General features: G+C 43.7%; 1 protein-coding gene and 1 long non-coding RNA gene across 4 annotated transcripts; both read right to left on the bottom strand.

The window, feature by feature from the left end:
- Nucleotides 1–30,642: 30,642 nt before the first annotated feature.
- LOC122549898 (uncharacterized) lies at nucleotides 30,643–47,847 on the bottom strand. Its single transcript, XR_015757197.1, has 4 exons — nucleotides 47,696–47,847; nucleotides 47,247–47,370; nucleotides 38,667–38,838; nucleotides 30,643–32,270 (listed from the first exon to the last, which is right to left on the bottom strand). It is a non-coding gene; the product is annotated as an uncharacterized LOC122549898 (long non-coding RNA).
- Nucleotides 47,848–66,991: 19,144 nt separating this feature from the next.
- Nucleotides 66,992–138,580, bottom strand: spmip7 (sperm microtubule inner protein 7). 3 transcript variants are annotated; one of them, XM_043690098.2, is made up of 9 exons: nucleotides 138,043–138,580; nucleotides 128,505–128,602; nucleotides 128,308–128,384; nucleotides 118,674–118,812; nucleotides 74,659–74,732; nucleotides 74,088–74,129; nucleotides 73,893–74,000; nucleotides 72,498–72,605; nucleotides 66,992–68,452 (listed from the first exon to the last, which is right to left on the bottom strand). In XM_043690098.2, exons 1-9 carry the CDS (start codon nucleotides 138,452–138,454, stop codon nucleotides 68,329–68,331), a joined length of 1,182 nt encoding a protein of 393 aa, XP_043546033.1. In that variant the 5' UTR covers nucleotides 138,455–138,580; the 3' UTR covers nucleotides 66,992–68,328. The 3 variants fall into 3 exon arrangements, with proteins under 3 accessions (XP_043546033.1, XP_087843319.1, XP_087843318.1); XM_087987192.1 differs by lacking the exon at nucleotides 66,992–68,452 and adding an exon at nucleotides 72,063–72,162; XM_087987193.1 differs by lacking the exons at nucleotides 118,674–118,812; nucleotides 128,308–128,384 and having other exon boundaries at nucleotides 66,995–68,452.
- Nucleotides 138,581–144,179: the final 5,599 nt, after the last annotated feature.

Raw genomic sequence — 144,179 nt, 5'->3', positions numbered from 1 at the left:
AATTTGGGGAGCTAGATAGGAAATTAGCAAAGAGGACCTCAAAATGTAGTAATCTTCAGATTAGTCTCTGTTCCAAATACAAATGAGTAAAGGAACAGCAGGATAAAGTAGATGAATAGGTGCTGGACGTATGGCACAGGGACAGAGAGTTTTGGATTTGTGGGACATTGGTCCTGGTGCTGGGGGAGATGGGATGTAGAAAGGCCTGATCGGTTGCCTCTGAAAAAGAATGAGACTGAGTTTCTTTCCGTGAGTTTTAGTCGGGCCATTGGGGAGGTTTTAAACTAAATCAAAGGAGGAGTGGAAACTAGGAGCTAATATCAGAGAGGAATACCATTGTATACACAATTCTAAGAGAGATGGATAGCACTGGAAAAAAGGAATACTAACTTGTAGGATTAGCATTATGGGGAAAATAATTAAGTCTAAATCAGTGTCACTGCGTCTTTACACAGTGCAAGTATATGGAAGTATGTGGAAGTATACTATTGCTGCTATAACAGGGACCTGGCTCAAATATCGACAGTATTTCTCAATGGCATGGTGGCTCAGTGATTACAACTGCTGTCTCACAGCTCTAAGGACTCAGGTTCGATTCCAGCCTCGGGCAACTGTCTGTACGAAGTTTGCACATTCTCCCCATGTCTGTGTGGGTTTCCTCCAGGTGCTCTAGTTTCCTCCCATAGTTCAAAGATGTGCAGATTGGGTGAATTGGCCATGCTAAATTGCCCATAGTGTTCGGGGATGTGTAGGTTAGGTGGATTAGTCAGGGGTAAATGTAGGGTAATAGGGCAGGAGAATGGGTCTGGGAGGTTTACTCTTTGGAGGGTTGGTGTGGACCTGTTGGGCCAAATGGCCTGTTTCCACACTGTAGGAATTCTATGATGATTCTATAAGGTGTGACAAAACATAGGAAAGGATGAAAAGAGGGAGGGATGATATTGTTAATTAAGAAGAATGCTGCAATGCAAGGGAAAGAGCTTGTCCCAGAGGGATCAATGGCAGAGTTGACTTGGTTAGCATTAATGAACACAAAAGGTATAGTTACTTTGGTTGGTGTTTTCTGTGGACCACAAACTAGTGTGAATGATATCGAAGTCTAAATCAGGAAAATGACAGTGGGCATTGGGAGACAGCGATGAAGTAATAATGTCACAGAATGCCGCAAAAATGCTCTAAGGTCATGAGTTTGAGTCTCAGCATTGCATATGGTGAAATTGAATGCTTAAAAATAAAACTCATCAACACGTAGGATTAAATAAAAAGTGTGTTCTATTGTTGACTGTGTAACTATTGCTGACTGCTTTAAAGAAGACTTCTGGTTCACTAATATTCACTAGTTGGGGAAAGACACCTTCAATGGGGTAACAACAGATTTGGATGCAACAAATTGGAGTCAAGGTTCCCAGAGCTAGAGTTGGTTGAATAGCAGGCTCCCTTCAAAGGTGAGGGATTTCTTGCACACTCAAGATTTATTGTCTCAGAAAGGAAATGTAGACAAAACCAAAATAACAGGCTTGGCAGAGCAGGTAAAATTAACATAAACATGAAAAAGCTGCTTATGACAGATGCTAGGCAGAAAATTCAATTGAGAACCAGAATGAATATAGAAGGTTCAGAGGAAGGTGGAAAAGCAATTCACTAAAGGAAAGAGGGAAGTTGAAAAGAGACTTTTATCTGCCCTTAGAGGAAATCCTATACCTTCTATAGGTATATGAATATGAAAAGAGTTGTGAAAAAAAGGATTAGTGACTATAAAGAAGGTTTATGCATGGAGGCAGGAGTTGTACCTGAAGTATTCAATGAACATGTCATCTGTCTTTATCAAGGAAGAAGATACTATTCAGACTATGGAGAAAGGGAAGATAATACAGACAGTAGACCGGTTTGCAATACATCAGTACGAGGTATTCGATGTACTCTTAGGTCTGTGTCTAGGAATAAATATCACGAATAATTTATCCTGGTGCATCCAGATAGATCCATCTGCATGCTTCACAGTTTGGTACGGCAATTGTTGTATCCAAGACCGCAAGAAATTATGGAGAATTATGAATGCAGCTGAGTCCATCACACAAACCAGCCTTCCTTTCACTGACTCCATCTATATTTCCTGCTGTCTCAGGAAATCAGCCAACATAATCAGCCACCCCGGTTATATTCTCTTCCACCCTCTTCCGTCAGGCAGAAAGGTTTGAAAATACAAGGCAACAAATTTGAGAACAGTTTCTTCCTGCTGTTATCAAACTTATGAACGGACCTCTCACCTACCAGAGTTGATCTTTCTCTGCACTTTCATTAGCTGTAGTACTACATTCTGCACTGTGTTTATTACCCTGATGAATTTATGAAAGGCATGATTTGTCTGGTTAGCATGCAAAACAATACTTTTCACTGTATCTCGGTACAGTGACAATAATAAATAAATCAAATCAAAGTTGGCAAGGCAGTGGGGTGCATCCTTGAATATGAAGGACAATGAGAGTGGATAATGCCTTGGAACGCGCCATAATTTTTCCATCTTCTTCAGACTCAGGTGGGGCCAGAGGACTGGAGAATTGTAAACAATTACACACTTATTCACAACAGGATATAAATATCAGCTGAACAGTTACACGCCAGTCAGCTTAACATTCCTAACATGGAAACTTCTTGAAATAGTAATTCCACACGAAGTTAATTAGCACATGGATTAATTGAAGAAAGCTAACATTAACATGGTTAAAAATCACACAACACCAGGTTATAGTCCAACAGGTTTAATTGGAAGTACTTGCTTTCAGAGAGCTGCTCCTTCATCAGGTGGTTGTCAGAAGGAGCAGCACTCCGAAAGCTTGTGCTTCCAATCAAACCTGTTGGACTATAATCTGGTGTTGTCTGATTTTTAACTTTGTACACAGCAGTCCAACACCGGCATCTCCAAATCATAGCGTTAACATGGATTTCTTCAAAACATAATTTTGTTTTGGTAGACGTTAGCGACCGAAGCCTTGGAATTTAAACCACAATTCTAAATTTTGCAAATGACTTGAAATTTTGAAGTATTGTGAACTGTGAGAGGATAGTGTAGAACCTCAAAAGGACATAGACACATTAATGGAATTACCAGACAGGTGGCAGATGAAGTTCAATACAGAGATATTTGATAAAAAGGTTTGTTTTGATAGGAAGAACATGGAGTAATAATAATATAAATAGCAAGGCTCTAAATGGGGTGCAGAAGCAAAAGGCCCAATATGTGCATAATTCGTGAAGGTTACAGAACTGATCAAGAGAACAGTAAATACAGCATGTCGTTTCCCAGGTTTAACTAATGCGGGCATAAACTACAAGATCAAGGAGGTGATGTTGAACTCATATGAAATACTGATTCAACATCAGCTGGATTACTCTGTCCTGTTCTGGACTCCATGGCAGAATGTAAGGGCATTGGACAAAATATTCATAAGAATGGTTCCAAGAATAAGGAAATTTAGTTTTGGAGACAGATTGTGAAGTTACGGCAGGTTTCCTTGGGGAACAGATACCTGAGATGAGATTTGATTGAAATTTTCAAGATTGTGTGTGGTCTGACAGAGTAGATAGGGAGAAACTCTGTGTTGACTCAAAGCGATTGAGAATGAGATGAAATAGATTCAAATGCATTGGTAAAACAAGTAAAATAACCTGAGAATATACTTTTTCATCACCAAGTGGTTAGGGTCTGGAATGCACTGCCTGAGACTGTGTTGGAGTTAGGTTCAAACAAAATTAAAAAGACACTTAAACTGTTCTTTCAAAATGAATCACGTATGGAGTTATAATGTAAAAGTGGGAGGATAATACTAAGTAAATTGTGCATTCTAAGGGTTGATGCAGTCATGATAAACCAGAGGGCTTCCGTCTGTGTTATAACAATCCCACAGTTCTGTGAATTCAAAGGATTACACTTTCCACAGTAATTAGGAAATAGGAGCTTGATTGACCCACATGACTGGCGACCTAAAATGTTGTTTGCAGTCTCTAAACATCACTTAAAGTAACAAGAATTGTTATACTGAATTGTTCACTATTCAGGGCGATTGTTCATTGCAAAGAAATAAGAAGCTTGTGCTGTATGAGATTTGTTACAACTAAAGGGAAAACATAATTGTTTTGTATCAAGTTGAGGTTAATTAATAAAACGTAATGGAAATTGAAAATTGAATTACTGGGACTGGACATAAGTACATAAGAACTAGGAGCAGGAGTGGGACATCTTTGAGCCTGTCCCACCATTCAATAAGATCATGGCTGACCTTTTTGTGGCCTCACCTCCACTTACCCACCCTCTCACTACAACCCTTAATTCCTTCATTGTTCAAAAAATGATCTATCTTAACTTTAAAAACATTCACTGGGCAAGGTATTGCACAGATTCACAACCCTTTGGGTGAAGAGGTTCCTTCTCAACTCAGTCCTAAATCTGCTCCCCTTAACTTTGAGGATATGCCGCCTTATCCTTATTTCACCCTGCAGTGGAAACATCTTCTCTACTTCTATCTTATTTATTCCCTTCATAATTTTATATGTTTCTGTAAGATCCCCCCTCATTCTTCTGAATTCCAATGAATGTAATCCCAGTCAACTGAGTCTCTCCTCATAAGTCAACTCCTTCGACTCCAAAATCAACCTAGTGAACCTTCTCTGCACCCCCTCCAGTGCCAGTAGATCCTTTCTCAAGTAAGGAGACCAAAACTCCATGCAGTACTCCAGGTGTTGCCTCACTAGCACCCTATACAGCTGCAACATAACCTCTCTGCTTTTAAACTCAGTCTCTTTAGCAATGAAGGACAAAATTCCATTTACCTTCTTAAGAACCCGTTGTATCTGCAGACTAACCTTCTGTGATTCATGCACAAGGACACCCAGGTCCCTTTGCACAGCAGCATGCTACAATTTCTTACTATTCAAGTAATAATCCTTTTTACTGTTATTCCTACCAAAATGGATGACTTCACATTTATTAATATTGTACTCCATCTGCCAGATATTTGCCCACTCACTTAAAATATCTATGTCCCTTTTCAAAGCTTCACAGTCCTATACACACATTGCTGCTCCATTCATCTTATTGACATCTGCAAACTTTGACACACTACATGTGGTCCCCAATTTCAAATCATTTATGTAAATTGTATACAATTGTGGTCCCAACACTGATCCCTGAGGCACACCACTAGTCACTGATTGCTAACCTGAATAGCACTCATTTATTCCCACTCTTTTCTTCCTATTGGTTAGCCAATCCTCTATCCATGCTAAGACATTGCCCGTAATATCTTGCATCTTTATCTTATACAGCAGCCTTTTGTGTTGCATCTTGTCGAATGCCTTTTGGAAATCTAGATACACCACGTTTACTGGGTCCCTGTTGTCCACCGTGTTCATAACATCTTCATAGAATTCCAAAGGTTAGTTAAGCATAACCAGCCCTTCATAAACCCATGCTGCATCTGCTCAGTGGGACAATTTCTATGTAGATGCCTTGCTGTTTCTTTCTTGATATAGATTCAAGCATTTTCCCCACTACAGAAGTTAAGCTAACTGATCTATAACTCCCCAACTTTTGTCTACCTCCTTTTTTTAAACTTTGTTAGCTTGCTCAACACTGTCTCTTTCATGATAATTTCCAGGTCCTCACCTACCTTCACCTCTTTGTCAATTATTGGTATGCTATTCGTGTCTTCCACTGGAAAGACCAACACAAAATACCTTATCAATGCCTTGGCCATTTCGTCATATCCCATTACTAAAACCCACTTCTCATCTTCTAAAGAACCAATGTTTACTTTAGCCACTTTTTTGTTTTATATATTTAGAGAAACTTTTGCTATCTGTTTTTAAATTCTGAACTCTTTTTTTCTTTTAATCTATCTTACTTTTCTTTATAGCTGTTGTTGTGGCTTTCTGTTGATCTTTAAAGCTTTCCCAATCTTCTAGTTTCCTGTCAATCTTGGTCACTTTGTATGTCTTCTCTTTTAATTTGTTAGCCTCCCTTATTTCCTTCGACATCCATGGCAGATTAGACTTTTTCTTACAGTCCTTCCTTTTCACTGGTATATATTTTTGAAACTTGCTTTGAAAGTCCTCCACTGTTTGTCAACTGTCCCACCATAAAGTCTTTGCTTCTGGTCTACTTTAGTCAACTCCTCCCTCATCCTATTGTAGTCTCCCTTGTTTAAGCACAGGACTCTGGTATTGGATTTTATCTTCACACTATCCAGCCGTATTTTAAATTCAACCATACTGTGATTGCTCCTTCCAAGAGAATCCCTGACTATGAGGTCATTAATTATTCCTGTCTCATTACATAGGAACAGATCTAGGATAGCTTGCTCCCTTCTCAGTTCCATTACATACTGTTCAAGAAAACTATTGCAGATACATTCAATGAACTCCTCCTGAAGGCTACCCTGACCGACCTGGTTCAACCAATCGACATGTAGATTAAAATCCCCCCTGATAATTGTCATACCATTTTTACAGGCATTAGTTATTTCTTTGTTTATTGCCTGCCCCAATGTGATAATATTATTTGATGGCCTACAGACTATACCTATCAGTGACCTTTTCTTCTTAGAATTTCTGACTTCCACCCAAATGGATTCAACCTTATTTTCCATTGAACCTATATCATCTCTCACCACTGCTCTGATATCATCCTTGAATATCAGAGCTACACCACCTCTCTTACCTCCTTGTCTTCCTTCCAAATAGTCTGATACCCCTGGATATTTAACTCCCAGTCGTGATCATCCTGCAAACACATCTCCACAATGGCTACTAAATCATATTCATTTGTGATGATTTATGCCGTTAACTCATCTACCTTGTTACGAATGCTACAAGCATCCAGGTAAAGCATCCTTATGCTAGTTTTTGTACCTTCTCTATGAATTCCAACATCTTCAATAATCATCTGTTCTGAGTTACCCACATTTAACCCATCAAATGAATATGATTTAGTAGCCATTGTGGAGATGTGTTTGTAGGATGGTCACGACTGGGAGTTAAATATCCAGGAGTATCAGACTATTTTAAAGGAGTTACCCATCTTTTTTACTTCTTTCATATTCTGCCATGTAGTTAAACCCTCTTGCACAGAAGCTAACCTGCTGCTTTCCTTATTTTTTACCATCATACTTCCTGTGTTTTCCCATTCTTTTCCCCCTGACTCACTCGTTTAAAATCCTAGTGACCACCCTATTAATCCTTTTTGCTGGAACTCTGGTTCCAAATCAGTTCAGGTAGAGGCTGTCCCATCATTACAGATCCTTCCTTCTCCAAAACTCGTGCCAATGCCCCATAAAATGGAATCCCTCTTTCCCACACCTCTCTCTTAGCACATGTTTACTTCCCTAATTTTCTTATCCGTCAGACAATTTTCATTTGGCCTGGGTAGCAATCCAGAGATTATAACCCTTAAGGACCTGTTACTTAATTTCGTTATGGGCTTTAACCATAATTGGCATCAAAAAGTTAATATCATGCTGGAATAAATTGTATCTGTTGCTACCAAGAACGTTGCAGATTGCAGAAATAATTATCTTGGAGAAAGATATTTCGTTAGCAGGGCTGAAAATATTTTAGGAGTCAGAAAGGAAGCAGTTGTATTTTTTAAAGAAGTTGGAGTGTTAATTGTAAAGAAAACTTTTTGATCTTCCCTGTTCTTTCATGAAAACAATGACAAATAGACAAATTAAAGATGGCAATAATTACTGGAGCTTTCAACTATGTGACCTTTCTCTCATAATAAGAACTAAAATTAAAAACAAATGACCAGTTTTGTATTAAAACTACTTGAGAAAAATAAATTTTCAAGGCTGTGGGAATAAAGCAGGAAATGGAACTGACTGGGTTATTTGCAGAGCACTGACAAGGACTCAGTCAGTAAATCGACCTCCTCCTGTGTCATTATCCCTTGATATTTTACGATGTGAGAAAATCATGGTAGCACTATATACTTGCATGGTAATTGCTAGATAAATATTTAAATTAAGTTTGATTTTAATACATTGCCAAAGGCCAGTCCTACTGGAACTGCTGGACCTTAAGATTGTTCAGATTTCCAACTGGCCAGTAATTCACGGGACTGGGATCTCACCTCTCAAAACGTGCAGTTCGGTTTCTGGTAAATAGTAATGTTTAGAATGTTCATGGTGGACTATTCAAAGTTATTAATGCCACTGAATGTTGAGGAGAGACATTTAAATAATTTTGTTAAATATGGTTATGGCCTGGCACTCGGGTGACATGCATGTCACTTGCCATTTATCAGCCGAAGCTTGACTTTGTTGAGGATTTTCTGTGTGTGGACATTAGATTAGATTAGATTACTTTACAGTGTGGAAACAGGCCCTTCGGCCCAACAAGTCCACACCGATCCGCCGAAGCGCAAACCACCCATACCCCTACATTTACCCCTTACCTAACATGATGGACAATTTAGCATGGCCAATTTACCTGACCTGCACATCTTTGGACTGTGGGAGGAAACCGGAGCACCCGGAGGAAACCCACGCAGACACGGGGAGAACGTGCAAACTCCACACAGTCAGTCGCCTGAGGCGGGAATTGAACCCGGGTCTCCGGCACTGTGAGGCAGCAGTGCTAACCACTGTGCCACCGTGCCGCCCACATGAGCTGCTTCAATGTTGGAGAAGTTGCAAATCTTCCACCAATGCCCACACTTCTGAGCTCATGATTTCGAGAAGATCACTGATGAAGCTGCTGACAATGGTTGGGCTCAGGGCATAATCTAAAGGTACTGCTACCTTGATGTTTGGTGTTGGATGATTGGCTTCCAAAAAACAATTATCTTCTTTTGTATGAGACGTGACTCCAAATAGTGGAGTGATTTCCCTTGATTCCCATTGACTTCAGTTTTGCTGGGACTAACTGGTACTTCTAAACTTGATGAAATGCTGCCTTAATGTCAAGGATGTGAGGTAAACCTCAATGGCTTATTAAGTCCATTATGAAGAACAGCTTAGAGTCAATTTCTTTGTTATAGGTCTGGACACACATGCAGCTCAGACCAAGTAAAAATGGTTGATTTTCTTCCCTGTGTGACATCAATGACCTAAATGGTATTTTAAATTTTAAAGATGTATCATTTTATTTTTCTGTATTTTTGATTGTGGACTGAAATAGAATAAAATAACTATTTGAAAAAGCAAGGTTTGTGGATGAGATTGCTGCATTTAAAAAACAATTTACAGAGGAACCTCGATTATCCGAATACCAATTATCCGAAAATCAGATTATCCGAAGGAGATCTCGAGGTCCCGATAGAAACATTACATCAATGACGTGTTTCCAACAGTGAACGCGTCTTTTGTTTCCAGTGATTAAACAGGCACTGTCTCCAAATGACTGACTTCCTGCACTCTCTCCCCACACTTACCCAGGAGTTCTACACCCCTTAACCGCTCCTTTCCCACATAATCTCTCCAACATTGTCCTGTACAGGGCAAAGGTGAAACCTGTCAGAACGTTGCAGTAAAATGTTGTGTATGTGGCTGTGACTGTGTGTGTGTGTATGTGTGCGCTATTTTGGAAACTTACCCCACAAAGGAAGCAGCAGCAGTGTTGTTGTTGGTGTCCAGTCCAGCTGCCCCAGAAAGGGGGTGGGTGTGTACAGGGTTGGGGAGGCGGGTGGAGGCGCGGGTGGGTGGCGGTGCTGGACAGGGTTGGGGGGTCGGTGTTGGATGGGGTTGGGGGCGGAGGGTTGTTGGGGGCAGTGTTGAATGGGGTCGGGGGTCGGTGTTGGACAGGGTTGAGGGCGGGGGGTTTGCTGGGGATGGTGTTGAATGGGATTGGGGGTGGTGTTGGATGGGGTTGGAGGCAGGGGGTTGTGGGGGGCAGTGTTGGGAGTGGGGGCGGTGTTGGATGGGGTTGGCGGTGGGGGGTTGTTGGGGGCAGTGTTGGGGGTGGGGGGTGGTGTTGGACGGTCTTGGGGGGGTGGTGTTGGACAGTGATGGGGGCAGGGGATGTTGGGGGCAGTGTTGGGGGCGGGCATGTGTTGGGGCAAGGGCGGTGTTGGATGGGCTTGGGGTGAGGGGGGTGTTGCACGGGGGTGGGGGCAGTGTTGCACGGGGGTGGGGGCAGTGTTGAACGGGGTTGGGGCAGGGGGTTGTTGGGGGTGGTGTTGGACAGTTTTGGGAGTGGGAGTCGGAGGGCAGGGAGGTGGAGTTGGGACCGGGCCTCGCGTGCTGTGTGCTTCTGCAGTCTCCTGAATGAGGAGCAGACTTTAAAAACATGGAGCCCTAGTGGACAGACATTTAATCGATTAACCGAATAATCGATTATCTGAACGAAATAGTGCCCGCCCATCACGTTTGAATAATCAAGGTTCCCCAGTACTTAGACTCATTCTTCGTGTGCTTAAGTTGTTCTTTTGTCAAACAGTGGAGGAGAGTTACTGCAGACGTGCAGGTACCAGGAGGTGTGCAATAAAGTGAGTTTGGCGCTGGTAACAAGTAACTGCTTGGTCTGTGGAGCAGTGATTAGTTGTCAAGGACAAATTCCTTCTGTTACCAACAACTATATCATTGACACCTTGATAACTGAACAGCTTGTGTGTGTGAACAATTTGGTCCAGAAGCGTTCAGAGCTCCATGAGGGGAGATTTGTCTTTTTATTTTCTCTCTCTCTACAGTGAAAGATACCTAAAGCCTGAAGGAAGCCAATTCGTTTTCCCTCACCAGATTTTGCAAGCTGTTGCTGTTAACCAAATAATTTAGAGACTTTATAGTTTGTAAAACAGATGCTGTCTCCCTCTTGGAAGGAACAAAAAGCCCCAGAAGAAGAGAGATTGAAGATCAACAAGTCCTGACAACTAAAAATGATCATTTCAGCAAACCTGTAAATGGGGGCCATTGAATTGTCTTCTCAGCTTTTCCTTCAACCCATGATAACTCTTCTGTTTTTTCCATCTGTGCTGTCTGTATGTATGTTTAGGGTGAGTTTCTTTGAGGGTTTTTGAGTTTTAACTAGTAGAGTTGACAGTTCATTGTTGTTTACTTATCATAGAGTCATAGAGATGCAATGTTGTCATTTATCTCAAGAGGGTTGGAATATAAAAGCACCGTTGTGCTATTGAGACTTTATAAAGCTCTGGTTAAGCCCCATTTGGAGTACTGTGTCCAGTTTTGGTCCCCACACCTCAGGAAGGACATACTGGCACTGGACCGTGTCCAGCGGAGATTCACACGGATGATCCCTGGAATGGTAGGTCTAACATAGGAGGAATGGCTGAGAATCCTGGGATTGTATTCATTGGAGTTTAGAAGATTAACGGGAGATCTAATAGAAACTTACAAGATAATACATGGCTTGGAAAGGATGGACGCTAGGAAATTGTTTCCATTAGGCGAGGAGATTAGGACCCGTGGACACAGCCTTAGAATTAGAGGGGGTAAATTCAGAACAGAAATGCGGAGACATTTCTTCAGCCAGAGAGTGGTGGACCTGTGGAATTCATTGCCGCAGAGTGTAGTGGAGGCCGGGACGCTAAATGTCTTCAAGGCAGAGATTGATGTCACAAGGAATTAAGGGCTACGGGGAGAATGCGGGTAAGTGGAGTTGAAATGTCCATCAGCCATGATTGAATGGCGGAGTGGACTCGATTTGCCAAATGGCCTTACTTCCACTCCTATGTCTTATGGTCTTACAGCATGGAAACAGACCCTTTTTGGTCCAACCCATCCATGCCGACCAGATACCCCAACCCAATCTAGTCCCACCTGGCCCATATCCCTCCAAACCCTTCCTATTCATATACCCATCCAAATGCCTCTTAAATGTTGCAATTGTACCAGCCTCCACCACATCCTCTGGCGATCATTCCATACACGTACCACCCTCTGCGTGAAATAGTTGCCCCTTAGGTCTCTTTTACATGATTAGATTAGATTAGATTAGATTACTTACAGTGTGGAAACAGGCCCTTCGGCCCAACAAGTCCACACCGACCCGCCGAAGCGTAACCCACCCATACCCCTACATTTACCCCTTTACCTAACACTACGGACAATTTAGTATGGCCAATTCACCTGACTTGCACATCTTTGGAGTGTGGGAGGAAACCAGAGCACCCGGAGGAAACCCACGCAGACACGGGGAGAATGTGCAAACTCCACACAGTCAGTCGCCTGAGGCGGGAATTGAACCCGGGTCTCTGGCGCTGCGAGGCAGCAGTGCTAACCACTGTGCCACCGTGCCGCCATCTTTCTCCTCTCAGCCTAAACCTATGGCCTCTAGTTCTGGACTCCCCAACCCCAGGGAAAAGACTTTGTCTATTTATTCTATCCATGCCCCTCATAATTTTGTAAACCTCTATAAGGTCACCCCTCAGCCTCTGACGCTCCATGGAAAACAGCCCCAGTCTGTTCAGCCTCTCCCTGTAGCTCAGATCCTCCAACTCTGGCAACATCCTTGTAAATCTTTTCTGAACCTTTTCAAGTTTCACAACATCTTTCCGATAGGAAGGAGACCAGAATTGCACGCAATATTCCAACAGTAGCCTAACTAATGTCCTGTACAGCCACAACATGACCTCTCAACCCCTGTACTCAATACTCTGATCAGTAAAGAAAGCATACTAAACGCTTTCTTCACTATCCTATCTACCTGCGACTCCACTTTCAAGAAGCTATGAACCTGCACTCCAAGGTCTCTTTGTTCAGCAACACTCCCTAGGACCTTACCGTTACGTGTATAAGTCCTGCTAAGATTTGCTTTCCCAAAATGCAGCACCCCGCATTTATCTGAATTAAACTCCATCTGCCACTTCTCAGCCCATTGGCCCATCTGGTCCAGATCCTGTTGTAATCTGAGGTAACCCTCTTTGCTGTCCACTACACCTCCAATTTTGGTGTGATCTTCAAACTTACTAACTGTACCTCTTATGCTCACATCCAAATCATTTATGTAAATGACAAAAAGTAGAGGACCCAGCACCGATCCTTGTGGCATTCCACTGGTCACAGGCCTCCAGTCTGAAAAACAACCCTCCACCACCACCCTCTGTCTTCTACCTTTGAGCCAGTTCTGTATCCAAATTGCTAGTTCTCCCTGTATTATCATTAGAATCTATTTGTTTACAACAAATACCAATTCTTGTTTAGTACAGAATTCTATTCCATGCTTTCTGTTAACCTGCATCTAAACGAAAGGTGAATTGAGCAAATCTTGTGTCTTTCATTAAAATCTTTTGTGACAATTCTGGGATAATAATTCTGACACTACCAGTGAGGCATGACAAAATTAATGATGACTGGTACTAAGACTAGCTTTTTTATGTTTATTTTATTTTTTATTTACTCATGGCATGCAGACATCACTGGCTGGCCAGCATTTATTGCTGATCCCAGTTGCCCTTTGAGAAGGTGATGGTGTGCTGCCTCTTGAACTTCCTCATGCTGTAGGTTGACCCATAATGCCATTAGGGAGGGAATTCCAGGATTTTGACTCAGCAACAGTGAAGGAACAGTGATATGTTTCCAAGTCAGGATGGTGAGTGGCTTGGAGGGAACTTTCAGGTGGTAGTGGTCCCATGTGTCTGCTGTCCTTGTCCTTCTAGATGGCAGTGATAGTGGGTTTAGAAAGTGCTGTCCAAGGGTCTTTTGATGAATTTTACAGTGCATCTTGTAGATAGTACTGAGCATTGGTGGTAGAGGAAGTGAATGCTTGTGGATATGATGCCAATCAAGTGGGCTACCTTCTCCTGGATGGTTTCAAACTTCTTGAGTGTTACTGGCACTACACACATACAGGCATGAGGGGAGTATGTGTCCTTGTAGATGATGGTCAGGCTTAGGAAGTCAGGAGGTGAGTTAGTTGCTGCAGGATTTCTTGCCTCCATCCTGATCCTGTAAACTATAATATTTATAAATCTATTCCATTTGAGTTTCTGATTAATGGTAGCCCCTAGGATATTACCATTTGATACATAAATGATTAGATTCTCCCTTGTAGGAAATGGCCATTGCAGGCGCACATGAATAATCTGTGTGTTAGATTTACTTTTAATTGAATTGACATTTCACTAGCTGCTATGGTGGGAATTGAACTCATCTCACTGAAACATTAGTCCAGGCCTCAAAATTCCTAATCCATTATAATTCCATTCAAAACTCTTCTCTTGATTTTTCCCTGACTCCTTGCTTTCAGCTCAGCATTCAAATTTTGGCATATTTATCCTCCATTTTCTATTTTAATGGTGAAAGTATTTCAAAAGTACTAAATTTATTGTAATCAGTTTGAAATGTTTGTGATCATGAAAAGTGCCATTAAAAACATATTTTTTCTTTTTTTTATAACCAAGATTATACCAGTTCATGATTTGTCTCTCACCTTCCGCATTCTCCATCTGACAGGGAGTCAAATCTGTCAACAAGCTGGCTCTTAATAAGACCATAAAACCATACATCATGGCAGCAGACGTAGGCTATTCAGCCCATCAAGTCTGTTCCATCTTTTAATGAGATGAATGTTGATCAGAAAATCCTCAACTCCATTTTCCTACCTTTTCCTCATAACCCTGATTCCCTTACAGATTAACAACCTGGGTGTCTCAGCCTTGAATATACTTGACCCTGTCTCTATGATAGCTCTGTAATAAAACATTCCACAGATTCATTATCCTCGAAGAGAAGATATTTCTCATCATCTCTATCATAAGTGTGCAAGTCTAGATTCTCCCACAAGAGAAACATCTTTTCCACATCTACCCTGACAAGCCTCCTAAGAATACTATAAATTTCAGTAAAGTTACCTCTTATTCTTCCAAGCTTCCATGAATACAGGCCCAACCTACTCAACATTTCCTCATAAGATAGTCGCTCCATAGCTAGCATCAGTCCAGTGAATCTTCTCTGGACAGCCTCCAATTCCAGTACATATTTTCATAGAAAGGTGGCCCAAAGCTATTCACAGTATTCCAGCTGTGCCTGTATAGTTTCAGCAAAACTGTCATACTTTTATACTCAATTCCCACTGAAATAAAGGTTAAAATCCCATTGCCTTCACTATTACCTGTTGAGCTTGTATGCTAGGACTCCGAAATCCCTCTGTGCTGTAGCTTCTTTTACTCTTTGGGCCTGAGTGAGGGTAGCAGGACAGTGTTAATAATAAAATTGGTCTTCACAGTATTTCAATAAGCCCAGACTTTCCAGTTCAGAACCTGCTTCAAAATCCCACAACTTGGAAATCCCACACCAGCGCTTACCAAGGACCTTTTAAAAATTCAAATACATAGACTCAAAGCTTGAGTTGCAATTTCTGTTCCACAGAATTATTTAGCCAGATAGGTATTCATAACTGGAGCTGGGTATCTCATAACATGGGAGGTGAAAATCAGCTCAGATATCTGCTTGTGATCCGGTGATAGTTCATTGATGGAAAGTGCACTCTTATGGAGGTTGGATGAGGTTAGGACTCAGTCTTCCATTGAGGCCCTCTTTCACTCTCTGCTGTTGGAATCCTAATACTCCATCTGCACTCACAACCATAGCCTGGCAATCAAGTTGCTGCTTTCAAGACAGGAAGCGAAAAGGTGGAGGAAATGTACAGAAAATGAAATAAGACTTTTTTACATAACATGAGTTTTGGTGAACTCACCATTCCAAGTATTTGCCCAAAGCCAAATTTTGACTGAAGTATTTCAACACCTAAAAGGGAACTTGGTGTTATTCTGGTGAAGGTGATAGACTTGTCTGCATGTGTGGTAATTGGAACTAGGTTGACCTCTTTGACTATGGAGGTCATTGATTGGAGTTCTTAGCCTGGGCCAATCAGGAAAACCATTGCTGACTAACATAATCAGGAGATGAGAATCTCCTCAGTTCCGTTGACTGACTCTGTGTCTACTGGGTCACAGTCAGTGTGTTACTCCTGCTGTTGGTTTCTGCTTTGTTTTTTAGATTAAATTACTTACAGTGTGGAAACAGGCCCTTCAGCCCAACAAGTCCACACCCCTACCCCTAACACTATGGGCAATTTAACAGGGCCAATTCACCTAACCTGCACATTTTTGGACTGTGGGAGGAAACCAGAGCACACCCACGCAGACACAGGGAGAATGTGCAAACTCCACACAGCCAGTCGCCTGAGTTGAGAATTTAAACCTGGGTCTCTGGCACTGTGAGGCAGCAGTGCTAACCACTGTGCCACTGTGCCGTTTTGTTTTTTGGGGAGAGCTCTGTTTTTAGTAATTGACTCTGCAATTTGGAGTGGATTCTATTTCTGATAATGCACTTTGTATACTGGAGTGGACACTATTCCTGGGAATGGACTCGACAATTTGAAGAAAACTGTTGACCATAATAAACTCTGTACTAGAAGGGGCTCTGTTTGTTGATAATTTACTTTGTCTTGTTGCTTGCTAGGTTTATCACCTGCACTGTCTTGGGTGTCCCTGGGTCTAGCAGGCCTTAGCGTGAGCCAGAAGGCTCATAGATCATCCCGAAAGCTGTCACCCCAAGAGCCGGAGGGTGGTGAGGCCATTCTGAGCACTGTCTTCCTGGGAAGGGGTAATCGGGAGAGGCTGTCCTAGAGGCAGCTGGATGGTGTGTCAGAGTTGCCGAGAGCCGGAAGGTGCGTAGCGACGGGCTGAGATCTTGAAGGCTTGTGAGCTGCCCTGCACAATGTCATCCCAGAGAAGGGGCAGGCTGTCCTAGAGGTGGCAGGAAGTGTCAGGGCAGTCTGCAGGCCGGATGGTGCATTGGGGTGGGCAAGAGCCAGATGCTACGTAGGGGCAGACCGAGAGCTGGAAGGCGGGTAGGCCGTCCTCAGCGCTGTCACCCCGGGCGGGTACCAGAGCGGGCTGTCCAAGATGTGGCCAGAAAGTATGAAGGGCGGTTACGGAAGATGGACGATGGATGGCTGTCCTGATCGCTGTCATCCTGCGGGGGTGGGGGGGTGTGAGCATTGGTGAATCAGGATGGGCTGTCCTAGAGGTGACCAGAAGGTGTGTCAGTGTGGACCGAGAGTCAGAAGGGGCATTGGGCCGGCAGGTGGGAGGGTCGGGTGGGTTGGTGGGGGTCTGTATGCTAAGCACTTCATGTAATTGGACTGTCTTTTATGTACTTGTCATTGTTACTTGTGATTGAAACTGAGATTTGTGGTTTGTCCTCATTTCCCTGTAGCTGAAAATGTGTTGCTGGAAAAGCGCAACAGGTCAGGCAGCATCCAGGGAACAGGAGAATCGACGTTTTGGGCATAAGCCCTTCTTCAGGCTTATGCCCGAAACGTCAATTCTCCTGTTCCCCGATGCTACCTGACCTGCTGCGCTTTTCCAGCAACACATTTTCAGCTCTGATCTCCAGCATCTGCAGACCTCACTTTCTCCTCAGTTCCCTGTAACCTGGTTGGACAGTAGGGCTTGGGGCCTGGCTTTGCTGCTCCTCTCCCTTTTAAAATTGCTGTTCTTTGTATACGGCTATTAATGTTAACTATTTTGTAAATTGTTACATAAAATATGATCAGATGAGGATCTCCTCAGTTCAGTTGATTGACTCTGCGCTGGCCAGGCCACAGTCAGTGTTATTATGGGGAAAAGTCCACTTGATCTGAGACATTGCCTGCCTTCCTTTCCTTCTTTGTTTTTGTTCTGTTTCTTTGGGCTATGCTTAGCTGTAAACAAAAACAGTTGATTAGAATCTCCTCAGTTGAGAACTGACTCCAAGCTGGCTGGTCAGAGCCCATGTACTGTGCACAAGTGAATAAAGGGGGACTTACCATTTTGTTTACCAAGGTGATGAAAGATTATTGGAGATATGTAGGAACATAGAGTTGTGATTCAAATCAAATCAGCCAAGATCACATTGAATGGTGAACCAGGCTAGAAGGGCAGAGTGGTCTACTCTTGTTCCTTGTTCAGATGTTCACAAGTTGGCTGATGGGGAATGAGAGGTTGTTTACTTTGATGGGAAAGCTTAGGACTGAGGGTCAATGTCTCAAGATAAGTGGTTGGCCTTTTAGGATTGAAGATGAGAAATTCCTTCACTCAGAAGTTTGTGAACGCCACTCCAGAAGGCTGTGGATAATCAGTCATTGAATAGATTCAAGAAGAAAGGTGATAACGTTTTGATGTGATAGTAAGTGGGATAGACTGAGAAAGTGGGATTGATGGAGAAAATGAGCCACAATATTGTTGAATGAATGGTACAGCAGGGCCAAAGAAAATCAGATGAGAACCTCCTCAGTTTAGGGGATTGATTCAGAGCTGGTTCTGTACACAAATAAATAAAGGGTGACCTAGTTATGGGAAACTGGCTTCGATGCAGTCTTCAGTATGGTATTTGTGAGAACAATGATGGGCAATATTGCCAGCAAAGATAGTTCATTACTCCACTCTTCCATAAGTGGTGAATAGATTAACTGTAATTTCGGTCATGAGGGTGGTGCCAAGTTGGAAGGTTGGAACTGGGCAAAAGTGGGGGGAGGGAAAATGAGGAAACTTGAAGTCCACATTGATGTTGTATGGTTGGAGGGTCCCAAGGCAGAAGATGGGGTGTTCTTCCTCATGGCATCGGGTGGTTAGTGTGTGGGGATGGAGGAGGCCCAGGACCTGCATGTCCTTGGTGGAATGGGAGGGGGGGGGAGGTTTGAAGTGTTTGGCTGGGGGAAGTGGGGTTGGTTGGTGCAGAGGTACCGGAGATGTGCTCTGAGGCGCTTTGCAAGTAGGGGTCCTGTCTCCCCAATGGAGGGGAGACTACATCGGGAGCAATGGATACAGTAAAGGACATGTGTGGAAGTGCAGGTAAAACTCTGACAGATGTAGAAGGCTCCTTTGGGGCCTTGGACGGAGGTGAGGAGGAAGTGTGGTGCACAGGTTTTGCAATTCCTGCACTGGCAGGGGAAGGTGCCAGGCGTTGGGTTGTTGGGGGGCACAGACCTGATAAGAGTTGCAGGGAGAATTGCCTTTATGGAGAGGGGATGGGGTGGGGGAGGCAAATAGATCTCTGATGGAGTCTGTTTGTAGGTGGCAGAAATGATGGAGGATGATACAATCTATATAGAGGTCAGTGGAGTGGAAGGTGAGGACCAAAAGTAGTTGGAGGGGTGAGGTTTGTGGGTGGAGGTGTGGGAAGTGGATGCAATGCTCTGGAGGGCATCATTGACCACGTCGGAGAGGAAATTGCAGTCTTTGAAGAAGGAGGCCATCTGGTCTGTTCTGTGGTGGAAATGGTCCTTGTGGGAGCTGATGCGGTGGAGGATGAGGAATTGGGAATAAGGGATAGTGTTTTTATAGGAAGCTGGATGTAAGGAGGTGTAGTCCAGGAGGTGTTGATGGAGATGGAGAGGTCCAGGAAGGGGAAGGAGGTGTCTGAGATGGTTCAGGTCAACTTAAGGTCAGGGTGGAATGTGTTAATGAAGTTGATGAATCATCACATCATCCTCCACCATTTCTGCCACCTATAAATTGACCCCACTCACCTCCCCATCTGCTTTCCATAAAGACCCTTCCCTCCGCCACTCTTGTCAGATCTGCGACCCTCACCAACCCACCCTCTCCTCTCAGCACCTTCCCCTGCCACTTCAGGAATTGCAAAGCCTGTGCACACACCTCTACTCCCTCCACCCCTGTCCAAGGCCCCAAAGGAGCCTTCCGCCTCTGTGTTTTACCTGCACTTCCACACATGTCATTTACTGAATCTGTTGCTCCTGATGTGGTCTCCTCTATTTTGGGGAGACAGGATGCCTACTTCAGAGAACATCTCCGGGACACCCGCACCAACCAATCCCACCGCCCCGGGGCCGAACAGTTCAACTCCCTCTCCCTCTCCACCAAGGGCATGCAGGCCCTGGGCCTCCTCTGTCACCACATCCTAACCACCTGATGCCTGAAGGAAGAACACCTCATCGTCCGTCTTGGGACTCTCCAACCAAATGACATCAATGTGGACTTCATCAGTTTCCTCATTTCCCCTCCCCTCCGCCTCACCTTCTCCCAGTTCCAACATTCCAACTCAGCACCACCCTCATGACCTGTCCTACCTGTCCATCTTCCTTCCCAACTATCCGCTCCACCCTCCTCTCCAACCTATCACCATTACCCCCATCTCCATCTACCTATCGCAATCTCAGCTACCTCCTACCCCAGCCCATGCCCCTCCCATTTATCTCTCCACCCCCATCGGCTCACAAGCCTCATTCCTCCTGAAGGGCTCGTGCCTGAACCATTGATTCTCCTGCTCCTTGGATGCTGCTTGACCAGCTGTGCTTTTCCAGCACCATGTTTTTCTCTGAGCTCCAGCATCTGCACTCCACACTTTCTCCTAACTGTAGTATACATGGCTAGAATGAACAAATTAGCTCTGTAAAAGTATGGCCACATTATAGCTTGTGTTTGCCATTATTTTCCACATTTAACTGCCAATCCTCTACATACTAGTTTGCGTTATACACTTGCTAGTTCATTCTTGGATATCACCATGACATATTGAAATAAATTTAATAAATTCATCAGCCACTGACAGCAGCTAATTCCTAATCAGTTTGAAAAGTATTTGTTTACATAAAATACATCTTAAATAGAAAAACCGGAGGTATATTTTCACTTTCAGTGTGGGCGATAAAATGTAGGGTAATAGATTGGCTGGTTGTGAAAAATTCTGCCAAGCAGAGGTAAATAAGGTGGAGTAAAATGGCTGATTGGACCTCCCTATTTTATAACTGCTTGGATTGAGATGGAGATTAAAGTAATAATTTTGCAATCCCACTCTCAGCAAGGAGTCTTGCCTTATGAGAATGTGTATCATAAGCACTGGATGTGATCTTCTGACTATTTAATGATCAGAAAATTGCATAACAGGTGCCAAAATTTTCAAGATGTGCTTTTAGTGAGATTTCCTGCAGAGAGCACAGAATAGCCCACTACATAACTTTACATATCTCATCTGGTTCCAACTCAGAACAATACATGCAAAATAGGTTTTCTAAATCTTGATGTTATTTCTATCACACAAAAATGTGCAACCAATTCCCATTATTGAAAAATTTCCATCCTCCGAACAGCTCATCACACTTTTCAGAAATGAAAACGTTCTGCATGAATTTAATTACTTATGAGTACAGTGTCTATTATCATATAAGAAAATACAGCAGCCACCTTACTTAAGATCTGAGAATAGGAACAAGGACGTCCTTCTGCAATTTTACATGGCATTGGTGAGGGCACACCTGGAACATTGTGTGCAGTTTTAGTCTCTATCTGTGTAAGGGTGTTCTTTGTTTAGAGGGAGTGTAATAAAGATTTACCAAATTGATTTTTGGGGTGTCAGGATTGATATGAGTAGAGATTGAGTTGCTTAGCATTGTATTTACTGGTGTTTGGAAGAATGAGGGAGGGATCTCAGAAACCTATCAAATTCTACCAGGACCAGATGGCATCAATGAAGGAAGGAATTTGTCAATGATGGGGATGTCCAGAACTAGGGCTCCCTACGTTTGTAATAAATACCTGTGATAATAAATTGATTTAGATAGTTTAAAGACAAGGGGTAAACATTTTAGGACTGAAATGGGGAGCAAGTTTCCTCATCCAGAGAGGGGTGAGCCTCTGAAATTCATTACCACTGACCAGTAAGTGGCTGAGGCCAAAGCATTATGTATTTTCAAGAAGGGGACAGACACAGTTCTTAGGGCTAAAGGAATCAAAATGTATTGGAAAAAAATGAGAAAAGGATACTGAGTTGGATGATCAAACATGATTATATTGAATGGTGGAACAGGCATGAAGGGTCAAATAGCTATATCCTGCTCTGACTTTCTATGTTCCTACGTTTCTTTGACAATCCAGTAATAGCAATGAGATAAAAATATTTTTTGGTTGCACTGGTTGGTAAAAAATGTTTGCCATATTAGTAGGAGGGCTCCCGAGCATCAAATAAGTCTCTATTTGGCAGAGAAGGCCTCTGTTTAATATTTCCTCTGACAATGAAGCACCTTCTCAGTACTGCACTGAAGTGTCAGCCTGGATTAAGTGATCAAATCTTGCATTTTAGCAAGTAAGCTTCCGAACCAAAGTCAAGAGATCTATGAATTGAAATAATCAGACATCAGTACTGAATGTACATAACAACAGGGGCCAGGGCATCAGTGGTTAGTGTTGCTGCCTCACAGCGCCAGGGACCCAGGTTCGATTACACCCTCGGGTGACTGTCTGTGCTGAATTTGCATGTTCTCCCTGTATCTGCATAGGTTTCTGCTGGGTGCTCTGATTTCCTCCCACAGTCCAAACATGAGCAGGTTAGGTAGATTTGCCATGCTACATTGTCCCATAGTGTTCAGGGATATGCAGGTTAGGCAGATTATCAATCGATTTTAGGAATAAGGTATGGGAGATCAGTCAGGGTGAACTCAATGGGCCAAATGGCCTGCTTCCTCACTGGAGGTATTCTAATTTTGTAATCCAATGCGGTTATTGTGAAGGTGTTTCATTTTAATGTGTACCTGGTGTAATTGAATATTTAATTAAATAAACTGCTTATCTTTTAATCATTTTTTTCTGTGAAATATGCAACACTGACAATATGCTTCCAGAATATCACTTTGGAGATCTTTCTGTATGAAATGTTACAAAAAAGGATTTTCCTTCCTGGAACTGATGAGAATCTCTCTCTGAAATGTAGCAGGAAAAGTGAATTTTCATGGTGGCAGATTGTGGGAATATTTGAAGAAGACATTTGCAGTTCTGAGAAAGATTGTCAAGGTAAATGTGCTTATGCTTAACTTCATTTTACAATGCTGCCTCAGTTATCTTTTCAACATTTCTCTGTTAGTTTGGTGAAGCATCAAGAAGCAAAATGCTGAGCAATCTGGATACTGTCATGTCAACACTCAGCTATATTGCTGCCATCCCACTGTGTTGTTTCCCCAATTGTTCTATATCATTGTTCCATTACAGAAGGAGGTTGTGTGAGATGTAACACATTGTAATGATTTTAAATGCCTCGCCTCCTTTGAATCTGGTCCTTTGTCCTCTACAACAAGAAAATAGAGTGAGGTGACCACCACCAAACTCAGATACCTTACTTATGTAGTATTCAGTTAGAATTATTTTGGCTACAATGAAAGTCATTTGGTGAAATGCATTATTTACTAATAGAGAAATCCAAAAAAAAATCAAAATGTAAACAATATGTACCAGATCTGAAATTATTTTTAATAACTTTTGTATGATATACGAAGAGCAATCTTGACCTTGGATAGCAATGCGTGAGCTTAATTTATTGCTTTCAGGACCGTATGATTTCTTCACTACTTTGAGATAGGAATGGACAGTAAAAGGAGTGTGTTTAGGTGCAGACCTTCCTGCCCATACCCCTTGAGGCAGAGGTAAGCAGCACAAATTTGATGCTGCCCTCTGATTTAATTGATCTAAGTGGGTGCCAAGTTACTGGTTGTCCAAGTGTTCAGCAGAAGGATGTACACGATTTGCTAACTATATACAATATTCTGACCCTCTTAAAGGGAAACTGCCTGAATGAAAGAGACTGCTTCTGCATCTTATTGTTGCTATTCCAAAAAAGACAAATGGAATACCAGGATGGAGAATGAGAGATCTAAGGTCATGGATACAGGGTTGCTTTAGTCTTATGAGGAGACAGGAGGAGAGATGCCTCATTGCTTGTGGGATTGGGGGAAGTCAGGGAAGCACCCAGAAGACCTTCGAGCTCAGAAAAGAAAGGAAGCATATAACCAAGGAGCTGTATCTCAGCCACCTGACCCTGAGATCTGTCAGCAGTGCCACAAGAAGTCTCATAACCTCATGCTCGTGGTCGAAGTCAGTGAATGCATCTTCCAACGATATCTCCACATACACCACACTGCCAACCCCTCACTCTGCACTCCCATGCTATTCAGCTATGGCAGGCAAACCAATTAAACCCATGCTACATGATCATTGATATATTCTGTCTGTAATACCCATGCCGCCAATAAGAGAAGAAAGCAATACAGAATTGTTAAAGATCAGGTTGCCTGTATCTTTTGAGGCTTATGGAGCTTTGACTCTTGGCATTAAAGATTGATTTGTGATACCACGCATGGCACAGCTGACAGAACTGAGGATGGCAGTATGCCCCTCCGACATGTTCCTTCTCAATTCCTGCACATCTGTATTCCTCGATCTGCCATAGTAAGCAATTCAACCTTGTTCTGAGTTTCTGTTTCTAAACACACAGTACCTGCTGCTTACCCAACACAGTGGTCCATTGAGAAAGTGACAGAACAACAGCAGCTTATGGATGTAGAGACTCTGTCACTTGATTTAACATGAGATCAGACAGTGGCACTACGTGTTTCCGAGAGGCTACTTCAGAGTTGATTCTGCATGTGTTGAGTCATTGACAATGAGTGGGCTGCAGCCACAACTGGAAAAAAAGATGGTTCACATGCTAGTTCACCAGAAGGCAATGTTGTGAATCAGTTTGGTTACTGAGAGCTCAGATTTGTACCTTTTGTAAGACAGTACACAGAGAAATGCTGATGACACTGTCCACCCAAATGCTGGTTGCATTAGTCCATCCACCAGATAGCTTCCTGTCAGTGTCAAGAAGTGCACAGAATACTGACTCCAATTTGACAGAAGCCATGATACACAATTTCAGCTGTGTACAGCCTCAGCTCCATCTCCCTGTCATGTTGCAGACTCAGAGTCACTTGGACTACTGCATCACAGCTCGTCCCCCTATCCCAGCTCACCTCAGCCCCAGTCCCTAGATGCCTACTGCAAACACTGTGGTGATGTTTGCTCTCCCTCTGAGGATGGAGTCACGCTCCCTGCCAGATTCAGGGAATCACAGATTCACATCCAAAATCACTGCAAAGTACATTAATACACTTTGCACAATCAGAAGTTGTACTCAATGACGTATTTTGTAAATTGGGTGCCTGATCTTTTCAGCAACATTAGTGCTGGACCCTCCTTCAATGAATGCTTGAATTTGAATGAATGGCAAGTAATTGCATACATGGGACCTGCACAATACAAATTTGAAAGTTAAGTGTCATATTGATACACCTGAACAATGTAATGGAAACACCAGTCCAGACAGGTTTGGTGGGAACAAGGGATACCTGTGTGATGTTCTCAATAGGCGGCACAATGAACTGAAACAGCTGTAAGGTGCAGCACAGCCCACTAGGAGAATGTTCAGCTTCTATATTTCCCTTTCCAGCCGCACTATGGATCTGAATTTCAACCACAAAATTCATAATTACCCAATGCTCACTATCACAGACTGCACTGGGGAAGAACAGCATCAAAATCAGCTATGTATTTCTAACCAATCAAATGCTGTTTGATAATTAAGGAGTTAAATCCATCTGTTCATTAAGTTTACCATCTAATTGCAGTGAACATTAACATCTTGCACTTTTAGAAGCAAATTGAAAGTTCTACAACCCCAGGCATAGGGATGGAAGTACACTGCAGATGAATGAATTCTCTGCTGAAAGTCAGTATCTCAGGGTTGGCACAACAGAAATTATGTCATTGACATTTGTCCTTTGCTAGGACAAGAATTGCATTCACCATCCAGCATCTAGTCACAATGTCATATAGTCACAAACTATCAGTCATAACAAACATCACCACAGGACTTAACTTCCATACCACTGGGTGCTTTAAGCCATCTTTGTGAGTCATTTGTGCTATTAAATTATTTGCTCCGAACCATCACATAAACTAGGGAGAAAAGGCTTATTTCAACCAGAAAGTAGCTGCATAGACTTTTTCTCAGTTGCATTTTTTCTTTGTAATTATAACTTTGTTAGAATACACAGCATAAATAATTGTATGCATTTAGCCATTAATGTATTGGTGTATAATTCCATGTTCTACATTGACAGGAAGACATTATTCTAAAAGCATGCAAATGGAATGCAACCGTTGCATAAAAACCATTATGCAAATGCATGGTTTACAAGCAAGATTCATGACTCAAAATATATAAGTGATTATGTGTGCCCTAAATCTTTGAAAGGAAATAATCTTGACTTCTGGAGACAATGACTGTCAGTTGTCAACCTAGAATAACCTTCTCCAGTACCCTAATTTCCAATGTGCCAAGCACATCACAAATCATTCACATTTAAACTTGCACTGCCAGTATTAACCCAGACACTAAACACGACAAAGGCACACAACGCTGCAAAGTCCTGTTCACTAACGTCAGGGGATTTGTGCCAAAACTAGGAAATCTGTCCCATTGACTCTTCTAAATACAGTTTGACATTATCATGTCAGCATCATTTTACTCCATACAGCCAATTTCCGAGATATTGTCCTAGGCTTCCTCTACCTTCAAATCTGGTTATGCCCTGTCCCATTGACAGAGCTATGAGGGGTGGTGACACAGGAGTATACAGTGGTCCTGGAAGTTCTCAACATTGACCTCAAATTCCATGAGATCTCATAACATTAGTGCAAAAAATGACAAAGAAATCTCCAGCTGATTACCACATATGGTTATCCTTTAGGTAATAAATTAGGATTCTTCTCAATTGAAAGTCACTTGGAAGAAAAACTGAGGGAGGTGGCAACAAAGATAATACTTTGAAAAGGGTAGTGGAAGGGGTCATTAATGATTAGCACCAAGAGTGGTTTGATAGCATCACCACTGACTGAGCTAGCCAAGTACTGAAGACCGTACCTGTCTGACTTGGTCTGTGACAAGTGGTGAGAGAACAGCATGAGGGAAAACCAATAAGACCACATTCTTTCCAATCCAGGGGCCTCTATCTGTGACAATATTGGTAGGAATGACTACTGGACAGTCCTTGTGGAACTGCCTGAAGTTCTGCCTTCAGACCAAGGATAGTGTGACCATATCACTATGATAACGGGCATAGATTTAGAGCAGACTCCAGACAGAGTAAATAGAGGGAAAATCTTCCCATTGGTTAGAATCCCTACAGTGAGGAAACAGGTCATTTGGCCCAACAAGTCCACACCTGCCCTCAAAGAGTAACCCACCTAGACCCATTCCCCTAACCTACATTTACCCTTGACTAATGTACCTAACACTAAGGGTGATTTAGACAAATCAGGCTAATTCATCTGATTTGCACATCTTTGGACTGTGGCAGGAAACCAGACCACCCAGAGGAAACCCATATAGACATGGGGAGAATGTGCAAGCTCCACACAGACACTCACCCAAGCCTGGAATTGAACCCAGGTTCCTGGTTCTGTGAGGCAGCTGTGCTAACCACTGAGCCACCATGTCGCCCTACTGGAAGTGTCAAGAACCAAAGGTCACTGGCAAAAGGTAAATGGTAAAAGGACTAACAATAACATGAAGAAAAAAATTTTCTGCAGCAAGTGCTTGGAATCAGGAATGTGTTCTTCCATTCCATGTAATTGGCAGATTCAATTGTGGCTTTTAAAAGGGTATTGGATCAGTACTTGAGGAGCAAAAGAAAATGCAGGGGAATGGGGAAAGAAAGCAGGAGAGGGATGAACAGAGCTTCTTGTGCAGAGAGCCAGCATTCCATGATTCTAAATGAGGAATATACAAAAAATAGCAAAAGATAACAGATTGTAAAAGCAACAAAAGCTGAATAAGAAAAGAAATGTGTAAGGAATATCCTAATCAATGTTTATTCTTATTTTAATATTAAGAAAAGGAATGTGGTCAGAAACAATATGTAAGTCTTGAAAACTTCAGCCTCTCACTCACCTTTCGCCACCCAGGCCTGCAGATTCTTCCCGTCTCCCTCCATGTCACCTGCATATAGACAATAGGTGCAGGAGTAGGCCATTCAGCCCTTCGAGCCTGCACCGCCCATTCAACATGATCATGGCTGATCATTCCTAATCAGTATCCTGTTCCTGCTTTATCTCCATAACCCTTGATTCCACTATCTTTGAGAGCTCTATCCAACTCTTTCTTAAATGAATCCAGAGACTGGGCCTCCACTGCCCTCTGGGGCAGAGCATTCCACACAGCCACCACTCTCTGGGTGAAGACGTTTCTCCTGAGCTCTGTCCTAAATGGTCTACCCCGTATTTTTAAGCTGTGTCCTCTGGTTCGGCACTCACCCATCAGCAGAAACATGTTTCCTGCTGCCAAAGTGTCCAATCCTTTCATAATCTTATACGGCTCAATCAGATCCCCTCTCAGTCTTCTAAACTCAAGGGTATACAAGCCCAGTCGCTTCAGTCTTTCAGTGTAAGGTAATCCCGCCATTCCAGGAATTGACTTAGTGAACCTACACTGCACTCCCTCAATAGCCAGAATGTCTTTCCTCAGATTTGGAGACCAGAACTGCACATAGTACTACAGGTGTGGTCTCACCAGGGCCCTGTACAGCTGCAGAAGCACCTCTTTGCTTCTATACTCAATTCCTCTTGTTATGAAGGCCAGCATGCTATTAGCCTTCTTCACTACCTGCTGTACCTGCATGCTTGCCTTCATTGACTGGTGTACAAGAACACCCAGATCTCTCTGTACTGCCCATTTACCTAACTTGATTCCATCTGCCTTCCTGTTCTTGCCACCAAAGTGGATAACCATACATTTATCCACATTAAACTGCATCTGCCATGCATCTGCCCACTCACCTAACTTGTTCAGGTCACCCTGTAATCTCCTAACATCCTCATCACATTTCACCCTGCCACCCAGCTTTGTATCATCAGCAAATTTGCTAATATTATTGCTGATACCATCTTCTATATCATGAACATATATTGTAAAAAGCTGCGGTCCCAGCACGGATCCCTGCGGTATCCCACTTGTCACTGCCTGTCATTCCGAAATGGAGCCGTTTATCACTATCCTTTGTTTCCTATCAGCCAACCAATTTTCAATCCAATCTAGTACTTTGCCCCCAATACCATGCGCCCTAATTTTACTCACTAACCTCCTGTGTGGGACTTTATCAAAAGCTTTCTGAAGGTCCAGGTACACTACATCCACTGGATCTCCCTCGTCCACCTTCAGAGTTACATCCTCAAAAAATTCAAGAAGATTAGTCAAGCATGATTTCCCCTTCATAAATCCATGCTGACTCTGTCCTATCCTGTTACTACTATCCAGATGTGCCGTAATTTCATCCTTTATAATAGACTCCAGCATCTTTCCCACCACTGAGGTCAGACTAACTGGTCTATAATTTCCTGCTTTCTCTCTCCCACCTTTCTTAAAAAGTGGTATAACATTAGCCACCCTCCAATCCTCAGGAACCGACCCCGAATCTATCGAACTCTGGAAAATAATCACCAACGCATCCACAATTTCCCGAGCCACCTCCTTCAGTACCCTGGGATGCAGACCATCAGGCCCCGGAGACTTATCAACCTTCAGACCTAACAGTCTCTCCAACACCAAATCCTGGCAAATATAAATTCCCTTAAGTTCAGGTCCTTCAGCCACTGTTACCTCAGGGAGATTGCTTGTGTCTTTCCCAGTGACCACAGATCTGAAGTACTCATTTAATTCCTCTGCCATTTCTTTGTTCCCCGTAATATATTCCCCTGTTTCTGTCTTCAAGGGCCCAATTTTAGTCCTAACCATTTTTTTGCCTTGCACATACCTAAAAAACCTTTTACTATCCTCCTTTATATTATTGGCCAATTTACCTTTGTATCTCATTTTTCCTCTGCGTATTTCCTTCTTAGTAATCCTCTGGATGACTCCCAAGAGGGTCTTTTTACCCTTAGTATTTAGCAGCTCTATCCACATTGATTCTACATCCCCTGACTGTAGGTCCCCCCACGCAAGGGACTGAATATCCTCCCTTACCAACAAGGCCACCCCACCCTCTCTGCCCGTCAGTCTGTCCTTACAATCGCACGTGTAGCCTTGAAAATTCATTTCCCAGGCCATGTCCACTTGAAGCCACGTCTCTGTATATCTACTTATACAGTACCTAATATGTATGATCCTCTGGAGCCATGCAATGGCAATGAGAATTATCTTAAATTCAGTTGTAAAAAAGATAAGTGACATTGTAATAAAACTCATTCAAAGGTCTGTCATTGACAGTGTAAAAACCTGCTTTGAAAAGAATGTTAATGCTGTAAGTGACCATCAAATTGTATAAGCATATAATTTGAAACCACTCAAAGGTTGCATTGATTCAGAATATTTTGGAACACTGAATAATGCTACATTACACACATAATCTGGATTGTTTCATCTCTGCATATATTTAAGCAGAATAATGAGCACTCCATGAGCTTTTGGAACTCAGCCAAACATTCATTATAACCACAGTTATCAATCCACCTGGAAGAACATAAAATTAAAAGAACAAGTGTCCTCTGTATGTAAAAATGATATTTTCTGTCAATAATTGGAGGGGAACAGGCATTCAGAATTTTTTTTTTCAAAAACGTTTTTGTTTCAAAGTCAAAGCAATCTATATATTTAAATGTCAATTCCAAACATGACAAAGTGAATGTACCAATACATTTATCCAGATCTTTAAGTGCACTCAAGCACTTTCTACAATGGGAAAATATCCTTTAATGTGTTTCAGGATTTAGTGTTCGCCAATGTAACGGTTAACTTACCTTGGAAGGCAGAGCCTTACAACAAATCAATAGTCATGAACTCTCCAACAAGTTTTTTTTTATTAAAACTTGTTAAAATTCCTACTCGTGCATCAAAATACAGCAAATAACGGTGACCCCAATGCCCAGAGGTTGTCTTACACCATTTTCATGTGACCTCTTTATGTGTTAAGTTCAGCAAGACAGAAGAAAATTGTTTTCTCAGGAGTGTTTGCAATCCATTTGCAGCTTAACCAGCCCAGGGTGGCTGAACACCATGAAAATTTACAACCGATCAGAATAGCCACTGTGGATTTGTAACAAGTCAGTCATACCTGCCAAATCTGATTGAATGTTTCCAAGAGTGACGAAAGTAGTAGATGGGTAAATTTCTGGATGATATTTCTCAGGACTTGCAGTATTCAACAGCTGGCTAGATATAGTACTTGGGGTGAATGAGATCAAAGGTTATGGGGAGAAAGCAGGATGAAGCTATTGAGTTAGATGATCAGCCATGATCATGAGGAATGGCAGAGCAGGCTCAAAGTAATAGATTGGTGGAAACAGTGCCAATCAAGCGGATTGCTTTGTCCTGAACAGTATCAAGTTTCTTGTGTGTTTTTGGAGGTGAATTCATCCAGGGAAGTGTGGAGTATTCCATTATAATCCTGACAAATGCTTTGCCAATATTAAATAGGGAGGCAGAAGATGAGTTACTCACTGCAGGATTCTTAGTTATTGGCCTGTGCTTCTAGCTGCAGTATGAATATGCTTGTCCAGTTCAATATCTGGGCAATGGTAATCCCTGGATGCTGATAGTGGGAGATACAATGATAGCAATGCCATTGAATGCTAAGAGGTGATATTTAGATGATCTATTTTTGGATATGTTTATTGTTGGCATTTGTGTGGCATAAATGTTACTTGACACCTATCAGCTCAAACCTGGATGTTGCCTTGATCTAGCTGCATTTGAACATGTATTGTATCACATCTTATGAGTCACAAATATTAAACATTGTGCAATCAACATCCTCTCTTCTGACCTTCTGAAGGAGAAAAGGTCATTGATGAAGCTGTTAAAGATGGTTGGGCCTGAGGAATGCCAGTGGAGGTGTCCCGGAACGCTGTATATTTGAAGCAAAACTTCCTTACATTCTCCTTGAATCCTCCATTCTCCTTGAAATAAAGATCAATTAACCAAATTTTTCCTAATTTCTTGTTAGCCTTCTGGGCTCTCTGTATAAATAATGCTCACTGGATTGAGTGTGAGAGAAATTTTCATGAGAAATGGATAAAAAGTAATTTAATGTAAATATTGAAAATAGTTTCAAAAACAATTGTTAGTTGAAACTTAACTGCTTTATATGGAAAACAGTCAATTGTGTGGAAACTGATACTTGCAAAGTTTAACAGGAACCCTTTTGACACAAATTCAGCCATTTTGGAGAAAACACATTGAAAGCTCCTGTGGGCAACTCAGAATAGAAATGGGAATTTTAAAACAATAGTTCTTCAATAGAGTTGCTGAATTATTGAACAGGTTTTATTTATGGAAAATTGCAGGTAAGCATGCCCGCAAACAGCTGGAGAAATGCACACTCTGTGTATGGTGTTCAAACATAATCTTAAAGTACATTCCACTTTAGCTTGTGGTGGTAGCACGGAAGGAATTAACCACCATACTGCAAACAATCTTCCCATCCCAAAAATGAACGAACATAGCAAATGCATCCTGTGTATAAATAAATCAACAGAATTATTGTTCAGCCATTCAACTAAAAATTGATTTAAGACCAGGTGAATTGAACAAGATGTTGTGAAATCTGCAAAACAGCACTAGATTTTGAAATCTGATAGTCAGCTATTTTTAAGCAGTGATGTAGCTGACTCAATGGAAAGAATAAAATGCTTGGAAACTGAAACAAATAATATTTTTGATTAGTTTATGCTGTAAATTTATACCATGAAGCAGTTTTTATGTGTGAGTGTGTGAAATTATCTTGCTTTAATCATTCATTGTTTGCTAAAATGTGCAAGTTTCCTGCCAAACTTACAAGGAAGCAGGCTGGCTTCTGTCAAAAAGGAAAGAATCACTCAGGCCTCACTTTTATTCCACTTGACTGAGACAGTCTTCATTTCCAGACGTGCTCCACATGAACAATTTTTGGAATATTATGAGTAAGATTAAAAATTCACAGGGCCACTTAGGTCTTCATGTTTTTATCATGCTTATTTCCCTGAAATGATTGTGATCTGCAGGTTTTTTTTCTCTCTCTGACAGGAACTTCTGATGTTCATTTTCAGCCAGGAGAATTACACAAACCTGTATAAAACCGCAACAGCAGTGACTGTCAGGGAAGTGGTTTTAACTTGTCAGTGTACAAAAGTGCAACGGCGAGTCAATCAGACAAAAGTGAGGCCAGACTCTCACAGGCAGTAAGACTGTCCGGAACATAAATGTAGAAATGTTTATAATATTGGTTTTTCATTTATTTATTACTGTCAAATTGTATATGTGACCTATCTAAAATTAAAAGCAGTATAATAGTATGATAAAGGCTAGTTTTAGCAACTGTGAGTTATAACATGAGAGTTAATATAATGGATTCAAGTTAAAGAGCAGTGCAGATTGTGAACAATCCATAAAGGCCACAAGGATCTTTCCTATAATCCAGTTAGAGTAGTTCATACTGTCTGTGTGTAGGGGGGTAAGGAGGTGGTGGGGTGGGGAGCACAATTGTAAATTAATCTTGAGCTTTGATTTACAAGGGTTGCTGGAGCGATAACTTTGAAAACATACTGGTATCTAATACAGCAAATTTATTAACTTGAATATTTCCTTGGAACAGGCCACAAGTGTTCTTTTTATATTAACTGCCCTTTCTCGTAAAGAGCTTTTTAACAAGCATTTTGGAAACCTACATTTTAATGTTTAGATGGAAGAGAACAATACACAATTAAAATAAAGAAACACCACTCTGTGACAAGTCAGATATAGGTTGTAAATAATATTGCTGTACTGTACGAGAAAGATTAAGAAGTGGTAAGGATAACTTTCAGGCTTTACCTGTGAGAGACATTATATAAAATCAAATAGATTATACAGTATGGTAACAAGCCATTCAGCCCAACCAGTTCATTCCAGTGTTTACTTTACACTCAAGCCTCTTTCCAAATTGTATTATTGAACTCTATAAGCATAACTCTTCAGCCTTCCTCCTCAGATGATTAGATAATTTCCTGTGGAATGCATTTAGAGTATTTGAAACAACCATCCCTGTACTAGCAAGTTGTACCTTTTTGCTGATCACTCATAAGGAAGTTTGTCTTCAATTCCCCTTTTTGATTTCTTAGAGACATTTTAAATTGATGATCTCCTGTTTATTCTTCCTCACAACTGGCAAGACAGAAGTACTGTGACCCTGGCAACTCTGGCTGTGGGTCTGGGGGCAAGACAAGGCAAGGCACAGAGACTGTCAGCAATCAGGTAAACTCATGGTGGGCTGTGCTGTCCATTCAAAAGCGTAACTTTAAAGTGCTGAAGGTATCAAACAGTCCTGAGAGAATTGAGAGTGTGGTGCTGAAAAACACAGCAGGTCAGGCAGCATCAGAGGAGCAGAAAAGTCGACATTTTGGGCAAAAGCCCTTCATCAGGATTTTTTACTGCTCCTTGGATGCTGCCTGACCTGCTGTGTTTTTCCAGCACCACACTCTCGCCTTTAATCTCCAGCATCTGCAGTCCTCACTTCTGCCCGGTCCTAAGAGGATGTCAGACATCAGTATCTAAAGATGGGTAGGGATGGGGTGAATGCAACTCATGCCCTAGTGCCCTTGCTCAGATGTTGTTGCCATATCCCCAAGATGCTACTCTGGAGGAACAAGCAGTGAGCAGAAGTTGCCAAGTCCCCACATGTCAAGAATTCTTGGCATCTATTTTCCTCATGGTGGATGATAGGATAAAGAGTTGTATATTAATGACACAAGATATGCAGTTAATTAGCAGACTGATAACAAGCAATAATCCCATTAATAGGACTTTCGCTGCTGCCTAGTGAGAATCTCATCTCCACGTCCGGAACTTAATTGGAAAATGCAGCTAGTTGAGACATTGACATTGGCATTGAGAAAAGCCATGTGATTCTCCCAGATTTCTCAGCACAGCCTACATTGTTCAGGACCTTTTAAGATTCTGCCCAAAGTCCTGAAAGCAACCAGTAGCATAGAGTCCTCCAAAAACTTTTCCAAAGCCAGGTTTTCTTGCAATTATGGGCCAGAAGTTCAATTTCTTACCACCCAAAAAGATTTGACTTTATCGCCAAAGTCATTTGACTTTGTGTAAATAGCTGTTGATCTAATTTTCCAAGTAACTACAAAGTAAAATTCTGTGTCAATCCAGGAAGTACCCAAACAGTTCAATATCTTCCAGTTTTTCACATAGTCTGTGAAGTTGTTATGTATTCCCAACACCCCAGATATCTTAATGACAGTAGTGAGTGCAGGCCTTGAGCCTGATGTATACACAATAAAAGAAATTGCTGAGACACCAAGATATTAGTGATAAAGCATATTCCTGGAAGGTTTGGAATTTATGTTTAAAGGCAAAATTGCAAGATGGTTGGAGAAAGTCCAGGTTGGTAGGTATATTCTTTATATTGTAGATTGAAACTGTACTAGTATTCCAAGTGCTTTAACTAAGGCTGTATACAAATTTTGTTTAATCTCACTACTTTTCAATTCTATCATTCTAGAAATAAACTGAGTGATTAGTTGGTTTCTTTTAAGGTCTCATTAACGTGTGTATTTGTACTTCCAGTTCCCTGTTACTTTTCCACACCACTGAGATTATTATTTACAAACTAATTTGTGATTTAATACCTCATTCTTATCTCCATGGGGGTCAGTTGCCTGGACAGCTGGTTTGCAGAGTAATGCCAACTGTATGGGTTCAGTTCCCACACCAGCTCAGGATACCATGATGGACTTCCATTCTCTGTCTCTCCCTTGATCTGAAGCATGGTGACCATCAGATTAAATCACCATCAGTTGTGTCTTTCTTACATAAGAACTGCTCTTTCTTACCTTTGCTTGGCTATTTAGAATTTAAGGGCTAATTCTGCAAGTCTATTAAAATCTCCTTGTTCTTTGTTGTAGCCTTCTTCAGTGTTAATTATTCTCCACCAAATACTTGCTATCTGCAAATTTCAAAATTCCATGCTTTTCCTCCTTGTTCTGAATCATTGATATGAATTGTGGCCAATAGTGGCCACACACTCACCTCAATACAACCCCAAGTTTCATTCTACAAGAATGAGAGATGACCTTATTGGAAGGCAAAAAATCCTAAAGCGACTTGATAGGGTGGGTACTGGTCAGATGATTCTCTGCTGGGGAGACCAGATCTCGCTGACACAGTTTCAGAATAAGAGTTCTCCCATTCAAGATGGAAATGAGGAGTTTCTTTTCTCTCAGAGGGTTGTTAATCTGTGGAATTCTCTCCCCAAGAAAACCATGAAGCCTGGGTCATTGAAATTATTCAAGGCTGACTTATATTGTTTTCTAATAGATGGTCAATAAATAGATAGTTTACTGAAAATGTTATTAAGAAAAGGTGCAGCACAGCATCAAGCAGGAGTTTCAAAATGAAGTCTGAGCTATGAAAAAGCATAAAGAATTTGCTGATCAAAACAAACTGTTCATGCAATGAACCAATAAGTTTTAAAAATTGAGTGAATAGTAGGATTAAACAAAGAACTGCGAAAATCTGCAACAAAAACAGAAATTGCTTAAAAGGGTCACTGGACTCAAAACATTAACTCTCTTCCTTTCCATGGATGCTGTCAGATCTGCTGAGTTTCTAGAGAAATTCTGTATTTATGTGAGTAATTATTATGGATGGCCATTAGAAAGTCCTAAATAACAATACTAACTGATACTTATTTTCCCTTTCTGGTTAAAAACCAGTGTTAAAGAGCAAAAGATATAGACTAGCCCCAAGGCCCGATAACCAAGAAAGGGAGAGGAAACGAGGTTGAGCTAAGGTGTAGGATTGAATGAACCCCTACCTTGTATTTACTTCTGCTGGTGCAAAGGAGCATGTTGCTGCACAAGCCACAAAGGAAAAGAGGATTAAAACAGTTGGGTAATCGTTTTGACCAGGACAGATTCAATGGACTGAAGGGCTTTTTCTCTGTGCTGTGACCTTTATGACTCTGAAAGAGCTCCCGAGAATATGAACCCCACCTGGCCAGTTTTTTTAAGGGAGTGCAAAGAGAGATAGCAGAGGCAGCATGGAAAATTAAACACAGTCCACTACAGTCAGCGAGACCCCAGCAGCATGATAAGGAGAAGGGGAGAATGAATATTCCTGGGAGAATATGTCAGAGGCATAGCTAGAATTCAACTTCCTTGATGATACAGACTAGCAAGACAAATTTTAGAGTGCACAGATTAAAGCAGGGAAACTAGTTTTAAACTGGATTCCACAGTAAATGCATCTTTTTTTTGTGTGGGGGCTATGGAAATACTAGAATCAGAGAAAGTGTTATGTGTTACACTTTGTTACCATGGCAAAAGAGGTTGCATAATTGCTAGCCATTATGATTCTTTATTAAGCGGAGATCCTGTAGAGCTTTAGACATCCTTTGGTCAGCAAACATTGAAGATACTTCATCAAAAGTATTGCAAGAGAATGGGGCAGACCCTTCACTTCTCTTGAAATGGAAACTCATAAAGATGGGTGAAGGAATCCCAAAATAAAATGCTGGCCAGCCACCATATGGCATTCCAGACAGTTGTTTTCTCTTTCAGAATGTAGTCCCAGAGACTGAAGCCAGCTCACGGCTCATTCATTTACTTGAATCTGACATTTCAGATATTCCTGTACTGCTGGATTCATGAGATAATAAGGAAGTAAAGTTGTCTACTTATTACAAGGAATCTGTCCAGGAAATGCAGCAACTGTGTAGCCTGCAGATGAAGATGTTCCTTCCTGAATAAAAATCCCAGACCTCTGCTGGGAAAATTATCTTGGGATTCAAAAATTTTTTACAGCCAGTAAAATGGCTGTAAAATCTGAGAATATCAAGAATTATGGAGTTAGAAACTGATCTTGAATCATACAAAGAAGGGGTCTCAAAGCTTCAAAATGAATTCAGGACCATTGAAACTTCAGATAGTGTAAATGGTGTCCCACTTCCAGAAGTCAATTTAGGACACAAATCTTTGAGATCATGCACAAAGAGTATCAATATGAGCTTATCACGTTCAGAAAAAAAAGCCTCCAATCCACTGCAAAGTCCCACTAAGAGGAAATAAAGCAACTTTAAGTAGGTAATAAGCAATCATCTTGTGCTAACATTCTGCGTACTGGTATTGTTCATTTGTACACATGGCAGCCGGAGGCTGTGACAGAATCAGCACACATTGGAAGCATTTGACATTGATCTCAAAGACTACAAGACAAGATTATCACACGCATACAGAATGTCTTTGCAAAGTTTAAAGTTAAACATGGGAATGAACTTGAACAACTCAGAACTCAATGAGATTTGGCACAATCTAATTATGTGAGTAAACCTATTGAACTAAAAGTCCACCTCGTAGCAGTCAAACAACATGATCAAACCTTGCAGGCTGAACAAGAGAAGCCTACAGAAGATGTACAAAACTCTTGCTCTTGGAAAACCTCTCACCCAAGTGACATAATAGAGTTACTTTGATGGAGAAAACAGCTTCTTATTTCCAGAAACATCCAGAACTCCAAAAGTACAGTAAACACTGAGCTGAAACAAACTCTCTGCTACAGTTAGTGAGCAATGTTCTATTTTCTCAAAGAGAGAAAGAAAATAAGGATCTTAAATCCTTTCTTAATAATGGAAATTGGCTTTAGAAGTAAATTGTCCTTTCACGTAACTATGCAAATCTCAGTACCACACAAATGTTTTCGACTGATCGTGCTTTGAAATTTATTGTGTTGTCCATAATGATATGGACCTACTTTCTAATGGGGTTCCTGAAATGTCCTTACCAGCACCCTAGCAGCCTTACATCACAACAAGAATTGGAGTGATACCAATATCTACAGAAAGAGAAATTCCTAGAAAGAGAAGAGATGTCTTCACTTCCTCACCTCCAACATAATGCTCAGAATGTCTTTTTTTCATCTTGTCTTTTACATTCATCCCTCGCTCAGAGAACAAAGTAGATATAAAGGAGAGGGAGAATATCACTGCCTTGTTTTCCTTTCCAAGTGATAATTTGAGTTCTGGAATCTTCTTTGGTGAATCAACATGTGGGTCGCACTGAAAAGAACACACATTGTTAGTAGTTGTCATTCCACTGCACCAAAGTGTTAACCCTTGAAGGAAAGGACAAGACAGCATAAACACCATACACATTTCTTAATTCAACTGAAAATACTGTTGAAGATTAGTTCCTCAAGCACACAAGATCTGTATAGGTTGACAGGGCAGGGAGTAGATTAAAAGTGCTACATGATGGTAAAAAGAGGAATACTGTAAAAGAACTTTAAGAGAGGAGGCAGAAGTGAAGGAAAGGGAATTATCCTTCACTTCAGTTTAGCTATTGGTCATGTGCAATGGGAGCTGTGTGAAGTGATGATACATCACTTGGAAGCGGATTTGGGTTTGCAAGGCTCCAGGACTTATCCTCCTATGTATACAGGATGTCCTCGGTTTACAAATGTCTAACAAATACTCGTACTTATGAATGTGATCTCATACTGGGTGTAATCTTAAAGATGTATCATGTGAACATTTCTCATACTTATAGACAGCTCCTTTATATTGTGTTTCAACTGTCATTCAAATGAACCTAAGAATGGACTCCAGAACAAAATCTGTTTACGACTCAGGGATTGCTATGTTCAATAAAGCCTAATGATGTTCACTCACAAAATCTTACACTAGTACAATAATATTTTGGAAAAAAATCAGAAGGGTGGCTATCTGCTACCTGCAGATACTTAGAATAAAAATACATTTCACCTTATATAATATAGATATAAATAATTTAAAGTGATTAAAAGATGCTCCATTTAAATTAATGAATTAGCTCTTAGTGTATTTGCAAAGTTGTAATTTAAATATTAAGAAGTTGATAAATGGATTTTTATATTTTGTCATAGTAATTTGACAAAACTTCACTGAATAATTACATTGCTAACCATACAATTAAATCTTTGTGCTTTGGGAGGATCAGAAGAATGTAACTTCTATGTTTGGTATTTGCTATCAATTCAATAGCTTGAAGAAAAAGTACCTGGAACAAATTGGGACCATTTATTGTTGAGAGCTTCAGCCCATTAAGAATTTTGTATGTTGACGCTCATGTCTTTTAAATCCTTGCTTGAAATAAAATTGTCTACGGTCCACAGTGCTAACTGAAATGTCAATCATAATCATAAAGATCAAAGCAGCTAATTGTGGCCTTCGTCCTTCCAGAAAAATCTTCAACATGTTCCTTGTTGCTAGACTAATCCAGGAAAATTACCAAAAGCAACAACAGGAAATCTTCATTATATTCATTGACTTGTTCAAAGGATTTGACTCAGTAATTCATGAGGCTCCATGGACTGTGCTCCAAAGATTCAAATATCCTGCAAACTTCACCACAATCCTGTAATTGCTTTACAACGGTTTAACTGCAACTTGCTTGAGTGGATGATCTGAAACAGAAATCTAAACCAGGCAAGGCTGTCTGAATGCTCCTGCAACATTTATAATTTGTCAGACACTTGCTATTCATCTCAACAAAGATTAACTGCCCTCTGGTGTCATTATTAAATAATGTCTCGATGGAATATTATTTCATTCCAGTCACCTCTATGCCAAAACTAAACTGACCACCATAGATATCAGTAGTATTCAGATAGCTGTAGGGTCATTATATACTCTGCATCAGATTTGCAAGTCTCTCTTGATCCTTCAATTCTTCATACAAACATCTCAATTTGACCCTGAATGTTGCCAAATCAAAATTCGTAGATCAATCCACACCCAATCAGTCAGGTATTCCAACTCCACCTTGTTCAGCAATGAGTGATTGACCACAAAGACAAGCTAACAGAAATCCTAGTGTGCAGTGCAGTTGTTGTTACTGAATTCTTGTACTGCAGTGAGATCTTGATATATTAACAACACAGAAGAACTAGATAAATGCTTGGTCAATCAAGCCACATTACACGTTGAGTCACATCACGTTAATATGGAAGTAGAGTTGCGGCAGAAAAGGAAAGAAATTAAATCCTGCACTCCTTGTGGGACAACCTGCTCCACAAACTCAAAGGTATGTTGGTTGGGAATCGGACTCTTCAGTTACATAAGAATCTTCAGTAGAAACCCTTGATTCTGAGTAGCTGTCATTTGTGAATCTAGGGACTGTGCTGATAATGGTGTCAGAGCCTGTAATAACCAAATTGGATTGGGGGATTGTTAAAAACTAAAATTCAGGGAAAACATTCAACCCATTGGGTACACACTGCTGTCATTTTTAAAGGCAGGCTGTGAGATATGCATGTATGCTGCCTTGGATATTTCATTATCATGTTTAAATCTCACTCACATTGTGCAATTCAGAGCCTAAACTAAAATTAAGTAACAACTGGATTTTCTAGTATTTACGAAACTTGGCAATGGAATGATGCCTCCAGCACCCTAGTGCTTCACACTACATTCTCTATGGAGAACAAGAGCTGATGTCCTTACCTCAGCCATTGAGGACCTGTACTGCTATTGGTGGCTAGCTTTGCTGCTGCATTTGCCCCTCCCCTCACCTCAATCCCATGCCCAAGTCCCAATTATCAGTATCCATCCTCAATTGTACCTGCTATGGGTTTTCCTGACACTCAGTTGATCTGCCAGCTGAGAACTGGAAGAAGAAAATGCTATTGTGGTGCTGCCTTTGCAATTGGCAGGATCTTGGTGAAAGGAAATTTTCTGAGTTGGTGAGCCAACTGTGGCTGATGTACCAAGTTAATGACTTATTACAATAAAGGAGGAAACTTTTAAAGTTGCCAAAAAAAGTAAGGCTGAGGACTGGGAGCATTGTAGAATTGAGCAAAGGAGGACCAAGGGCTAAAATTTACATTCTTTTAGCTAGGCTGTGTCAAGGATTTTGCTGTTAGGCTGGTGGCATTTCTTACTATATCTTAACAAACAACAAATATTCCCTGAAAGCTACATACCTCTTTTGCCTGTGACCTCTTTGAAAGGCCACTGAGTGCCTGAATAAGCATTGGCAATCTGGCAATGCCCTTCACCAACAATGCCATGGCAAAGCAGCTTTGAAACTTTAAAGCCCGCATCAGAGAGCTGACATTCCTTTTCACATACAACCCTATTCTCTCACCTTAGTCACAGTTTAACCAGCACTCCACACATCCAAACTGTCCGCAGCTACATCACATTTGAAACCCCTCTCTATGTCAGTGTTGTCATCATCCAGGTTCAGTATGTCTCACTGTCTGGAAGAGTATACTCAGTCCTTATTTACAGGGTACACCACGGATTGCTGTTCATAGATCTCAGAATCTTGTTCATTCCTTCTGTTCTCATGTTAAATCTTTCTGTCTGCAGAACTTATCACCAGGAAGGTATATGTAAGATTCATCCCTTGGTTTTCCTTGGAGCAATTCTACAATGCTCCTAGTCCTCAGCCTGACTACTTTTATGGCATCTTTAAAAACTTTCTCCTTTAATGTAATAAATCATTAACTTATTTTGTCAGCCACAGTCGGCTCACCAACTTTGAAAGTTTGTTGTCATAAGTTCAAGCTTGCTGTAGACCTGCAGCTTGTCATTGCACAATAGGGGAACACCACAATCTGCAGAAACATAAATTTCTTTTTATTATGAGGAAAAGACAGGAAAGTAGAGTTGAGGATTATCATATCAGTCACAATTTCTTTGAATGGTAGAACAAACTTGATGGGCAGAATAGCTGATTTCTACTCTTTTGTCTTATTGTCTATGAAGAGCAAAAGTGAAAAATAAAGAGCAGAGCCTGAGATTTACCCCAACAATGCAAACTAGATTTTGGCTTCATGATCATGATGGTCTGCTGCACCCAAACTCTGATCTGTTGAAACGGGTGTCATTGAGGTCCTGTCTGGGTTTTCATGTCTGACATGGACTAGGACAGCTTCCTGCTGTACAATATCCTTGTTCTCCTCCCACCTAGAAGACCCCAGATTCCTTATCTCATTGCCTCACTGCCTGCACCAATTGTGCAGAGCACAGCAAGGCAAGTTGATGCAGTATGCCCTGTCCAGACTATCCCAGACAACACTCTTCCCTTGACTGTCCAAGCAGTGGAATCACATGTTTAGCAGCCCCATTGTCTGCTCCAACATGGCTCCTGGTCAAAGCACAAGTGACGTTAAACCTGTACTCCACATTAATCAGGCAGTTGGACAAAGGTGTCACCAGCCATGGTCACAGTGGGTAGCTCTTGTCCCCCAGTAACCTGCCATCTCGGGCATCTGGACCTTCAAAAACACAAGATTCCTGTAGTTTTTCAAGGATGTAGACTCATGGCAACTGCCTGTGTAGAGGGCACTGACCTCCAGGAAATAATAATTGTGGTCACAGGTGAGTTGAGCATTAATTGACTGTAACACCTTCCTGTTCATAAGTTCTGCAGGTGGAATGATTTAACATGGAAACAGAAGGAATGACCAAGTTTCTGAGATCTCTGAACAGCCATCAGTGGTGTACCCTATAGATGAGGACTGAGCAAAGTCCCCCATACTTAACCTGGATAATGACAGACACGTCTCCATCATCCACCACCACATTCAGCTGCAGGAAGTGCAGTAAACTGGTGAAGGGATCTGCGAGTGCTCCAACATCATCAGACCCACATCAAATGCTCAACTTCTCACTGCATTCAGTGTGGACCATCATTACACTGATATGAGGAGTAGATGGTGGTGTAATGGTAATGTTGTCAGATGGTGATCCAAAGACACAGGTTGACTTTCTAAGGTGGAGATAGACAGACTTTTAATTAGTAATGGGCTGAAGGGTGAAGGAGAGTTGGCAGAAAAGTGGAGTTGAGGCGGTAATGAAATCTGCCATGATCATATCAAATGGCGAAACAGTCTCGAGGAGCTGAATTGCCTACTCCATCTCTTCATTCTTATGTTCTTATGACAGGTGTTGAAGTGACAGTATGTGGCTCACATAGGAACCTTGGAAGTTGGACAAATAAATGGTTCCTCTTCAGCCAGCAATGACCTTATGTAACTTAATTGCTGCTAACTTTAACATTATACCAACGGCATATTGTAAATTGTTTTTGACCAGTTTCCGACCCCAAACCATTTCATTCTGCATGCATAGCAACTGAGTGATGAAATGATTGCAGGTTAACTGTGGCTGGTCTTTGCAAATGGCTGCTTCATGGACTTGTTGCTGTAAAGTCCTATCATCCAACAAATATGGATCCTGTGCTTTTGCCCATTAACCATTGATTCTACGCTCCCAGGCAGTGCCCCAGCCATTTTCTAGTGGTACTTTGCTGATAGAGAACAAAAAAGTGCGGCAGAGAATGCAGCTTATGGTAGACACCAAGCACTGGGCCCCACCTGGTAACCAGTTACTCCTGTCCAATTCTACAAAGTAGCCTATCTTTTCTTTACTACTCTGACAGCCCATTTCCACATATTTCCCCCTCCCATGCAGATATGAAACTTCACCTACAATCACCCTTCCTGCCCATGAGCCCTGATATTACGTCCTGCTCCTTTATGCTCTGCCTGTGGACTTTTTTGACTGCTACTACTAACATCCTCTCCAGTAAACTTTCATACTCTTTATGCTGTTTGACCGACAGCCCCACATTTGCAAATTGTCCCGAGGAATGCAAATTGAAAACTTTGACAAAATGTATCTTCTTTTCAGTAATATCCAAGTTCCACATTATGAAATGACTAAAGACAGTCCTGTTAGACAGGTCCATCTATTAATTAGGAAATGTTATGGACACCAGAGAGAGATGGCAGCACAATCCCTCATTTTTTCACCTCTTATCTAACTGCAACAAAATGCATTTGACAGAATTGTTTTAACCTCTTGAGTGTTGTGACTGTCAAATAAAGACTCAAGACAGTTCTGTTTTTCTGGAGATAGAAGATACAAATAATTAAGGCTTGATGATTTCTTCTTGATCACGGAAGAAGATGAATGTTGGAGGCTTTTGACAATTCATTAATAGTGGCTTATTCCTTGCACCAACTGATTTCAGGCTTTGTTGTATTTGAGATGAAGTTCAGTCTGATATGTTCCTGTAAATCATGAGGGAAAAGGACAGCCTTGCTTCTCTGCTTGTTGGTAGGATTCTGGGCATGGGATCACCTTTTCCCTTAGTGATCTCTTTTACTCTCAGACCAACTGACTTCTGGGTACCCTCAAGATGTGTGTCAACAAAGTATTTCTTATCATAAACTGGTCCTGTCGGCTGACCGTAGAACTGATGTTTCATTGTCTACACAGATGATCTCTGGTAACATTAGCATTGACTCACAATAGGCTTGAATCAATAGGGCATCTCTTTAATCTCCATCTCATTTTCAGAAATTACTGTTTTTTTATGAATTTAATGTAATATAATCATTTATAATATGGGCATAACCTTGCAGCATGATAGAACATGGGTTTTTATTGCAAGGGGATGGAAAATAAAAGCAATGAGGTTTTACCACAATGTTACTAAGGATTAGTGAGACCATAGCTAAGGCAATATGGATAGTTTCTGGCCTTGTCCATAAGATCATAAGACTATAAGACATAGGAGCAGAAATTCAGCCCATTGAGTATGCTCTGCCATTCAATCATGGCTTAGAAGTTTCTCAACCCCATTCTCCTGCTTTCTCCCCATAACCCTTGATACTCAAGAACCTATCTATCTCAGTCTTAAACGTGCTCAATGACCTGGCCTCCACAGCCTTCTTTGGCAACGAATTCCACAGATTCACCACTCTCTGGCTGAACAAAGTTTCTCCTTATCTCCATTCTAAAAGATCTTCCCTTTACTTTAAGGCTGTGCACTTGGGTCCCAGTCTCTCCTATCAATGGAAACATCTTCCCAACATCCACTTTGTCCAGGCCATTCAGTATTCTGTATGTTCCAATTAAATCCCCCCTCATCCTTCTAAACTCTATCAGTATAAACCCATAGTCCTCAAACCCATACGTTAAGCTTTTCATTACTGGGACCATTCTCATGAACCTCCTCTGAACATGCTCCAGAGATATGGGGCCAAAGTACTCCAAATGTGGTCTGACCACATGATCTGTCAATCGTATCTGTCTCAGCTATCTTTATGTCGGTTGGGATGGCCTTTAGTGCCATCCCTGTGTCACTACATGCTATCCTGGAAGTGGCTGAGGTTGGGGGGGTGGGTGGGGGTTGAGCCTGTCACACATCTCCTATTGGGGAAAATACCTTTGCAAAGGAAGTTTGGAGAAAGATGCATAGTTTTTGTCCAGGTTTGTCCTGAACAGCTCTATGATTCAGGAGTCTGTGCTCTTTGGTCTGTTTCCCAGGACGCAAATAGAGACAAACATTGACTGCACCTGGAGGACCATTAATTTGGTGAAAGACACTCTTTTGGTCTGCCTGAAACTTGTTGGTTTTCCAGAAGAAAAAAATTGACCTTGACAGAGTGTTGCAGACTGGCACATCCCAAGGTCCAGCACTGTGTGCTGAGGGATCCACTAAAGCTTGGGGAAGCTACTGCCAAGGCACAGTGGAGTAAGACCACTATCTAAGGTCTTTCTGCTGAAGTTAATTCAGTTATTGAGCCCTCCACGTGCCTCAATGAAAGTAAATTAATCTCATAGGTGTAAGAGATGCCTTTGGTTTGTTGGGAATGAGTCAAATATGCTACTGTACAGAACTGAAAGTAAATATACATATAAAAGATATGTATATTTTTTAAAAATAACAAAAGGTTGCCATTCCTACGGAAAAGACCTACCCTTCTGTCTTGAACAGCTTCAGGGAACCATCTGAGGAGTCATCACTGAAGTGGGGTGCTGCATTTTTTGAATCAGAGAATAGAATCATAGAATCCCTACAGTATGGGAGCAGGCCATTTGGCCCATCGAGTCCACACTGACCCTCTGAAGAGCATCTCACCCAGACCCACCCTTATCCCTAAAACCCAACATTTCCCTAGCCTCCACATTCCCTGGTCATTATGGACAATTAGCATGGCCAATCCACCTAATCTGCACATCTTTGGACTGTGGGAGAAAACCCCCGCAGTGCAAATTCCATGCGTACAGTCACTCAAGGGTGGAATTGAACTTGGATCCCTGGTGCTGTAAGGCAGCAGTGCTAGCCACTGAGCCATCATGCTGTCCCTTTGTGGGTGGGGGTGGTGTGGAGGTTGGTTGTTGATCATGAGCAGAGGCTAAAATGGTGCTCCTGGGTAGCAGAGAATGAAACGATATTTGAGCACCTCTTCAATATAGTGCCCTGATGTTAGGACCCTGAAGGACCTGGCAATTTTTATAAGTTCCTGCCCCAAAAAAGTGACATTTTATCCATGCATACTTGAGTAAGAATCCAAGAAGGGTATAATCACACAAGAAAAGCCTGCAGAAAGTCTTCAAATTTTTATGCCCACCTCCATTCTTAGTCTCAAAAAGATAATTCCAACTCAAATCTCTGATGGACTTACCCAGCAACATGTGCATCTCGAGTGGCTTCTCACCTTCGTCTGCTGCTTCTCTTCCACCGGCTGATATGTTCAGTTTACTGCAACAAAATCCATCCACTCCCATTCCCAAATGAAGGTTGCAAGCCTATACTGAGTAATGTAATATATTATATCTCCAAGCCACGATGGTATGTGGCTTGGAGGAGAACATTAACAACATGTGTACATTAAATGCAACACGCAGAGTAATTTCCAGCTTTATACATCTGTGAACAAGCATACCTAAAACACAATATCAACTTTGAATAGGTCTCGTCCCTGCTAAAAAATATGTGGGCATTCAGCAATTTCCCATTCCCTCCTTCCCCATTTAATCTGACAGCCTGAACGGAGTTTAATTTTGCTCCTTTATTGGTATTTCAAATAATGGGGTGTACATTTCTACAATGATCAATGCCGTATTTTCTTACCAGAAACACTCACAATCAGCTGAATGCAGGGAAGCTCAATTCAGTCGTTAGCTGCTGATTGCTACTTCACCTAAACAGAAGGGCATCATGCTCTGCTGAGAAGCAATCAAAAAGAAATAACTGCGTTCACTCTAAGTAATTACTATATATTGTAGGCTGACCTGCTTTTTAAAATTTAATTCAGTACCAAAAAAAACTATTTTCACAGTTGTCCTCTGACAGCTATTTCCTTCAAAGTACGAAGTGAGACATCGCGACCACAAAATTAAGTTTCATATCCTCATTGATGCCAGGTTACAGTAACTCTGAACTCAAACATATTGGCCAGCCTGCTTCCAGCTCCTTCTGTCTGCCTAGAGATTGGTAAGCCCTGACTGAAGGGGCATGAGCATCGATGTACCATGCATATGTAGGGAATTTGCAGAGAGTTGTTGTTGTGCCATGAAATAGCCCATAATCTTTCAGAGTTCTCTAGGTACAGGAGTCACCCCTCTGAGCACATGTCGCTCTGCTTTTAAAGAAAGGCAAAAGAAGAAAACTAGGGAACCCTAGGCCCATTAGCCTAGCATTTGAGGTGGAAAAATTGTTGGAGTCTATAATAACTGATAGGGTAATGGAAACCTTTGAAAATTTTTAGAGAATCAGAGAGTCATAGAGATGTACAGCATAGAAACAGACCCTTCGGTCCAACCCGTCCATGCCAACCAGATATCCCAACCCAATCTAGTCCCACCTGCCAGCACCCGGTCCATATCCCTCCAAACCCTTCCGATTCATATACCCATCCAAATGCCTCTTACATGTTGCAATTTTATCAGCCTCCACCATATCCTCTGGCAGCTCATTCCATACATGTACCACCCTCTGTGTGAAAAGGTTGCCCCTTAGGTCTCTTTTATATCTTTCCCCTCTCACCCTAAACCTGTTCCCTCTAGTTCTGGACTCCCCGACCCCAAGGGAAAGACTTTGTCTATTTATCCTATCCATGCCCCTCATAATTTTGTAAACCTCTATAAGGTAACTCCCTCAGCCTCTGACACTCCAGGGAAAGCAGCCCCAGCCCGTTCAGCCTCTCCCTGTAGCTCAGATCCTCCAACCCTGGCAACATCCTTGTAAATCTTCGCTGAACCCTTTCAAGTTTCACAACATCTTTCCGGTAGGAAGGAGACCAGAATTGCACGCAATCTTTCAACAGTGGCCTAACCAATGTCCTGTACAGCCGCAACATGACCTCCCAACTCCTGTACTCAATACTCTGACCAATAAAGGAAAGCATACCAAACGCCTTCTTCACTATCCTATCTACCTGCGACTCCACTTTCAAGGAGCTATGAACCTGCACTCCAAGGTCTCTTTGTTCAGCAACACTCCCTAGGACCTTACCATTAAGTGTATAAGTCCCGCTAAGATTTGATTTCCCAAAATGCAGCACCTCGCATTTATCTGAATTAAACTCCATCTGCCACTTCTCAGCCCATTGGCCCATCTGGTCAAGATCCTGTTGTAATCTGAGGTAACCCTCTTCGCTGTCCACTACACCTCCAATTTTGGTGTCATCTGCAAACTTACTAACTGTACCTCTTATGCTCGCATCCAAATCATTTATGTAAATGACAAAAAGTGGAGGGCTGAGCACCAATCCCTGTGGCACTCCACTGGTCACAGGCCTCCAGTCTGAAAAACAACCCTCCACCACCACCCTCTGACTTCTACCTTTGAGCTACTTCTGTATCCAAATTGCTAGTTCTCCCTGTATTCCATGAGATCTAACCTTGCTAATCAGTCTCCCATGGGGAACCTTGTCGAACGCCTTACTGAAGTCCATATAGATCACACCTACTGCTCTGCCCTCATAAATCTTCTTTGTCACTTCTTCAAAAAACTCAATCAAGTTTGTGAGACATGATTTTCCATGCAGAAAGCCATGTTGACTATCCCGAATCAGTCCTTGCCTTTCCAAATACATGTACATCCTGTCCCTCAGGATTCCCTCCAACAACTTGCCCACCACCAAGGTCAGGCTCACCAGTCTATAGTTCCCTGGCTTGTCTTTACTGCCCTTCTTAAACAGTGGCACCACATTTGCCAACCTCCAGTCTTCCGGCACCTCACCTGTGACTATCGATGATACAAATATCTCAGCAAGAGGCCCAGTAATCACTTCTCTAGCTTCCCACAGAGTTCTCAGGTACATCTGATCAGGTCCTGGGGATTTATCCACCTTTAACCGTTTCAAGACATCCAGCACTTCCTCCTCTGTAATCTGGACATTTTGCAGGATGTCATCATCTATTTCCCTACAGTCTATATCTTCCATATACTTTCCACAGTAAATACTGATGCAAAGTATTCATTTAGTATCTCCCCCATTTTCTGTGGCTTCACACAAAGGCCACCTTGCTGATCTTTGAGGGGCTCAATTCTCTCCCTAGTTATCCTTTTGTCCTTAATATATTTGTAAAAACCCTTTGGATTCTCCTTAATTCTATTCGCCAATGCTATCTCGTGTCCCCGTTTTGCCCTCCTGATTTCCCTCTTAAGTATACTCCTACTTTCTTTATACTCTTCTAAGGATTCACTTGATCTATCTTGTCTATGCCTGACATATGCTTCCTTCTTTTTCTTGACCAAACCCTCAACATAGATTCATGACAGATAGACCATACATCACAAACCTCAATGTACTTTTTAAAGAGATACCTATGGTAGTGTTCAGGGGAATGACATGGAGTCCTACAGCACAGAGACAGGCCCTTTGGTCCAAACTGGTCCATGCCGACCAAAATGTTCACCAACACGAACACCATTTCTTTGCACTTGGCCCATATCTTTCCTAACCTTTCCTATCCATGTATTTGTCCAAATGCCTTTTCAATGTTGTTAATGTACCTGCCTCAACAACTTCCGCCAGCAGCTCAGTCCATATGCGTACCACCCTCCGTGTAAAAATGCTGACCCTCAGGTTCCCTTTTATTCTTTCCCTCTCACCTTAAACTGGTGCTCTCTAGTCCACGATTCCCCAACCTTGGGAAAAAGACTGAGCACCTTCACCCTATCCATGTCTCTCATGATCTTATACACTTCTGTAAGATCCCCCCCTCAGTCTCCACACTCTAAAGAAAAAAGTCCTAGCTTGTCCAACCTCACCCTGTAATTCAGTTTCTTCTGCATTCTTTCCAGTTTAATAACATCCTTCCAATAGCAAGGTGACTAAAACTGAACACCATACTCCAAATGTGACCTCAGCAACATCATGTACAACTGCAACTTAACTTCTCAACTTTGATACTCAATCCCCTGACTGATGAAGGCCAGTGTGCCAAAAGCCTTCTTCACTGCCCTGTCTACCTGTGACTCCACTTTCAGAGAACCATGTACCTGAAATTCAAGATCCCTCTAGTCCATCACACTACTTAAGGCCCTACCATTCACCATGAAACTCCTACCTTGATTTAACTTTTCAAAATGCAAGACCTCAGTCACATCTATATTAAACTCTACTCCTGGCCTACTTTCCCAGCTGATCAAAGTCCTGCTGCAATTACTGATAACCTTCCTCACTGTCCAAATACCTATTTTAGTGTCATCTGTAAACTTACTAATCATGCCTTGTACTTTCTCATCCAAATAATTGATTTAGATAACAAACATCATTGGGCTCAGCAACGATCCCTGAGGCACTCCACTTGTCACAGGCCTCCAGTCCAACAAGCATCCTAGCACTATTACCCTCTGCTTCCTACGATCAAGCCAATTGTCGATCCAATTTGCCAGCTCCCCCTGGATTCCATGCAATCTGACCTTCCAGAACAGCCATGTGGAACCTTATTAAAGGCCTTACTGAAATCCATATAGACTACGTCTACTTCCTTGCCTTCGTCAACCTTCCTGGTCACTTCATTAAAGAACTCTAACAAATCTGTGAGGCAGGATCTCCCAAGCACAAAGCCATGCTGACTGCTCCTAATCAAGCCCTATCTTTCCAAATGCATGTATATCTTATCTCTCAGAATCTTCTCAAGTAACTTACACACCACAGGTATTAGGCTTACTGGTCTATGGTTCCCAGGTTTTTCTTTGTAGTCCTTCCTGAATAAGGGCACAACATTCGCTACCCTCCAGTCTTCTGGGGCCTCACCTATGGCTGGCGATGATGTGAAAATATCAGCCAGCACCCCCCTCAATTTCTTCTCCAGCAGTGCTCTTGAATATATTTGGTCAGGACCAGGAGATTTATCCACCTTCATACTTTATAATACATTCAACACCTCCACTACTGTGATATGGACTGTTTCAAGATATCACCACTAACTTCCCCAAGTTCCCAAGTCTTCATGTCTTCCTCCACGGTAAACACAGAGGAGAAATATTCATTGAGGATCTCGCAGTTTTACACATACATATCTGCTTTAGTTCTTGAGGGGACCTGTTCTCTCTCTAGTTATTCATTTTACTTTAATATACTTAAAAACCTCTTTGGATTCACCCTAATCTTCTTAACCAAAGCTATCTCATGCCCCTTTTTCACGCTCCTGATTTCCTTCTTTCAGTAAACTCCTGTATTCCCTGTATACCTCCAGGGATTCCCTTGATCCCAGCTGCCTGTGCCTGAGTCATGCCTCCTTTTTTTCTGGTCAAAGCTTCAATATCTCTTGTCATCCAGGGTTTTCTATTCCTGCCAACCGCCTTTTACCCTCACAGGAATACATAGACCTTGAACTCTAGCGATCTCATTTTTAAAGGCCTCCCACTTGCTGGAGGTCTCTTTGCCTGCAATCAACCCCTACCAGCTCCTGTCTAATTCCATCAAAATTTGCCTTACCCCAATTTAGAACTTGAACCTGTAAACCAGTTTTGACCCTCTCCATAACTATCTTAAAATTAATGGAACTATGATCACTCGTCCCAAAGTACTCCCCACTGTCACCTCAGTCATCTGTCTTGCCCTATTTCCCAAGAATAGGTTGAGCTATACCCCTTCCCAAGTAGGCCCCTCTATATCCAGCTTGAGGAAACTTTCCTGAATTCACTTAAATTCCACACCATCTAAACCCTTAATGCTATGGTGGTTCTAGTCAATGGGAGGAAAATTAAAATCCCCCAATATGATAACCATATTGCTCCTGAAAGTCTCCCCAGTCTTTCTGCATACTTGTTCCTCCAATTCCCATTGACTATTTGGGGGCTGACAGTACACTTGAATAACGTCACCATCCCTTTCTTATTTCTTAGCTCCACCCTCAAAGCCTCATTGGATGATCTCTCAGCTATTTCATCTCTGATTACTACTGTGATACTTGCCTTAATCAAAAATGTAACTCCCCCTCTCCTCTTTCCACCATCCCTGTCCTGTAGCCTGGCACATTAAGCTGCCGGTCCTGTCCTCCCTCAGCCATGTTTCTGTAATGGCTATCCCAGTCCCACGTACCTATCCATGCCCTGAGTTCATTGGCTTTACCTGTCAGCCCTCTTGCATTAAAATAGATGCAATTTAATCCATCTATGTATGTTGTTTATATGGAATTGTAGAATGCATTTGAAAGTGCCACAGAAGAGGCTGTTAACTAACAGAGAAGCCAATGGAACTGAGGGCAAATTACTGACACGGCTGGGAAATTGGTTGAGTGGCAGGTGACAGAAAGTAGGAATAATGAGGTGGGTATGGCAGGATGTGACCAGTGGTGTCCCAATAGGATCTCTGTTGGACCTCAATTATTCACATTATATATTAACAACTTAGATAATAGCATGGGATGCCATATATCCAAATTTGTTGACAACACAAAATTAGGCAGCATTACAGATATTGTAGATAATGGTGTAAAATTACATAGGAATATTGATAGACTGAGTGAATGGGCAACACTATGGCAGATGGAATTCAATGTAAGTTAACATGAGGCTATTCACTTTGGACCGAAAAAGTGTAGATCAGCGTACTTTCTTGATAGTATAGTTAAATACAATTCATATCTAAAAAGACATGTGAGTTCAGGCTCATAGATCTTTAAAATGTCCAACAGGTGCAGAAAATAATCATGAAAGCTAGTGGACTGCTGGCCTTTATATCTAGAGGACTGAAGTATAAGGATGTAGAGGTTATGCTGCAGTTATAGAAAACCCTGGTTAGACCCCACATGTGAGCAGATCTGAGCATGTTAGGAAGGATATATTGGCCTTGGAGGGTGTACTTCCTGGGTTTACAAGAATGGTACCTGGACTTTAGGAATTAAATCATGAGGAGAGATAAGAGCGGTTTTCTCTAGAAATTAGAAGGTTAACTGGTGACCTGATAAAAGTCTTCAAGATAAAAGACGGTGGATTAAGATAAACTATTTCTACTATTTGGGGATTGTATAACCAGTCAGAAAATTTGGGCCAGACTGATCAGGAAGGATGTTAGGAAACAAAGAGTGGTAGACATTTGAAACTTTCTTCCAGAAATGAATCAGTTGTTATGTGAAATGTTTTGTTAAACAAAGATGTTAGGGGATATGGACCAAAGGCATACATACTTTGCTCTCAATGGAGTGTTGCTGGGTTTTATCAAGTAGGTTTAGAGGAACTGGAAAGCTGTCAACGGTTGTCACAATAAAGGGGGACATTGTTGCAGTTCCTGTGAAAACTCAACCTGCACCATCTTAACAAAATGAAGATGGTGTCAATAACTGCTAAGATCATGGTGACCTTAAATTTTGTTGTAGCTGGAAGCTGGTGAGTTTAGCACTGTCTCACAGTTTGACCTGGGAAACCCTGTACTGAGAGGGGATCATTGATTTCTTGCTTTTCAGAAAAATGTAAGGGAAACAGAGAACTGTGTATTTCCCAACGGGGAAGATTTCCGATGTTGGAGGGGCCATAGACCGTATGCATATGGCTTGGTGGCTCTCATGTCAAAGACAAGTGGTGCCAATCTATCAACATCCACTTGGTGTGTGATCATGTCCAGAAATTACTCTCAGTGAACATATGCTATTTTAGCAACAATGCATCCATCTGTGCCAGTCAGTCAGACACCCCCTTCTTTGATCCACTCCAAATAACCAGAGGGTGATACTAGCAGAGAAGAAAAGTCCATTATATTGAGGAATATCCAGCTGATGGTGTCCCTTTATGTCCTGACCACATGAGGACAGCCCACCTACAATGAGAGTCCTGCAACCAATGGAGGTTTCCTGGAGCAAACCATCAGTGGGGGAACATGACAGTTCAATTTCCTGAAATGTTTAGGTGTTTATTGTTTATTATTCATTCACAGGATGATGGCTTTATTGGCGGGGCCAGCATTTATTGCCCAGGAGGCAGTTGAGAGTTAACCACATAGCTGGGTGTCTGGAGTCACAAGTAAGCCACATTGGATAAGGAGGGCAGGTTCCTTTCCTAAAGAATATTAGCGAATCAGATGGGTTTTTCCAACAATCAATGATGGATTCATAGTCATCATTAAATTCTTAATTCCAGATATTTGTGGAATATGAACTCAATCATTTGCTGTGGCAGGATTTGAACCCATGTCCCCAGAACATTATCTGGGTCTGTAGATTAACAATGCAACAATAATACCACTAGGCCATTGTCTCCCCTAATGGGGAAGGGGTGAGCTGCAGCACTCATCAGTGTTAGGCATTTTGATATTTTGTGTAACTCTGTCATTCTGTTAGGCATTTTTAATATATCTTGTATTTAATAGTAAAATAAAATTTGCTACGATATGGACCAAAGTCTGGAGTTCAACATGAGGTGATAGAAAGATGGAGGGAAAACAGTGATACTTTGGCTTCAAGGAGGGCTGCACAATTCAAATGTAGATGGTTTGTGTCATCTGAAATCCAAGCTTTTTTCATAGCCCATAGTCAGCAAACGTTTGGGATACAAATTGGCAGAGGACTCATCTGGTTTTCTAATAGTCGAGGCAACGTCGGGGTTTAAAATCTGGTATGTCACAATGGCCTTGCTGGTTTCACTTTTATAGATGGGTCTACACTGAAAGACAGCTATTAATTTAAATATTGAAAAAAAAAGCACAGGAGAGAGGAGAATTTCAGAGGCAGTCCTCTATTGCTTGCTTGGATTGGAAAAACTCCAAATATGTGCAGCATATTTCCCATTTTGGATCTGAAATTCACTTCAACGGAGGTGTGGCAGAACTTTATATCACCAGGGTGACAATGTTCTTTACAAGAAAGGGAAGGAGGGTTACTGAGGCAGGAGGAGTTTCAGTGCGATGGAGGTGAACGACCATCAACTTGGTGAAAGATGCTGTTTTGTCTGCCCAAAACCTGTTGGTCTTCCAGAACAAAGCATTGACCCTGACCGAGTGATGCAGACTGGCACATTCCAAGGTCCAGGACTACGTGCTGAGGGATACGTTAAGGTACATTGGGGAAAGACCACTAAGGTCTAGGTAAAAACAATGACTGCAGATGCTAGAAACCAGATTCTGGATTAGTGGTGCTGGAAAAGCACAGCAGTTCAGGCAGCATCCAAGGAGCAGGTCTTCCTGGTGAAGTTAAATTTGGGTCCGTTCAGTTATTGGGCCCTTCTAGTGCCTCAAATATAAGTAAATATTAGTATTGTAGATGTAAGAGAGGTCGTTGTTTTTTTTTTGGATAGTGTTGAAGTCTGATGTTTTGTTTATTTACTTGATTTGCAACTGTACAGAACCAAACTTCTTTTGTGACATGTATATATATCTAATAAACTTGAACATTGTGTAAGTGGGCAGTGGAGTCCCACTCTCTGGATTCATTTAAGAAAGAGTTGGATAGAGCTCTCAAAGATAGTGGAATCAAGGGTTATGGAGATAAGGCAAGAACAGGATACTGATTAGGATTGATCAGCCATGATTATATTGAATGGTGGTGCAGGCTCGAAGGGCTGAATGGCCTACTCCTGCACTTATTGTCTATATATATATCTTTTATGAATAAAGTATATTTTTGAAATTAAAAAAAGGTACTGGTACTGAGTGAAAATTTTGGCGCATATTTGGTCTCATTTGGAACATATTGGATTATTGTGTACTGGGCACAAGAGGTTTTTAAAATCCTAATTGCAGAAAATGCTGGGAATGGGAGTGTTGTCACAATTCAGTAAATGTTGGACTAGATACAATATACACTTAGATTACAGGAGGAATGGGTTGTCAGACTCTCACTATTAGGATTCTGTTCAGATGACCTTTGACCGATTCAGAACTGTGTGTCAGGAGAGCGAGACAAACTTACACAATGTTCAAGTTTTATTTCAATTTTAGGGAAAAAGTACTGACTAATGTTACAAGATCATAAGTGTTTGAGCATCTTTCAGCAAACCAGATGTTTACAATCCTTCCATTCATTTTTACACTGTTTAGGTGCGATAAAGTTTAAATACTTTCCAAGTCTCTTTGTATTGCAATTGCATTCTGAGCTTCATTGGTTAACATATAGACCTAATACGGTACTGAGTTATGGAACTAATGCAACATGTGACAGGTCTCCTGACATTGAAAGACTATTGCAATACTACCCACAGGGATAATTGATGTGACAATTTTCTTATAATTTTCTTGTTGGCAGAATCAATTCAATTTAAGAGAGACTGTTTTAATGTGCAAGGCTGGATTTTACATGGAGGTGGTGGCTCTGCCCATTGGAAGGTCAGAGGTGAACCAGCCTAAACTGGGATAGAGACAAAAAACTGCAGGCGCCGGAATCCAAGGTAGACAAGCAGGAGGCTGGAAGAGCACAGCATTTTATAGCGTCAGGCAGTTGACAGCCTGGGATTATATTTTGTGCTTCCAGGAGGGAAGATGTGCTACCCCAGGATTGGTGGTTGACCAGATGATCATATGTTGTCCAGTCCCAGCGGGAATAAGACACTCCTTGCAGGGGTCTTATTTGGTGTGGTCAGTATGACAGACTGGCGGAGTAGGGCAATGGGCAGTCAGCAATGCACAATTTTATAGTTAGCCAGGAATTAGAGCGAACAATTAGAGCAAACAATTCTATCCAAACGGTTTGCTGGACTGTTACAGTCTGATGGATCCTGCATCAGAAATCTGGCTCCAAAATCCCAGAGAAGTGGCAATCCTCTGTCTGACCCGGATTATAAATGGAAACTCCAACCCCGATTCGAAAATACAGGCCATATAATATGCCTATGTTTTCAACATTAATAACAGAGTTCTATCTAAACTCATGATTTCTTGGTAAGGTGATCGGATTATGATGTAGTGCATGAATGGAGAATTAGAATCAGGCATTGGTCAATGCATTCATCCTGCTTGAAAATTGCAAGTTACCTTTCAACTCAAACAGTCATATTATTAAACTTGAATTTAAAAAATGCCAAGTCAAAATAAGCCCAGTGTACAAACATCAGGTTATTTGATGCACTAGTTTTAAAATGTGTAGGCATATTGCATTAATAGAATAAAGGAGCTAAAGGTAAGTGGTTTGTGGTCCATAATTTTCCGTTGGTGGTTCACTGGGCTGTTGAAAGCAGCTGAAGTCTCCCAGTTCCACAGCAGCAGCAGTGGCAATAAGAAAAGCATTAAGGCTGAACTGTCTTATTTGTTGTTTCTTACAATACAATCTTAATTAGATAGAAAAGTGACATTCAATCAGGAAAAACAAAGACTAATTATTCCACCTACTTTTATTCCAGTATTATTGTGTTAGCTGTTGTCTTTGGATATGCACTGCCTAAATTTAGTTGCGTTATTTCAAAAGAGACAAAGAATTATTTCTGTTGTTAAGGTGGCTTGCATCTTTATCCCTTAGATATTATATATGTTTATTTTTTTTAAAAATTGAATAGACTTCAGATCACCTGAACAGATTTTATAAAATGTAAAGAAAACAATGTAAAGAATGTTATGTGCAGTTGTTTTCATTTATACATTACATCATGTAACAAATATATACGGTGTCTTTCAAAGAGGATTTTTGTGTCCAACAGTACAAAAGTTACCGTCTTTTGATCAGGATTTTTCATGGAGTTGGGAGGTGTGAACATATCTCACAAGGATTGAGCCATTTCCAAAATCAACAGCTTTAGACTGATTGAGGAAGAGTGAATCTGGGCTGCTTATACCCGTGTCCAACACTGTTCATCCTATACTGTTTTGAGTCAATAAGAAAGAGTTTAGGTGTGGTATGTACTGAGCTCTGCAAAGACTTCCAAAGTCTGCAATAAACGCCAGCACCTTCCTTAAATATTCTTTCTCAAATATAAGTCCACAAATAATCACAGAATTGTAAGGTATCCAGCAATGTTAAGTTTTGTCTAAGCGGCAGCAGAATAAAGACTGACCTTTGGTGCAGCAAGTTTGTGATTGCTATTGATTTTGTTGGGGGCAAGCTCTGATAATTACCTTCTGACTATTTCAACTAGTTAAAGGACTGGTGAAAAAATCCAGAAAGTTATACAGTGTAAAGACATTAGTCACTCATATCATAATTTTCTGAGATTTATGCAATTGCACAATCGTGCACAGACTTTTCAACAAGTTCTGGGCTCATATATGTAATTAAAATGGTCTGAAAGAAGCCATGTATGCATTCTGAAGTATATATGAATAAGTTTGCCATTCAAAACAAATCATGTCAAAATCTCTCAAATAAACATTGCATTTAAACAGCTGATTAGAACAATAGTAATAAAAACAATGATGGAATACTGTTTCTTTACTTATTATTTGTTTTAAAAACAATTGTGACAGCTTTTCATTTGTAATTGTTGTTAAATGAAGGGATGACATTACACTCACTCTCAGCAGAGAACCACCTCCTTCAGACAGTTTTGTATTTTTCTGTACCATGAATATACAAGAAAATGGATTCAAAGAAATTCAAAACTAGTTTGTGCTATGGACTAGAATGCATCTACTGTGCTGTAGAAATCAGAGCTTGAGAACAGCAAGTAAACAGACCTGCATTGCAGGTATAGAAAGATTATCTCTCAGACAGAGTGCTGCAAACTGGTTAAAAAAGCAATCTGGACAAAGGAATTTCAATCAAGCTACAAAACCAAGAACTTTGAAAATCAACTGTTCAACAGCTGACATTACCACTATCAGTGCAACCTAATATGGGTCACAACATTTTATTATCTGCCATTTGTGAACAATTCAGAGATTGATACATTTAACTTTTGTAAAAAAAAAAGTTATCTTCTGCGACTCATCTCTTATTTCTGGTCTGTGGGTTCATGCATCATGTTAGTATATCTTCTCACATTTAGTAATTAATGAACTCATTGTTTTAGTTAATTTAAGAAAGCCAGCTTAAAGTAGCTCCTTCTTAAATCATAAGTTCATTTTGTTCTGGGAGAAAAATATCCACACGGGAAAAGATCAGAGAGCGTAAGTGAATAAAGAAAGGGAGCCAGTTCATCCTTCTTCACCCAGAAGCTTAACAGCTTGGGGTATCCAGTCTGCAGCATTAATAAGTTGGGGAACAATGCCTGGGATCTGGCGGTAACAAAGTGGCAACAGCTCTCAGGGCATCAGTGTGGATGGGGTCATCCTACAAAGGATTATTTGTGGTTGGAATTGTACCTTTTGCAAAAGTGGATCTGTCAATTGTTTGATTTTTATTTTTCCTGGCCCTGGCTTCAAACTTACCTTGCCAGTGCTGGAAAGATTCTGCACCTTTTGTGACCAGAAGGTGAGGGGAGAGGGGATTGAATACAGTTGTAGATCTCCTGCTTCGAGAACTCTACCTCAATAAAGCTGGCTGGTTCTATGTTCAATGAGGGGCCCTGACTGGTGTCTGGAAGGTCCTGACAGCATCTGCAACATGCCCTCAATTGATCCTTCCATTGGCATAATTGTCTATTTGCTGCTTTAGCTTTGTGCTTGGCAAGATCACCTACAGGTGGGAACATGCCAGGCGTGAGATTCAACACACTTTGCCAGTTGCTCTGAGTGCTGTTTTCAAACTAACCTCTGCTTGAGTGGAAGATTCCATTCTGCGTGACTCCCACCTAATTACTACATCACTCCATGGGCTCATTGACGCCAAATGAATGACATCCTGCCTGAAGTATCCATGCTGTGCAGAAATCCCTTCCTGCCTTTAACATAATCGCAGGGGTTACTCCACTACCTGTGGACTGATGTGCAGTTTCCAATGCAACTGAATCATGTTCCCTGTTTCCTCTGACATGAACTAGATTAAATTTGGCTCAGTGAATAAATTAAGGATGATTAGATTTGCAGGAAAGGGAAACATCCTGAGATCACCTAAAAATTGGTGGTTATCTTGGGATAATTAGTAGACAATGAAAAAATGGAAACAATCATAGCTTCTGTGCTGTACATTTCAATGACTCCATGACTTTATGAAAGGTTATTCAAGCTATCAAAGCATAGGACACCCCCCACCCCATATAATCAGTGATTTTATCTGAACTTGACAACGAGAGAATAGCCTGAAAATTATATTCAGGTAAAATCTAACTTTTATATTAGCTTATGTAATTACATCAATTCCGTTTAGATGTTACCAGCAATTGATGTTCTACCAGTGGACCAGACAGCTTATTTTAAGGTGGTATATGATAATACAATTCCTCTCAGTCTGCAGAACTACTGAAAGTCCACAGGAAAAGATGACTACCCACTGGCCACGTGTCACTGACCATGCTGGAACTTTGGATGTTAGGATATTTGCATTAAGTGGGTGTAACAGTGCATCCTAGAATGCTTTCTGTGCAGAAAATAACGTCAGCTGGATGACATGAGTGAAGAAATGTAGCAGAGGAAAGACCTTTTCCACTCCGAGAGGGTTTTCCATACAGCAGACAACTGCATTGGATGGCACGGTGGCACAGTGGTTAGCACTGCTGCCTCACAGCGCCAGAGACCGGGGTTTAATTCCTTCCTCAGGCAACTGTCTGTGTGGAGTTTGCACATTCTCCTGTGTCTGCGTGGGTTTCCTCCAGGTGCTCTGGGTTCCTCCCACAGTCCAAAAATGTGCAGGTTAGGTGAATTGGCCATGCTAAATTGCCCGTAGTGTTAGGTGAAGAGGTAAATGTAAGGGAATGGGTCTGGGTGGGTTGCTCTTTGGAGGGTTGGTATGGACTTATTGGCCCGAAGGGCCTGTTTCCACACTGTAAGTAATTAATCTATTGCGTCAGAATGCCTTACAGAGTTCCCATTTGTGCTGAGTCCTACTTCCACTGTACGGCAGCTACTTTATGCCCACTTTGTGTAAACATACAGGTTGCTGAGGCTTTAGTACCTGAATTAATAGCAATTGGCATTGTCCTGCTATTCAGAGATATTTTTGCATAAACAGCGAAAGAAGTGGATGAAAGAAATATCCACATGCCTTCCAGAATTAACCAGAAACCTTAAAATTAGAAGGAGACCTCATGTAAAAGGATCACACCCTAATTTCTACAATGATTCCGCCCCCACTACTCTCCCCCCCATGCCCCCCCCCCCACCCTAGAGGCACCAAGGAAATTCAAGGCCAGCATGTTTGGCAAATGATCCTGTACAATTTGACTATAATCTTCCCAAGTACATTTTTGTTCCTGACTTCTTCAGACTGTTTTTTTCCAGCTTCTCTGGTGACTTGAACAAGCACAAAAAATGCAATATTATGAGAATTACACTTTTAAAAAAATCCTTTCATACCACAAAGAAAGAAGAATCTCAGGTAGTTATGTTATCTCAACAGGAACTGACCTTTTGACATTTTGAAAGATTAAGTGTCTGTTATTCACTTCAAGAGCCATTATAGCTTTAGGATGGAAGGTTATTTGAGGTTAATTAAGAAACTACTCCAAACAGCATAATAAAAAAAATTAAGATAATGTGGTTATTATTAAAAGATGAGAAATGCACAGTTGGGGGAAATGAAGAAAATATGCAGCATTAGTTTTAATTATGTGCTTCAAATTTAGATCAGATAATGGCTCAATGTTTGACGATATCTGCTCAAATATATTCGGGTAGAGTTTCCAGTCAGTTTCACTGTATTTTAAGGTTGTGTCTGCTTTTTTGTTTGCAGAGGAGAAACTGTTTTAAGATGCAGGCAGTATTTCAAGCTGCACATAGAATAAATGAGCTTGTGTTGAAAGGCACATCAATTGTTCAGATTTAATACTTGAAAGTTTTAGAGAGCAGTGTCATCACAATTCCTGATGGCAATGGCACGATCTGTCCCTAACTTAGCCCCTTCTGACACACAGCTAAACCATCTGTGTTTCGTACAATGTCTGAGGCAGTTTGGGGAAGTGATGGACACTATAGAGGACAAATGGAAAAAGGTATTATTTTTGCACCATGCTGGTAAAAGAATAAGAAGACTTTTTTGAAAAGCTTATTCCGGCGTAAAGTGAAGCAATCGGCTATAAAGGATTAGACATTGTATTTAAAATCAAAGGAAAATATAGCAATTATTTTTTGACATGAGGCAAAAAGGCTATGACATGATTAACCAGTCTTACACATGTCTGAGGCTACTGGCAGGTATGTGTAACTTTGGTGAAGTTGAACATGTAGAAAGGGAACTAAATACACAGATCATTAAGGACATCTCTCCAATGAACTATGGCAGGAAGCACTACAGGAAGATCGAAAATCCACGAGCCATTTAAGCGTCCCAAAATCTCCAAGTTCAACTCCTGTTAATATTGTTCATAGCTCACATACAGGAAAGCAAAGCAATAACTGCCACATAAACAGAGTCTGCTGTGTCCCGACTATGCTTCAACTGTAGCCATTTTACTGGTAAACAATGTGGTACACCTAATCACTTTGTTCACATTTATCAGTCATGGCAACAATCATTTGCCAAGACTGCTATCAAACAATGGGTACCACCAATGCATACCACAACAAAAGGGCAAGAAATTGCAGCCAACACAGCAGCAGATGAGTTTGAACATACAGCGATGTTCTCCTCCATACCCAACAAACAAACAAGTGCAACAGTCAGCACTGGCTGCTAAGACCTGATGCTCTTCAATACATTGCACCTGGGAATGCTAATGGTAGACAAAATATTCCACAAACATCAGGATTCAATAAACCACCTGGCTCCCATGTTAACATTTCTATCTTGGGCCTTCTACAGTGTTCTAATGAGGCTCAGCCCAAGCTGATGAAACAAAACTTCATTTTTCACTTCAATACTTCGCAGCCTTTAGGAACTAATATTAAGTTTCATAACTTCAGAGCATGAACACAGTCCTCCAATTTTCTTACACCCCTACCCTCCCCTGACAATGTCTCATTTGTATCTTGCTGACTTGGCTCTCAACAGAGTGGACCTATTTTCTCCTTTTCACTCCTATCTCTACCATGCCTTTACTACCAATAACACACCTTTAGTCTTTTGCTCTGGTCACACTCACAATTTGTTCCACTCACTCCTCTTCCCTCTCTGTCAATTGCATAAAAGTCACCATTTTCCAGTTCTGAAGATGTTATACCAGGCTCAAAGCATTAACTCTGTTTCTCTCTTCACAGATGCAGCCAGACTTGTTGAGCTTGTCCAGCACTTTCTGTTTCTCTTTCAGATTTCCAGTATATACAGTAATTTGCTTTTACCAGGATTGTCCCATTCTCATAAGCCTCCAGGGTTCATAAAAATAAAAATCATAACTACAAAAACTCAATCAAATTTGTGAGACATGATCACCTTCTGACAAAACCAATGCTGGCAATTTGGATTAATCCTTGTCTCTCCAAGTGGAGATTAATTCTATCCCTCAGAATGTTTTACAAATGTTTCTCTACCACTGATGTTAGGCTCACAGCTTAACTTTCCCTGGTTTAATGCTACCACTCTTCTTAAATAATGATACCATATTAACAATCCTCAAATCCTCTGGCACATCTCTTGTGGCCAAAGAGGATTTGAAAATTAATGTCAGGGCTCTGCAATATTCCTTGCCTCTCACAACAGCCTAGGATACACTTTTTATTGGGCCTGGGGACTTATCCAATTTTAAGCCTGCTAAAACTCCAACTAATAATAATACATCCTCCCTCTCAATGCTAATTTATTCACATTTATCATAATTGCTCTCCCTGATTCCTCGACATTGTTCTTCTTGATACTGAATACAGATTCAAATAAATCATTTAAAACCTCTCCTAGCTCTTCCAGGTCCACAAGCAGGTTGTCAGTTTGGCCTTCCTCCAATTCTGAATCTTTATTTCCAATCCAACATTGTCCTTTTCCATCACTATCTTGAAGCTTACTGAACAATAGTTACTACCACTGAAATGCTTACATATTGACTCAGCATTAATCCCCAATTGCTTGCACATTTTCTTAGCAATATTTGAACATCCCTAATCCTCTGTCTTCCACCTATACATTGTGAAGATTGGGAAATGGTGCTTAGAGGATCCTTTATTTCCTCCCTGACTTCCTTTAACAGTCTAAGATACAATTCATCCAGATCTGGTGATTAGCGAACTTCAAGTTCAATTCCCCCAATGCCTCCTTTCTTATTATTTTAGTGTATCTAATATTTCACATTCCTCCTTCTTTAACTAGACTCTTAACTTACAACATCGCTATCCTTTGTGGAGACAAAGTCGTCATTTTGAACCCTTCTCACATCTTCTGCATCCATACACAAATTACCATGTACATCAGTGATAGGCACAACCTCCTGCTCTTAATGTATTGATGAAGTATCTTTGGGATTTTCTGTCAGTTCACCAACCAGTACTTTTTCATAACCTCTCTGCTTTATTACTTTCCTTCTTCAATTCACCCCTGTACTTTCTTTACTCTTCTAAGCTCCCAAAGTAAAGCCTTTTATTGGGATTGGCATACATTTTATTTTTCTGCTTGATCTTAGCCTGCACGCTTCTGCATAAGCATTTGGCAATACGACCTTTTAGCTTTATAGAATATATCGACACTGTTTCCATAGACTCTTGCTTTTGAATTGAAAACAGAAAATGCTGGAAATCACAGCAGGTCATGAATCATCCATGGAGAGAAAGCAAGCTAATGTTTCGAGTCCAGATGACACTTCATCAGAGCTAACTTGAAGAGTCATTCCGACTTGAAATGTTCGCTTGCTCTCTCTCCATGTTGCCTGACCCACTGTGGATTTCCTTTCTTCAGGCCTGAAGAAGGGTTACACCCTAAGTGTCGTCTTTTCCATCTCCTGACGCTGCCTGACTTGCTGTGTTCTTCCAGTCTCCTGGCTGTCTATTTTGGATTCCAGCATCTGCAGTTTTTAAAAAAATCTCTAACGACTGTGATTTCCAGCATTTTTTGTTTTCAATACAGATTCCAGCTGTAATTTGCTCTTCTTGCTTTTGAACGTCTCCCACTGATTCGGCATTAACTTTCCATCAGGTCACTATAACTACTCCAATTTTTGCCAGGTCGTCTTTCAGCTTTGGAAAATTTGCCTTCCTCCAATTAGAACTGTACTATCTCTTTCTATAATGATGATAAATCTGACTCTTATAATGACCACTACCTGCAAAATGGTCACCTACTGATGCTTCATCCACCTGCTTAACTTCATTTCCTCAGAATAAATCTCGAATTGCTCCCTCTGACATTAGGTTTGTTACACTATTTAAAATACATTTGAATAGATACATGAAGAAGAAAGGTTTGGAGAGATATGGACCAAGTGCAGGCAAATGGGACTAGTTTAGTTTGGGATTATAGTTGACATGGACTGGTTGGACCAAAGGGTCTATTTCTGTGCTCTACGACTCTATGACTATGGTAGTATCCTGAACTTTGTGTTCAGGATTGTTCTTTTGAATGCAGTTCAAAAATTTTGTGCCCTCTGATCCTTTTACACAGTTTATATCTCAGTTGATATTTGGGGTACTAAAATTTTCCATGAATTGTTGCTCTATTGTCTTTGCAGTCAGAAATGTACCTACATATTTGTTCTCAGCCCCTATCTGGGGGGAGCAGAGGTGGAGGGAGGGTAGTACATACCTCGAGTGTATCTGGCCCCTTTTTGTTGCAGAGTTCAACCCATAAGGTATTATTTGATGTTTTGTTTAGTATATTATGCCTTTTGACTGCGGTGATTGATTTTTTTAATCAATAATGCTATACCTCCTTTTTTAAATACTTTTCTCTAGCCTATCTGAAAACTGTACATGCAGAGATGTTCAATTGACTTCTCCACAACCTCCCCCAAGCTAAGTTTACATTCTACGAATGATATCTTTATGATACAGTGCATTGAGAGCACAAGAAATAAACTTTTAAATAACATTTTCAAATCTCTAAGGAAACTCTGTAAATTGAAGAATCGACGCTCCACAGTCTAAATTGTTAAATCTGTGCAAGGTTTCTAGGCATTTCATTAACTAATATTACAAATGTAGACTGGTTCAATAATGAGATTTAATTTTATGTGGTAATTTAACATAAGTTATGTGAAAACCCAGCAACTTCTGAAAACTAACTGCGAGGCTATGGACAAAGAGCCATTTGAGAGAAGTAATGGGGAAGCAGTGAAAACTGATAAGCATTTTCCATAGATCTGCAACTGGAAGCATGTCTCTTAATCCCTGAATTTGACGGTTTATTTGCAGGAAAAGTGAAAAAGAAATATTTTATTTAAATGGTGAGACATTGCAGAGCTCGGAGATACAATTGGATCTGGGTGAATCAGGTGCAGAAAATAAGCAATGTTCTTTTAGTACAAAGAGTGTAAGAAAAAAAACCAAGAAAAAAGTAGAACATAGAATGTTCTTGTTTATCCTGGGGGAAATGAAAGACAAAAGTGGGGAATATGCATCAGTATTAGGGCACTGGTAAGATCACAACTGAAGGACTGTGTACAGTATTGGTCTCTTTAAGGAAGGATGTAAGTGCATACAAATGACTCAGAGCCAGTTTATCACACTAATACTGGAATGGATGGGTTGTCTTATGAGAAGAGGTTCAACATACTGGGCTTGCATTTATTGGAGTTTATAAAAGCAAGTAATTAATTGATTTAAACATATTAGTTCCAGAGGTGCCTTGACGAGGTGGATATGGAAAGGATATTTCAACTAGAATCTAGAATCAGGGATCACTGTTTCAAAACAAGGAGCTGACCACTTAAGACTGAGACAAACTGAAGAGGGTCATCAATCTTTGAAACTCTCCTCAAAAAGTGTTGGAAGCAAAGTTTTTGACTCATTTCACGGTAGAGGTGGATAACTTCCTGATCAGCAACAGGGTGAAAGGTTATCAGGGATAGTTCGGAGATTGGAGTAGTTAGATCAACCATTGCCTTAATGAACGGCAGTGCAGGCTGGCCTACCCCCGTGAGTAACTTCTATGTTTGATTGGTCATTAGTAACATGTGCGTTGTTGATAAAACGTTTTTCTCACAAGATAATTTCTCTAAATTTGAAAAAAAAACTTCTGCTATTCAATAGCCCTTGCCATAAAGGTACATGCGTTTAAAACAGCTGTGGGTCTTCAATTATTGAACAATTTGCTAAATATTCACTGACCATAACCTGGCAGCGGTCAATTCCCTCTGGAGAAATTGGGAGAAAATTGATGGGACACAAAAGGCAGTTTATAAAAATATTAATTCCACAATCTAGATTTCAAAACAGCAAAAGCCATGTGCAATCACATTTCTCACACTGCTCTCGCAGGAAACATAATTATATATTTATTTATTTATAAACGGATCGCTTTGGATGTTTTTGGGTTAAAGGGATTGAAGGGTGAGACTGTCGTCATCATCTTCGAAAAGGGGGATTCGTGCCTATATTTTAATGGCTTTTCAGTGCCACGAGGAATTCTGTAAAACAAAAGGTCAACTTATAATCAAAGATGAATCTTTTTACTGCATTTTAACAATTCCCGCTGCATGTTAATTAGTATTTACTAGTGCTTCCTTGGTAACTACAAACTTCTGCAGGCCAAAGGTAAGTAAAAATATTCAAAAGTGCATAATTCCTTGAATGTATAAACATTTAACCATTTTTTTAAGAATGTTTGATTATGTGCATTTTGGTGTTTGGGCTTGTATTTAAACGTTTTGCCATAAACCTTAATCATTTGCATCAGTGTTTACTGTGGAGAAGGACAAGGAAGATATAGAATGTGGGGAAATAGATGGTGACATCGAAAAATGTCCATATTACAGAGGAAGTGGTGGTGGATGTCTTAAATTGCATAAAGGTGGATAAATCCCCAGAGCCTGATCAGGTGTACCCTAGAACTCTGTGGAAAGCTTGAGAAGTGATTGCTGGGCCCCTGGCTGAGATATTTGTATCATCGATAGTCACAGGTGAGGTGCTGGAAGACTGGAGGTTGGCTAACGTGGTGCCACTGTTTAAGAAGGGTGGTAAGGACAAGCCAGGGAACTATAGACCGGTGAGCCTGACATCGGTGGTGGGCAAGTAGCTGGAGGGAATCCTGAGGGACAGGATTTACATGTATTTGGAAAGGCAAGGACTGATTAGGGATAGTCAGTGTAGTGTGTGTGTGGGAAATCAAGTCTTACTAACATGATTGAGTTTTTGAAGATGTGACGAAGAGGACTGATGAGGGAAGAGGGGCGGACATGGTAGACTGGTTAGCAAGGTGGGATCACATTGAATACAGGAACAAACTAGCCACTTGCATACAGAACTGGCTCGAAGGTAGAAGACGGAGGGTAGTGGTGGAGGGTTGTTTTTCAGACTGGAGGCATGTGACTAGTGGAATGCTACAAGGATTGGTGCTGGGTCCACTGCTTTTCGTCATTTATTGAAATGATTTGGATGTAAACATAGGAGGTATAGTTAGTAAGTTTGCAGATGACACCAAGGTTGGAGGTGTGGTGGACAGTGAAGAAGGTTACCTCAGAGTACAATGGGATCTTGATCAGATGGGCCAATGGGCTGAGAAGTGGCAGACGGAGTTTAATTTAGATAAATGTGAGATGCTGCATTTTGGAAAGGCAAATCAGAGCAACACTAATACACTTAACAGTAAGGCCCTGGGGAGTGTTGCTAAACAAAGAGACCCGTGGAGTGGAGTGGAGGTTCATAGCTCCTTGAAAGTGGAGTCGCAGTTAGATAGGATCGTGAAGAAGGTTGTTGGTATGCTTGCCTTTACTGGTCAGAGCTTTGAATATAGAAGTTGGGAGATCATGTTGCAGCTGTATAGGACATTGGTTAGGCCACTTTTGGAATATTTGTGTACAATCCTGGTCTCCCTCCCATAGCAAGGATGTTGCCAAGATTGGAGGGTTTGAGTTATATGGAGAGGCTGAATAGGCCGGGGCTGTTTTCTCTGGAGCGTCAGAGGCTGAGAGGTGACCTTGTAGAGGTTTATAAAATCATGAGGGGCATGAATAGGATAAATAGACAAGGTCCAAGGTCTCCATGGTGGGGGAGTCCAGAACTAGAGGGCATTGGTTTAGGATGAGAGGGGAAAAATTTTAAAGGGTTGTAAGGGAAAACTTTTTCATGTGGTGGTGCGTGTATGGAATGAGCTGCCACAGGAAGTTGTGGAGGCTGGTACAATTACAATATATAAAAGCCATCTGGATGGGTGTATGAATAGGAAGGGTTCAGAGGAATATGGGCCAAATGCTGGCAAATGGGACTAGATTAATTTAGGTTATCTGGTTGGCATGGACGAGTTGGACTGGAGGGTCTGTTTCTGTGCTGTATATCATTCAAGAAAGGGAAAAAGTCAAAAACCAATGCACATTATTGCATCTTCTTTTTACATTCGTCTTCTCAGTGAGAGCGAAATCTTAAGACGGGCATTACTTAAATTGAGTTTAATGATTTATTCAGACTGAAACACTGACAATGCTACAGCACTATGTATGGCCTTTGAGATCTCCAGAAAACCCTGTACAAATGAAATTTAGCTTTTCCAGCAGCAGATGGCGACGTTGATCTGTGGAAAATTAATTTGTGATGGAACACAGATTTTGTCAGTTCCTCAAATGCTCCAGCATTTCCACAGTAGTAATTTGCATTATAAGGTGAACTTCAGTTGTGCTACATGTAACATTTACATGATAAGATGCTGGTACTGGTTTGTTTTAATTGCAAAGATATTTCAGTCATGAGAAAGCAAACATTGAAACTTGACATTCCCTGCTGTTGCAAAACCAAAGGCATTTCCTACTCATGCAGGAACCTATTTATATAAATTTGACTCGCTGAGAGGTTGTGATAACTGAGGCCTCCATTATATGTCATGGCAGAAAGACTTTGGACTGTGGTCTTTCCTCACTGTGTCTTGGCAGAAAATGCCCCAAGCTTTAGTGTGCCCCTCAGCACATACTCCTGAGTGCTGGATCCGAGGAGCAGGAGAATCGAAATCATGGAATGTGCCAGTCTGCAATACTCGGCCGAGGTCAACTCTTTCCACTGGAAGACTAAAGGGCATCTTTCACTGAGTTGATGGTCCTCCAGGCGCCGTCAATGATTGTCTTGGTGTGCGTCCCATGGAATAGGCAGTAGAACACAGAGTCCTGCGTTATGGAGTTGCTCAGGATAAACCTCAATAAGAACCACTGCATCTCCCTCCAGAGCTTCTTTGTAAAAGCCTGTTCCAGAAGGAGATGCGTGACAGTCTCTTCACCAACACAGCCACTTTAACGGCAGTTAGTGGTAGTGCACAGAGACAGGGTTTACATGAAAGATCTGACTGACAATGCCCTTTTCACCAGCGGTGTGTTGGAAAGCTCTGGCAATGAGGCCTTCTGCCAAATAGTTTTGACAGTCTGCTCAGGGAAATACTTAACAGGACCCACCCTCTCCTTTGCATGCTGGATCTCGAGGATATTATGTGCTGACCACTGCCTCGTGGACTTGTGGTCACAGATGTTTACTTTTTTGAATTTTTCCATGAGGGACAGGTGATATGGAGCAGTCCAACTGCCTAGAACATTCCACGGCAGAGAGGCCATTTCCATGCTCTGTAATACTAGGGATAAGGAGAACCTCAGTAAGTAGTAACACTTGGTGTTTGCATACCAAGGGTCTACGCACAGCTTGATGCAGCCACACATAAAGGTCATGATTTGGAGACGCTGGTGTAGGACTGGGGTGGACAAAGTTAAAAACCATACAACACCAGATTATAGTCCAGCTGGTTTATTTGGAAGCACTAGCGTTTGGAGCGCTTCCAAATAAACCTGTTGGATTATAACCTGGTGTCGTGTGGTTTTTAACTTTATACACATAAAGGATGAGGGCGCCATTGGGTAGATCCTTCCCCTTCTTTATCTGGAGCTTCGTATATGGTGTTCCTGTGGACATGGTCCATCTTCAACCCCCGGCTGAAGTGGAAGATTGAAGTGGGTGACAGCAGCGATGCAGGTTTGGGGGAATGGGCTAGATCTGCATCATATACAACACCAAGAGTATCTCCCACCTGAGGATCAGGGTTTTACTCACCATCTGCCCAGTTTCTGCCTCACATTGGCGATATGTTCCTCCCAGGTTTTAGTGCATGCCCTGGCCCCTCTGAACCATATTCCCAGCAGCTTCAGATAATCTGGCCCGACGGTAAAGGAGATAAAGGATCAGTCGGCCCAGTTCCCAAAGAACATGGCCTTGGTCTTGCCTCGATTCTACATTGTTATTTCAAAAGTAACAATTGTTTTCAAGTCAGTCAGAAGGCTTTTCAATAGCAGCTTGAGCCAGTGACTATGGTCCCCAGCTGCCAAACATCTTTAAAGTAAGTTGATCAATCCTCACTATGTACCTTCAGCAATGTGACCACATTGTAATGTAAAGCCAGCTGATGTCATCAAGTTTGTTGCTCTCCTGGTACTGCATCCTTTGCTTCTATGTCAATCACAAACTCAATTATTGAAGTTGATTACTTACCCACATACACGTTCTGCAGGTGGATGAAATAACCTTGAAATGTTGGACTTATTAGTTTCTTTGACATTCCATTGTCTTTTACCTGTATAACCAGGTATATTTGGGCAACTGAAGAAAGGAAAATAATAAAAGTAATAAATAGTGTTGCTGCTGAATGAATAGGTGGAAATAAAATCAAATTAAACTGATTAACACTGTAACCCCTCCAGTTTGGAAATGTATGCTTGCAAACACTATTTGTCAAAAAGCTTTTGAGCAAACCCAAGCTTTCCCTCGATGCCACAACACTATGTTAATACAATGTTTTGGGAGTGGGCACTTACATAAGTTAAATAATTTCTATCACTGCTTTCTGATGTTTTATTTGTTTTATGTCTTAGGTAAATATATATTTCCATGGTTCTTTTCAGTTTAAACCCTTGTGATTAGACGTAGTGTAATGCAAAAAATTCCAAAATTCAGAAATGATCTTACTCCCACTGGAGAAGTTACACTGCAGTTTAGAATGATTAGAATTCCTACAGCCATTTAGCCCAACAAGTCCACACCAACTCTCCAAAGAATAACTAACCTAGACTCATTCCCTTACATATATCCCTGACTAATGCACCTAACACAATGGACAATTTAGGCTGGCCAATTCACCTGACCTGCTGGAGAAAGCCCACACAGACCCAGGGAGAATGTGCAAACTCCACACAGACAGTAGCCCAAGGCAGGGATTGAACCCAGGTTTCTGATGCCGTGAAGCAGCAGTGGTAATTGTGGGTGGCACGGTGGCACAGTGGTTAGCACTGCTGCCTCACAGTGCCAGAGACCCGGGTTCAATTCCTGCTTCAGGCGACTCTCTGTGTGGAGTTTGCACATTCTCTCCGTGTCTGCGTGGGTTTCTCCAGGTGATCTGGTTTCCTCCCGCAATCCAAAAGTGTGCAGGTTAGGTGAATTGTCCGTAGTGTTAGGTGAAGGGGTAAGTGTAGGGGAATGGGTCTGGGTGGGATGGATTCGTAGGGTCTGTTTTCACACTGTAAGTAATCTAATCTAACCACAGAGCTGGTTAGATTCATTAGATTTCTAAAAGGTTTTAGCATGATTAAAACCACATTCGTCAAGGAAACAATGTCTATAATCATTAGAATCCTAGTTAATACTTCATTAAATAAAGTTATAATTTCTACATTCCACTCTTAACTTTTTCCTATTCTTTCAGTCCCTTAGACTATAGCTATGACATGTCCCAGGCAAACAGAATTATTGTTTGAATAACTGCTTAATCCCTTTCAACTATAATTATTTCAGGGCTTAAAGATTTAACAGTATGATGGTGTAACACAATAGTACTATCAAATAAAGGAAACTTCTCTTGCCTTGAACCAGGGTATTTCTACACATACGTACTAGGATGTATCTGTATGTCGTGGCTTTTCAGTTCGTAGTACAGTGAAGGGGGTAAATTCAGCATAAGGATTATCTTTATTCTCTAGATTAGTACCACCAACAGAACCACTGCCAATTAAAAAAGTGAAAGAAAAGTTAGTTCCAGCACACCATCAGGAAAATATTCTGCAATCTGTGTGCAATGAAGTTTCTCACCTGTACAGTGGAATTTGATGAATTTTGGGGAAAAGGCTTGTACTGTAAAACATTGCATTAGGGTTATTTCTGTAGAATCATATTAACAGCAGTCTCTTAAACAGCTTTGCTCCCATAACTTATCACGATGTAAGGGTTAAGTGTTTTTATTTAATCAACCTGCTCAGAGGTGGGACTTGAAACCAGGCCTCTGGCCCAGGGGTATGGACACTACCACTGCACCAGCTATCAGCCTACAATATTAGGATTCTTATTATTTAACTTTTTTTTCTAATCAACCGGCTCCGAAATATTATTACACACCTTTAGACCAAGTAGAACTTGTACCCAGGCCTCGCAGTTCAGGGTAGCAACACTACCATGCACCACAAGGGGGCCTACAATGTGAGGGTTCATTGATTGTTTTAAATTTAAGCACATACCTTCTATGTGCACAAATAACAACCAATTTCCATAATATGAATGCCATTTTCTTGCAAATACTTGCTGCTCGAATCATGCACAAGAGATTGGTTTAACAATTGAGGTAAAAAAGCTCATTTTAATAGAAGGCCAAAAGAGAATTACTCACAAGTTGATTGGTTTAGCTGCAGCACTGAAAGGTCGAGACTGACTTTTGTCCCAGTGTCCGTGTCCACCTACAGCCTAGAAGAAGGGTAAATAACAAAATAAACTCTCATGGCATACAGATAAGCTTTTAGCTATGTATATATTACAGAAGGGAAATACAAAATGCATCTTCTTCAGCAGCAAGCTTTGTCACACTAATCATAGAGTCATACAGTCATAGATTTGATTTAATTTATTTATTGTCACATTTACCTAAGTACAGTGAAAAACAGTACAGGCAAATCACCGTAAGCAAGGAGATATAGATCATAGCGTGAAAAAAAAACTTGGGATAGAGTAAGGCTTACAGGTTACACTACACAGGAGGTGTGCTAGACAAGATCACCATTAGTTCAAATTAGAGAGTCCATTCATCAGTCTAATAATGGCCAGGTAGAAGCTGTTCTTGAACCTGCTGATGCCTGTGTTCAAGCTTCTGTATCTTCTGCCTGATGGAAGAGATGGTAGGAGATTTTTACCGAGGTGAGATGGGTCCTTGATGTTGTTGGCAGGCTTTCTGTGGCAATGAAATGTGTTAATGGAGTCCATGGATGGGAGGTTGGACTGCATGATGGTCTGGGCTGCGCACATAATCTTCTATAGTGTCTTATGATCCAAGGCAGAGCAGTTACTGTACCAGGTCATCATGCACCCGGAAAGTATGCTTTCAGTGGTGCATCTGTAGAAGTTGGTGAGGGTCCTTATGGACATGCCAAACTTCCTGAGCTGCCTGAGAAAGAAGAGGTGTTGTGCCTTCCTGACCATCATATCTGTATGGGAAGTCCAGGACAGCTTGTCTGTTATCATCACATGATGCTCGCCATCCTCTGAACTTCAGATCCATTGCTGTAGATGGGAGCGTGTTCTCTTCCTTTCTTTCTGAAGTCAATGATCAGTTCACTAGTTTGGCCAACGTTGCACCTCATTACTGAGCCCTCTATCTCCCCTATGTATTTTGACTATGTAGATATCCTTCCTGCTACGATATTGTCATCATGGAACTTGTGGATGGTATTCATTTGGAATTTGGCAACACAGCCTTAGGTGTACTTGGAGTACAGTAGAGGGGCTGAGGATGGATTCTTAGGGGCTTCCATTGTTAAATGTTATTGTGGAGGGGATGCAGTTACCTAACTACACTGATTGCTTTCTGTGGGTCACAAAGCTGAGGATCCAGTTGCAGAGCGCGGAGCCAGACCAAGGTCACAGAGTTTTAAGGTCAGTTTGGAGGGAATAATGGTGTTGAAGGCAGAGCTGTAGTCAACAAACAGGAGTCAGAAGTACGTGTCTTTGTTGTCCAGATGTTCCGGGGTGAGTGCAGGGTTCGGGATATGGTATCCGCTGTGGACCTGTTACATCAGCGGGCAAATTGCAGGGGACAGAGGCAGGCTGGGAGACTGGAGTTAATGTGGGCTATGACCAACCTTTCGAAGCACCTCTTGATTTTGGAGGTTGAAGCCACAGCACAGAAACAGACCCTTCGGTCCAACTTGTCCATGCTGACCTGATATCCTAAATTAATCTTGTCCTATTTGCCAGCATTTAGTGCATATCCCTGCAAATCCTTCTTATTCATGTATCTATCCAGATGCCTTTTAAATGTTGTAATTTACCAGCCTCCATCATGTTCTCTGGCAACTCATTCCATACACGCACCACCCTCTGTATGGAAACATTGCTCCTTAGGTCCCTTTTAAACCTTTCCCCTCTCACTTTAAACCATTGCCCTCTAGTTTTAGACTCCCCCACCCTAAGAAAAAGATCTTGACTATTCACCCTGTCCATGCCCCTCATGATTTTATAAACCTCTCTAAGGTCATCCCTCAGCTTCTGACGCTCCTGAGGAAATAGCCCCAGCTTATTCAGCCACTCCTCATAGCTCAAATCCTCCAACCCCAGAAAAGTCCTTGTAAATCCTTTCTGAACCCTTTCAAGTTCAACAATGTCTTTCTTATAGCAGGGGGACCAGAACAAATACAGTATTCTGAAGTGATGTAGCCAATGATTTTACAGCCACAACATGACCTCCTAACTCCTATACTCAATGCATTGACCAATAAGGGCAAGCATACTAAACTCCCTATTCACTACCCTGCTGCCTGCAACTCCACCTCCAAGGTCTCTGTTCAGCAACACTCCCTAGGACCTTACCATTAAGTGTACAAGTCCTGCTCTGATTTACTTTCCCAAAATGCAGCAGCCTGCATGTATCTAAATTAAACTCCATCTGCCACTCCTCAGCCCATCAGCCCATCTAGTCAATGTCTTGTTGTACTTTGAGGTAACCTTCTTCATTGTCCACTATACGACCAATTTTGGTGTCATCTGCAAACTTAATAAATGTACTTTCTATATGTACATTCAAATCATTTATATAAAATTCAAAAATCAGTGGACCCAGCACCGATTCTTGCAGCACACTGCTGGTCACAGGCCTCCAGTCTGAAAAACAACCCTCTGCCAATCACCCTCTGTCTCCTACCTTCAAGCCAATTTTGTATCAGTTGCAAGTACTTTGAATTTGGCAGCCCAATTAAATTGTTAAGTAAAAACAAAATAGATTTATATTTAATTTGATGCGTGTACAACTAATCAATCCTAAATGTGCCATAGATATTGAGAAGTGGCAGGTGTCTGTGACTCCAAATGCAATCACACTCCACCACATTTTTATTTGTTTTAAAAGATGCTATACTTGGAGAATGAAAAAAACATATATATAAGATTGGTAAACTGTTTTTCATCTTCATCCTAACATCCTTCACAATCTGTTTAATAATACAATAAGTATCACATCAGCTGAAGGGAAGACCTAGCTATAGAACTTTAATCCCTAGTAATAAGGTCGTTCATCCAGAAACCTTGCCTCCTGCAGTGATTGAATTAAACAGAAATGTCGACAAACGTGCTCAGAGAACGTCATAACTTTCTTACAAATACCATCAAAAGGAACGAGACAGAGAAATTCAACTTGTTTAAACTAAACTGAACATCTGGGATTTCTATCATTCAGACAGAAATAGGGAAATACTCACTGCATTTCACTGTTTTCCGCTCTGTGACATAAACCTCTCTTAATCGACTTGCCAAATAATTGCTATAAATTCTTGAACTCCTAAATTCTGTGAACAAAACTCCCAGCCTACTCTGCTTATTGACTTATGCATTTTCAAAGAACATTTCCTACTCAATTTTCTACCAAAATCGCACACTGCTCAGTGCACCAGACCAACATTCTGCTAGACACCCCACCACAACCCTGCCCAGCCCTGCCCTAACACCACCCCTTTCAATAGCCCCTAGTTATGGATTCAGCAACATGTAAGTCAGCTGCTCAGATATCAGCTAGCTCTCAAACCATCCATTGAAGATAGCCACAAGGCCATCTCTCGCTGTCTCCATGTGCCTCCAGCTATTCAGCTCTGATAGGAGCATCAATCAAACACAGTTTAACACAATCACTGGCATGCTTCCCATACACAAGTTTGCCCACAAACAGAGAGGGGTGGGACAGAGTTGGCAGGGACATAGTGTCCCTTCAACCCCTTTACCCAACAGAGCAGATGGTGCTGCCTGTGATGAGAATTGCAGATCTGGAATTGTTGAGAACATTCAGACTAATGGCATGTTTGTGTTGCAGGTCCTTCTCGTTACAGGTGCGTGATTACAGACCTCTTGTGTTTGACATGCTCTCCTCTCCTTCACCCTTGCTGTTTTCATCAGTTTCCCCATCAACACGTGGGGCCAGTTGAGTTACATGTGAGCTGTCAATGGCACCCTGCATTGAAGAGATGGCCTCCTGGATGCAATGGTGGATGGTGTACCAGAAGGTGCTGGATACTCCACTGCTTGAAATTAGATATATCCAGTTACGTAATGTTTAGTGGCACTGACTTTACTGGCCACTGGAACGCCATCCTGTTTTTTGAGGCAACAAGTGATGTTGACCAAAGTTGTTAAGCTCTATAACTGCCTGCTTGGTGAATGTGAAACATCTCTGGCATTGTTCCCTGCTCAGGCAGAAATGTACTAAGTTGTTCCAGAAAACACATAGTAATGGAAGAGCTTCACTCCTCCATTGTTACTGATTCTGCAGCTCCAGACTCAGTGTGACCACAATTTCCATCTTTCTTGCATTCTTGAACAATGAAATCGTTTGACCTACCTGAATGGGACAGCTCAGAAGTGTAATGAAATTTGGTGATATTAGTATGGCTTCAATGACACTCAAGGAGATCAACCCTATTCAGGACAAGCAGCCTGTCTGATTGGTATCCCATCCAACACCGTAAGCATTCCCACCTCTCCCCCCTCAATAGGGGAGGTGATGACTTAATGATATTATCATTGGACTGTTAATCCAAAGACACAGGAATGTCTTGGGGATGAATCCTGCCAATAATGCAGATGGTGGAATCTGAATTCAACCAAATAACACTGGCATTAAGAGTCTAAGGATGAACATGAATCCAGTGCTGATTGTCAGACTAATCCATCCGGTTCACTAATGTCCCTTAGGGAAGGAAACTGCCATCCTTATCTGGTCTGGTCTACATGTGACTCCCCAGACCCGCAGCAATTGGTTGATCTTGACTGCCCACTGGGCAAGTAGGGATGGGAATAAATGCTGGCCAAATTTGTGGTGGATATGGAAGGATCCCTTAGGGCCTTGGAGGTAAGTAAGGGGGGAGGTGTGGGCGCAAATTTTACATTTCTTGCGGTTGCAGGGGAAGGTGCCGGGAGTGGAGGTTGGGTTGGTGGGGAGTGTGCACCTGATGAGGGAGTCACGGAGGGAGTGGTCTTTTCAGAACGCTGATAGGAGAGGGTAGGGAAATATATCCCTGGTGGTGGGGTCCGTTTGGAGGTGGCGGAAATGACGACGGATGATACAATGTATATGGAGGTTGGTGGGGTGGTAGGTGAGGACCAGTGGGGTTCTGTCCTGGTGGCGATTGGAGGGGCGGGGCTCTAGGGCGGAGGAGCGGGAAGTGGAGGAAATGAGGTGGAGAGCATCGTCGATCACGTCTGGGGGGAAATTGTGGTCTTTGAAGAAGGAGGCCATCTGGGTTGTATTGGAATTGGTCCTCCTGGGAGCAGATGTGGTGGAGTCAAAGGAATTGGGAATATGGGATGGCGTTTTTACAGGGGGTAGGGTGGGAGGAGGTGTAGCCTAGGTAGCTGTGGGAGTCGGTCGGTTTATAGTAAATGTCCGTGTTGATTCGGTCGCCTGAGACAGAAATGGAGAGGTCTAGGAAGGGGAGAGAGGAGTCTGAGATGGTCCAGGTAAATTTGAGGTCGGGGTGGAAGGTGTTGGTAAAGTGGATGAACTGTTCAACCTCCTCGTGGGAGCACGAGGCGGCGCCGATGCAGTCATCGATGTAGCGGAGCGAAAGGTGGGGGGTGGTGCCAGTGTAGCTGCGGAAGATGGACTGTTCCACATATCCTACGAAGAGGCAGGCATAGCTGGGGCCCATGCGGGTGCCCATGGCTACTCCTTTGGTTTGGAGGAAGTGGGAGGATTGGAAAGAGAAGTTGTTCAGGGTAAGGACCAGTTCAGTCAGTTGAAGGAGGGTGTCAGTGGAAGGGTACTGGTTGGTACGGCAGGAAAGGAAGAAGCGGAGGGCTTTGAGTCCTTCGTGATGGGGGATGGAGGTGTACAGGGACTGGATGTCCATGGTGAAGATAAGGCGTTGGGGACTGGGGAAGCGAAAATCATGGAGGAGGTGGAGGGCATGGGTGGTGTCCTGAACGTAGGTGGGGAGTTCTTGGACTAAGGGGGACAGGACCATGTCGAGGTATGCAGAGATGAGTTCGGTGGGGCAGGAGCAGGCTGAGACAATGGGTCGGCCGGGGCAGTCAGGTTTGTGGATTTTGGGCAGGAGGTAGAAACGGGCAGTGCGAGGTTGTGGGACTATGAGGTTGGAGGCGGTGGATGGGAGATCCCCTGAGGTGATGAGGTTATGGATGGTCTGGGAGATAATGGTTTGGTGGTGGGAGGTTGGGTCATGGTCAAGGGGGCAGTAGGAGGAGGTGTCCGCGAGCTGGCGTTTGGCCTCAGCGGTGTAAAGGTCGGTGCGCCAAACTACTATTGCGCCTCCCCTATCCTCAGTTTAATTAGTGCCAGCATCTGCTTTTGAACTCATTGACAGGCTTCTGAAAACATGTGACAATGCAACAACAACATTTGCAATAGCAGAAATAACTCAAAAGCATAGCATATGCAAGTTGAACATTTGGTCCTTTAAATAACAGTCTTGGTTGGGTGTCTCTCATGCAGCTGACAGCTGCTTAGTTCATCCACACTGCCAATGTTTCAGAGATGTGTATCGCAACAGCAACAACAGCTGATTTCTGTCACGATCCAACCTCGTTCTTCAAGTAGCTTACAACCTTTTTGTACACGTTACCATCCAGATAAGATGAGGAATTTATTACGATATGAAATCACTTTGTGTACTAAACCTGCCAGTTGTTTGACAGCTGATTAGTGAATTTTCATTTGATATTTTGGAATAAAACTGTCTTAGGAACAATCTTTCTGTTACAGGATTAGCACCTGGACAAGCAACCAATTAACAAGCTTTTCAAAGACCACTATGGTGGTTGGTTAGTTTAAATTCACTTACTTAATTAATCTTTGAATCAAATGTTAGTATCCACAATGGCGATCAAAACTGCAATGTCGCCAATAAAAACCCAAATGCTTTATTAATGTCCTTCAGGAAAGGAACTGCAATGTTGTCTTTGTCTGGTCTGACTGATATGGAAATCCAACCCAAGAAATATGGTGAATACTTAACTGCCCTTCATTGTATCGGGTTTCACCATGACTTTGCTACATGAGATAGATTCAGATCAGAGTGAATAGCAAAAAAGTGGGCATCAATGAAGCACTGTTTGTTATCAGCAGCAGCATAATTGTAATCCATCAAGATTGATAATCTCATGACGTGGTATATCCTTCACTTTACTGTTACCAGCAAGTTAGGGTGATCATATCTGATTCAATGAGGTGTGTATGACCAACATTCCAGGAGCAACACTAGGCATAGTTCAGAATGAAGTGTCAACCTGGTGAAGCTACAGGTGGATGCTAAACCTTGGAAGCGGCGTATACTATGGTCAGAGCTAAAGGATTCCACAACCAATGGATCAAATCAAAGTATTGTTATTCTGCCACATGCAGTCGTGAACATTGGTGAGCATTTGAATAACTAATGTGTGGTGAAGGCTCCATGCACATCGCCAGCCTTAATGAAGGGGAGGGGAGGAAAGCAACATGTGAATACAACAAACAAGGATAAATGAACCGAGTAGATGATGCACTCTTGATCTGGCTTCTTCCTATGGGAAATCTGGTACATATTCAAGATTATGCTACTCAGGTTTCAAGACCTGCATATTATCATGGGGTGCAACACTTATTTCGGTTTTCTACTTTTTACATTTATCATAGTCATGGCATTCTTCATTATAATATGGCTAAATAGGTAATGGCCTAAAATACTAGGCCCAACATAAAACTGGCTCAACAGTTTCTGAAAGAAAGGCCTGACAGTATGCAAAGACGCCAAGGTGACCACAATCAAACGCAAAAACAAATCTGTCTTTCATATTGAACAGAACTACTCAGCAAAAACAGAAGGGAGAGTCATTACGTTTCTGTATTCTCCAGTTTTAGAGAAACCCCTTGATACCATGGAGTAATCATATCTTGGAAAGGAGTTGGGTACATCTGAATGACCTTGCCAAATCTTGTTAAGTGCTGTGACCCCTGCCCTATGACCCCATTGGATGAAGTCAGAGAACATTCCAGAGGGCTCAGAAAGGGAGATAAGAAGGGCTACCTAGCAGCCATTCCCTCAGTTTAGACTTGGCTGGCAAAGACTCCATTTGAGACCCACCTTTGAGTTAAAACTCTAGGCGGCCCGTTGATACGGTTCAGTGAATTGGATCCAGCAACCCGAACAAGTTCACCAGAGCGTGTAGTATATGTGTTTTTCAGGCAGTCAGCCTAATTTGGGGAAGTTAGCATAATTTGTACAGAGCTGTTTTTGTTAACCTGCGAGTTTGAACTGTAGTCCTCTGTATCAGAGGAGCATGTGAGCAAATGCATTTTATGAGTAATAAACTGGTCAAAGTGTCTGCACAGAATATTTCACAGACAACAACAGAATGAAAATAAATGATAGCCCACATTTTCCAATCTAGGTCAGAATCCTATTTCCAGATGTTGTAGAGCAGGGGCTGTTTGGAATTCACATGGTGGCGGGTCAACTGGACAATGTATAGGCTGGTGTCAACGTTTGGGTCATGTTGAGTGTTAGGAGGTTTCACCATGTGAGGAGTGGTCACTGTGAGTGGGGGCATGTCAGTGTGAATGATGGAGATCAGAGTGAGTGATGGAAGACAGTGTGTGATGGAGGTCAGTGTGAATGATGCAGGTCAGAGTGAGTGATGGAGGACAGTGTGAGTGATGTGGGGTCAGTGTGAGTGATGGAGGTTAGTGTGAGTGACGGAGGTCAGTGAGAGTGATGCAGGGTCAGTGTTAGTGATAGAGGTCAGTGTGAGTGAAGGAGGTCAGTGTGAGTGATGTGGGGTCAATGTGAATGATGCAGGTCAGTGTGAGTGGTGCGAGGTCAGTGAGAGTGCTGTGGGGTCAGTGTCAGACATGCGAGGTCAGTGTGAGTGATGGTCAGTGTGAGTGATGCAAGATCAGTGTGAGTGATGTGTGGTCAGTGTGAGTGATATAGGTCAGTGAGAGTGATGTAGGGTGAATGTGAGTGATAGAGGTCAGTGTGAGTGCTAGAGGTCAGTGTGAGTAATGGAGGTCATTGTGAGTGATGGAGGTCAGTATGAGTGATGTGGGGTCAGTGTGAGTGATGTGGGGTCAGTGTGAATGATAGAGGTCAGTGAGAGTGATAGAGCATTGAACATAGAACAATACAGCACAGAACAGGCCCTTCGGCGCACGATGTTGTGCCGAACATTTGTCCCAGATTAAGCACCTATCCATGTACCTATCCAATTGCTGCTTAAAGGTCACCAATGATTCTGACTCTGCCACTCCCACAGGCAGCGCATTCCATGCACCCACCACTCTCTGGGTAAAGAACCTACCCCTGACATCCCCCCTATACCTCCCACCCTTCACCTTAAATTTATGTCCCCTTGTAACACTCCGTTGTACCCGGGGTAAAAGTCTCTGACTGTCTACTCTATCTATTCCCCTGATCATCTTATAAACCTCTATCAAGTCACCCCTCATCCTTCGCTGTTCCAATGAGAAAAGGCCAAGAACTCTCAACCTATCCTCGTACGACCTATTCTCCATTCCAGGCAACATCCTGGTAAATCTTCTCTGTACCCTCTCCAAAGCTTCCACATCTTTCCTAAAGTGAGGCGACCAGAAAAGAACACAGTACTCCCAATGTGGCCTTACCAAGGTCCTGCACAGCTGCAACATCACCTCACGACTTTTGAATTCAATCCCTCTGCTAATGTGGGGTCAGTATGAGTGATGGAGGTCAGTGTGAGTGATGGAGGTGAGTGCGAGTGATAGAGGTCATTGTGAGTGATGTGGGGTTAGTGTGAGTGATAGAGGTCAGTGAAAGTGATGGAGGTCAGTGTGATGATGTGGGGTCAGTGAGAGTGATGTGGGGTCAGTGTGAGTGATGTGGAGTCAGTGTGAGTGATCAAGGTCAGTGTGAGAGATGTAGGGTCAGTGTGAGTGATGTGGGGTCAATGTGAGAGATGTGGGATCAGTGTGAGTGATGCAAGGTCAGTGACAGTGATGTGGGTCAGTCTGAGTGATGCAGGGTCAATGTGATTGGTGTGGAGTCAATGTTAGTGATGTGGGGACAGTGTGAGTGATGGAGGTCAATGTGAGAGATGTGGGATCAGTGTGAGTGATGCAAGGTCAGTGAGAGTGATGTGGGTCAGTGTGAGTGATCGAGGTTAATGTGATTGGTGTGGGGTCAATGTTAGTGATGTGGGGTCAGTGTGAGTGATGTGGGTCAGTGTGAATGATGAGGGGTCAGTGTGAGTGATCGAAGTCAGTGTGAGAGATGTGGGGTCAATGTTAGTGAAGTGAGGTCAGTGTAAGTGATGGAGGTCAGTGTGAGTGATGTGGGGTCAGTGTGAGTGATGTGGGGTCAGTGTGAGTGATTGAGGTCAATGTGAATGATGTGGGGTCAGAGTGAGTGATGCAGGGTCAGTGTGAGTGATAGAGTTCAGTGTGAATGATGGATGTCAGTGAGAGTGATGCGGGTTAGTGCGAGTGATGTGGGGTCAGTGTGAGTGATCGAGGTCAGTGTGAGTGATGTGGGGGCAATGTGAGTGATGTGGAGTCAGTGTGAGTGATGTGGGGTCATTGTGAGTGATCGAAGTCAGTGAGAGTGATGTGGGGTCAGTGAGAGTGATGCGAGGTCAGTGAGAGTAATGTGGGGTCAATGTGAGTGATCGAGGTCAGTGTGAGTGATCGAGGTCAGTGTGAGTGATGGAGGTCAGTGTGAGTGATAGAGTTCAGTGTGAATGATGGATGACAGTGTGAGTGATGCATGGTCAGTGTGAGTAATGTGGGGTCAGTGTGAGTGATCGAGGTCAGTGTGAGTGATGTGGGGGCAATGTGAGTGATGTGGGGTCAGTGTGAGTGATGTGGGGTCAATGTGAGTGATCGAGGGCAGTGAGAGTGATGTGGGGTCAGTGAGAGTGATGTGGGGTCAGTGAGAGTGATGCGAGATCAGTAAGAGTGATGTGGGATCAATGTGAGTGACCGAGGTCAGTGTGAGTGATGGAGGTCAGTGTGACTTATGTGGGGTCAGTATGAGTGATGTGGGGGTCAGTATGAGTGATGTGGGGGTCAGTGAGAGTGATGTGGGGTCAGTATGAATGATGTGAGGTCAGTGAGAGTGATGTGGGTCAATGTGAGTGATGGAGGTCTGTGTGAGTGATGTGGGGTCAGTGTGAGTGATCGAGGTCAATGTGATTGGTGTGAGGTCAATGTTATGGATGTGGGGTCAGTGTGAGTGATGGAGATCAATGTGCATGATGTGGGGTCAGTGTGAATGATGTGGGGTCAGTGTGAGTGATGGAGGTCAGTGTGAGTGATGTGGGGTCAGTGTGAGTGATGTGGGGTCAGTGTGAGTGATGGAGTGTCAGTGTGAGTGATGGAGGTAAGTTTGATTGATGTGGGGTCAGTGTGAGTGATAGATGTCAGTGTGAGTGATGTGGGGTCAGTGTGAGTGATGGAGGTCAGAATAAGTGATGCGGGGTCAGTGTGAGTGATGCGGGGTCAGTGTGAGTGCTGTGGGGTCAATGTGAGTGAGTGAGGTCAGTGTGAGTGAGCGAGGCCAGTGAGAGTGATGGAGGTCAGTGTGAGTGATGTGGGTCAGTGTGAGTGATGGAGGTCTGTGTGAGTGATGTGGGGTCAGTGTGAGTTATGGAGGTCAGTGTGACTGATGCGGGGTCATTGTGTGTTGGAGGTCAGTGTGAGTGATGCGGGGTCAATGTGAGAGATTGAGGTTAGTGAGTGATGGAGGTCAGTGAGAGAGATGTGGGGTCAGTGTGAGTGATAGAGTCCAGTGTGAGTGATGCGAGGTCAGTGTCAGTGATGCGAGGTCAGTGAGAGAGATACGGGGTCAGTGTGAGTGACCAAGGGTCAGTGTGAGTGATATAGATTAGATTAGATTACGTTACAATGTGGATACAGGCCCTTCGGCCCAACAAGTCCACACCGACCCGCCGAAGCGCAACCCACCCATACCCATACCCCGACATTTACCCCTAACCTAACACTACGGGCAATTTAACATGGTCAATTCACCTATCCTGCGCATCTTTGTGACTGTGGGAGGAAACCGGAGCACCTGGAGGAAACCCACGCAGAAACGGGGAGAACGTGCAAACTCCACACAGAGAGTCGCCTGAGGCGGGAATTGAACCCGGGTCTCTGGCGCTGTGAGGCAGCAGTGCTAACCACTGTGCCAGCGTGCTGCCCACCCAATGTGATGTGGGTTCAATGTGAGTGACGAGGTCAGTGTGAGTGATGTGGGGTCAGTGTGAGTGATGGAGGTCAGTGTGAGTGATGAGGGGTCAGTGAGAGTGATGTGGGGTCAGTGTGAGTGATGTGGGGTCAATGTGAGTGACGAGGTCAGTGTGAGTGATGTGGGGTCAGTGTGAGTGATGGAGGTCAGTGAGAGTCATGGAGGGTCAGTTGGATTGATAGATGTCAGTGTGAGTGATGGAGGTCAGTGAGTGTGATAGGGGGTCAGTGTGAGTAATGGAGGTCAGTGTGAGTGATGGAAGTCAGTGTGAGTGATGTGGGGTCACGGTGAGTGATGCAAGGTCAGTGAGAGTGATGGAGGTCAGTGTGAGTGATAGAGGTCGGTGAGAGCGATTTTGGGTCAGTGTGAGTGATAGAGGTCAGTGAGAGTGATGTGGGGTCAGTGTGAGTGATGTGGGGTCAGTGTCAGTGATGGAGGTCAGTGTGAGTGATGGGGGGTCAGTGTGAGTGATTGACGTTAGTGAGTGATGGAGGTAAGTGAGAGTGATGTGGGGTCAGTGTGAGTGATGTGGGGTCAATGTGAGTGACGAGGTCAGTGTGAGTGATGTGGGGTCAATGTGAGTGACGAGGTCAGTGTGAGTGATGCGGGGTCAGTGAGAGTGATGGAGGTCAGTGTGAGTGACGTGCGGTCAGTTGAGTGATTGATGGAGGTAAAGTGAGAGTGATATGGGGTCAGTGTGAGTGATAGAGTTCAGTGTGAGTGATGGATGTCAGTGTGAGTAATGCGGGGTCAGTGTGAGTGATGTGGGGGCAATGTGAGTGATGTGGGGTCAGTGTGAGTGATGTGGGGCCAATGTGAGTGATCGAGGTCAGTGAGAGTGATGTGGGGTCAGTGAGAGTGATGTGGGGTCAATGTGAGTGATGGAAGTCAGTGTGAGTGATGCAAGGTCAGTGAGAGTGATGCGGGATCAGTGTGAGTGAAGTGGGGTCAGTGAAAGTGATGCGAGGTCAGTGAGTGATGGAAGTCAGTGTGAGTGATGTGGGGTCAGTGTGAGTGATGGAGGTCAGAGTGCGTGATGCGGGATCAGTGTGTGTGGTGGAGGTCAGTGAGAGTGATGTGGGGTCAGTGTGAGTGATAGAGATCAGTGTGAGTGATGGATGTCAGTGTGAGTGATGCGGAGTCAGTGTGAGTGATGTGGTGTCAGTGTGTGTGATCGAGGTCAGTGAGAGTGATGTTGGGTCAGTGAGAGTGATGCCATGTAAAGTGAGAGTAATGTGGGGTCAAAGTGAGTGATCGAGGTTGGTGTGAGTGATGTGGGGTCAGTGTGAGTGATGTGGGCTCAGTGTGAGTGATGGAGGTCAGTGTGAGTGATAGAGGTCAGTAAGAGTGATGTAGTGTCAGTGTGAGTGATAGAGGTCAGTGAGAGTGATGCGAGGTCAGTGTGAGTAATGGAGGTCTTTTTGAGTGATGTGGGGTCAGTGTAGTGATGTGGGTCAGTGTGAGTGATGTGGGATCAGTGTGAGTGATCGAGGTCAGTGTGAGTGATAGAGGTCAGTAAGAGTGATGTGGTGTCAGTGTGAGTGATAGAGGTCAGTGAGAGTGATGCGAGGTCAGTGTGAGTAATGGAGGTCTTTTTGAGTGATGTGGGGTCAGTGTAGTGATGTGGGTCAGTGTGAGTGATGTGGGGTCAGTGTGAGTGATCGAGGTCAGTGTGAGTGATATGGGGTCAATGTCAGTGATGCGTGATGGAGGTCAGTGAGAGTAATGCGAGGTCAGTGTGAGTAATGGAGGTCATTTTGAGTGATGTTGCGTCAGTGTAGTGATGTGGGGTCAGTGTAGTGATGTGGGGTCAGTGTGAGTGATGTGGGTCAGTGTGAGTGATGTGGGGTCAGTGTGAGTGATCGAAGTCAGTGTGAGTGATGGGTCAATGTCAGTGATGCGGGGTCAGTGTGAGTGATGGAGGTCAGTGAGAGTGAAGTGGGGTCAGTGTGAGTGATGTGGGGTCAATGTGAGTGACGAGGTCAGTGTGAGTGATGTGGGGTCAATGTGAGTGACGAGGTCAGTGTGAGTGATGTGGGGTCAGTGAGAGTGATGGAGGTCAGTGTGAGTGACGTGCGGTCAGTTGAGTGATTGATGGAGGTAAAGTGAGAGTGATATGGGGTCAGTGTGAGTGATAGAGTTCAGTGTGAGTGATGGATGTCAGTGTGAGTAATGCGGGGTCAGTGTGAGTGATGTGGGGGCAATGTGAGTGATGTGGGGTCAGTGTGAGTGATGTGGGGCCAATGTGAGTGATCGAGGTCAGTGAGAGTGATGTGGGGTCAGTGAGAGTGATGTGGGGTCAATGTGAGTGATGGAAGTCAGTGTGAGTGATGCAAGGTCAGTGAGAGTGATGCGGGATCAGTGTGAGTGAAGTGGGGTCAGTGAAAGTGATGCGAGGTCAGTGAGTGATGGAGGTCAGAGTGCGTGATGCGGGATCAGTGTGTGTGGTGGAGGTCAGTGAGAGTGATGTGGGGTCAGTGTGAGTGATAGAGATCAGTGAGAGTGATGGATGTCAGTGTGAGTGATGCGGGGTCAGTGTGAGTGATGTGGTGTCAGTGTGTGTGATCGAGGTCAGTGAGAGTGATGTTGGGTCAGTGAGAGTGATGCCATGTAAAGTGAGAGTAATGTGGGGTCAAAGTGAGTGATCGAGGTTGGTGTGAGTGATGTGGGGTCAGTGTGAGTGATGTGGGCTCAGTGTGAGTGATGGAGGTCAGTGTGAGTGATAGAGGTCAGTAAGAGTGATGTAGTGTCAGTGTGAGTGATAGAGGTCAGTGAGAGTGATGCGAGGTCAGTGTGAGTAATGGAGGTCAGTGTGAGTGATGTGGGGTCAGTGTGAGTGATTGCGGTCAGTCTAAGTGATGTGGGGGCAATGTAAGTGATGTGGGGTCAATGTGAGTGATCGAGGTCAGTGAGAGTGATGTGGGGTCAGTGAGAGTGATGCGAGGTCATTGTGAATGATGTGGGGTCAATGTGAGTGGGGTCAGAAGTGTGATGTGGGGTCAGTGTCAGTGATGCGAGGTCAGTGAGTGATGGAGGTCAGTGTGAGTGATGTGGGGTCAGTGTGAGTGATGCGAGGTCAGTGAGAGTGATGCGGGATCAGTGTGAGTGAAGTGGGGTTAATGTTAGTGATGTGGGGTCAGTGTAAGTGATGGAGGTCAGTGAGAGTGATGTGGGGTCAGTGAGAGTGATGCGAGGTCAGTGAGAGTGATGTGGGGTCAGTGTGAGTGATAGAGATCAGTGTGAGTGATGGATGTCAGTGTGAGTATTGCAGGGTCAGTGTGAGTGATGCGGGGTCAGTGTGAGTGATGTGGCGTCAGTGTGTGTGATCGAGGTCAGTGAGAGTGATGTTGGGTCAGTGAGAGTGATGCCATGTAAAGTGAGAGTAATGTGGGGTCAAAGCGAGTGATCGAGGTTGGTGTGAGTGATGTGGGGTCAGTGTGAGTGATGTGGGCTCAGTGTGAGTGATCGAGGTCAGTGTGAGTGATAGAGGTCAGTAAGAGTGATGTGGTGTCAGTGTGAGTGATAGAGGTCATTGAGAGTGATGCGAGGTCAGTGTGAGTAATGGAGGTCTTTTTGAGTGATGTGGGGTCAGTGTAGTGATGTGGGTCAGTGTGAGTGATGTGGGATCAGTGTGAGTGATCGAGGTCAGTGTGAGTGATAGAGGTCAGTAAGAGTGATGTGGTGTCAGTGTGAGTGATAGAGGTCAGTGAGAGTGATGCGAGGTCAGTGTGAGTAATGGAGGTCTTTTTGAGTGATGTGGGGTCAGTGTAGTGATGTGGGTCAGTGTGAGTGATGTGGGGTCAGTGTGAGTGATCGAGGTCAGTGTGAGTGATGTGGGGTCAGTGTGAGTGATGGAGGTCAGTGAGAGTCATGGAGGGTCAGTTGGATTGATAGATGTCAGTGTGAGTGATGGAGGTCAGTGAGTGTGATAGGGGGTCAGTGTGAGTAATGGAGGTCAGTGTGAGTGATGGAAGTCAGTGTGAGTGATGTGGGGTCACGGTGAGTGATGCAAGGTCAGTGAGAGTGATGGAGGTCAGTGTGAGTGATAGAGGTCGGTGAGAGCGATTTTCGGTCAGTGTGAGTGATAGAGGTCAGTGAGAGTGATGTGGGGTCAGTGTGAGTGATGTGGGGTCAGTGTCAGTGATGGAGGTCAGTGTGAGTGATGGGGGGTCAGTGTGAGTGATTGACGTTAGTGAGTGATGGAGGTAAGTGAGAGTGATGTGGGGTCAGTGTGAGTGATGTGGGGTCAATGTGAGTGACGAGGTCAGTGTGAGTGATGTGGGGTCAGTGAGAGTGATGGAGGTCAGTGTGAGTGACGTGCGGTCAGTTGAGTGATTGATGGAGGTAAAGTGAGAGTGATATGGGGTCAGTGTGAGTGATAGAGGTCAGTGTGAGTGATGGATGTCAGTGTGAGTAATGCGGGGTCAGTGTGAGTGATGTGGGGGCAATGTGAGTGATGTGGGGTCAGTGTGAGTGATGTGGGGCCAATGTGAGTGATCGAGGTCAGTGAGAGTGATGTGGGGTCAGTGAGAGTGATGTGGGGTCAATGTGAGTGATGGAAGTCAGTGTGAGTGATGCAAGGTCAGTGAGAGTGATGCGGGATCAGTGTGAGTGAAGTGGGGTCAGTGAAAGTGATGCGAGGTCAGTGAGTGATGGACGTCAGTGTGAGTGATGTGGGGTCAGTGTGAGTGATGGAGGTCAGAGTGCGTGATGCGGGATCAGTGTGTGTGGTGGAGGTCAGTGAGAGTGATGTGGGGTCAGTGTGAGTGATAGAGATCAGTGTGAGTGATGGATGTCAGTGTGAGTGATGCGGGGTCAGTGTGAGTGATGTGGTGTCAGTGTGTGTGATCAAGGTCAGTGAAAGTGATGCGAGGTCAGTGTGTGATGGAGGTCAGAGTGCGTGATGCGGGATCAGTGTGTGTGGTGGAGGTCAGTGAGAGTGATGTGGGGTCAGTGTGAGTGATAGAGATCAGTGTGAGTGATGGATGTCAGTGTGAGTGATGCGGGGTCAGTGTGAGTGATGTGGTGTCAGTGTGTGTGATCAAGGTCAGTGAGAGTGATGTTGGGTCAGTGAGAGTGATGCCATGTAAAGTGAGAGTAATGTGGGGTCAAAGTGAGTGATCGAGGTTGGTGTGAGTGATGTGGGGTCAGTGTGTGTGATGTGGGCTCAGTGTGAGTGATGGAGGTCAGTGTGAGTGATAGAGGTCAGTAAGAGTGATGTAGTGTCAGTGTGAGTGATAGAGGTCAGTGAGAGTGATGCGAGGTCAGTGTGAGTAATGGAGGTCAGTGTGAGTGATGTGGGGTCAGTGTGAGTGATTGCGGTCAGTGTAAGTGATGTGGGGGCAATGTGAGTGATGTGGGGTCAATGTGAGTGATCGAGGTCAGTGTGAGTGATGTGGGGTCAATGTGAGTGGGGTCAGAAGTGTGATGTGGGGTCAGTGTCAGTGATGCGAGGTCAGTGAGTGATGGAGGTCAGTGTGAGTGATGTGGGGTCAGTGTGAGTGATGCGAGGTCAGTGAGAGTGATGCGGGATCAGTGTGAGTGAAGTGGGGTTAATGTTAGTGATGTGGGGTCAGTGTAAGTGATGGAGGTCAGTGAGAGTGATGTGGGGTCAGTGAGAGTGATGCGAGGTCAGTGAGAGTGTTGTGGGGTCAGTGTGAGTGATAGAGATCAGTGTGAGTGATGGATGTCAGTGTGAGTGATGCAGGGTCAGTGTGAGTGATGCGGGGTCAGTGTGATTGATGTGGCGTCAGTGTGTGTGATCGAGGTCAGTGAGAGTGATGTTGGGTCAGTGAGAGTGATGCCATGTAAAGTGAGAGTAATGTGGGGTCAAAGCGAGTGATCGAGGTTGGTGTGAGTGATGTGGGGTCAGTGTGAGTGATGTGGGCTCAGTGTGAGTGATGGAGGTCAGTGTGAGTGATAGAGGTCAGTAAGAGTGATGTGGTGTCAGTGTGAGTGATAGAGGTCAGTGAGAGTGATGCGAGGTCAGTGTGAGTAATGGAGGTCTTTTTGAGTGATGTGGGGTCAGTGTAGTGATGTGGGTACGTGTGAGTGATGTGGGATCAGTGTGAGTGATCGAGGTCAGTGTGAGTGATAGAGGTCAGTAAGAGTGATGTGGTGTCAGTGTGAGTGATAGAGGTCAGTGAGAGTGATGCGAGGTCAGTGTGAGTAATGGAGGTCTTTTTGAGTGATGTGGGGTCAGTGTAGTGATGTGGGTCAGTGTGAGTGATGTGGGGTCAGTGTGAGTGATCGAGGTCAGTGTGAGTGATATGGGGTCAATGTCAGTGATGCGTGATGGAGGTCAGTGAGAGTAATGCGAGGTCAGTGTGAGTAATGGAGGTCATTTTGAGTGATGTTGCGTCAGTGTAGTGATGTGGGGTCAGTGTAGTGATGTGGGGTCAGTGTGAGTGATGTGGGTCAGTGTGAGTGATGTGGGGTCAGTGTGAGTGATCGAAGTCAGTGTGAGTGATGGGTCAATGTTAGTGACGCGGGGTCAGTGTGAGTGATGGAGGTCAGTGAGAGTGATGTGGGGTCAGTGTGAGTGATGTGGGGTCAATGTGAGTGACGAGGTCAGTGTGAGTGATGTGGGGTCAATGTGAGTGACGAGGTCAGTGTGAGTGATGTGGGGTCAGTGAGAGTGATGGAGGTCAGTGTGAGTGACGTGCGGTCAGTTGAGTGAATGATGGAGGTAAAGTGAGAGTGATATGGGGTCAGTGTGAGTGATAGAGTTCAGTGTGAGTGATGGATGTCAGTGTGAGTAATGCGGGGTCAGTGTGAGTGATGTGGGGGCAATGTGAGTGATGTGGGGTCAGTGTGAGTGATGTGGGGCCAATGTGAGTGATCGAGGTCAGTGAGAGTGATATGGGGTCAGTGAGAGTGATGTGGGGTCAATGTGAGTGATGGAAGTCAGTGTGAGTGATGCAAGGTCAGTGAGAGTGATGCGGGATCAGTGTGAGTGAAGTGGGGTCAGTGAAAGTGATGCGAGGTCAGTGAGTGATGGAGGTCAGAGTGCGTGATGCGGGATCAGTGTGTGTGGTGGAGGTCAGTGAGAGTGATGTGGGGTCAGTGTGAGTGATAGAGATCAGTGTGAGTGATGGATGTCAGTGTGAGTGATGCGGGGTCAGTGTGAGTGATGTGGTGTCAGTGTGTGTGATCAAGGTCAGTGAGAGTGATGTTGGGTCAGTGAGAGTGATGCCATGTAAAGTGAGAGTAATGTGGGGTCAAAGTGAGTGATCGAGGTTGGTGTGAGTGATGTGGGGTCAGTGTGAGTGATGTGGGCTCAGTGTGAGTGATGGAGGTCAGTGTGAGTGATAGAGGTCAGTAAGAGTGATGTAGTGTCAGTGTGAGTGATAGAGGTCAGTGAGAGTGATGCGAGGTCAGTGTGAGTAATGGAGGTCAGTGTGAGTGATGTGGGGTCAGTGTGAGTGATTGCGGTCAGTGTAAGTGATGTGGGGGCAATGTGAGTGATGTGGGGTCAATGTGAGTGATCGAGGTCAGTGAGAGTGATGTGGGGTCAGTGAGAGTGATGCGAGGTCAGTGTGAGTGATGTGGGGTCAATGTGAGTGGGGTCAGAAGTGTGATGTGGGGTCAGTGTCAGTGATGCGAGGTCAGTGAGTGATGGAGGTCAGTGTGAGTGATGTGGGGTCAGTGTGAGTGATGCGAGGTCAGTGAGAGTGATGCGGGATCAGTGTGAGTGAAGTGGGGTTAATGTTAGTGATGTGGGGTCAGTGTAAGTGATGGAGGTCAGTGAGAGTGATGTGGGGTCAGTGAGAGTGATGCGAGGTCAGTGAGAGTGTTGTGGGGTCAGTGTGAGTGATAGAGATCAGTGTGAGTGATGGATGTCAGTGTGAGTGATGCAGGGTCAGTGTGAGTGATGCGGGGTCAGTGTGAGTGATGTGGCGTCAGTGTGTGTGATCGAGGTCAGTGAGAGTGATGTTGGGTCAGTGAGAGTGATGCCATGTAAAGTGAGAGTAATGTGGGGTCAAAGCGAGTGATCGAGGTTGGTGTGAGTGATGTGGGGTGAGTGTGAGTGATGTGGGCTCAGTGTGAGTGATGGAGGTCAGTGTGAGTGATAGAGGTCAGTAAGAGTGATGTGGTGTCAGTGTGAGTGATAGAGGTCAGTGAGAATGATGCGAGGTCAGTGTGAGTAATGGAGGTCTTTTTGAGTGATGTGGGGTCAGTGTAGTGATGTGGATACGTGTGAGTGATGTGGGATCAGTGTGAGTGATCGAGGTCAGTGTGAGTGATAGAGGTCAGTAAGAGTGATGTGGTGTCAGTGTGAGTGATAGAGGTCAGTGAGAGTGATGCGAGGTCAGTGTGAGTAATGGAGGTCTTTTTGAGTGATGTGGGGTCAGTGTAGTGATGTGGGTCAGTGTGAGTGATGTGGGGTCAGTGTGAGTGATCGAGGTCAGTGTGAGTGATGTGGGGTCAATGTCAGTGATGCGTGATGGAGGTCAGTGAGAGTGATATGGGGTCAGTGTGAATGATGTGGGGTCAGTGTGAGTGATTGAGGTCAGTGTGAGTCATGTGGGGTCAATGTGATTGATGGAGGTCAGTGTGAGTGATGGAGGTCAGTATGAGTCATAGAGGTCAGTGTGAGTGATGGAGATCAGTGTGAGTGATGGAGGTCAGTGTGAGTGATGGAGGTCAGTGTGAGTGATGCAGTGTCAGTGTGAATGATAAAGGTCAGTGTGAGTGATGGAGGTCAGTGTGAGTGATGCAACGTCAGTGTGAGTGATGTGGTGTCAGTGTGAGTGATGTGGTGTCAGTGTGTGTGATTGAGGTCAGTGAGAGTGATGCGAGGTAAAGTGAGAGTAATGTGGGGTCAAAGTGAGTGATCGAGTTCAGTGTGAGTGATGTGGGGTCAGTGTGAGTGATGTGGGCTCAGTGTGAGTGATGGAACTCAGTGTGAGTGATAGAGGTCAGTAAGAGTGATGTGGTGTCAGTGTGAGTGATAGAGGTCAGTGAGAGTGATGCGAGGTCAGTGTGAGTAATGGAGGTCTTTTTGAGTGATGTGGGGTCAGTGTAGTGATGTGGGTCAGTGTGAGTGATGTGGGATCAGTGTGAGTGATCGAGGTCAGTGTGAGTGATAGAGGTCAGTAAGAGTGATGTGGTGTCAGTGTGAGTGATAGAGATCAGTGTGAGTGATGGATGTCAGTGTGAGTGATGCAGGGTCAGTGTGAGTGATGCGGGGTCAGTGTGAGTGATGTGGCGTCAGTGTGTGTGATCGAGGTCAGTGAGAGTGATGTTGGGTCAGTGAGAGTGATGCCATGTAAAGTGAGAGTAATGTGGGGTCAAAGCGAGTGATCGAGGTTGGTGTGAGTGATGTGGGGTCAGTGTGAGTGATGTGGGCTCAGTGTGAGTGATGGAGGTCAGTGTGAGTGATAGAGGTCAGTAAGAGTGATGTGGTGTCAGTGTGAGTGATAGAGGTCAGTGAGAGTGATGCGAGGTCAGTGTGAGTAATGGAGGTCTTTTTGAGTGATGTGGGGTCAGTGTAGTGATGTGGGTCAGTGTGAGTGATGTGGGATCAGTGTGAGTGATCGAGGTCAGTGTGAGTGATAGAGGTCAGTAAGAGTGATGTGGTGTCAGTGTGAGTGATAGAGGTCAGTGAGAGTGATGCGAGGTCAGTGTGAGTAATGGAGGTCTTTTTGAGTGATGTGGGGTCAGTGTAGTGATGTGGGTCAGTGTGAGTGATGTGGGGTCAGTGTGAGTGATCGAGGTCAGTGTGAGTGATGTGGGGTCAATGTCAGTGATGCGTGATGGAGGTCAGTGAGAGTGATATGGGGTCAGTGTGAGTGATGTGGGGTCAGTGTGAGTGATTGAGGTCAGTGTGAGTCATGTGGGGTCAATGTAATTGATGGAGGTCAGTGTGAGTGATGGAGGTCAGTATGAGTCATAGAGGTCCGTGTGAGTGATGGAGATCAGTGTGAGTGATGGAGGTCAGTGTGAGTGATGGAGGTCAGTGTGAGTGATGCAGTGTCAGTGTGAATGATAAAGGTCAGTGTGAGGGATGGAGGTCAGTGTGAGTGATGCAATGTCAGTGTGAGTGATGTGGTGTCAGTGTGAGTGATGTGGTGTCAGTGTGTGTGATTGAGGTCAGTGAGAGTGATGCGAGGTAAAGTGAGAGTAATGTGGGGTCAAAGTGAGTGATCGAGTTCAGTGTGAGTGATGTGGGGTCAGTGTGAGTGATAGAGCTCAGTGTGAGTGATGGAACTCAGTGTGAGTGATAGAGGTCAGTAAGAGTGACGTGGTGTCAGTGTGAGTGATAGAGGTCAGTGAGAGTGATGCGAGGTCAGTGTGAGTAATGGAGGTCTTTTTGAGTGATGTGGGGTCAGTGTAGTGATGTGGGTCAGTGTGAGTGATGTGGGATCAGTGTGAGTGATCGAGGTCAGTGTGAGTGATAGAGGTCAGTAAGAGTGATGTGGTGTCAGTGTGAGTGATAGAGGTCAGTGAGAGTGATGCGAGGTCAGTGTGAGTAATGGAGGTCTTTTTGAGTGATGTGGGGTCAGTGTAGTGATGTGGGTCAGTGTGAGTGATGTGGGGTCAGTGTGAGTGATCGAGGTCAGTGTGAGTGATGTGGGGTCAATGTCAGTGATGCGTGATGGAGGTCAGTGAGAGTGATATGGGGTCAGTGTGAGTGATGTGGGGTCAGTGTGAGTGATTGAGGTCAGTGTGAGTCATGTGGGGTCAATGTGATTGATGGAGGTCAGTGTGAGTGATGGAGGTCAGTATGAGTCATAGAGGTCAGTGTGAGTGATGGAGATCAGTGTGAGTGATGGAGGTCAGTGTGAGTGATGGAGGTCAGTGTGAGTGATGCAGTGTCAGTGTGAATGATAAAGGTCAGTGTGAGTGATGGAGGTCAGTGTGAGTGATGCAATGTCAGTGTGAGTGATGTGGTGTCAGTGTGAGTGATGTGGTGTCAGTGTGTGTGATTGAGGTCAGTGAGAGTGATGCGAGGTAAAGTGAGAGTAATGTGGGGTCAAAGTGAGTGATCGAGTTCAGTGTGAGTGATGTGGGGTCAGTGTGAGTGATGTGGGCTCAGTGTGAGTGATGGAACTCAGTGTGAGTGATAGAGGTCAGTAAGAGTGATGTGGTGTCAGTGTGAGTGATAGAGGTCAGTGAGAGTGATGCGAGGTCAGTGTGAGTAATGGAGGTCATTTTGAGTGATGTGGGGTCAGTGTAGTGATGTGGGTCAGTGTGAGTGATGTGGGTCAGTGTGAGTGATGTGGGTCAGTGTGAGTGATCGAAGTCAGTGTGAGTGATGGGTCAATGTTAGTGATGCGGGGTCAATGTGAGTGATGGAGGTCAGTGAGAGTGATATGGGGTCAGTGTGAGTGATGTGGGGTCATTGTGATTGATTGAGGGCAGTGTGAGTCATAGAGGTCAGTGTGAGTGATGGAGATCAGTGTGAGTGATGTGAGGTCAGTGTGAGTGATGCAGTGTCAGTGTGAATGATAGAGGTTAGTGTGAGTGATGGAGGTCAGTGTAAGTGATGTGGGGTCAGTGTGAGTGATTGAGGTCAGTGTAAGTGATGTGGGGGCAATGTGAGTGATGTGGGGTCAATGTGAGTGATGTGGGGGCAGTGTAAGTGATGTGGGGTCAGTGAGAGTGATGCGAGGTCAGTGAGAGTGATGTGGGGTCAATGTGAGTGATTGAGGTCAGAAGTGTGATGTGGGGTCAGTGTCAGTGATGTGAGGTCAGTGAGTGATGGAGGTCAGTGTGAGTGATAGAGGTCAGTGAGAGTGATGCGAGGTAAAGTGAGAGTAATGTGGGGTCAAAGTGAGTGATCGAGTTCAGTGTGAGTGATGTGGGGTCAGTGTGAGTGATGTGGGCTCAGTGTGAGTGATGGAACTCAGTGTGAGTGATAGAGGTCAGTAAGAGTGATGTGGTGTCAGTGTGAGTGATAGAGGTCAGTGAGAGTGATGCGAGGTCAGTGTGAGTAATGGAGGTCTTTTTGAGTGATGTGGGGTCAGTGTAGTGATGTGGGTCAGTGTGAGTGATGTGGGATCAGTGTGAGTGATCGAGGTCAGTGTGAGTGATAGAGGTCAGTAAGAGTGATGTGGTGTCAGTGTGAGTGATAGAGATCAGTGTGAGTGATGGATGTCAGTGTGAGTGATGCAGGGTCAGTGTGAGTGATGCGGGGTCAGTGTGAGTGATGTGGCGTCAGTGTGTGTGATCGAGGTCAGTGAGAGTGATGTTGGGTCAGTGAGAGTGATGCCATGTAAAGTGAGAGTAATGTGGGGTCAAAGCGAGTGATCGAGGTTGGTGTGAGTGATGTGGGGTCAGTGTGAGTGATGTGGGCTCAGTGTGAGTGATGGAGGTCAGTGTGAGTGATAGAGGTCAGTAAGAGTGATGTGGTGTCAGTGTGAGTGATAGAGGTCAGTGAGAGTGATGCGAGGTCAGTGTGAGTAATGGAGGTCTTTTTGAGTGATGTGGGGTCAGTGTAGTGATGTGGGTCAGTGTGAGTGATGTGGGATCAGTGTGAGTGATCGAGGTCAGTGTGAGTGATAGAGGTCAGTAAGAGTGATGTGGTGTCAGTGTGAGTGATAGAGGTCAGTGAGAGTGATGCGAGGTCAGTGTGAGTAATGGAGGTCTTTTTGAGTGATGTGGGGTCAGTGTAGTGATGTGGGTCAGTGTGAGTGATGTGGGGTCAGTGTGAGTGATCGAGGTCAGTGTGAGTGATGTGGGGTCAATGTCAGTGATGCGTATTGGAGTTCAGTGAGAGTGATATGGGGTCAGTGTGAGTGATGTGGGGTCAGTGTGAGTGATTGAGGTCAGTGTGAGTCATGTGGGGTCAATGTGATTGATGGAGGTCAGTGTGAGTGATGGAGGTCAGTATGAGTCATAGAGGTCAGTGTGAGTGATGGAGATCAGTGTGAGTGATGGAGGTCAGTGTGAGTGATGGAGGTCAGTGTGAGTGATGCAGTGTCAGTGTGAATGATAAAGGTCAGTGTGAGTGATGGAGGTCAGTGTGAGTGATGCAATGTCAGTGTGAGTGATGTGGTGTCAGTGTGAGTGATGTGGTGTCAGTGTGTGTGATTGAGGTCAGTGAGAGTGATGCGAGGTAAAGTGAGAGTAATGTGGGGTCAAAGTGAGTGATCGAGTTCAGTGTGAGTGATGTGGGGTCAGTGTGAGTGATGTGGGCTCAGTGTGAGTGATGGAACTCAGTGTGAGTGATAGAGGTCAGTAAGAGTGATGTGGTGTCAGTGTGAGTGATAGAGGTCAGTGAGAGTGATGCGAGGTCAGTGTGAGTAATGGAGGTCATTTTGAGTGATGTGGGGTCAGTGTAGTGATGTGGGTCAGTGTGAGTGATGTGGGTCAGTGTGAGTGATGTGGGTCAGTGTGAGTGATCGAAGTCAGTGTGAGTGATGGGTCAATGTTAGTGATGCGGGGTCAGTGTGAGTGATGGAGGTCAGTGAGAGTGATATGGGGTCAGTGTGAGTGATGTGGGGTCATTGTGATTGATTGAGGGCAGTGTGAGTCATAGAGGTCAGTGTGAGTGATGGAGATCAGTGTGAGTGATGTGAGGTCAGTGTGAGTGGTGCAGTGTCAGTGTGAATGATAGAGGTTAGTGTGAGTGATGGAGGTCAGTGTAAGTGATGTGGGGTCAGTGTGAGTGATTGAGGTCAGTGTAAGTGATGTGGGGGCAATGTGAGTGATGTGGGGTCAATGTGAGTGATGTGGGGGCAGTGTAAGTGATGTGGGGTCAGTGAGAGTGATGCGAGGTCAGTGAGAGTGATGTGGGGTCAATGTGAGTGATTGAGGTCAGAAGTGTGATGTGGGGTCAGTGTCAGTGATGCGAGGTCAGTGAGTGATGGAGGTCAGTGTGAGTGATGTGGGGTCAGTGTGAGTGATGCGAGGTCAGTGAGAATGATGGAGGTCAGTGTGAGAGATGTGGAGTTAATGTTAGTGATGTGGGGTCAGTGTAAGTGATGGAGGTCAGTGAGAGTGATGTGGGGTCAGTGAGAGTGATGCGAGGTCAGTGAGAGTGAAGTGGGGTCAATGTGAGTGATCGAGGTCAGTGTGAGTGATGCAGGGTCAGTGTCAGTGATGCGAGGTCAGTGAGTGATGGAGGTCAGTGTGAGTGATGTGACGTCAGTGTGAGTGATGCGAGGTCAGTGAGAGTGATGGAGGTCAGTGTGAGAGATGTGGAGTTCATGTTAGTGATGTGGGGTCAGTGTAAGTGATGGAGGTAAGTGACAGTGATGTGGGGTCGGTGAGAGTCATTGAGGTCAGTGTGAGTGATGTGGGGTCAGAGTGAGTGATGTGGGGTCAGTGTGAGTGATTGAGGTCAGTGTGAATGATGTGGGGTCAATGTGAGTGATCGAGGTCAGTGTGAGTGATGGAGGTCAGTGTGAGTAATGCGAGGTTAGTGTGCATTATGCGGGGTCAGTGTGAGTAATGCGGGGTGAGTGAGTGATGTTGGGTCAGTGTGAGTGATGTGGGGTCAGTGAGAGTGATGTGGGGTCAGTGAGAGTGATGTGGGGACAGTGTGAGTGACGGAGGTCAGTGAGAGTGATGCAGGGTCAGTGTTAGTGATAGAGGTCAGTGTGAGTGAAGGAGGTCAGTGTGAGTGATGTGGGGTCAATGTGAATGATGCAGGTCAGTGTGAGGTCAGTGTGAGGTCAGTGAGAGTGCTGTGGGGTCAGTGTGAGACATGCGAGGTCAGTGTGAGTGATGGTCAGTGTGAGTGATGCAAGATCAGTGTGAGTGATGTGTGGTCAGTGTGAGTGATATAGGTCAGTGAGAGTGATGTAGGGTGAATGTGAGTGATAGAGGTCAGTGTGAGTGCTAGAGGTCAGTGTGAGTAATGGAGGTCATTGTGAGTGATGGAGGTCAGTATGAGTGATGTGGGGTCAGTGTGAGTGATGTGGGGTCAGTGTGAGTGATAGAGGTCAGTGAGAGTGATAGAGCATTGAACATAGAATAATACAGCACAGAACAGGCCCTTCGACGCACGATGTTGTGCCGAACATTTGTCCCAGATTAAGCACCTATCCATGTACCTATCCAATTGCCGCTTAAAGGTCACCAATGATTCTGACTCTGCCACTCCCACAGGCAGCGCATTCCATGCACCCACCACTCTCTGGGTAAAGAACCTACCCCTGACATCCCCCCTATACCTCCCACCCTTCACCTTAAATTTATGTCCCCTTGTAACACTCTGTTGTACCCGGGGAAAAAGTCTCTGACTGTCTACTCTATCTATTCCCCTGATCATCTTATAAACCTCTATCAAGTCACCCCTCATCCTTCGCTGTTCCAATGAGAAAAGGCCAAGAACTCTCAACCTATCCTCGTACGACCTATTCTCCATTCCAGGCAACATCCTGGTAAATCTTCTCTGTACCCTCTCTAAAGCTTCCACATCTTTCCTAAAGTGAGGCGACCAGAAAAGAACACAGTACTCCCAATGTGGCCTTACCAAGGTCCTGCACAGCTGCAACATCACCTCACGACTTTTGAATTCAATCCCTCTGCTAATGTGGGGTCAGTATGAGTGATGGAGGTCAGTGTGAGTGATGGAGGTGAGTGCGAGTGATAGAGGTCATTGTGAGTGATGTGGGGTTAGTGTGAGTGATAGAGGTCAGTGAAAGTGATGGAGGTCAGTGTGATGATGTGGGGTCAGTGAGAGTGATGTGGGGTCAGTGTGAGTGATGTGGAGTCAGTGTGAGTGATCAAGGTCAGTGTGAGAGATGTGGGGTCAGTGTGAGTGATGTGGGGTCAGTGTGAGTGATGGAGGTCAATGTGAGTGATGCAAGGTCAGTGTGAGTGATGCAAGGTCAGTGACAGTGATGTGGGTCAGTCTGAGTGATGCAGGGTCAATGTGATTGGTGTGGGGTCAATGTTAGTGATGTGGGGTCAGTGTGAGTGATGGAGGTCAATGTGAGAGATGTGGGATCAGTGTGAGTGATGCAAGGTCAGTGAGAGTGATGTGGGTCAGTGTGAGTGATCGAGGTTAATGTGATTGGTGTGGGGTCAATGTTAGTGATGTGGGGTCAGTGTGAGTGATGTGGGTCAGTGTGAATGATGAGGGGTCAGTGTGAGTGATCAAAGTCAGTGTGAGAGATGTGGGGTCAATGTTAGTGAAGTGAGTGCTGTGGGGTCAATGTGAGTGATGTGGGGTCAGTGTGAGTGATGCGGGGTCAGTGTGAGTGATGTGGCGTCAGTGTGTGTGATCGAGGTCAGTGAGAGTGATGTTGGGTCAGTGAGAGTGATGCCATGTAAAGTGAGAGTAATGTGGGGTCAAAGCGAGTGATCGAGGTTGGTGTGAGTGATGTGGGGTCAGTGTGAGTGATGTGGGCTCAGTGTGAGTGATGGAGGTCAGTGTGAGTGATAGAGGTCAGTAAGAGTGATGTGGTGTCAGTGTGAGTGATAGAGGTCAGTGAGAGTGATGCGAGGTCAGTGTGAGTAATGGAGGTCTTTTTGAGTGATGTGGGGTCAGTGTAGTGATGTGGGTCAGTGTGAGTGATGTGGGATCAGTGTGAGTGATCGAGGTCAGTGTGAGTGATAGAGGTCAGTAAGAGTGATGTGGTGTCAGTGTGAGTGATAGAGGTCAGTGAGAGTGATGCGAGGTCAGTGTGAGTAATGGAGGTCTTTTTGAGTGATGTGGGGTCAGTGTAGTGATGTGGGTCAGTGTGAGTGATGTGGGGTCAGTGTGAGTGATCGAGGTCAGTGTGAGTGATGTGGGGTCAATGTCAGTGATGCGTATTGGAGTTCAGTGAGAGTGATATGGGGTCAGTGTGAGTGATGTGGGGTCAGTGTGAGTGATTGAGGTCAGTGTGAGTCATGTGGGGTCAATGTGATTGATGGAGGTCAGTGTGAGTGATGGAGGTCAGTATGAGTCATAGAGGTCAGTGTGAGTGATGGAGATCAGTGTGAGTGATGGAGGTCAGTGTGAGTGATGGAGGTCAGTGTGAGTGATGCAGTGTCAGTGTGAATGATAAAGGTCAGTGTGAGTGATGGAGGTCAGTGTGAGTGATGCAATGTCAGTGTGAGTGATGTGGTGTCAGTGTGAGTGATGTGGTGTCAGTGTGTGTGATTGAGGTCAGTGAGAGTGATGCGAGGTAAAGTGAGAGTAATGTGGGGTCAAAGTGAGTGATCGAGTTCAGTGTGAGTGATGTGGGGTCAGTGTGAGTGATGTGGGCTCAGTGTGAGTGATGGAACTCAGTGTGAGTGATAGAGGTCAGTAAGAGTGATGTGGTGTCAGTGTGAGTGATAGAGGTCAGTGAGAGTGATGCGAGGTCAGTGTGAGTAATGGAGGTCATTTTGAGTGATGTGGGGTCAGTGTAGTGATGTGGGTCAGTGTGAGTGATGTGGGTCAGTGTGAGTGATGTGGGTCAGTGTGAGTGATCGAAGTCAGTGTGAGTGATGGGTCAATGTTAGTGATGCGGGGTCAGTGTGAGTGATGGAGGTCAGTGAGAGTGATATGGGGTCAGTGTGAGTGATGTGGGGTCATTGTGATTGATTGAGGGCAGTGTGAGTCATAGAGGTCAGTGTGAGTGATGGAGATCAGTGTGAGTGATGTGAGGTCAGTGTGAGTGGTGCAGTGTCAGTGTGAATGATAGAGGTTAGTGTGAGTGATGGAGGTCAGTGTAAGTGATGTGGGGTCAGTGTGAGTGATTGAGGTCAGTGTAAGTGATGTGGGGGCAATGTGAGTGATGTGGGGTCAATGTGAGTGATGTGGGGGCAGTGTAAGTGATGTGGGGTCAGTGAGAGTGATGCGAGGTCAGTGAGAGTGATGTGGGGTCAATGTGAGTGATTGAGGTCAGAAGTGTGATGTGGGGTCAGTGTCAGTGATGCGAGGTCAGTGAGTGATGGAGGTCAGTGTGAGTGATGTGGGGTCAGTGTGAGTGATGCGAGGTCAGTGAGAATGATGGAGGTCAGTGTGAGAGATGTGGAGTTAATGTTAGTGATGTGGGGTCAGTGTAAGTGATGGAGGTCAGTGAGAGTGATGTGGGGTCAGTGAGAGTGATGCGAGGTCAGTGAGAGTGAAGTGGGGTCAATGTGAGTGATCGAGGTCAGTGTGAGTGATGCAGGGTCAGTGTCAGTGATGCGAGGTCAGTGAGTGATGGAGGTCAGTGTGAGTGATGTGACGTCAGTGTGAGTGATGCGAGGTCAGTGAGAGTGATGGAGGTCAGTGTGAGAGATGTGGAGTTCATGTTAGTGATGTGGGGTCAGTGTAAGTGATGGAGGTAAGTGACAGTGATGTGGGGTCGGTGAGAGTCATTGAGGTCAGTGTGAGTGATGTGGGGTCAGAGTGAGTGATGTGGGGTCAGTGTGAGTGATTGAGGTCAGTGTGAATGATGTGGGGTCAATGTGAGTGATCGAGGTCAGTGTGAGTGATGGAGGTCAGTGTGAGTAATGCGAGGTTAGTGTGCATTATGCGGGGTCAGTGTGAGTAATGCGGGGTGAGTGAGTGATGTTGGGTCAGTGTGAGTGATGTGGGGTCAGTGAGAGTGATGTGGGGTCAGTGAGAGTGATGTGGGGACAGTGTGAGTGACGGAGGTCAGTGAGAGTGATGCAGGGTCAGTGTTAGTGATAGAGGTCAGTGTGAGTGAAGGAGGTCAGTGTGAGTGATGTGGGGTCAATGTGAATGATGCAGGTCAGTGTGAGGTCAGTGAGAGTGCTGTGGGGTCAGTGTGAGACATGCGAGGTCAGTGTGAGTGATGGTCAGTGTGAGTGATGCAAGATCAGTGTGAGTGATGTGTGGTCAGTGTGAGTGATATAGGTCAGTGAGAGTGATGTAGGGTGAATGTGAGTGATAGAGGTCAGTGTGAGTGCTAGAGGTCAGTGTGAGTAATGGAGGTCATTGTGAGTGATGGAGGTCAGTATGAGTGATGTGGGGTCAGTGTGAGTGATGTGGGGTCAGTGTGAGTGATAGAGGTCAGTGAGAGTGATAGAGCATTGAACATAGAATAATACAGCACAGAACAGGCCCTTCGACGCACGATGTTGTGCCGAACATTTGTCCCAGATTAAGCACCTATCCATGTACCTATCCAATTGCCGCTTAAAGGTCACCAATGATTCTGACTCTGCCACTCCCACAGGCAGCGCATTCCATGCACCCACCACTCTCTGGGTAAAGAACCTACCCCTGACATCCCCCCTATACCTCCCACCCTTCACCTTAAATTTATGTCCCCTTGTAACACTCTGTTGTACCCGGGGAAAAAGTCTCTGACTGTCTACTCTATCTATTCCCCTGATCATCTTATAAACCTCTATCAAGTCACCCCTCATCCTTCGCTGTTCCAATGAGAAAAGGCCAAGAACTCTCAACCTATCCTCGTACGACCTATTCTCCATTCCAGGCAACATCCTGGTAAATCTTCTCTGTACCCTCTCTAAAGCTTCCACATCTTTCCTAAAGTGAGGCGACCAGAAAAGAACACAGTACTCCCAATGTGGCCTTACCAAGGTCCTGCACAGCTGCAACATCACCTCACGACTTTTGAATTCAATCCCTCTGCTAATGTGGGGTCAGTATGAGTGATGGAGGTCAGTGTGAGTGATGGAGGTGAGTGCGAGTGATAGAGGTCATTGTGAGTGATGTGGGGTTAGTGTGAGTGATAGAGGTCAGTGAAAGTGATGGAGGTCAGTGTGATGATGTGGGGTCAGTGAGAGTGATGTGGGGTCAGTGTGAGTGATGTGGAGTCAGTGTGAGTGATCAAGGTCAGTGTGAGAGATGTGGGGTCAGTGTGAGTGATGTGGGGTCAGTGTGAGTGATGGAGGTCAATGTGAGTGATGCAAGGTCAGTGTGAGTGATGCAAGGTCAGTGACAGTGATGTGGGTCAGTCTGAGTGATGCAGGGTCAATGTGATTGGTGTGGGGTCAATGTTAGTGATGTGGGGTCAGTGTGAGTGATGGAGGTCAATGTGAGAGATGTGGGATCAGTGTGAGTGATGCAAGGTCAGTGAGAGTGATGTGGGTCAGTGTGAGTGATCGAGGTTAATGTGATTGGTGTGGGGTCAATGTTAGTGATGTGGGGTCAGTGTGAGTGATGTGGGTCAGTGTGAATGATGAGGGGTCAGTGTGAGTGATCAAAGTCAGTGTGAGAGATGTGGGGTCAATGTTAGTGAAGTGAGTGCTGTGGGGTCAATGTGAGTGATGTGGGGTCAGTGTGAGTGAGCGAGGCCAGTGAGAGTGATGGAGGTCAGTGTGAGTGATGTGGGTCAGTGTGAGTGATGGAGGTCTGTGTGAGTGATGTGGGGTCAGTGTGAGTTATGGAGGTCAGTGTGACTGATGCGGGGTCATTGTGTGTTGGAGGTCAGTGTGAGTGATGCGGGGTCAATGTGAGAGATTGAGGTTAGTGAGTGATGGAGGTCAGTGAGAGAGATGTGGGGTCAGTTAGAGTGATGGAGGTCAGTGTGAGTGACGTGGGGTCAGTTGAGTGATTGACGTTAGTGAGTGATGGAGGTAAAGTGAGAGTGATATGGGGTCAGTGTGAGTGATAGATGTCAGCGTGAGTAATGCGGGGTCAGTGTGAGTGATGTGGGGTCAATGTGAGTGATGTGGGGTCAGTGTGAGTGAAGTGGGGTCAGTGAAAGTAATGCGAGGTCAGTGAGTGATGGAAGTCAGTGTGAGTGATGTGGGGTCAGTGTGAGTGATGGAGGTCAGAGTGCGTGATGCGAGATCAGTGTGTGTGGTGGAGGTCAGTGAGAGTGATGTGGGGTCAATGTGAGTGATAGAGATCAGTGTGAGTGATGGATGTCGGTGTGAGTGATGCGGGGTCAGTGTGAGTGATGTGGTGTCAGTGTGTGTGATCGAGGTCAGTGAGAGTGATATTGGGTCAGTGAGAGTGATGCCATGTAAAGTGAGAGTAATGTGGGGTCAAAGTGACTGATCGAGGTTGGTGTGAGTGATGTGGGGTCAGTGTGAGTGATGTGGGCTCAGTGTGAGTGATGGAGGTCAGTGTGAGTGATAGAGGTCAGTAAGAGTGATGTAGTGTCAGTGTGAGTGATAGAGGTCAGTGAGAGTGATGCGAGGTCAGTGTGAGTGATGCGAGGTCAGTGTGAGTAATGGAGGTCTTTTTGAGTGATGTGGGGTCAGTGTGAGTGATGTGGGTCAGTGTGAGTGATGTGGGATCAGTGTGAGTGATCGAGGTCAGTGTGAGTGATTGAGGTCAGTAAGAGTGATGTGGTGTCAGTGTGAGTGATAGAGGTCAGTGAGAGTGATGCGAGGTCAGTGTGAGTAATGGAGGTCTTTTTGAGTGATGTGGGGTCAGTGTAGTGATGTGGGTCAGTGTGAGTGATGTGGGGTCAGTGTGAGTGATCGAGGTCAGTGTGAGTGATGTGGGGTCAATGTCAGTGATGCGTGATGGAGGTCAGTGAGAGTGATATGGGGTCAGTGTGAGTGATGTGGCGTCAGTGTGAGTGATTGAGGTCAGTGTGAGTGATGGAGGTCAGTATGAGTCATAGAGGTCAGTGTGAGTGATGGAGATCAGTGTGAGTGATGTGGGGTCAGTGTGAGTGATGGAGGTCAGTGTGAGTGATGCAGTGTCAGTGTGAATGCTAAAGGTCAGTGTGAGTGATGGAGGTCAGTGTGAGTGATGCAATGTCAGTGTGAGTGATGTGGTGTCAGTGTGAGTGATGTGGTGTCAGTGTGTGTGATTGAGGTCAGTGAGAGTGATGCGAGGTAAAGTGAGAGTAATGTGGGGTCAAAGTGAGTGATCGAGTTCAGTGTGAGTGATGTGGGGTCAGTGTGAGTGATGTGGGCTCAGTGTGAGTGATGGAGGTCAGTGTGAGTGATGGAGGTCAGTAAGAGTGATGTGGTGTCAGTGTGAGTGATAGAGGTCAGTGAGAGTGATGCGAGGTCAGTGTGAGTAATGGAGGTCATTTTGAGTGATGTGGGGTCAGTGTAGTGATGTGGGTCAGTGTGAGTGATGTGGGTCAGTGTGAGTGATCGAAGTCAGTGTGAGTGATCGAAGTCAGTGTGAGTGATGGGTCAATGTTAGTGATGCGGGGTCAGTGTGAGTGATGGAGGTCAGTGAGAGTCATAGAGGTCAGTGTGAGTGATGGAGATCAGTGTGAGTGATGGAGGTCAGTGTGAGTGATGCAGTGTCAGTGTGAATGATAGAGGTTAGTGTAAGTGATGTGGGGGCAATGTGAGTGATGTGGGGTCAATGTGAGTGATCGAGGTCAGTGAGAGTGATGTGGGGTCAGTGAGAGTGATGCGAGATCAGTGAGTGTGATGTGGGGTCAATGTGAGTGATTGAGGTCAGAAGTGTGATGTGGGGTCAGTGTCAGTGATGCGAGGTCAGTGAGTGATGGAGGTCAGTGAGAGTGATTTGGGGTCAGTGTGAGTGATGCGAGGTCAGTGAGAGTGATGGAGGTCAGTGTGAGAGATGTGGAGTTAATGTTAGTGATGTGGGGTCAGTGTAAGTGATGGAGGTCAGTGAGAGTGATGTGGGGTCAGTGAGAGTGATGTGGGGTCAGTGAGAGTGATGTGGGGTCAGTGAGAGTGATGCGAGGTCAGTGAGAGTGATGTGGGGTCAGTGTGAGTGATAGAGATCAGTGTGAGTGATGGATGTCAGTGTGAGTGATGCAGGGTCAGTGTGAGTGATGCGGGGTCAGTGTGAGTGATGTGGTGTCAGTGTGTGTGATCGAGGTCAGTGAGAGTGATGTTGGGTCAGTGAGAGTGATGCCATGTAAAGTGAGAGTAATGTGGGGTCAAAGTGAGTGATCGAGGTTGGTGTGAGTGATGTGGGGTCAGTTGGAGTGATGTGGGCTCAGTGTGAGTGATGGAGGTCAGTGTGAGTGATCGAGGTCAGTAAGAGTGATGTGGTGTCAGTGTGAGTGATAGAGGTCAGTGAGAGTGATGCGAGGTCAGTGTGAGTAATGGAGGTCTTTTTGAGTGATGTGGGGTCAGTGTAGTGATGTGGGTCAGTGTGAGTGATGTGGGATCAGTGTGAGTGATCGAGGTCAGTGTGAGTGATAGAGGTCAGTAAAAGTGATGTGGTGTCAGTGTGAGTGATAGAGGTCAGTGAGAGTGATGCGAGGTCAGTGTGAGTAATGGAGGTCTTTTTGAGTGATGTGGGGTCAGTGTAGTGATGTGGGTCAGTGTGAGTGATGTGGGATCAGTGTGAGTGATCGAGGTCAGTGTGAGTGATAGAGGTCAGTAAGAGTGATGTGGTGTCAGTGTGAGTGATGGAGGTCAGTGTGAGTGATGGAGGTCAGTGTGAGTGATGGAGGTCAGTGTGAGTGATGCAGTGTCAGTGTGAATGATAAAGGTCAGTGTGAGTGATGGAGGTCAGTGTGAGTGATGCAATGTCAGTGAGAGTGATGGAGGTCAGTGTGAGAGATGTGGAGTTAATGTTAGTGATGTGGGGTCAGTGTAAGTGATGGAGGTCAGTGAGAGTGATGTGGGGTCAGTGAGAGTGATGCGAGGTCAGTGAGAGTGAAGTGGGGTCAATGTGAGTGATCGAGATCAGTGTGAGTGATGCAGGGTCAGTGTCAGTGATGCGAGGTCAGTGAGTGATGGAGGTCAGTGTGAGTGATGTGACGTCAGTGTGAGTGATGCGAGGTCAGTGAGAGTGATGGAGGTCAGTGTGAGAGATGTGGAGTTAATGTTAGTGATGTGGGGTCAGTGTAAGTGATGGAGGTAAGTGACAGTGATGTGGGGTCGGTGAGAGTGATTGAGGTCAGTGTGAGTGATGTGGGGTCAGAGTGAGTGATGTGGGGTCAGTGTGAATGATTGAGGTCAGTGTGAATGATGTGGGGTCAATGTGAGTGATCGAGGTCAGTGTGAGTGATGGAGGTCAGTGTGAGTGATAGAGGTCAGTGTGAGTAATGCGGGGTCAGTGTGAGTGTTGGAGGTCAGTGTGAGTGATGCAGTGTCAGTGTGAATGATAGAGGTCAGTGTGAGTGATGGAGGTCAGTGTGAGTGATGTGAGGTCAGTGTGAGTGATTCAGGTCAGTGTGAGTGATGTGGGGGCAATGTGAGTGATGTGGGGTCAGTGTGAGTGATGTGGGGTCAATGTGAGTGATCGAGGTCAGTGACAGTGATGTGGGGTCAGTGAGAGTGATGCGAGGTCAGTGAGAGTGATGTGGGGTCAATGTGAATGATCAAGGTCAGTGTGAGTGATGCAGGATCAGTGTCAGTGATGCGAGGTCAGTGAGTGATGGAGGTCAGTGTGAGTGATGTAGGGTCAGTGTGAGTGATGCGAGGTCAGTGAGAGTGATGGATGTCAGTGTGAGAGATGTGGGGTTAATATTAGTGATGTGGGGTCAGTGTAAGTGATGGAGGTCAGTGAGAGTGATGTGGGGTCGGTGAGAGTGATTGAGATCAGTGTGAGTGATGCGGGGTCAGTGTGAATGATAGAGGTCCGTGTAGTGATGGAGGTCAGTGTGAGTGATCCGGGGTCAGTGTGAGAGTTGGAGGTCAGTGTGAGTGATGTGGGACAGAGTGAGTGTCATGGGGTCAGTGTGAGTGTTGGAGGTCAGTGTGAGTGATGGAGGTCAGTATGAGTGATGTGAGGTCAGTGAGAGTGATGCAGGGTCAGAGTAAGTGATGCAAGGTCAGTGAGAAATGGAGGTCAGTGTGAGCGATGTGGTGTCAGTGTGAGTGATGTGAGGTCAGTGAGAGTGATGTGGTGTCAGTATGAGAGATGTGGGGTCATTGTGAGTGATGTGGGCTCAGTGTAAGTGATGGAGGTCAGTGTGAGTCATGTGGGGTCAGTGTGAGTGATGCAAGGTCAGTGAGAGTGATGTGGGGTCAGTGTGAGAGATGCAAGGTCAGTGAGAGTGATGTGGGTCAGTGTGAGTGATCGAGGTCAATGTGATTGGTGTGGGGTCAATGTTAGTGATGTGGGGTCAGTGTGAGTGATGGAGGTCAGTGTGAGTGAAGTGCGGTCAGTGTGAGTGATCGAGATCCGTGTGAGTGATGTGGGGTCAGTTTTAGTGATGTCGGGTCAGTCTAAGTGATAGAGGTCAGTGTGAGTGATGTGGGGTCAATGTGAGTGATCAAGATCAGTGAGAGTGATGTGGGCTCAGTGAGATTGATGCGAGGTCAGTGAGAGTGATGTGGGGTCAATGTGAGTGATCGAGGTCAGTGTGAGTGATGTGGGGTCAGTGTGAGTGATGTGAGGTCAGTGAGAGTGATGGAGGTCAGTGTGAGAGATGTGGGATTAATGTTAGTGATGTGGGGTCAGTGTAAGTGATGGAGGTCAGTGAGAGTGATGTGGGGTCAGTGTGAGTGATTGAGGTCAGTGTGAGTGATGTGGGGTCAGAGTGAGTGATGGAGGTCAGTGTGAGAGATGTGGGATTAATGTTAGTGATGTGGGGTCAGTGTAAGTGATGGAGGTCAGTGAGAGTGATGTGGGGTCAGTGTGAGTGATTGAGGTCAGTGTGAGTGATGTGGGGTCAGAGTGAGTGATGCGGGGTCAGTGTGAGTGATGGAGGTCAATGTGAGTGATGGAGGTCAGTATGAGTGATAGAGGTTAGTGAGTGATGGAGGTCAGTGAGAGTGATGTGGGGTCAGTGTGAGTGATAGAGTTCAGTGTGAGTGATGGATGTCAGTGTGTGTGTTGGAGGTCAGTGTGAGTGATGTGGGGACAATGTGGGTGATGGAGGACAATGTGGGTGATGGAGGTCAGTGTGAGTGATGTTGGTCAGTGTGAGTGATGCGAGGTCAGTGAGCGTGATGTGAGGTCATTTTGAGTGATGCGGGGTCAATGTGAGTGATGCAGGGTCAGTGTAAGTGATGCAAGGTCTGTGAGTGATGGAGGTCAGTGTGAGTGATGTGGGGTCAGTGAGAGTGATGTAGGGTCAGTGTGAGTGATGAAGGTCAGTGTGAGTGATGGAGGTCAGTGTGAGTGATGGAGGTCAGTGTGAGTGTTGGAGGTCAGTGTGAGTGATGCAGTGTCTGTGTGAGTGTTGGAGGTCAGTGTGAGTGATGTGGGGTCAGTGTGAGTGATTGAGGTTAGTGAGTGATGGAGGTCAGTGAGAGTGATGTGGGGTCAGTGTGAGTGATAGAGTTCAGTGTGAGTGATGGATGTCAGTGTGAGTGATGTGGGGTGAGTGTGAGTGCTGTGGGGTCAGTGTGAGTGATCGAGGTCAGTGTGAGTGATGTGGGGTCAGTGTAAGTGATGGAGGTCAGTGTGAGTGATGGAGGTCAGTATGAGTGATAGAGGTCGGTGTGAGTGATGGAAGTCAGGGTGAGTGATAGAAGTCAGTGTGAGTGATGGAGGTCAGTGTGAGTGATGCAGTGTCAGTGTGAATGATAGAGGTCAGTGTGAGTGATGGGGGTCATTGTGAGTGATGCGGGGTCAGTGTGAGTGTTGGAAGTCAGTGTGAGTCATGTGGGGTCAGTGTGAGTGTTCGAGGTCAGTGTGAGTGATGTGGGGGCAATTTGAGTGATGCGGGGTCAGTGTGAGTGATAGAGTTCAGTGTGAGTGATGGATGTCAGTGTGAGTGATGTGGGGTGAGTGTGAGTGATGTGGGGTCAATGTGAGTGATCGAGGTCAGTGTGAATGATGTCGGGGCAATGTGACTGATGTGGGGTTAGTGTGAGTGATGTGAGTCAATGTGAGTGATCGAGGTCAGTGTGAGTGATGGAGATCAGTGTGAGTGATGCGAGATCAGTGTGAGTGATGCGAGGTCAGTGAGAGTGATGCGGGGTCAGTGTCAGTGATGCGGGGTCAGTGTGAGTAATGCGAGGTCAGTGAGAGTGATGCGAGGTCAGAGAGTGATGGAGTCAATGTGAGTGATGTGGGGTCAGTGTGTGTGATGTGGTGTCAGTGTAAGTGATGGAGGTCAGTGTGAGAGATGGAGGTCAGTGTGAGTGATGCAGAGTCAGTGTGAGTGTTGGAGGTCAGTGTGAGTGATGTGTGATCAGTGTGAGTGATTGAGGTTAATGAGTGATGGAGGTCAGTGAGAGTTATGTGGGGTCAATGTGAGTGATCGAGGTCAGTGTGAGTGATGCAGGGTCAGTGTCAGTAATGCGAGGTCAGTGAGTGATGGAGGTCAGTGTGAGTGATGTGGGGTCAGTATGAGTGATGCGAGGTCAGTGAGAGTGATGCAAGGCCAGTGTGAGAGATGGAGGTCAGTGTGAGTGATGGAGGTCAGTGTGAGTGATGGTGGTCAGTGTGAGTGATGCAGTGTCAGTGTGAATGATAGAGGTCAGTGTGAGTGATGGAGGTCAGTGTGAGTGATGCAGGGTCAGTGTGAGTGATAGAGGTCAGTGTGAGTGATGTGGGGTGAGTGTGAGTGATCGAGGTCAGTGTGAGTGATGTGGGGTCAGTGTGTGTGATGTGGTGTCAGTGTGAGTGTTGTGAGGTCAGTGAGGGTGATGTGGGGTCAATGTGAGTGATGTGGGGTCAATGTGAGTGATCGAGGTCAGTGAGAGTATTGTGGGGTCAGTGAGAGTGATGCGAGGTCAGTGCTAGTGATGTGGGGTCAATGTGAGTGATCGAGATCAGTGTGAGTGATGCAGTGTTAGTGTCAGTGATGCGAGGTTAGTGAGTGATGGAGGTCAGTGTGAGTGATGCAAGGTCATTGAGAGTGATGCAAGGTTAGAGAGTGACGGAGTCAGTGTGAGTGATGTGGGGTCAGTGTGAGTGATGGAGGTTAATCTGAGTGATGCGAGGTCAGTGAGAGTGATGTGGGGTCAGTGTGAGTGATGAAGGTCAGTGTGAGTAATAGAGGTCAGTGTGAGTGATGGCGGTCAGTGTGAATGATAGAGGTCAGTGTGAGTGATGGAGGTCAGTGTGAGTGATGCAGGGTCAGTGTGAGTGTTGGAGATCAGTGTGAGTGATGTGGGGTCAGTGTGAGTGATTGAGGTTAGTGAGTGATGGTGGTCAGTGTGAGTGATGCAGTGTCAGTGTGAATGATAGAGGTCAGTGTGAGTGATGGAGGTCAGTGTGAGTGATGCAGGGTCAGTGTGAGTGATAGAGTTCAGTGTGAGTGATGGATGTCAGTGTGAGTGATGTGGGGTGAGTGTGAGTGATCGAGGTCAGTGTGAGTGATGTGGGGTCAGTGTGTGTGATGTGGTGTCAGTGTGAGTGTTGTGAGGTCAGTGAGAGTGATGTGGGGTCAGTGTGAGTGATGTGGGGTCAATGTGAGTGATCGAGGTCAGTGAGAGTGATGTGGGGTCAGTGAGAGTGATGCGAGGTCAGTGCTAGTGATGTGGGGTCAATGTGAGTGATCGAGATCAGTGTGAGTGATGCAGTGTTAGTGTCAGTGATGTGAGGTTAGTGAGTGATGGAGGTCAGTGTGAGTGATGCAAGGTCATTGAGAGTGATGCAAGGTTAGAGAGTGACGGAGTCAGTGTGAGTGATGTGGGGTCAGTGTGAGTGATGGAGGTTAATCTGAGTGATGCGAGGTCAGTGAGAGTGATGTGGGGTCAGTGTGAGTGATGAAGGTCAGTGTGAGTAATAGAGGTCAGTGTGAGTGATGGCGGTCAGTGTGAATGATAGAGGTCAGTGTGAGTGATGGAGGTCAGTGTGAGTGATGCAGGGTCAGTGTGAGTGTTGGAGATCAGTGTGAGTGATGTGGGGTCAGTGTGAGTGATTGAGGTTAGTGATGATGGAGGTCAGTGAGAGTGATGTGGGGTCAGTGTGAGTGATAGAGTTCAGTGTGAGTGATGGATGTCAGTGTGAGTGATGTGGGGTGAGTGTGAGTGATGTGGGGTCAATGTGAGTGATCGAGGTCAGTGTGAGTGATGTCGGGGCAATGTGAGTGATGTGGGGTTAGTGTGAGTGATGTGAGTCAATGTGAGTGATCGAGGTCAGTGTGAGTGATGGAGATCAGTGTGAGTGATGCGAGGTCAGTGAGAGTGTTGCGGGGTCAGTGTGAGTGATGCGGGGTCAGTGTGAGTGGTGGAGATCAGTGTGAGTGATGCGAGGTCAGTGAGAGTGATGCGGGGTCAGTGTGAGTGATGTGGGGTTAGTGTGAGTGATGTGAGTCAATGTGAGTGATCGAGGTTAGTGTGAGTGATGGAGATCAGTGTGAGTGATGCGAGGTCAGTGAGAGTGATGCGGGTCAGTGTGAGTGATGTGGGGTTAGTGTGAGTGATGTGAGTCAATGTGAGTGATCGAGGTTAGTGTGAGTGATGGAGATCAGTGTGAGTGATGCGAGGTCAGTGAGAGTGATGCGGGGTCAGTGTGAGTGATGTGGGGTCAGTGTGAATGATGTGGAGTCAGTGTGAATGATGTGGAGTCAGTGTGAGAGATGTGGGGTCAGTGTGAGTGATTGAGGTCAGTGTGAGTGATGTGGGTCAGTGTGAGTGATCGAGGTCAGTGTGAGTGATGTGGGGTGACTGTGAGTGATGTGGGGTCAGTGTGAGTGACGGAGGTCAGTGTGAGTGATGTGGGGTCAGTGTGAGTGATGGAGGTTAGTGAGTGATGGAGGTAAGTGAGAGTGATGTGGTGTCAGTGTGAGTGATAGAGTTCGATGTGAGTGATGTGGGATCAGTGTGAGTGATGCAATTTCAGTGAGAGTGATGTGGGTCAGTCTGAGTGATCGAGGTCAGTGTGAGTGATGTGGGGTCACTGTGAGTGATGTGGGGTCAGTGTGAGTGATGGAGGTCAGTGTGAGTGATGTGGGGTCAGTGTGAGTGATGGAGGTTAGTGAGTGAGGAAGGTCAGTGAGAGTGATGTAGGGTCAGTTTGAGTGATTGAGGTTAGTGAGTGATGGAGGTAAGTGAGAGTGATGTGGTGTCAGTGTGAGTGATAGAGTTCGATGTGAGTGATGTGGGATCAGTGTGAGTGATGCAATTTCAGTGAGAGTGATGTGGGTCAGTCTGAGTGATCGAGGTCAGTGTGAGTGATGTGGGGTCACTGTGAGTGATGTGGGGTCAGTGTGAGTGATGGAGGTCAGTGTGAGTGATGTGGGGTCAGTGTGAGTGATGGAGGTTAGTGAGTGAGGAAGGTCAGTGAGAGTGATGTAGGGTCAGTTTGAGTGATTGAGGTTAGTGAGTGATGGAGGTAAGTGAGAGTGATGTGGTGTCAGTGTGAGTGATAGAGTTCGATGTGAGTGATGTGGGATTAGTGTGAGTGATGCAATTTCAGTGAGAGTGATGTGGGTCAGTCTGAGTGATCGAGGTCAGTGTGAGTGATGTGGGGTCACTGTGAGTGATGTGGGGTCAGTGTGAGTGATGGAGGTCAGTGTGAGTGATGTGGGGTCAGTGTGAGTGATGGAGGTTAGTGAGTGAGGAAGGTCAGTGAGAGTGATGTAGGGTCAGTTTGAGTGATTGAGGTTAGTGAGTGATGGAGGTAAGTGAGAGTGATGTGGTGTCAGGGTGAGTGATAGAGTTCGATGTGAGTGATGTGGGATCAGTGTGAGTGATGCAATTTCAGTGAGAGTGATGTGGGTCAGTCTGAGTGATCGAGGTCAGTGTGAGTGATGTGGGGTCACTGTGAGTGATGTGGGGTCAGTGTGAGTGATGGAGGTCAGTGTGAGTGATGTGGGGTCAGTGTGAGTGATGGAGGTTAGTGAGTGAGGAAGGTCAGTGAGAGTGATGTAGGGTCAGTTTGAGTGATTGAGGTTAGTGAGTGATGGAGGTAAGTGAGAGTGATGTGGTGTCAGTGTGAGTGATAGAGTTCGATGTGAGTGATGTGGGATCAGTGTGAGTAATGCAATTTCAGTGAGAGTGATGTGGGTCAGTCTGAGTGATCGAGGTCAATGTGATTGGTGTGGGGTCAATGTTAGTGATGTGGGGTCAATGTTAGTGATGTGGGGTCAGTGTGAGTGATGGAGGTCAGTGTGAATGATGTGGAGTCAGTGTGAGAGATGTGGGGTCAGTGTGAGTGATGCGAGGTCAGTGAGAGTGATGTGGGGTCTATATGAGTGATGCGAGGTCAGTGTGAGTGATGGAGGTCAGTGTGACTGATGCGAGGTCAGTGAGAGTGATGCAGGGATAGTGAGAGTGATGTGAGGTCAGTGATGATGGAGGTCTGCGTGAGTGAGGTGGGGTTAGTGTGAGTGATGTGGTGTCAGTGTGAGTGATGCAAGGTCAGTGAGAGTGATGTGAGGTCAGTGTGAGTGATGTGGGGTCAGTGTGAGTGATGGAGGTCAGTGTGAGTGATGTGAGGTCAGTGAGAGTGATGTGTGGTCCATGTGAGTGATGTGGGTCAGTGTGAGTGATGGAGGTCAGTGTGAGTGATATGGGGTCAGTGTGAGTGATGCAAGGTCAGGAAGAGGCATGGAGGTCTGTGTGAATGATGTGAGGTCAGTGTGAGTGATGGAGGTCAGTGTGAGTGATGTGGGGTCAGTGTGAGTGATGTGGGGTCAGTGTAAGGGATGCAAGGCCAGTATGAGTGATGGAGGTCAGTGAGAGATATGGAGGTCAGTGAGAGTGATGGAGGTCAGTATGAGTGATGTTGGGTCAGTGTGAGTGATGGAGGTTAGTGAGTGTGATGTGAGGTCAGTGTGAGTTATGTGGGGTCACTGTGACTGATGTGGGGTCAGTGTGAGTGATGTGGGGTCAGTGTGAGTGATGGAGGTCAGTGTGAGTGATGTGGGGTCAGTGTGAGTGATGTGTGGTCAGTGTAAGGGATGCAAGGCCAGTATGAGTGATGGAGGTCAGTGAGAGATATGGAGGTCAGTGAGAGTGATGGAGGTCAGTATGAGTGATGTTGGGTCAGTGTGAGTGATGGAGGTTAGTGAATGTGATGTGAGGTCAGTGTGAGTGATGTGGGGTCACTGTGACTGATGTGGGGTCAGTGTGGGTGATGTGGGGTCAGTGTGAGTGATGGAGCTCTGTGCAAGTGATGTGAGGTCAGTGTGAGTGATGTGGGGTCAGTGTGAGTGATGGAGGTCAGTGTGAGTGATGTGAGGTCAGTGTGAGTGATGTGGGGTTAGTGTGAGTGATGGATGTCAGTATGGGTGCTTTATCGGGCGAAAGGGCTGGGCGGAAGAATTCATAGGGTCATCAATACCTGTACATGTTCCTTAACACCTCTAAAGAAGAGAAAATACTAAATATTTACCTGCCACATATGAGGGCTTGAATCATATCGTTTTAAAGTAGCATGTCGTGATACAGGGTCAGCTATTTTGTCCTGTATCGCATCTTCTGGTTTGATTTTTGGTCCCAACTTACAGTCCCAATTAACCTCCTCATAACTCCTGTGCATTGTGGAAAAGTATACAGTACAGTGTGCATTAAAATCTGACAGAAATGAACAGATAAAAATCATCAATTGAGAAACCAATAAATATTAACAAATGCTCCACTGACCTCAGTGAAGTTGACTAAAAATTAATTCGGTGTTTCAGGAAGTGAAATTTTGTACAGCTTAACCTCTTTCTAAAATGGGAAATGGGCATTGCTGGCAAGGCCAACATTTGTTGTACATGTCTAATTTCCCTTCAAACTGAGTGACTTGTTCTCTATTTCAATGGATAGAACAGATTGCTGGGGGTTTGTCAGCCAGACTTGGTATCAACACCATACTGCCTTCTGTTAATGGCATTGGATGGGTCTTTATAAGAATTGATGATAGTTTAACAGTTACTACTGCTGAGACTAATTTTATATTCCAGATTTAATAAACGAATTCAAATTCCACCAGCTGCATTAGTGGGAATTAATTCCACGTCCATTGGCAGTAGCCTAGGCCTCTGGATTATAAACCCAGGAGCATGCTCCTACAGCACCATATGAAAGAATACATTGAGCTTCAGAATGTTCTAATAGATTGAAATAATTCAATATATACATAATCTGAAGACACAATTAGAAATTACTTGGATACAAAGCCAATGAAACTGAAAACTTAAAACTCACAAAGTAAAACTATCACAATGTAAAAAAGTTTGGACGATCTAACTAATTTAAAATTTACGTTTATAAATATCACTTTTTTTATTTATACTACACATTCCATTGCTCAGATAAAGAAGCGATGAATTTTTAATACTTTCAGCTTTCTCAGGAACTCTTATGAATCATACAGTGCTTATAAAACACAAGGAGACCTTTCAGACCAATCAGCACAGCATGCCTGTACTGGTGCTCTGTCAGGGCAATTTACCTGAAGTCAATGATTCTTCAGATAATTATCCAATTCTCTTTTGAAACTCACAATCAAATTAGCTTCCACTGCATTCTCAGGCAATACATTCCAGGTTCTAACAGTTCATTGTTTAAGACAGTTGCTCTCTCATATTGCGTATGCTTCTTTTGTCAGTCATCTTTCATCAGTATCTTCTCATTTTCAATTCTTCTATTAATATGAACAGTTACTTTGTGACATGGATGGGTACAGGTTTAGCATAAAATTTCCTGTTTTCTTTAGGTGTGAAAATCAAACAGGATTTACCCAACTCTGTGCTGTGCGGTTTGATGTTGAATACTGGGGAAATTAGTTGAGATGTAAAGGTTTGGTGAAGTTAACCTTGTCGAAGCAAGCCCATAATGTTGTGAATAGGGAAAAGTGCAGATGACAAGTATCATGATAGTGACAGAGACAGACTGTATATAGGGTCAAATAAGTTTATTGACAGGAAGAAGAGAAGTGCAGCCATACATAATGACCCTTTGGCATTGTACAACAGCATGTAGGATATGTTTATGGCAGTGAGAAGCTTGAATCAGGGCAATATACAGCAAAGTAATGATATAATGTAAGAGGTTACCATATTTTCTCCCCATTTTCTGTTTCTCTCTTCATAAAGTATTTATATTTATATAGCATCTTTAAAGTAAAAAACAATCCCATGATGCTTCACAGGAGCATTGAAAAACAATGGGTCTAGGAATCAAAAGCTCGGTTGAAGGGATTGGTTGAAAGAAGTATCTTAAAAGAGGAAAGTGAAGTAGCGGAGGCATAATGAGAACATTCCAGAGTCAGAAGCGACACAATTGAAGGCCTGGCCGCCAATTTCGGATTAGTTTAGGCACCACCATAAATGTCTCAGAGGGTCGTTAGGTTGGAAGAGATAAGGAGAGGCAAGGCCTTGGGGGAATTTGGAAACAAGAGTAAAAAATGTTAAGATCAAGATATTTCTTAAGTGAGAGCTAATGCACACTGAGGGGTGGGAATACCCCAGAAGGGTAAAAAGTAAAAAACAAATTTAACCTGAGACATACTGGTGTGACTGATGTCTTTACTGGTTCTCCACTTTGAAGTAATACAAGGCCAGTCACAACTGAATGTCTCATTTACCCGTTTAACTGCTTTTATTTTCTGGGAGGGGGACAAGACACACTACCTCCCAAATTACAAAATACCCATCCCAAAATTAAATGGGAGACGTCTAATTTTAAACTGTATTCTCTGGTTTTGTATTCCCTCACAGGGACAAAAATCTCAGCACTCACCTTGTCAAGTCTCTGAAGGATTTTTAATATTTACATAAGGTTACCTCTCATTCTTCGAGATTCCAATCAGTATAGGCCTAACCTGTTCAACCATTCCTTATAGGATAATCCCCTCATCCCAGGAATGAGTCATGTTGACCTTCTCAGAATTGTTTCTATTGTAATTAAGTCCTTTCTTAAGTAGGAAAGCTGCCCAGATGCAAGGCCCTACAGAGCTACACTTGGCCGCTTTTAATATTATATTCCCCTTTCAATAAACACCAATATTGAATTGGCTTCCTTAATCATGGACAAGTCCAGTTAGTCTGGAGCTGAGCTGCATGGTTTGCCCCATTTTCCCCACATGAGGCAGTTAAGAGAAAATTTGTGTCTTGACTGCGGACAGGCACCTGGAAGTCCTGGTGGATGCGGTGATGTAGACCAGGGACGACTTCCTTCCCCTAGGATTGGTAGACAATACAATGACACCAGTGCCTGTCAGCCTGGCCACCACCCTGGTCATTGTGGTCTCAGCCATTGGAGGAATTCCTAGTAGTATCTCTCTTCAGCCAGGGTAAGTACCAACGTCTTCTCTCTCTTACCTCACACTCATTCTATCTCTGCTAAGGCATCCACCTCCCAGCAAGGCTCATAATTTAATACTCTCATTATTGCCTGCAATATCTTTCTTCACTCTCACCCATCCCAATACCCCTTCCCACAAACCTGCATTGTCCTCTGTGCTGCCTACTCACTTGCTCAAGACATCTCACCTCTTTCCCCCCACCAGCACCAGCACTACCAGCTGCGCTAACCACTATCATCTTTCTCAAATCCCCCCCTTTCTCTCATTTCAGGAGAAAACAGCCCTTCATATGGAAGAAAGAGCTAAAACGGTTGGGGAGCTGACCAACAGTCAGCTCCTCACCGCCTGTGTGAAGAGGATTTTGACCATGACAAACTTAAATGGGCAACTGACTGTGTCCAAGCCTCAGGGCTGATATCGAAGACTGCCCTTGACTAACTATACAAAAATAATCAAAAGGACAACCCTGAAAGCTCTGTATCTAAAAGCAACATGAACTGATCAGGCAAATGTGATCGGATAGCCATTACAGTGTCATGACTGCAGGATGACATCGGTTGGGAGTTGAATTTTGAGGGATACAGGACATTTAGGAAGGGGATGGAAGGGTAATCTGTTAAATGGTGAATAGTGAGGGATAACCTAAGTTTAAAAAACCAGTTTATGGATGCAGTTAGACTAGAGATGAAAAATAATAAAGGCAATCATTTGAGGGAGTGGTATACAGGTCTTCCAGCAGCAACCACAAGATCGAATGGAATATCAACAAACAAAGAATAGGAACAGTGGTACAGGAAAAACCATGAGGATTTTAATCTACATTTAGACTGTGAACAACTGGTGTACAAAGGTAACTTAGATGAGAAATTTGTCCAGTGTTTTCATGATTATTGTTTTGAATAGCACATTCTGAAACCAATTAGACAATAGTCCGTACCAGAACTGGTATTGTGCAGTGAGATAAGATTAATTAAAGACCTTCTTGTGATGTGCCTCTAAGTAGCAGTGATAATAATATGACTGCATTTTACATTCAATTTCAGTGAGTCCAAGACTCGAATTCAAAACAGAAATAAGGTAAATTATAAGGGCATGAAAGCAGAGATAGCTAAACTGAACTGATAAATTAGGTTAAGGGATAGGTCATGGAGAAGCAGTGACAGACATTTATGGGGATATCTGAGATTACATAGAATAGATAGACTTAAACAAGAAAGAACAAATCCATGGGGAGGACCTATGATCCATAGCTAACTAAAATAGGTAAAAATAGTGAAGAGCAAATTACTGCAGGTGCTGGAATCTGAACTAAAGACAAAATATGCTGGAGATCACAGTGGGCTAGGCAGCCTCCATGGAAAGAGAGCAAGCTAACGTGTTGACTCTAGATGACTCTTCATCAGAGCTAAAAGGGGAAGAAGAGTCATCTAGACTTGAAACATTAGCTTGCTTTCTCCCCATGGATGCTGCCTAGCTCACTGTGATCTCCAGCAATTATTGTTTTCAGTTGAAGAAAAGGCATGTCATTGGGCAAAGATGGACAACATGTCAGAAGGATAGACAGCATATGAAAACAGGAAAGAATGACTGATCAATATAGGAAAAAAAATTAGAGGATGGTGAAAGTGAGCTCAAAAAATTAAACCAGATATTAAGAGATTTTATAGATGCTTTTAAAAAGACAAGAGTTCATTAAGTGCATATCGGTCGGAGATAAAGTGAGTTGGGTTAATCAATAAGGGAAAATAAGGAGATAGCAAATGAATGAAATAAGCATTTTACATCTATCCTCACTTGGATAACATTTAAGTAACATATAAAAATAGTCGTATATGAGGAAATGGGATGAAGAAAAGAACACAAGAAAATTACGATCACCAGGGAAATGGTGCTGAGCAAATTGCTGGAGTAACAAGTTGACAAGTCCTAGGGTCTTGCTGGAGTTCATCCTTGGGTTTTAAAAGGAATGGCTAGTGAGATAGTTGGCCCAATAATTTTATTTTTACAAACTTCCCTAGAGTCAAGAAAGGCTCCATTAGATTTTAAGATAAAATGTAAAGAATGCAACTCCTTTATTCAAAAAGCAGGAAATTACAGGCTACCTGGCTTTGACATTTGTCATAGAGAAATGTTGAAAGTTATTATTAAGATATTATAGGAGGGCACTTAGAAAAAAAAATCAATGTGATCATGCACAATCAACATGGCTTTGAGAAAGGGAAATCACGTTTACCCAAATTATTGGAGTTCTTTGAAGAAACAGCCTGTCCAGTAGATACAGCAGACCACTGGATGCAGATTTCCAGAAGATATTTGAAAAGATGCAACATCATAGTTATTATAGAAAATAAAAGTTTATGCTGTGGGGTAACATACTGACATGGATGGAAGTCTGGCCAGCCAATAGAAAAAAAACAGTTGGCTAAATGGGTCATTTTCTTGTTGGCAATACAAAAAGTAATATGTCACAGGGATCAGTGCCGGAACCTTCCAAACCCCCGACTATTCCCACTCTGAAGGAAAAGGGCAGCAGGTACATGAAAATATCACCATCTGCAAATTTCCTTCCAAGCCACTCATCTTCCTGACTTGGATATATATTGCCATTCATACTGTCATAAAGATGTTCAGCATGGAAACAGACCCTTTGGTCCAACTCGTCCATGCCGACCAGATATCATAACATAATCTAGTCCCATTTGTCAGCACTTGCTCATATCCCTGTAAAACCTTCCTATTCATATGTCCATCCAATGTTGTAATTGTACCAGTCTCCACCATTTCCTCTGGCAGCTCATTCCATACACACACCACCCTCTGCGTGAAAACGTTGCCCCTTAGATCCCTTTTAAATCTTTCCCCCCTCAATCTAAACCTATGGCCTCTAATTCTGGACTCCCCCAACCCAGGGATAAGATCTTGTCTATTTATCCTATCCATGCCCCTCATGATTTTACAAACTTCTATAAGGTCACCCCTCAGCCTCTGATGCTCCAAGGAAAACAGATCAAGCCTATTCAGCCTCTCCCTGTAGCTCAAATCCTCCAATCTTGGCAACATTCTTGTAAATCTTTTCTGAACCCTTTCAAGTTTCACAACATCCTTCCAATAGGAGGGAGACCAGGCTTGCACACAATATTCCAAAGTGGCCTAACCAATGTCCTGCACAGCCACAACATGACCTCCCAACTGCTGTACTCAATTCTCTGTCCAATAAAGGAAAGCTTGCCAAACGCCTTCTTCACTATCCTATCTATCTGCGACTCTACTTTCAAGGAGATATGAACCTGTACTCCAAGGTCTCTTTGTTCAGCAACACTCCCCAGGACCTTACCATTAGGTGTATAAGTCTTGCTCTGATTCCTTCAGTATTGCTGGGCCAAAATCCAGGAATTCCCTCCCTCATGTCATTGTGAGTGTACCTGCAGCATGTGAACTGTGGTCGTTTAAGAAGGCAGGTCATCACCACCTTCTCAAGGGCGATAGGAACAGGCACTAAATGCTGGCCACATTTTTGTCATCTGTCCTAATGTCTCCCATTGCTGTAACAAAATGTATTTGATAACAATGTAAATTGGCACCTTGGGAAGGTTTATTATGTTAAAGGTACTATCATTATTGCAATGTCTTATTCAAAACAACTGCCTGTCCAGCAGTGCAACATTTGCTTCAGTAGTGCTTTGAAGTGGCAGCTGAGATTTCAAGGAATCTACTCAGAGCTTCAAACCATAAAATGGTTTCACACTTCTTTCCTACTGTGCAGAAGTGATGTATCTGACTGACGAACAACAGGAGAAAGTCGGTTGACCCATAATATCATATGTCTCTCTTTACCTGTGTACTGAATCTCTAATCAGAAACAGTACATGTACTACCTGAACTAAAGGCTGACATGTACCCAGGATCTGATTGCCTGCATCTTAAAAGAAGTCATGTCATAAAAGAAGTGGTTCTAGCTGCAGAGGTAATGGACGCATTGATCATAATGATCCAGACTTCCCTAGATCTTGAAAAAGTTCCAGCGGATTGAAAATTCACAAATGTTCCACGTCTATTCAAGAAACGAGAACAATTGAAAGCAAGGAACTGTAAGCCAGTTAGCCTAAAACATGTCATTGGGAAAAACGCTAGAACTGTCATTAAAAATGTAACAGCAAGTCATTTAAAAAGCTTAAAATGGTCAGGCAGAGTCAACATGACTCTGTGAAAGGAAATCATGTTTGACAAGTCTATTGGAGTTATTTAAGTAAGAAAGAAGCACATTGATTAATAGGCAACCTGTACATGTGGCATACTTGGATTTCCAAAACTTCTTTGACATTTCACGAACATATCAAACATACAAATTAGAAACAGGAACAGGAATGGACCATTTAGCCCCTTAAGCATGCTCTGCCTTTCTGATCTAATTACTCCACATTCTCATCTCTCCATTTTCATATCAACAATCTACTTGCCACTGCCTTAAAAACAGTCAAGGACTATGTTTTCCCCACCTTTTGGTGAAGGCGATTCCCAAATCTCACAAACCTCTGTGAGAAAAAAAAACCTTCTCATCTCTGCCTGGGGCAGCATAGTGGCTCAGTGGTTAGCACTGCTGCTTCACAGCACCAGGGTCCGAGATTCAATTCCCGCCTCAGGGGACTGTCTGTGTGGAGTTTGCACATTCTCCCCGTGTCTGCGTGGGTCTCCTCCGGGTGTGCCGGTTTCCTCCCACAGTCCAAAGATGTGCAGGTCAGGTAAATTGGCCATGCTAAATTGCCCATACTGTTAGGTGCATCAGTCAGAGGGAAATGGGTCTGGGTGGGTTACTCTTCGGAGGGGTGGTGTGGACTAGTTGGGCCGAAGGACCTGTTTCCACACTGTAGGGAATAATCTAATCTAAATGACAATTCCTTATTTTTAAACAGGAACTTCTAGTTCGAGATTCTCCTATAAAAGAAAACAACGTTTTCGCATGAACCCTGTCAAAACATTCAGGATCTCATTTGATTCAATCAAGTCATCACCCACTCCAGTATATACAAGCTGAGCCTGTCCAGCCGTTACTTGCAACACAACCCATCCATTCCAGGCATTGGCCTTATAAACCTTCTCTGAGCTATCTCCAAAGCATTTATATGCTCCACTTAATTAGAAGACCATACCAGATACAGTCTCACTAATCCCCTCTATAACTGAAGCATAACATCCCTAATTTGGTGTTCTCTTCCCTCATACTTAAAAGTAACATTCTATTAGCTGTCATAATTACTTGCTATACATGCATACTAACCTTTTGCCATAGAACATCCAGCTCCCTATGCATCTGAGAACTCTGCAATGTCTCACTATTTAAATAAAATGTTAGGTTTTTATTTGTTCTGCCCAAATGAGCAAGTTCACATTTTCCCACATTACACTTGATTTGCCAGATCTTTGCCTACTCAGTTAACCTATCATTATCCCTTAGCCACCTCCTTATTTCCCCTCACAACTTACTTTGCTACCTATCTTTCGTGTTATCAGTAAATTTGGATGACAATTGTGATCCCTTCATCCAAGATACTTATATAAATTATCAAACATTGAGGCTTTTGAGAATCCATTCAAGGGATGTGGGCATCACTGGTTAGCCCAGCATTTAGTTCGCCTCTCCAGCTGCCTGTGAGAAGGTGGTGGTGAGCAGCCTTCTTGAACCATTGTAGTTCATGTGTGGAGGTACCCACAATGCCACAGGGGAGAGACTTCTAGGACTTTGAGGCAGCAACACTAAAGGCATGGTTCTATGAATCATTCACCTTCAATTTCATATGAAATAGATCTGAAGAAAAGTCATACAAGATGAAAAAAGTTACGTTTCTCTCTCCAGATGCTGACAGACCTGCTGAGTCTCTCTAGCACTCTCTGTGTTGGAATTATGAAGTGGGTTTCTTGATAAATGAAAACATTTTTAAAATTAAAAACTTGAAAACAAAACTGTCTGGTTTATAAAACTAAGGAAATCAACAGAAATTGAAGAGCCTTCTTTCAGCAGTGCAAACAGCAGAATCTGAGTTTTCACCTGGGACTTTGTGGACTTTATAAATTTAATCTTAATCCAACATATAAACTTGTGGAAAATATGAAGCTATGTATTTTGGGCTGCATTAGAATTTTAAAACACTCCCATCCTTTACAGTAAGTCGAGCACTTCTCCATTACATTGGTATTATTTATGTAATGATATGGAAACTCTACCGCCACCTTTTTATATTAAAAATCACACAGCACCAGGTTATAGTCCAACAGGTTTACTTGGAAGCACTAGCTTTTGCAGCGCTGATCCTTATCCTTCATCAAGTGGTAAGGAGCGTCGCTCTGAAAGCTAGTGCTTCCAAATAAACCTGTTGGACTATAACCTGGTGTTATGTGATTTTTAACTTTGTACACCCTAGTCCAACACCAGCATCTTCAAATCATGACTTTTTATGATAGCTAGCCTATGAAGACTGTAATGATCAGTATAAAAAGATGTACTTTGAAATAATCATATCACTAATCTAAGTGAATATAATTTGGGCTGAAAATCTGCAGAAGAACTAAAAGCTTTTAAAACTATGTTTTTAAAATTCAACTGTGCATGATGCTGCTACATATTCCTGAATAAAAGCCTATATGTAAATTAAAGAGTCAGGCAATCTTATAAAATGAACTGTCAAATTTGGTAGAGTAATTTGGCAGCATTTATTGTCATAGCTTATCAATTCCTCACCTCTGGATGCTGGTTGAGTACATATATTTTCTTGCTGTTGCATCTCTTGTAATTTCAGATGTTGCATCATATGAAGGCTGTGATATAATACAGATACTACATATTTTACAATATAAAAGACAAGGATTAAAAACTACATGATTAATTATAGATTGAAGTTCAAACAAAAAAGTAAACTTTGCATTTACTGGTCATACCTGACCCGGAGAATCCACATTGAAGTTAAAATTATGAGTTTTGAGAGAACTGGGAACTGAGTGCGGTGCTGGGGTCACCCGAACTGGACTTGTCCAACCTTAAAAAAATATATTTTGCTTCAATCAGTAATTCTCCACTTTATGTGTCATTATCGCACTCAGTTCAGTTCACTGACAATGAATGGTATTGAAAGCATTTTACAGATTAAATTAGTAAAAGTAGTGATTCACAGTCATTAACCAGTATGTCAACTTTCCTGTTAAGGAAGAATGGAATTAAAAAGGATCATCAAGCCATTAACCAAACGCTTTGTCAGGTCAAACGCAATTTACTATGGCTATGTAACCTAACTGATCAACTGAACGACCTGATTTAAAGTTTGTTGTAATCAAGTTCCGATCCCAAATATAATGAAACTAAATTCCTCAATATTCACAAATTCACTATTTACTGCTGCTGTGAGTAACAATATTCTCTTTCTATTTTCTCACCTCATCCTCTCTCTGCCCTTAGCAAAATTATTCCTACAGTCTTGTCAGCTGAATCACTACTGGATAAGTGAAACAGAGGTAAAGCCTCCTGGAAATACTGGGCAATGGGGTGGCACTGTGACTCAGTGGTTAGCAAGGCTGCCTCACAGCACCAGGGTCCCAGGTTTGATTCCGGCCCTGGATGACTGTCTGTGTGCAGTTTGCACATGCTCTCTGTGTTTGCATGGGTTTCCTCCCACAGTCCAAAGATGTGCAGGTCAGGTGAATTGCAGGTGCTAAATTGCCCATAGTGTTTGATGCGTTAGTCAGAGGGAAATGGATCTGGGTGGGTTACTCTTCGGAGGGTCGATGTGGACTGTTAGATTTCCACACTATAGGGAATCTAATCAAATCATGTAGTTCCAAATCTGGATGGCGTGTGGTGTGGCTTGGGAGAGGAACTTGGTCCCATGTATCTGCTGCCCCTGCCTTTTCAGAGAGATAGAAGTTCTGGGCTCGGAAAGTGCTGTCTAAGAGACCTGGGTGAGCTACTACAGTGAATCTTGCAGATTGTAAACACTACTGTTGGTTTGTAATAGCGGTGAATGAAGTGAACGCTGAAACTAGTGGATCAAGTATCCCCCAAGCAACATGGGAACACGAGGGGAATTTTAACAAGGCAGTGCATGAGTTATGGTGGGAGGTTGAAATGGCAACTACTTCATGAAGCCTCCTGCAATCTGCTACCTTCCACATTCAACCACACTGCAATTAACTGCACATATGAAAAGGTTCATTCAAAGTACTTCTGCTGGAACGTTATCTTACATAATTTAGTTCAGCGTCATTAACACTGCCAAAGTTCAAAGGTATTGGTCCCACTGTGGCATTTGATTTATTCCACCACATGCCTGGAGCTTGTGTAGTATAACTTTGAGCTTCCAGTGAGGGCCAAGGTAACCAGTGGTCTCACTTCGACTTGCACCAGCAGCAGCTTGCAGCTAGAGGGGGCTGCAGACAGCTGTGGCCCACTGGAGAGCACAGTCTGGACATAAGTTCCATAGACAGAAACCAAACTTTGTCAACATGTCAGAACACCAGTGTCCCAGGAGGTTCAGTGTCTTGTGTCAGCAGGTAGCAAACATTCATGGCCCCTAGTAACAAAATTTGTACCATCTGAAACTGAGGGATACGTTTTACCCATGGCTGTCAGATTTATCATTTCCTCAACATTTTTGCCTCCAGATCGTCCAGAAAAATATGCAGCATTTCACAGTTGGCAGTACACAATAAAACACAAGACTGATTGTTGGTTTGCCAGGGTACAAAATTACATCAAATTTGTCTGCAGATGGCAGGCTTAATCAATGGCACACGACTGCCAAGAAATCACCTCGAGTGTTCATTAATTGGGAGGGTTTCCTCTGGTGTACAGCCACATTGCAAACTTTGTGCAAGTGTGTGCAAGATACCTGGCAAACAACCTTCTTCACGTTGTTACTCTATAAACAGTTGTGTCAGCTGTTTGCTTGGAGATGATACTTACCTTTTTAAAACCAATAGCACCTCTTAGAAATGCAGGGAGTGCAGCACCACAGCAATACAATGAGTGCTGAATGACCACCATATGCGTCATCGAGCATCCATTAGCATACTGAAGATGCAGTTCCCAATGTCAGGACACATCTGAAGACTTCTGCAGTATAAACAAGTCTTCATCTCCAAATTGGCTGTAGAGGACCATGCTCCAGACAGCACTGCACAATGGCAAGGTTTGGATTTTCATGGGCATCACAGAGCCAATTCAGGTGATTCCAATGAGGAGGAGGAAGATAAGAAGGTAAGGAAATGGAGGAATGTGATGCAGGTAATCTGCCTCCCTTTTTGTACATCATTGGCAGGATACACTCGTCATTGTGAGGTTTACTTCCACAAGTCCACCATCTAACAACCACTTTTATTGCCCTCCTTATTTTGCAACTATCATGGAGCAGTCTGGAAACAACTAATCCTCCCTTTCACAGCTTCTTGTTGCTCATTGTCAATCATTGATTCTTTTCATTACTACAAAACACAAATGACCACTTACTATTCAGGAATGGGCAAGGCAGGAGAATGGTCTTGAGATTAGTATTTACGTCGTTCACATATAGAACGCAAAGTAAACTGTCTAACAATATGCAACACATCCCCATGCAACAACAAATCTTTACTCTTCCTTTTCTTCACACTTGTATGAAGTGGAACATTTGTGACTTTAACAGCAGCAAAAGTCAAGGTGTGAACATTTGCATTCATCTTTAGCCAGAGGTGCTGAGTAGATTCTCCATCTTGGCCTCCTCCAGAGATTGAGGGTGGTTTAGTGGTTTGGATCAGAAATTGACTAGCCGAATGAAGACAGATGGTGGTGGTTGATGGGAAATGTTCATCCTGGAGTTCAGTTACTAATGGTGTACTACAAGGATCTGTTTGGGCCACTGCTGTTTGTCATTTTAATAAATGACGTTGATGAAGGGGTAGAGGATGGGTTAATAAATTTGCGGATGACACTAAGATCAGTAGAGTTGTGGATAGTGCTAAAGAATGTTGCAGGTCACAGAGGGACACAGATAAGCTGCAGAGCTGGTCTGAGAGGTGGCAAATGGAGTTTAATATGGAAAAGTGTAAGGTGATTCACTTTGGAAGGAGCAATAGAAATAAAGAGTACTGGACTAATGGTAAGATTCTTGGTAGTGTAGATGAGCAGAGAGATCTCAGTGTCCATGTACATCGATCCATGAAAGTTGCCAATTAGGTTGATAGGGTTTTTAAGAAAGCTTACGGTACATTCGCTTTTATTGGTAGAGGGATTGAGTTTCGGAGCCACGAGGTCATGCTGCAGCTATACAAAACTCTGGTGTGGCCGCACTTGGAATATTGCGTACAGTTCTGGTCACACATTCTTGGAAGGATGTGAATGCACTGGAAAGGTTGCAGAGGAGATTTACTAGGATGTTGCATGGTATGGAGGGAAGTTCTTAGGAGGAAAAGCTGAGGAACTTGCGGCTGTTTTCGTTAGAGAGAAGAAGGTTGAAAGGTGACTTAATTGAGAGATATAAGATAATCAGAGGGTTAGATAGGATGGACAATGAGAGCCTTTTTCCTTGGAAGGTGATGACCAGCACAAGGGGACATAGCTTTAAATTGAGGGGTGATAGATATAGGACAGATGTCAGAGGTAGTTTCTTTACTCAGAGAGCAGTAGGGGCGTGGAATGCACTGCCTGCAAAAGTAGTAGACTCACTAACCTTAAGGGCATTTAAATGGTCATTGGATAAATATATGGATGATAATGGAATAGTGTAGGTTAGATGGGCTTCAAATTAGTTTCACAAGTCAGCGCAACATCGAGGACCGAAGGGTCTGTACTGCGCTGTAATGTTCTATGTAACATGCATACACACATGCACTCGTTCACACTGATTAGAAAAACAAAATGAATCTAAAGAGATAAGTTAAAAACAATTTGAATCAGTCACTGAGTTGTTCATGAAGTGTAGATAGTTAAACTTTGTGGATGTTGCAGCAAATATTACTGGAAACAGTGGTATTAATAGTTGAATAGTTAGTTTCATGATCTTTAGTTTTGTATCTCGTTTGAGACTCTTTATTTTAACTGTGCACTGAATTATAATATTCAGGGCAAGCCAGAAAAAAAACCTTCTGTTGTCCTGTTTTTCTTTTGACTGGCTGCTGGCTGACTTTTAGCACCTGGAGTGAGATATTTTCTTTACCTGCAACACAGGGGTATCCAGTGGTCGGTTCTTTGACTGCCATGCTTACAGCACACTAACACTTGAAACCAGACTGGTGCACAAGAGAATAATCAGTTCCATTAGCACAGTCCAGTCGAAATGAAACTGACTGTTAACTTTTATCCTTCAGTAATCTGCAAATAGAAACGTTCAAAAGGTGCTTGCAATTTAGAACATAATCTGCAGGGAGGTGTTGTGTAACGGTTGTCTGTCCTTCATTATCTTTGTAGTCACAAGCGATCATAGTTCAGTGTGTTTGAAGTTTCTTTCATACCTTTATGTGTGATATCCCATTGGTCCAAAAAACAATCTTTTTTTGCCAGGCACCACTGAGTTTATACCTACAGTCGTTTAATTTTTGTAGCAGTCCTCTTAAAAAAAATGCATGTTGGAATTAAGGGCGAAAAGCACCCATAATATTTCAGGGTTCTGAACTGTTGCCATCAGTGATCTATGCGTGAGAGTGATGGCATGTGTCGAATGGATGCATGGAAAACATTTAGAGTCATAGAGTCACAGAGATGTACAGCACGGAAACAGACCCTTTGGTCCAACTTGTCCATGCTGACCAGATATCCCAAATTAATCTAGTCCCATTTGCCAGCACTTGGCCAATATCCCTTCAAACCCTTCCTATACATGCACTCATCCAGATACCTTTTAGATGTTGTAATTGTACCAGCTTCTACCACATCCTCTGGCAGCTCATTCCACACCACTCTCTGTATGAAAATGTTGCCCCTTAGGTCTCTTTTATATCTTTTCCCTCTCACCCTAAACCTATGCCTTCTGATTCTGGACTCACCCACTCCAGGGAAAATACCTTATTTATCTTATTCATGCCCCTCATGATTTTATAAAACTCTATAAGGACACCCCTCAGCCTCCGATGCTCCAGGGAAAACACCCTGAGCCTATTTAGCCTCTCCCTATAGCTCAAACCCTTCAACACTGGCAACATCCTTGTAAATCTTGTCTGAACCCTTTCAAGTTTCATAACATCATTCCAGTAGGAGGGAGACCAGAATTGCACACAATGTTCCAAAAGTGGCCTAACCAATGTCCTGTATAGCTGCAACATAACCTCCCAACTCCTATACTCAATGATCTGACCAATAAAGGAAAGCATACTAAACACCATCTTCACCGTCCTATCTACCTGTGACTTTACTTTCAAGGAACTATGAACCTGCACTGATGATGAGGGACAAGTATCTTATGTGTTAGGTGGTGTGTGAATGCCAGCTATGGACAGACCAATGAGAATGTGAAAAAGGGCATAGACAGAGAAGGAAAAGTGTAATTGCAATACAAATTAGTTTAAGGAATAGGTGTGAGATGGTGGAATGTGAGAGTTGGAGTGACACGCACAGGATGTAACTTAATCTTGTGATAAAGGTTCACGACATATTGTTATTCTTGTTATTGTTGGGAATTCTGGGTTCTATAGTGGACTGAACCATATATAGATTAAATAAAAACCGAAAGAACTGCGGATGCTGTAAATCAGACATAAAAACAGAAATTGCTGTTTTGAAATTCTGAGGAAGGGTCACTCAACCCGAAACATTAACTCTGATGCTACCAGACCTGCTGAGCTTCTCCAGCAATTTATGCTTTTGGTGATGTTGGTCATGTATAGATTAAGTTTGTTTTGCATTTCTATACTATAAGAGTTAAGAGGTGCAACTTTCATTTTGAGTTCTGTGAGCAGTGTCTAGTTCTCTAGAAATTTGTTTACTTGCATTCAAATTAGTCTGCTTAAAAAAAGTGAATAGTTCGTGCTTTATAAAATAACTGTAGAGAGAAAAAAATTATAATTGGTTGCCTAAACACCATGTTTTATGACACTAGGAAACATATACAAAAAGGAAGTTATTTTAGAAAGAGAAACAGAACCTTCCTCAAGGTGAGTAAGTGTAGAATGTTTTTCACAGAAAGAAGCAGTTCATTCAGAGACAAAAGGCTGATATGTGAGCAGCAGTGCAATGTAGATGTCTCCAGAACAGTTATGGCAGAAGAAACAAAGTCCTGAGTGACTTAGAGGTTAGTCAGAGAAAAATGCCAGGAACAGAACGTTTTATGGTGGCAAATAGGAAAGTATTTACAAGGCTGCTGAATGTATGAGTTTCAAGAACACATTAGCAAGTAAGTGAGCTGTGTTAACAGCTTGTTTAAGGATCTCATGAAAATACATTAACTGGAGAAGACAGCAATGCAGACTTTTGCCAGAAATAAACTGAGTGCAGCTGTGCCAACCAATAGTGGAAACTGAGTGACTGAGATTTGAGAATCTATAAGTTTATTGTTGAGACTAAAACAATTGAATCTTTATTTCTGGTATTTGTAATAAGACCATTACAAGTAGTTCTTACATGGTGTAAAATAGTTCATTATTTTTCCTTTTGTGTGCAGTAAACTTTAATGTTACTTCGTTAAAAGTACACTGGCAGCCTCTTATAAATACGCCCAGTGACTGACCACTATGGTAAACAAGTTGTTAAAATAAAAGCTCAAGCTCTATCAAGCCATATTACACTCTCTGATTAGACTTATCTAGCATTACTATCAGCTGTGGTGATAGCAATATACCATTGACCTTACATTGCCTGCCCTGTTTGAATCATTGAGTCTTTTCCGAGATTGTATCCAGGAATATGGCACTGCAGGGTCTGGTTGCTGTTCACCTCACTTCCCACCAAACATGCCACCTTGCTCCCATCACTAGGGAACACTGGATCCTCATGCTTTTTGCAGTGCTCACATCATATTTTGGTGGCATCACTGAACGAAGGTGCAGCCTTTTCAAGCTTGGCACCATCTCCTACTTTTTTTCTCTTTAGCTCCTGAATCTTAACTCAAGATTTAAATATGCAAGTTTCAGTTGTGCCATGCAAATTGTCACTAGACTCCCTGACACTAATTGGTCAGAAAAACTAGAAACTATATCATAATAAAGTAACTGAATTAGGAAAAGCCACTGGTAAATGCACTGAACTGAGCAGCTCTCTACAAATGACTGAAGGAGAACAGTTCTCTGCAGAGTACTGGAGTAGCTGTCTGCAAACTAGTGGAACATACTGTTCCCCCCAAGTTGAGATTTAACATCCAGCCAAATGTCTGCCACAAGCAGCTTTGAATTCTGTTTATGCAATACCAGCCTGTTTTTTGTTGCAATTAGAGTGAGGGTGTCTCTTTGCATATCAGCATCAGTTATTCCACTGTTTCACTTTTGCCAATTCTTGCAAACTGATGGGATGAGTGAAATGTTTGGAAAGTAATAGCTAACCATTTCAACTATTTCATGACTGTGGTTTCTGTGATCACAAAGATAAAGTATCAGAAAACGGTGCAGATAACATTAAAGCCTGTCCCTGACAAAGCATATGTATTTTGGTTGATGTTACTGTAAGAATCTACATCACTGCACAGATGAATACTAATCAGGAATTAAAGCAGGAATGTGATATCCCTGTTGACCATTGCGTATGATGTCATCTTGAATTGTCTTTTCCCTATGATCTAACTCTGTGAAACTGACTTGAGGTGAACATCCTGCTGCTCCAGAATTCAACATAGATTCCATCTTTGACTGTTCCCTTCCTCCACAACCCTTCTATCTTGGGCTGTGATCATGCACAAGGAACTTCCACCCAAGTCAGAATGGTGTGTGGTTTGGGAGGGAAAAGTTGAGGTAATCCATCTTGGGTGATGGAGATCACCCTTCAGAGATACTGCTGAAGAGAGCTTGGTGGCTTGTTGCAGTGATTCCAGGAGATAGTGCACACTGCAACCAGAGGGTGCCCATTGTGGAGAGAGTTAATGTTTAAATTGGTGAATAGAATACGAATTAGGTGTCAGAAAAGTCTCAAGGTTCTTAAGTTTTGTTACATTGAACCAATTCAGGCAAATAGAATGTATTCCATCATCCATGAGATGTGTATCTTGGTAGTGGTGAGAAAATTTGGGGACTCAGAAAGTGATCCATTCACCATAGAATACATATCTTCATAGCCACTATAATTGTGATTTATCTGGTGAGAATTTGCACAACGGTGACTCTGGAATGTTGGTAGGAAATGTCAGTGGCAAGAATATGAGATGCTTAATGTCTTAGAGTAAGATACACTGAGAGCACTTGCAAACCTGAAGACATTTATTTCTGTTATACTGGAGGAAGCATTACTTTTATCCTTGCTTTCCACAGATGGAACTGTAACACTAAAGGGCACAGAGTTGGCACAACATCCCAACACACCCTAATGCTGCACTCTTACTGGCTCCAGCAAGATTCACCTCACTTGTCCGAAATTAAAAGCACAGAAGTTAGGATTCTACATGACAACTACATTTGCATAATACTATAATCATTTTCTTTAGCACAACTCCAGTTGATGGACCAGAATTCAGCATCCAGTTCCAGCCCATTTTTACCACTCAGCTGATTCCCCTCTGAAATGCTCAGTATCTTCTCCTTCTCAATACCTACCCGCTTCCCCTTCTTAGTTCCTCAGCCCCTCCACCACCCTAAATGCCCAATCCTCCATCAGCCCCAATGCCCAATCACTCCTCATCCCCAATCCCTCCTCCTCCCCAATGCCCAATCCCTCCTTAGCCCCAATGTCCAATCCCTCCTCCTCCCCAATGCTCAATCCCTCCTCCTCCCCAATGCCCAATCCCTCCTTAGCCCCAACGTCCAATCCCTCCACCTCCCCAATGCCCAATCCCTCCTGCTCCCCAATGTCCAATCCCTCCTTAACCCCAATGCTCAATCCCTCCTCCTCCCCAATGCCCAATCCCTCCTCCTCCCCAATGCCCAATCCCTCCTTAGCCCCAACGTCCAATCCCTCCTCCTCCCCAATGCCCAATCCCTCCTCCTCCCCAATGCCCAATCCCTCCTTAGCCCCAACGTCCAATCCCTCCTCCTCCCCAATGCCCAATCCCTCCTGCTCCCCAATGTCCAATCCCTCCTTAACCCCAATGTCCAATCCCTCCTCCTCCCCAATGTCCAATCCCTCCTCCTCCCCAATGTCGAATCCCTCCTCCTCCCCAATGTCCAATCCCTCCTCCTTAACCCCAATTCCCAATCCTTCCTCCTCCTCCCCAATGCTCAATCCCTCCTTAGCCCCAATGTCCAATCCCTCCTCAGCCCCAATACTCAATCCCTCCTCATCCCGCAAAGTCCAAGCCCTCCTCATCCCCAATGCCCAATCCCTCCTCAGCCCCAATGCCCAGCCCTTCTCCCATGCCCGTGAGCCGGTCCTAGTTTGTACCTCCCACTCTGGCTCGGATAGCAGCGGCGGACACGGATCTGGAGTTCCAGAGGCGGCTCCCGCCTGTCTCCTGCACGGCGACCGGGATGGCGGTGTGTGCTCGCCACTCGCCGCCCGGCTCCCTGTAAAACGCCAGGTTGGGGATCCTGCTGGTGCCGCTGTCTCTGTCGGCGCTGGCTCCGGGGCTGATGAAGCCGGACGTGGAGTCCAGCAGCTGCACCTCATGTCGGTGCGGGGCGAGCGGGTACAACTCCTCGGGAGCCGCCGCGTCCGGGCTCCAGCGGGCGAACGCCGCGTTATCCTGCTCCCGGAAACTGGTGAAGAAATGCCGGTCCTCGGGTCCCCTCACGAACGGTATCACCGTCTGAGCCATGGGAGCCCCGGGCCGGGCCAGGCTGACCGAGGGGGCCATCACTGAGAGGCAGCCCCCCCCAGGGTGGGGAGAGTCCCGGGGAAGGGAGGGGGAGGCACGGAGCCGCGTCTTGTCGCTGCTCGGCAACCGAGATCACAGAGGCCGGAGCCGAGATCATAAAGGAGCCGGGACCACAGGGAAAGCAGCCTCCGGCACCGGCAAGGTGAACCTAGGAGAGACTACAAAGGGCAGCGTCTCCAGGGAAACACTGTCGACAGCACCAGAGGAACCTAAACCTAAGCCTGAACCTGAACCTAAACCTAAACCTAAACCTAAACCTGAGCCTGAACCTGAACCTAAACCTAAACCTAAACCTAAACCTGAGCCTGAACCTAAACCTAAACCTAAACCTAAACCTAAACCTGAGCCTGAGCCTGAGCCTGAACCTAAACCTAAACCTAAACCTTAACCTGAGCCTAAACCTAAACCTGAGCCTGAACCTAAACCTGAGCCTGAACCTGAGCCTGAACCTTAACCTGAGCCTGAACCTAAACCTAAACCTGAGCCTAAACCTAAACCTGAGCCTGAACCTAAACATAGCCTGAACCTAAACCTAAACCTAAACCTGAGCCTGAACCATGTGAGTCAGCACTTCCACTGTGTGGAGCTTCTCCACAGCTCCCCATCTTCAAGGCACAAGTTAGCCCAGGGCTAGCAATGGCTTTGGCAATTAGTCCTTGCTGGAGAGCGCCAGATTTAAAACAAAAAGAAACACAGAACTGACCACCACAAAATAACTAGGAAACCTCTGTTGCCTGTTTGGGTTGTGGCCACAATCGGCAATTTGTCTGCTTCCTATCCGAGCCAGACTCTGACTGGCTGTTTAATATTGTCTTGCTTTTCCTGATATGAGGTAACGGGGTGCAAGGACAGTAGTTATCAGGACCTGGTTAGTTGGTGCAACACTCAGTACAATACACAGGGACATTTCAAGTTGTTGAGCTGCCGGTAGAAATATTGGAGCTTCAGCCGTACTGCTTGTCACATCGTCATGTCCAATCTTGATAAATATGCAAGTCTTTGTTAACAATGCTTTTACGTGACAAGACTTGGACAACATTCAGGATTGAGTTGGCCCTGGAGTGAGCAGAACAGCATATGAGGAAAGGCTAGACAGGCTAGGCCTGTATCCTCTGGAATTTAGAGGAATCAGAGGTCATTTAATTAAAGGACGTAATTATGGGAGGTGATGGTCTAATGGTACCATCGGCAGACTATTAATCCACGGAAATCAGCTAATGTCCTGGGGACTTGGGTTTGAATGCCAGTGTGGTAATTGGTGGAATTTAAATTCAATGAAAAAAGTCTGGAATTAAGAATCTATTGATAACTGTGTTTGTTAGCAAAATCCATCAGGCTCACTAATGTCCTTTTGAGTCTTTACCAAAAGGATTTCCCTTGCTAAAAGAGACTGAGTTAACGTTTTGGGTCCATACTTACTGTTGTTTGATTAGAAAAGTTAACTGTTTTCTCTCTCTGCAGATACTGCTACACCTGCTTAATTTCTCTGGTACTTTCTGTTTTTATTTCAGGTTTCTAGCATCTGCAATATTTTACTGTTGTTGCTTGGTGAGAAACCACCCCACTCCACCAACACTATTTTTTCTTTCTATTGTTACGACACAGGGTAAACCCTTCAGTTTTATTTAAAACCAGCAACACTAAAAGCTTTATCCTGTGCAGTAATCTGTAAAAATTTGAGTGGCCAAGAACTATGTAAACTAAAAATTAACAAATTTATTTCTTAAAAGTATAACAAACAATAATTAGCTAATGACTATTTGCAATTTATTTCTCTAATCTATCTTTTAGCTTCCCTTCTATAAAACTAATCCGTTAAAACTCCCATTTAAGATTTACAAAACAACACTTTGAGTCATAGAGATGTGCAGCATGGAAACAGACCCTTTGGTCCAACCCGTCCATGCCGATCAGATATCCCAAACTATCTAGTCCCACCTGCCAGCACCCGGCCCATTACCCTTCAAACCCTTCCTATTTATATACCCATCCAAATGCCTCTGAAATGTTGCAATTGTACCAGCCTCCACCAGTTCCTCTAGCAACTCAATCCATACACATACCATCCTCTGCGTGAAAACGTTGCCCCTTAGATCTCTTTTATATCTTTCCCCTCTCACCCTAAATCTATGCCCTCTCGTTCTGGACTCCCTGACCCCAGGGAAAAGACTTTGCCTATTTACCCTATTCATGTCCCTCATAACCAGGCAGCTGTAGGTTCTTGTCTTTGGATCTTACTGTGTCTTCTTTTCTCCTTAATAGGAATTTCTGCATCACAGGTTACTGATCGAAAAGGGACGTTTAAGAGAGCTATTTTCAAGCAGTCTGTTTACATGCTGGGCCATGGAAGTTCTCCTCTCAAATGTTCAATATTCCCCAGTCTTATACTCCAGAGCATCGGAATGTGTCATTGGATTTTAAGATCGTCAACATACTTGATTGAAGTTTGTTATGTTTTTGGGTATAACTTAAACTGATCGGCCAAATTTGAATTTGTTTTTGTCTCCAAACAATGACCTAATCAAGTTGTTCAACTCAGTGTTACATTGTTACCTTTTTGAGAACACAGTGATGTGTCTGATAGTTCTGCTGCTTTTAACTCTGTTAAAGGTATACCCACATCTTCATAACACCTCCCCCCTTAAGAAAAAAATGAACCATCATCATGAAAAGATGGCTTCATATTTTTTTCTCTACTTTTTAAACACATTACCCTAACTTTAATATAAGTTCACCTTAACCTTCTCCCATATACCTGTGTATATATGCATAAATCATCAAATAAAGACAAATCTCATCTCAACTCTATCAGTTGAATCCACAATAACGTGTCTACGATAACGTTCTTCTAACCCGCAACATGTATGATTTTTAAATTAAAAATCTGTAACATAAGACTCCAATGAAATAGTCTCATCTTGTTATCTTTAAAACGTTCTAAGAATGTAAACGGATTGTGGTCAGTGTACACAATCGTCTCAGACATATTGTTCGTGACATACAACATTTTAATGTGTAAGACCAGTACCAAACTGAATAGTTCCTTTTCAATTGTGGAGTATTTCCTCTGGTGGATGCTGATCTTCTTCGAAAAGTAACCAATTGGCAGTTCGATCCCATCCTCATTTTCCTGTAGGAGAACAGCTCCAACTCCAATGTCACTAGCATCGATGATGACTTTAAAAGGTTTTGAAAAGTTTAGTGTAGCTAAAACTGGTTTAGTGATTAGTATCGATTTCAAATGGTTGAATGCCTCCTGGCATGGCTGTGTCCACTGAAACTTTGTGTTCTTCTTCAGCAAATCAGTTAACGGTGCCACTACACTGCTGAAGTTAGAATCCACTGAGCCCTAAGAATCGAAGCACTTCTTTTGTCGAAGTTCATCATAGAAATTCATTGATAGCTTTTGTATTTGTGTTCCATGGGGTCAATCTTCCTGACCGATGTTATATGTCCCAAGAACGTCACCTCTGCTTTTGTGAACTCTGTTTTATTTAAGTTTATCACCAGTTTTGCTTCTCGTAGTTGTTCAAAGAGTTCTGCCAACTGTACCATGTCATCTTTCCAGGACTTAGTAAAGATCACTACATTGTCCAAATAGACTGCACAGTTTGTTAACCCAGTCACAACTCTGTTCATGAGTCTTTGGAATGTGGCAGGTGCATTCTTCATTTCAAAGGACATCACTTTAAACTAATATCGCCCATTTGGGGTTATAAATGCTGAAATTTCTTTCGCCGTCTATGATAAAGGTACCTGTCAGCAACCACACATTAAGTCCAACTTGGTGATGTAACTGGCTTGTTCAACTGTCTCGATATAGTTCTCAAATCTGGGAATTGGAAATGAGTCCGATTTTGTAACGGCATTGACCTTCTGATACTCCATGCACAATCATTGAGTCCTGTCTGGTTTGGGAACTAAGGCGATCAGCAAACTCCACTCGATCTGGCTTGGCTTGAGAATGTCCTTCTCGAGCATAGCCTCCACGTCCATCTGGACCTGTCTGACTTTGAAAGGATTAAGTCGATAGGGGTGCTGTTTTGTCAGAGCAGTATTCCCTACATCTACTTCATGAACAATAGCATTAGTCCTCCCCACCTAATTCCTACATATGTTCATGTACTGTAGTAACAAATCTTTCAACTCTGTTCTGTGCTTGTTAGACAGGTAGCATACTAATCTATCCCACTCCTCAAGGACTTCTTCATTCTTTAATCTATTTTGAAGCACTTCAAAATCCATATGATCTGGATTTGATTCCTCACTCTGCAGGGCACTAACTAACACCTATTACTCCAGTTCTTTCTCTTGAGTGTAATATGGTTTCAATATGTTCACATGACATTACCATTACCTTTCTTTTCTATCTGACATCTTTACTAAATAGTTCACCTGACTCAACTTTTTCTCAATTTGATAGGGACCACTAAACCTAGCTTTGAAGTGATCTATCACTGGTAACAGTAATGTCATCCCCTTGGGAAAATGTCCAGGTCTCAGAGCTTCTATCTGCCACCTGTTTCATTCTCCACTGTACCCTCTTTAGGTGCTGTTTAGCTAACTCACCTATTCAATTTAATCTCTCCCTCACCTCCGATACATAACCTAATTGTGAGATCTCCAATTTTGGCCCTGTCATTTTTTCTTTAATTAACTTCAAAGGGCCTCTTACTTCATGACCAAATATTAACTCAAAGGGAGTGAACTGAGTAGATTCATTTGTGGCATCTCTAATGGCAAACAATACAAATAGGATACCTTTATCCTATTAATTTGGCTAATTCTGACAGTATGTTCTCAACATGGTCTTCAGGGTCTGATACCACCTTTCTAAAGCTCCCTGGGATTCAGGATGATACACACTGGATTTAGAGTGCTGTACACCTAAAATATCTGTGACCTCCTCAAACAGCAATAAACTTTGACCCTTGGTCTGACTGACTCTCTCTGGGTAGCACATAGCATGTGAAGAATGCTACTAACTGCTTTACCACCTTTTTTGCCTTGGTACTGTGTAATGGAATTGCCTCCAGAAATCTGGTAGACACATCCATTATGGTTAACAAGTACTGGTTCCCACTTGTGGTTCTCAGGAGGGGACCTACACAATCAATTATAACCCGTGTAAAAGGAATTGGCAACAAAGGTGGTGGTTTATTACTGCCTGTGGCTTACCTATCATTTGGCATGAATGACACATACGGCAGAAGTTAACCATATCCTTATGCATTCCAGGCCAAACAAAATGTTTTTGTACCTTAGCCATAGTCTTTCATACCTCTAGGTGACCGCCTACAAGTAGTTCACATGCTACCCATAACGCTTCCTGTCTGAATGCTACCGGCAACACAATCCGGTACACTTCAGCCCATTTCTCCCCTGCACTAACCTGCCATGGTCTCCATTTCTGTCTTCGGATTCTATCTTTTAGGTAATTACCCTCCAGAATATTCTATGCCTCCTTTTTGGAGTACATATCCACATATATATCTTTTATCATCTTGTCTTGCCTGTTGCAAGTCCCTTAGTCTTTCAGGACTAAACACTTCTGTCTGACCCTCTGCCTATTCAGGTTTTTCCTGCACCATTATGTCAAACAGGGTATCCACTAACTGAACCTCAACTCCTTCATCTTTCTCTTTACTTGTCGCTTTGTGGAGTGACTTATGATAGTGGGATCTGGTCACCACACAGTCTAGGA

Source organism: Chiloscyllium plagiosum, unplaced genomic scaffold, assembly GCF_037043375.1.
Source record: "Chiloscyllium plagiosum isolate Xiang-an unplaced genomic scaffold, Cpla_swu_hap1 HiC_scaffold_5, whole genome shotgun sequence".
In the NCBI taxonomy this organism is placed as follows: Eukaryota; Metazoa; Chordata; class Chondrichthyes; order Orectolobiformes; family Hemiscylliidae; genus Chiloscyllium; species Chiloscyllium plagiosum.
Note: the sequence above shows the minus strand (reverse complement) of the source record. Positions and strands in the feature narration are given on the sequence as shown.

Bases quoted from the DNA above. Each gene is read 5' to 3' on its own strand.
- spmip7 (XM_043690098.2), bottom strand. From the start codon at position 138,454: ATGGCCCCCTCGGTCAGCCTGGCCCGGCCCGGGGCTCCCATGGCTCAG. The intron at 74,733-118,673 runs GTAAATATTTAG...CCCTTCTTCTAG, and splicing joins CAAGCCCTCATATGTGGCAG to GCTGTAGGTGGACACGGACA. The intron at 72,606-73,892 runs GTACGTATGTGT...TCCTTTCTTCAG, and splicing joins CGACATACAGATACATCCTA to TTGCCCAAATATACCTGGTT.